We start from the raw sequence: 144,179 nt of genomic DNA, 5'->3' as shown, positions 1-144,179 counted from the left end.
CAGCTGATCCTAAAATATCAAAGGAGTTATTGATATTTACGTGTCCTTGGGACTAGTTCCCTGACTAGTACATTATAGTTATGGTTTTTCCATGTGTATAGTATTTTAAACGTTAATAATGCACATAAATTGTTTAGAGAAAATGGGTGATAAGAAGAGAATTTGCAAACATGCTGCAATCAACAGTCTTTTCCGGCCTTTTTCTTTTGTTTGGACGAGTGTGTGGGTGATGAATATTAAGGAAAAAGAAAATAACTTGCAGGTTTATGTCAGCAGCTGAAGTCCATGCTGTTAGAGCCACTCTGCTACCAGCTCTTGCTGCGTTTGCCTATGCTGTGCCTGTACTCCTAACAGCTCTCTAGGTACACCTTTTCTTTAATCACTTTGCTCTTTGCAGCAATTGGTTTCAAATCCACATTTTCAATTGCACACACAGAAAAGTGAGACTCGTTCTCATTCGTGCTCTGCTGATTGCTTTCAGCTCCCTGCCCATCTGCTTGGCTTCTGGCCCAAGTAGGTTAGAGAACAGCTTGTGCCTGTGGGTCCCTTCTTCGTCCCCCGGTGCACCACAGCTATATGGTTCTGCTGTAGTAATGAACCCCTTTTTGTCACCAGATATGTTTGCAAGCATGTAGGGTCATAGAGGACCCAAGGTTCAAAGCTTAGAAGCAGATCCTCATGAAGAAATCTTTCCAGCACCACACTCCCACCACAGGATGCATGCTAGCATGGGAGCCTGCATTTAAATCTAACCTCAACTTTCCTGATATTTAGGAAAGCTTGAAGATGGCATTTTGGTGTAGACAGACAGGATGCACTTTCTTACAAGGAGGAAAACATCCCAAGAACCTAATCAGTGGGAGTGCAAGGTTGTCTTCAAGTTTCTGGTAAATTCCTTTTGGTGCTGGAAGAAAGACACGAACCTGTCTCTCCTGAAGGAATGTATCTGTTAGGATTGCACATCTAGTTCTTATGCTCTCTCCCATGGGAGCAAATGCGGTGTTTCTTTTTTTCCCCTCATCCTGAGGATGTCTTCATTATGTTTCACTAAAAGCTTGGCACTACATGACAACATTGCTAACGAACGCCTCTGGGCTTCAAAGGGCAGAGTCTCAAGAGTTCTATGGTTAAGTATAATAACTTGCAGTTCTGCAGCACCTTCCATCTGAAGACCTTGGCTGTTTGTACAGATTCTTGTGAATTAAGCTCAGTCTCTCACAAGTGAGCTATTTCTGATAAATACTGAATACCCTGGTAGTAAGGACACCTTCCTGGGAGGTCAGAGTTTTGAGCACTGGAGTGAGAATTGTGCCCAGGACCCCAGTGTTCTGGGCAGGTCCTCACCATAGCAGTGTGTGCTGATGGGGAAAAGGAGACATCCTGCCTTGCCTTTGGCAGTTTGGAGAACAGTGACCCCTTCTCAGCCCTTTCAGAGAAGGCTGTAGATAGTAGATCCCAAACAGATGAATATGCCTCCTTGCAGACCAGCAAGGCTCACCCATCCTCAGCACTTTCTAGCTGGTTCACCACCTGCTGAACGTAGGAAGCTCCACACTATGGTTTGTTAAGATCCAATTAAAAAGGGAATTTAACTTTGTTCTTGCACTGCATCTGGGACCTTGATGCCTAACAGCACTCCAGATTTTATGCACTCAATTTTATCTTATCCTCCATGATGAAATAAATCGAGAAAAGCAACAGAATAGCCCAACAAGGCATGTTTCTTTTCTCTTTCTCTTTCTTTCTGTTCCAATCAATGCTTCTCCACCTGCAGCAAAGGTGATTATTGGTGAAATATTTCCAGACAAGAATGAAAACACTTTTATTCTATTTAACGTGAGCAGTAAAACTTGATAGGTTAAAAAAACTCCATGTCACCTCTGATTATTGTAGCTGCCTTTGTTTCAGGAGTTGAAACTGAGAGTAGGTTTCAAACTCAAACGAAGTAGTAGTATGAAATGATGCTATATCATTAGACTGAAAGTTTCACTGCCAAATGTCTTATTTAAAGGCTTCAAGCCTCCTATGTCAAGTAGACTTCTCATGCAAGTTTTTGTTAGTAAGATGTTCTTAGTAGCACTGAGGTCATGTGTCAAGTGGATGCACGTTCACATTGCCAAGTTCAGATCCCTATTTGTGCAGGGTTTTAACTATTTAAGTTTTAGCTATTTTGAACAGGAAATCCCACAAATCTACAGGTTGTGGAAAAGTCCAGAGAAGCAGAATTACAGTAATTAGTGGGTTAGCTTTATTTAACAGAGTTGTTAAGTAATACAATGTATTGATAAAATATTCATCAGTCTTGAATATGCAGTCTTTTTCTGCATTTTTTTTTTTCTGGCTCCATTTGATATACACTAGAGGAAAAATAACAGCATTTCTTGCAGCAAGATGGGAAGAGAAACACATGGTCGAGGCAGGGCAGCTGATGAAATCCTGCTGGAGGGGGAGGTCTGAGACACGTCCGCATCCAGGCAGCTGGAGGGAAATGCGCTCACCCAGCCAATGAGAAAGACTATCCAAAGGTCGGGGGTAGCTAAGCAACAGAAAGGAAAAATCTTCCATCACTTCCAGCTGGAAATAAAGCAAAAAACCAACATTCCTGGGAATTAATAGCGGTGTTGTCCAGTGGGTAGGCCATAGCTATTGGAGCAAGTGATTTCTAGTTTTCTTCTTTTCACAGAGTTGCTATTGTGCCTCAGTTTCCCCACCTAAAAATGTATATTGTATTCCTCAATGTATATAATGCACCTTACCACCATAGGAGGACTGGGAGGCCTACATTTCTACACCATTTTAAAACCCGCAGGTGAAAGAAGCTGCAGAAGTTGAGACTAAGGTAGTTATTTTCTGTTTATTTCTAATAGGTAGGCACACAGTAGGAACCATTTTGACATGTGTTAGTGTAGGTGGAAATGACTCATTTGGCTGCACTGGAAGCTAGCTGCTGTAGACTGGCTGCTGCTACACTGCTAAATAAATCCTGTAGACCAGCTCTTGAAAAATAAAGTGAATCCTGATGCTCTGTTACTAATTAACTTAATATATTTAACATGTTTACATATGAGCAAGTCTTAATTTATACACATATGAACATACATACACTGCCTATAGTCTAGTCATTCTTTAAATTACATGTATAATCAACAACTAATGACAAAGATGGACCCAATTTTTTTTCCCACTGTGATTATCATAAGATGACCTAGAAAATACCATACAGAAATTTCTTGAACATTGCCTACATGCTTCTTAAGAGATCTGCTGTATCCAGAAGGGTTTTAGCAACAAATGTATTGTAACAGTGTGGGCAAAAGTGTAAGCAACAAAACTAAGGCTCAGATTAAGACCAGAAAAAGCTAAGGAATTAAGATCAGTTTAATCCCCAATTCCATCAGGGATTCTCTGGCGTCCTGAGGGAGACAAGAGAGTTACAAACCACTGCTGGGTCAGGTCCCAGCTGAGATGAGCTCTTGCAAATGGCTGCACCCAACAAAAAGCTGTTGCTGGCTGCTCCCCAGGGCATCTCAGCTTCCTTACCTCTGCACACACCCTGCAAAGTAGCTGTCCAGTACTTACCAGTTTAATTTGTGTCTTTAGATCTGTGCCTTTCTCTCTAGGGCAGTGGTGTGTCTTTCAGGTAGAGGTTGCAAAGTGTTTTCCTGGGCAGGCAAAGAAAAGTAAGTACCAAGCCGTAGTCTCCATTTCATAGAATCATAGAATCATTTTGTTTGGAAGAGACCCTTAAGATCATCAAGTCCAACCATAACCTAAATCTAACACTAAACCATGTCCCTAAAAACCTCATCAATATGTCTTTTAAACACCGTCAGGTATGGTGACTCAACCGCTTCCCTGGGCAGCCTGCTCCAGTGCTTCGCAACCCTTTCTGTGAAGAAATGTTTCCTGATATCCAATCTAAAGCTCCCCTGGCACAACTTGTGGCCATTTCTTTCCATTGCAATAGGGATGGGCATCATGATTTCAAATAAGTGGATGTAAGCTATTTGCAACGTTTACTTCTGGTCTTGACAGCTTTTAGCCACCACAGCACCACAGGAGAGATACAACATGTAGCAGTACACAGTAAACAGGAGGCTCTTTTATGGGCCGCTTCCACTGGGCTCCATCCAAGTTCCCAGCCCTGGGGTACCCCGAAGACACCTGAGTGTGACAGCAGGGCACAACCTGCCACCATGTCCCAGGGATGGGGATATAGGGATGGTGGGGGCAGCTGCCTCGCAGCCAAGAGGAGTAAGCTGTGCGCCCGCCCATCTCGGGGACAAACAGAAAAGGGAACATCAGCCAGCTCAGTTTCTGTTCCCATCCCAGGCACACATCTTCTCTTGCCTGCTCTCACATGCCAGTACGCAGATATTAAAGCTGCTGCTAAGAGGCAGCTCATTAGAGATTCACTGATTTATGTCACACTCAGCATTGGCAGAAGCAGACTTGGAGGTGGAGGCAAGAACGTTTCAGTGGCAGCATTTCAATGCCAAATTTAAAAATCAGGGCTTAATGTTTCTGTAAATTAAAATAACCTAATTAGTCAATGGGCTAGGAGAGTTTTCCGGCTGGGGAAGGACTGTATATGCAAAGCCCTGCTCTGAGGTCAGAGTTAGGCAGCTGTTAATGTTCACAAATCTCCCCTTAAAGAGTGGCAGTGGGTTAAAACACTGAGGTGTGCCTGCAGATAAAGCTGCTAAATCCCGCTCCCGGCCACCTACTGCCACAGATCCCATGGGAGTTCACTAGACAGACCTTCTGCCATTGCCCTTCCCAGGAAGGAAAATTAATATTGTTAACTGTAAGTCTACAGTTACTATACCTGTTTCACACTCACCCACTTCCATAGTCCTTCATACTTCCCATCAGAGTTTCACCTGCTTTGGGAAGGATCTCAAAGAAGCTCCAGAGCTCATGTTATGTTCATATTTTGAACTTACCATGAATATTTTTGCAGTTTCAGGCTCCCTAGTTTCTAGGTGCCATTTATTCATATGCCTAGAAACATAGGGCATGGAGTAGTATTTTAAGAGGCACCCAGTTTCCAGCTAAATCAATGGAAAACACTCATTTAACTCTTTCTTACAACAAATCTTGCTGTAAGTTTTCAAATCCCAAACATCCTGGGAGGAATGGCTGCAAAACACACATCTGAGACCCACCCTGATGGCAAGGATGTAATAGAAAAAACCAAAGCCAACTGTAGAGTTTGATTGCTCAATGAACTGAAGAACCACCCGACAGAAGCCTATAACTGACTGCTCTGCATGACTACATTCCCAAATATTTTCTGTAGCCAACAGATCACTCCCATTTTGGCACGTGAAGTAATCTGACCCACCCCAAGTTGCGTGAGTAGGGGGCAGCTGAGCATGTCACTTGCTAAAATAAGACATAAGCCCTTGAAAACAGCTTAATCTTTCAGGAGAGGTGGTCAAACCTTGTAATAGGAGACTTATTTTCCCTTGCATCTGGCCAGGACTGTGCTATTACTAATGGTAAAGAAAGTTCCCTTCCTTCATTGTTTTGTCCCTGTGGTAAGCATCCAGATAGACGAGATTTCAGGCAGCAGCACTGTTTCCCCGGCCTGCGTTTGCTTTTTTATTCTCCAGGAAGATACATGAGGAGGATCATGGAGAAGAAAATGCTTTTCACTCTGATGATCTGGGAGGGATAAAGACTGAAACAATTTAGGAACAAAACTACCCCCAGCTGAAAAGTAGAGGCTTGCCCTGAGAAAAAGCAATGTGAAGAGAAATTGCTAAACTTCTGAAAATAATGAAAAACACCTGCAATGCAGCTCCCTAAGGAGGTTAATTAAGTGAAAAGGATTGGTGCTTGTTGGAACTTACAGACTCTCAGAAAAAATTAAATTATTATCTCTCACATGACTTATTTGCTTGCTATTTTAGGGAAACATATTTTTCCTTTATTATACTAATTAGATGACAGATTGATTGACTTCCTATGTTACTTTGAGTGACTCACATGTATCTATACTCTCCAAAATAGGTATGTGCTAAATTATTTACACCTTCTGCACATCAGTGCCCAAAAAGCCCATTCCTGTGTTCAGCTGTGTGTCCAGCCTGCCCCAGGAGCAGGATTGTGTGCTCACAGATGGCATCTTTTCTTTTACAAATAAGAAATGTGCAATCATTATAACCCACTTTTTTTTAAATTAGGCCTCATGTTTTAACTTTCCACTCATTTAAAATGATAGTATTTACCTATCTCATGGGCTGTTTGAATCATTTCAAGCATATGTAGGGTGCTTTGCAAATACAGAAAATGATGGTCCTGACCCCAGGGAGTGTAATATGGAAAGAATTAAAATAATTAACAGAGAAGAGAAAGAGGAGAAATGTGCAAGCAGCAGAGTAATCACACTACTAATGCATACCTAACTGGCTTGTTCTGTAATATTTGCAACATGTATTTAGCAATACTTTTTTTAGTTCACTGTACTACTCTATTAGCTGATCGTTTCCTTTCCTCTGTAATCCATGGCAATGCACTTAGAACAAACATATGGTACATGATGAATGAGACGAGGGACTGGCTGGTGTCATGGTTAGAGATAGATGGCTATTGAGCTGCACAAATACTGTCCCAATCTGTGATATAGATTTTTGTATGTGATGTTAGTTATGTCATTCAAACTTTTCAGATATGGTCAGTAGTTATGTTTTCATTATTTTCCATTATTGCCTGACTTGAGGCTTTGAAATTGCAGGAGGTACCAAAGAACTAAAGGCAAAATAAGCTGGAGCTAGAGCATGGAAAGTGCTGGGAAGCACTGAGCACTGTGAAACATTAAGTTCCGCTCTAATATGGACACTTGAAATCACAGACTTCCTGTCATCTCCTGCTCTCCATTCCTCAGCTCCTCATTCATGAAGTACGGGTACTGCCCTGCCATCTCAGAGGAGAAGAGAGAAAACAGATGAGTTGGTATTTGCGAGGCACACAGTTACTATAGCAATAAGCAGCACAGAAAAACTCATGAGGAAGGTAATTGCCTTCAACATGGATAGTATGCAGTCAATAAGGCATGGAGACACACTCAAAGGGAAAAAATACTCAGCAGCTGCTCATTAAGTGAGCACCATCCGTCTTGTTCGCTGGGTGAGGCAAGAGTCCTGTGGAGTGCTGTGTGATTGTAAGATTAACACACACACACACACACACACACAGAGGCGATCCTAACCCTTGCATTTCCACTTCCTGAAGGCCTGACTTTGAAATATTTTTGGTGGTGACAGAGAAGGTGCAGTATATAGTTATCCAGATTATAAAAGTAGAAATTCTATGTTGTAGCATCAAGCCGATACACATCACCTGGGACACTTAGGTCCCTTACATAGACCTCTGTTACTTGACCAAAGGAAATAACTGACTGCACTAACAATTCCTCACCTTTGTGATGTGGAGCAATGGAAAGGTACAGAAATCTTGTCTTTCTTGGAGTAAGTCAACAACTTACAGAAAAAGATTGTTCACCCATTTTTTACCTCTGCCCCTTCTTTCCAAACTGCCTGTGCTCTTCTTATTCTCCATCTCCTTGCCCAGATTTCCCTCTGTTCCTGTTGCCAGCCTCAAAACCATGTCCTGGACAATGTCTAGTTTCCCATTTAGGGCACCTTGTACAATTTCGTTAGCCATCCCAGAAGGTTGCTTTGTTGCCTCTCTTAAATACATGAACTCTGCCTCTGAATCTTGGCTTCTAGTAGGCTCTGTTTTCCTAGCTCCTCATACTTATTGTCTTTACCAAGTCAGCATCAGATTACTCTTTCCCATCTCCTCTTCTGATTCAGTTTTCATGACCACCCATTAGTTTCTATTTTCAGAAAATGGAGACTTTCCTAAGAAGCCAATTGTAGCAATTCTGGCTAATGAAAATACTTGGTATTGTGAGATAATTTAAAAGTCACGTGTATCGGCAGCACTGCAGACTTCAACAAACATATTTTTACATGCTAAAAACACACAAATAAGTCCTGAGATCAATTCCTGTCACAGGGTGTTGTTACAAGTGCTGCATTACAGCATTTTTCTGTGATTTTTGGTAGGATGCTTTGCATATTCTCAGTGTGAGGAAAATCACTGCAGACAGTCAGGTAATTATCTCTATGTGGCTTTCCTTTAACACTTATAGTTTCAAGGAAGAAAAGAAGAGTGCTTTACTAAGAACTGCAAACAACATAGCTACATTTGTTTTTATGTTTTCTGATGAAGAGTGTTTCCTAACACTCCTTGACTTGGCTCCTAAGGGCAGTCTGGTAGTGAGGTGAAAGGGGAAAAAATGACCCAAGCCTGCCTTCCACCTTCAGGATAAAGGCTTAAGAAGGTGAGGGTAGCCAGACAGGGAGCCAGAAAAGGCCAGTCTGTCACAGTCGGTAAGGGATGTTTAGAAAAGAATAAGTACAGGGTTATTCTGTCCTCAAGATACTCTCTAGCAAGTTGCAGTTTAAGGACTTTTTGAGCTTTGCTGTACCTGCATCCACTGAACTGCCCTTGACAGACCTTTCTACCACAAACACAGTCAATAAGTTGTTTTTTGTTTGTTTTTTTGGGGGTTTGTGTGTTTGTTTTGGTTTTGTTTTAATATGCTCATTCTTCTAGTGTGCAGGGCAAAACAGAACCCATAGCCACAAACTAATGTGCCAGGAAAAAAGCATTGCCCTCTGTGCTTTTTGAGTGTGCAGATTAGCTGTGCTTGATGCATCAGTGTGCATTTAAGTGAATACAAAATTATAAACACTCAGGAGGATCAGGGGAAGAGAGATGCAGGTACCATGATCTCACCCGGTTCTTTAGTACTGTCTCTGATGTTCGGGTACCCTCAGATAGGCAACAAATGCTGGGTCTTATAGCCCCAGGCCTATCCCCATTTTGCTGGGAATTACTGATTCTCAGGGTGATGTTTCTAGTCTGTGACTCTTGGTATTGTTCAGTCTCCAGGTCTCCCTCCATCCTGATTCCCCTGTGACCTTGTATTAATCTTTCTTTCCTAGTCCCAGAAGCATTGCAGTTACTGGCTGGACACTGACCTGAAGAATGATGAGGGTGCTCACTGTAATGATTGAGTAGTTTCTTGCAGCAAAATAACAGAGAAAAAAGGATGCTTGTGAGTACAGAAACAATCTTCTGTGAATGCTTCCAGCTTTATTTACATCCAGCACATCCAATCTAATGCCCTAGTCAGGGTGTTGGAAGAGCAGCCTCCAGAGTTGCATGTAACTGGTCCAGCTGCCAAATTCATTTTTGAAGTTTACAGCTAACCATCAATCATACACTACTCAGTTGTGAACTTCTTTTGTTTAGATCATTTGGATAATTAAAGTACCACGAATTCCATGGTGTCAGCGAGTCTCAAACAGACCTCCTGCTGGCTCTGCAATCTCTTTCAGAGATCAGAAAATAAAACAATGAATAATACTAGAAGGAGCCCAAGTAACTCATATTTTATGTTTCACAGTTTCCTAATGACAGAGTCACATAGTCAGTGGTGTGATCAATGCAAATGCAATATGCCTTTGGAAAAAGGCTAATGTATGCCTGTGGAAAGGGCAACCAAGGGAACGATTTCGTAATATTGCACTTTATGGGCAGATAGCAGAGATCCCAAAGCTCTTTACCAAAAGGAGCAAAACACCAGTCACTCAAGTTGCCAAGTTAAAAAATCAAGTCAATGGCAAGTCCCTGGGTATTTATACATGGGCATGATGTCCTATCCTTTGAGCACACATCTTTCATGCATACCACATTTGTGTCAGCATCATTTTGCTATGGCTCAGAAAGCCTCTCCTCAGCAAATATTTGGAGCTAACAACTGTTCTGCATTTAGTTGACATGCACATGGCTGTGATAAGCCTGGCCAATCACTGCTATCTCTGCTAAGATGCAGGCAAAAAAACCCCCAAATCCACAGATGTTAAATTGTGTCAGCTTGCCTAAGCATTTGAAGTAATTAATGTTGCAGACTATTTTTGGCTAAGTCTACAAATACTACATCATTCCTTCATATTGCTTGTTCTTTGCTTATTGTGTACATTGCATCTTTCAAAATCATAGACAACACACAAATGCTGCAGCACACGACACGCTCAGCAAGCAAACTCCCTGCTTTTCTTAGTCCCTTCTGTGGCTTTTCATGATTATGAGAATAAGTGCTTCTTTCTGTCATCATGGATTCTGACCATGTGAAGCAGGTTTTGAGAGCAGATAAGATTAACTTTTTCAAAATGTAGCTAAGGTTAAAACAGTTGATGACAAAGTAAAGGTATGGAAGGGTAAAGCGAGGCTGTAGTGAAAAGTAACAAGCTAGACAAAGATGGACTGCAAAGTTCAGTAGAGCTCTAGGAAGCCTCTGGAAGCAAATCAGGAGTTCCTGACCATTTATAAGACTGAGCGAGGACACATAGGTGGAACAGGCTATTGTTTTTTTGACTCTTGGATTGGCATTAATATGAATATAGCAGCTCAGTACTTGGCTCCTTTCTTCCTGTCCTTTGGATGTCCTTTTCTGTCCCAAGACTCACAGAGAACATGAGGAAGCAGGAGTACTGGCCCCACACTCTGGCGGGACAGAGCTCAAGTTTAAAGTGCTCTGGTGACCTTAAAACAGGGATTCAATGTAAAGGCATGGTAGAGTTTGTGAGTAAATGAAACTACCCATGTAGACAATATTTGTAATCACCTCTGCACACTCCTGGCTCTACTGCTGTCCACGGGGCACTAGTGTGCAATTATACATTTGCAAGCTACAGCAATCGATAAGCTCACTCTCTAAGGATAAGCCCAAAAGTCCAATACTTTTACAGCCTTGTTGGCCTCCGGGCAACCAGCTGTGTGTCTGTGCAACAATCGGCTCCAGGGCGCTCTGGGGCGAGCTGATCCCAGCCCTAAGCCAAAGCAGCGGGACCCAGCAGCAAGCAGCTGGGACAGCATCTCTCGACAGGTCTCCAACCAGCCAGGGCTTTTGGGAAGGGCTTAGTTTCTCTTGTTTGCTTAGTCACCTGCAAAATCAGGCATTGAGATAGCTGGACCAGTTTCACATCACTGTTGCTCAGCTGTGGGAAGGTGGCTCACCAGTTGTTCATCTCTTCTCCGGACTTCAGTGCTTAGAGGTTGTCACCAAAAAGGATTATGTGCTGCTTGCAGTGCCACAGAAGTGTTCCCACTCTGCTTTTTGTAGTTACTGAGTGATTAAGTAGTTGTGAGCGTCTACAAGCAACAGGTAAAGATGTTTCTGACCTTGGGAAGTTGAAGATCAGAGAGAAAACAATCACTGGTGTTTTGTTTTGCATTGTCATTTTAAGGTGAGCTCTGGAGTCACGTTGTTTTAGTTGGGCTGAGCATAAAATCTGCATTCTTTGCTCTCAGATTTGTGAGGATAGACCAGGTAGCATGAATTCTAAAACCTCATATGCAGAAATTAAATGCAGATAATTCCTATCCCTTTTCAAAGTCTCTCCTTTTTGTTTGTCTTTTTTTTGTTTGTTTGTTTTTAAATGTTTCCATTTGCCACTGCTGAAACTTTTATTCACTGGACTTTTCCCCTAAATGCCAGAAAGCTAAACTAGCCACCCAGTGAACTGGAAATGGATGCAAAGGCCATAACTAATGCCAGAAAGGTAAATCACTGTGACAGTAATAGTTTGTGGTCAAGATGCAGCGCTCAACTTGAATAGGAAAAAAGAGGATGTAAAATGGCTCTTCTTTTGATTAAGTGCTTGGTTAAAAAGCTTCGAACTAATGAAAAGCTGATTTTAAATACGAAACCTAAGGTCTGAGTTTTATTTCCATTTGATCCTCTTTACTGTTTTTTCTGGAAAGCTAATTTCCAGCCTTTTGTTCCAACATTACTGGTTGCCTTTTCTTGCATTATATTCTCTTACATGATTTCTTTTTCATATGGCTGTCTTCCTTCAGCTGTCTGCAGGCTTCAAACTGCTGGCCCTGTTTCTCACATCAGCATGCACAGTGCAAGGCTCAAATGCATCTCATAAAGTGATGCTGCAAGCTTGCATCATTCACTTTGGGCAATTATAGAAAGAAGACAGGAGGAGGGGGTGATGGACCAGATTGGCCTAAAGTGTATTTACACATGTTTATAAATGTCTATGGGAAACATGGGAATGCCTTTGACCAGCCAACCGTCAAGAAGCAAAAAAGCACCAAGGGATATGTATGCATATGGAAACATAGTATAGTCATTGAACCCAAAGGTTAAATAGCCAACACTGATCCTTTCTCACCAAAAGAAAAACAAAGATCTCGACAAGAAACAACCTTGCTCTAGTAACTGTGTCCAGTTCTTTATTGTCAATGGGGACCTATCACGAAAGTGAAGCAGGAGAAGCTTTGATACACATATAACTCCACAGAATTAAACAAAACAAACAAATAAAAAATCCTATTTTCCTTGTGTAGCATAAAGGTCACCAGAGGAAGCCAGAGGAGTTTCATAATGCTAATGCACATTCTCACTGTGAATGACTGATGTATGGAGTATTTTGTTCAGTGGTCTCTAGCAGATTGCCATGTAGAGCCCAATCTAGTAGGAACTCCCATCTATCCATCCATCCATCCATCCATCCATCCACCCACCCATCCAGCCATCATTCGTGTTGAGAAACGCCATTTAAACACTTGCAAATTCCATAACTGCAGTAAACAAAGCAGAAGCATTATACACACCTGGGATGTAAAACCTGCACTGTGTAACTAGTCCGTATATATGTAAGGATGTTGCAAAGTGAGGAGGGCTTCGATTAGCCCCATAGCTAGGCAAAAAGCAGAACATGTGTCTTTACATACAACACACCCAAGCACTGGCAGGCAACCCCAGAGATGCAAGCCTGGCGCTTGCAGCATTTGCTAGTATCCTTGACGTGGCAGATTTTTCATTTTCTCTGGGGGACATTAGCAAGGACAAGAATTTTTGAAGGGTTGTCACCACCATAAACTATTAAATATTTATTTGGTTGAAGCTATCAGCATCAAGAAAGAACAATTCAGTCAGGGTGTTTGACACATAATGCATGAAGCATCTGATAACCTTGAAACTGTGGCCCCAGAGGCAGCCCTGCCTGGAGAATTAAAGCATTCCCACAGGACGGAGATAGGATTGATCTGAGGGAGGAGACTGAGAGCATTACTGAGAAGGAGAGGGAGCGGGGTCTGCATTGAGGGCAGAACAGGGAAAAATGGGTTTGTGCAGGTTCAGCCATGCAGCTGCTGAAGTTACAGGAAATTTAGTTAGCAACATGGTTGAAATTCAATGCTGAATTGGCACCGTGTGCACCTGGGTGTTTCTTGTAGCAGTTGGCCGTGTTTCTGTCCTATCAGGCCTTCCCTCCGTGTGCCTGTGTGGAACAGATCAGCTTCTCCTCCTGTGGGTTTCTCAGGAATCCTGGTGCAAAGAGCTCTTTGCTGGGCATACAGAACCTCAAGTTACTGCTACTGGGCCAAAGCATCCTTTTTTTTTAATGGAAAAAATCCATCAGAGAGGGCCAGGAAAACTGTGTGGTTTCTGCAATAGCTTTCTGTCTCACAGTTTTGAACCATTCTCCCCCTCCTGAGGCTCACAAGCCAGTTTTTCAGTGGAGCAGGATTGCCACAAGTTCTCCTTCTCGACACTACCTTTTTGGAGGATAATTTTAAGAGCAAAAATAAGTTAGTATTAATTTGAAGCAGATTCCCAGCCCAATATTAGGGCCCCAGTCACTACAGATTCTTTCATTTTCTGAATCCCTTATGCTACCCAGAGGGTAAGGAAAAGGAGGCAAAACTGCAGGAAAGCGGCTGAAGTCCAGGTCTCACAGACTTAACATTTCCCCATTTCAAATTGCAATTAGCAGTTTTGCATCCATTGAGAGTTTGGACTTTTCCTGGGGAGTGATATTTTTGCACAATGCAGAAAAAAGAAAATGCGTCTAGTTAGGAAAGAGCTTCAGATGCATTTTAAAGTACCCTTTTTTTTACTTCTACCCCATTTGAGAAACAGCAGCCACCAGGAAGAATGGCTAATTCAGTCTTTGGGAGCATTCATATATCCCCTGATAGATTTTTCAGGGATTTTTTGCTGTTTTGATAGGCAAACAGCTGCAGTTTTGTGCTGTTAGTCCTGGCGCCTATATAGCAACACAGACATCCACCATACACCGTGAAGTTGCTTCTGTCTCATCAGGAAGAGGACTGAGATCAAGGCTGAAGGTGCTGTTTTACTGATATATAATTTCCCAGTGCACTCGCAGCAGCCGTGTGCAGCTCAGGCCTCCACATCTCAGGAAGGGTGTAGCAGGGTTAAAGAAGGGCAACTAAAACAGCTGAGAGGATGGAGAAGCTGCCTTATGAAAAGAAACTCAAAAGGCAAGTACTCCCATTTGGATGGGAGACTGAGGCTTAATATGATCAAGGGTTATAAGACTATGGAGTCAGTAGATGAAACCTGAATACAAAGATATTCATGAAACCCCACAATACAAGAAGTTGAGAGTGAGAACACTCACTGAATCTAGTACGTGATCCATTTAAACCAGACTTTTAAAAGTCCATCTTTACACAGAGGGTGGTGCACTTCTGGGCCTTCTTACCTCAAGAGGGTGTGGAGTCAGAGAGCATCAGTAGGTTCAAAAAGGCATAAGACAAATTCATGGACAACAGGTTCATACATGGATACTGAAAGGTGTACACAGGTATATACCCTCTAGCACCCCAAATATAATAGCTATGATCGCTGGGAAAGTTCAAAGGGGAATGAACTACAGAAAGTGGCCAGGTTTACACACTGTCCCTGGATCTCCTGCCATTGCCAGAGATCGGGCGGCGGGCTGGGTGGATCACTGAACTGACCCAGTGGGGCATTTCCCATGTCACATGTTTCCCTGGAAAAACAGAACAAAACAACAACAAAAACATAACAAAACCAAAACAAAACAAAAACACAGACAAACAAAAAAACTCCAACCAATCAACCAAAAAACCCTGAAAAAAACACACACATACATATATATACGTATACACACGCATACATACATATTGTGTACCATAGGATCTCCAGTGGCCTGCCCATTCAGATTGTCGCCAGAAAGGACAAATGTAATGGTGATTTTTGTCCTCTGGAACAGGAATAAGACAATTCAATAACAAATAAATAATTGCCACAACACAGGACACCTGAATTTTGGCAGGTGTCCTATAAATGAATTGAATGTTTTATTGCCAGTCCCCTTAAGGCTTCTAAGCTTGCACTTCGCAGAAATTTGTTTTGAATTCTTTTCCAACAAATAACTACATTAATGGATTTTAGCAGATGCTTTAACTACTCTCAGTTCTCAATGGGAAAGTTACATGAATTAAAAATCAAGGCTTTTACAGGTAGGGAAAGATGTAAGTGATATTAGATTACTGAGTAAAAAGGGATCTCCAGCTGAAATCCTGCAATTATGCAAGGTGGGGCTCTTTTGAAAGGTCTCAGAGGAAGACATGCCGTTCTCACAATGAAAATATGCTTCCAGCAAACAAATTAGCGCCTCTGTGTTGCTGCACATAAAGGGAAATAAGTGGAAGTCCTTTGGGAGTATTGGTGAGGAGAAAAAAAAAGAACACCAAAGCAGATGCCCTTGGAGAGACTTGTAGAACAAACCCACAATCTCTATGAAGGAGCAAAATGGAAAACAGGAAAGAATGAATCAGCCAGCCCCTGGGCCCATTGCTCTGCAGTTGAAGCAGTATCTAACTGTTCAGACTGTATGGCTGCTGTGTATCCTCACTGATGGACACTTCTCTAGTCTGTATATTTTATTAGAGTTTACTGCATCCTTTCTAATGATCTTCACAGCAGAAATATGGGTTCCAAGTTGTTCTTATTCACTCGAGACATCCCACTGGCTTGGGAGGGAACAGGCTGGCCCTTCCAACTGCATGCTGTAAGGCAGGAGCTTGTCATTATTACTTGTCTATAAAATGTCATTCTTTGTTGTTGTCATGGTATTTTACCAGTTGTATGAGTAATTAGCTCCCTGTAGACATTGTGTTGCCAACTCCAACAGTCTTTAATGGCTTAATTATCAGAGTCTTAAAATAAGCAGCATTGTGTTTTTTGCTGTCTGAGCCATTGTGTCTTGCCTTCGCTCTTGTCCATATTCAAACAAACTTGTAAAGAAGTAATCGAGCTGAGGGGCTCACCACATCAGTTTTCTGCAGAAATGCAGCTTTAAGGAAAACCACCAAACACTGTGCATCTTGATACACACCTTAACAAGATAAACCATCCTTATAAGCACAGATTCAGCCATCTCCTCCAAAACTTACTTGTGGTCATGCTATTTGTAGCTGATAGGGACCCTCTGCATCCCTCTGTGATTTCTCTCCCACTCCTCAGTCACAAGTGTTGCCCCAGATCTTAAAGGGTATTAAAAAATCCTCTCAAGATCCTCTGTAGGGACACAGATTTTGTTCTTGGAGGCCTTTAGGAAACACAGTGTGATTTAGAAGCCTGAACCTTACTGACTTTCAATGTAAAGGTGATATTTTGTGGTAGGTATAATGGAAACAGAGGAAAATGTAAACTTTTGGATCAAAATAAGAAAGAAGCATCAGCTCATCCCCTATCTTACAAACAAGAAATGCTTTCAAAAATATGGGCTGCATTCAGTTCTTTATTGCTGCCAGTCCCTTCCTAGGTAATAAAGCTCTACACATTCAGCATATCTGTATGTTTTGTTGTTATAGATACTTCTGTAAAATACACCCCCAAAATTAATTTTAGCTTGCTGTCAGTATGTTCATCATATGCAGATTGGAACATGGCCACCTACTTCATAAACAAATCAAAACAAAGAAAGGGGGAAAAAACAAACCCTGAGTCATACCCTTGTCCTCCTGACAGCACTGAATCCAATGTTATGTGCTACTGTCTTAGTAAGGAGTAAAAGCAGTTAATCTGTCTTTGGACTACGTAGCATGACATTGAGTTGCTGGCCAGTTTATTCACAGCTCAGCAGAGAATCAGTTGCAGATAAAACTAATAGACCCCTTACCTCCCTAATAAGCTCAAATGCCTGCTATCTCTTCCAGATAATTCATCTTTGCCTGCTGTAAAGTACACGTCACCTGTACCCCACTCAGGAACAGTAAACACTTACTCATTGTAATGAAGAGGATTGCCTCTGGCAGATGGATCACTCTGACTTTTCTCCTCCCTAAGTAAAACACAGTTTCTCTTTTTTTTTTCCTCTGGATATGCTATTTCAGTACTTCATCCAAACACTTGGCAGAGGGGCAAGTGCCCTAGACACTCCTTAAAATTCCAAGACCAAGCTCCTCATTTTATATAGTATTTTTGTAAGCTTTAGTTAAAAAAATAAAGTGCTTTACAGTGCTATGGTTTCAAGGAATTCTCTCTGTGAATTTTTAAAAAATTATTTTGCTTGATTTCCTCTTTCTTTTTTTTTTTTTTTTAATCAGTTATGTAACACAAACCTTTCACGAAGATATTTCTGTTCTTGCCTGCTGTATTTTTGCAAAGTCCTCCCAGGGGAGGCAACTTGAGTTACTTATGGTCATATCACTGACCTTGAGTGAGCCTGGCACCTGTGACAGCAGGAACACTGCATGGTCCATACCAGCCCTGCGCTTACTTTCACGCAAGACCAGAACTAGCACAAATTGCAGACATGTAGTAGGCTGAAATGCACCATAAGGCCTTTTCAACAGCACTGTGGGAGAACTTGCTTATCCTTTCGGGACACTTGGTAGGGAATTCTGGGCAGGCCATGGAGGACCATGGGTGGTCTATGGCAGTAGCCTGCAGCCACTCTATGAAACAGTGTCATATGCCCACTTGACCATCTAAGCCAGCCCATCCAAGCTACAGAAGGGTTTTGTGTGCAGATGGCAGCTAAAGTAGGGCAACACCTGTGCTCTAGCTCAAGTTAACATTGCAAAGAGAAACACTTCTAAAGTAACACATAAAGGAAGTTTGAGAAGCCATATGGTCAAATGATGACAAAGGAACCAAGTGGTGACATTGGGATTATCTGCCATCAGCCCCGAATGGAATGTGCTTCAGTGAGTTACAGGTGAGCACCCATGTGGCTTACTTTAGTGAACTGCAGAATGGTGCTATCATGTTTGTCTGTGTTGCAGAGGAATTAGAGAAGGCTAATTCAACAAGGCAGGATTTGCAAACCTTTTGGAAACCTTTGGGTGGAAGGCACACTGTCGCATATGCAACGTTTGTTTCCTGTTCTTAATATTACCGGCACATATGCATGGGTAGCCTTGATTTCTGCTTTCTCTGCAATGACAAATGTCAGTTCCACTTCACCAGTACAGGATGCTGACACCACCTGTGACACAAAAAATATTCCTAGCCCGTGCACCTCAGCATGACGGGGCAGGGTCCAACATGAGAAGGAAAACAACCCTTCGCCTCTGGTCCCTCACACCCGCACAGCTATGAGTTGGTTGTCTAAGCAGTCTGAGTCTGACATATGGAACCGCACCCCAGGACACCACTCTCCCATAGCACATGAGATTGGGAGGAGAACCTGGGGTCCTCCCTACTTGTACAGACAACCTCGGGAGCTGGAGTGGTGTTTATCCCTACCTCTTACACAATCGAGTAACACTCATTTTGCTACTAGCTTGTCTTTGCTAATGGCTTGACTTTTTATTCTCACAATGGCTTATAGCCATCTCCTGGGAAGATGGTCTGTAGCCTCTGAGCTTCATGCAGTTCAACAGAGCAGTTCCATGTTCCTACTCAGGACAGCAGAAATGGTCACTGGTGCAGCAAGCTGGACCCTTTTCAGGCAGAAGGCACCAGCCTGCCATGTGCAATGTGGAAAATGGGCTCTGCCCAGGGAGCACATCTTCCCCCTGCAGGCAGTGGAAGGATGCCTCACATGTTTCTGTACAAGGCACCTTCTGCATAGCCCAACAGCGGCAGGTTTTTTGCCAGTGACATGAAACATCACTGTATAGTGAGCAAAGGGAATGGTAAGGATGATTCCTGTGCCTTAAAGGGTGCAAGGAAATCAGCGCATGCTATAGGAAAATGTTAAAGAAACTGTCAGATGTGTAGGATGACAGGATTCAACTCCCATGGCTGGTCTGTACATAGCCCTGTGCTGCCTGTCAGTGCAGACATTCCTCTGCTCCTTACAAAGAAACAGGTATGGCTGCCAAAAGAGGTGAGGAAAAGGAGAAATTGTTGGTGTTCGGGTTGTTTTGTGTATTTTTTGTTTGTTCTTGGTTTTGTGTGTGTGTGTGGTTTTGGTTTTGTTTTTTAATATTACTTTGAGGACCACCCAATCATTTTGAGAAGATCCTGCCCAAAAGGTGGTTGGTGGGTTTCCTGCCAGTCCTCCCCAGGACCACTCATAGCAGCCCAGTGCACTAATGATGTTGTTCTCTGGGTGACCCAACTGCAACATCTTCGCAGCAGCACAATGATTAGCAGCATTAGCTCACAAACGCTGAATCCTAACGCCAGTTGTGGCTCCATGCCATGCATGATGACACCTTCTGGAAGCAGGCAAGCTTCCTATGAACTTCTGAATGTTAAAATCCTCTCAGAAAAACAAATAGGCTTCAGAGAAAGCCCAAGGGCATATTTCAGAGCACTTTGGATTTTAGCCTGTTTCACCCTCTACTGCCAGCTATCCATCTGTCCTGGTAAATGTACTTCATTATGCAGCTAGGTAATGAGCCTACGGCTCCTTTACCAGTGGCATTATAATTGTGAGTGGACAAGGAGACAAACTTGCTATGTGGGACTCAGTGGGGAAGGACCATAAGGGGATTTTCTCATGTTTCATTCAAACACAGTTACATATCTTTCCAGTGAAGTTATCCACATTAGTAAGAAATATGTTTCTTTTCCTCATCATGGGAAAGCTGAACTCTGGTTCAAAGGACTTGCCACAGGGGCTCTCAGAGGTGATGTTTCACTGACATGAAGTGTCTCTGGAGCTGGCCATGCTGCCTCAACAGACATAGAAACAGGCAGAAACATCGGGCAAGAGGAACCTGCTTTTTCTATTATGTTTTCCCTGCACATTAAAAAGCAGAGATCTTAGACACAGAGCTCAGAAATGCTCCAACTTCAGGAGTCACAGCTTGCTTTTTATTTGTGCCTGGAAACTACTCAGCTGGCACAGGTGCCTTCTTAAGGTCCAGTCAGCATGGAAGGGATACAGCAGGACAGAGCTTTGGCCAAGTGCCTGCTCCTCTGCAGCTCCCCCAGCTACCACAGTTCCCCTTAATACCCAAAGAGGTCCCTGCAGGTCCCGTTTACACAGGTCAGCCTTTCCTGGGCTACTTTGGGAATTTCCCCTTTTGCAAAGCAATGATAACAGGAGGCACATTCCTCCATTATCACCCTTTATCGTCCTCCTCAATGGGTAGAAACTGATCTTTGTAGTGGTTGATGGCTTTAAAAGCTATTGTGCTTTCAGTTAATTCCTTGATTTTAGCTGCCTGAGTCACAGATGACCGGACTGTTTTGATTTTAGTGGCTTTTATTTTGTCTTCCTTGGAATGGCACTGCCCAGTGGTAGGCAGTTTACCATCTAAATGGGCTAAATATAAACGAGTTGTTGTATCTTGCAGTTACAGTGGGGAAAGAGGATTTGTTTTATTTTGATGAGTAGTCTAAATATTGTCATATTAGATTTTGGCATTTCACATGCAGAAAGGGCTGCCTTTGAACTCCACCCAGCTACTGAGAAATGGCACTTCTGCTTTACATCACCATGGCACCATCTTCTGTAGATTTCTAATAAGGCTTGGATCTGACCTTCTGTGGAATCACAATGTCAGAGTACGTTGACTGTTTCCAAGTTCATTTCTCACGTAAGTGTTTGCCTTAGTTTAAAAATAATAGCTACGGTGATATTCTAGTAATTTTACATTTCTCTTTGATTATGAGCTTCTCATTATTATAAGAGTCAACTGTAATATAGTCATGGGAGCACAATTATACGATGCTGGTGCAGCCAAAAATTTAAAAAAAACCCAAACAACAAACAACTACATGCTATCTTTCTGGAAGCAGCCAAGGATAACAGAAGCCAAAAACTGTCACCAACTTCAACAATAGAAATCAGAGCCTTCAGGAGAGGCAAGTAAATACTGAGACTTCCAGAATGAGGGGTTACTCAGAAAAAGAGCTTGATCCCAGTGCTTTTCTCCAGGGCACATACAGGCTGACCCCACGGGCAGCTCAGGTCTCCTGACAGTCAGCAGCACTCCAGTTTCAAGGTAAGAATCTCTTTCTCTTACACTGTGGTGCTTCAAATGGAATTGAGTTTCCTCTAAGCTTTATGCTTGATGGAGCAAAATAATGGCCTAATTGTTGAAAGATTGGCTATTGGCCATAATAAAAAAAAAAAAACCCAAGGAGTCCGAATTATAAAATAGACAAAAAAAGCCTATATTCAGGCTGGCTTTCATGCCACCGAACAGACTTAGTGTTAGCTGTGGCTCTGCTTGTATCCCACACCATCAAAGAAAATCCCCCCTTAGAGAGCCCAATTGTCCAGCAGAACCACTCTGCTGGGGAAAATGTTGAAGAACAATGCGCCAGCAGAAATAAAAGGCCAAACTGCTGTGGCTGCATCACTTGAAAAATAACAGCCCACACTGAAAGAACAAGGGCTGCCTTGGACTGTTTGGACAGCCAATACCACACCAACAGCAGGAGACAAACACAAGGTGCAATTCTGCCATCAGCTACCCAGTGTGATAGATTACAGTGATGATCACATTACCAAACACCCATTTATGCTATATTCTGTTTTTCCATCAGGATAAATAACTGATTTGGTTCATTTCTGAGAAAATAATAACATTTATTGTTTAATTGGGTTAATAAATGTTCCATACCATGTGTATGCATCCTGAATACTTTATCTCGTGAACTCATCATGAGCCCTTTGAACCTAGTTACGTCCTCATTGTTTGTACACAATAGATCTTATATCTAATGACCACCACTCTTCAGGCAGATGTTAAATATCAAATGCCTCAAGCCATGATGAATGGTAACACAGGCACTTACATACCCTGCATTTATACCCAGAAAGCTCCACTACCCATTCACCCTGGCTTTTCAAGCCTCAGAAACCAGAGATGGGCTGTTGACATCCTGGGCAGGTACCTCATATATAGCAGCATCTCTACTTTGCCAGGCTTGCCTAGTATTGTGGAGGGCTTGGGATGTCTTACTCGGCAGAGCAGCATCTCACATACATACTCACTCAACCCCTTTTGTGTGTGTGTTTTAGCAAAAGTCTCACAGAACTGGTACTCTTTGCACTGTAAGAGAGAACTATCTTCACCTGGAAGGATGAAGCCTGGGACTCTTAAGTTTTTAGATTTTCCTTTACACTTTCAGGCTCATTTTTCACAGGAAGAATGAATAACCTTCTTACTAATTTTCCCCTTGTTTTTCCCTCAGCTCAGGTTGTCCTTTGTCCTGTCTAAGCTAGAAATGGAACCAGCAAACATGCCAGAGCAAGTTTCACTGCTGTTTCCTCAATCCAATCAAGTGGAGTTTATTCGTTCTGAGAATTGCTGTAGCCAAACTGCTTTAGACCTGTGCCGAAGGCATCAATCACGCTCAGACAAAGCAGGAAGCTGCTCAGTGCCACAGACTTGCATCCTATATCCTTTAGCCATCCCTGCAATTTCCCCACTGCCCCGTTCCTGACCCTTCCTGGTCTTTTCCACACCATTCCCTTCACACCTGTGAGGGCAAGTCCCAGCAAGGGCAGGCTGGAGAGGGTTCTAGCTGGGTTCTGTCTTTGGCTCGGACTGGGGCAGAGCTCTGGCTGCTGACCTGCCAGCAGTGGGCTTGCGAGGGACCATGTGTGTTTCTCATCTACCCACATATCAATGTTGTGAGTTATCCTTCACAGCTCTGAGACCTCTGCTCCCCTCAGATTTGTTTAAAATGAGCTTATGGATGCAAGATCTATGAGTGCCTGCATGTGAGGGGCAGGGAGGGTAGAGCTGCAGAGACATAGTTGTGTAAGCATAGTTCACTTAGGAGAATAGGCTAAAAATAATAAAGCTACATCATCACATTCTTTCACAATGCTTCAGAAGAACTGGAGTGGTGCTTACAGCTGCAACAAATCCCTATTAAAACCAAATGGAAGTAGGTGAGGATGGAAAAGCAACCTCTGTGTCCCGCTCGCTCTGACAGGCAACACCCGACTGGGGTGGTGGAGCCCCTCATCCCATCCTGCTACACACATCCCCACTCACGCACAAGCTGCAGCACCAGTGCTGAGCAAAGTCCTCACCGCTCCACTTCAGGGTAGCACACAGAGACCTTGTTATAATAAAACCTCCTCTCAGCTGAAGGGCTCCCCTGCCTCCTAAACAGGTTTTTGAAGACAGCTTGTCAGCAGGGATGAAGCCAGGTGTTAATCTATGTTCCCCTCAAGCATGCTGACTAATTAACTAAGTTCACAGGCTGGTTCTCTGGGAGCTCTGCTTGCATTTGTATGAAGGAGGAATATGACCATTCAGGAGAGGAAAAACTGTAGAAATAGCAGGACCAAAGCTCTGCTAAAGTTTAGGGTAGCTGAATACAGAGTTGTGTGCATATTCACCCCTACTTCTGGCTTTTTTTTAAACATGGCTGCCCTAGGATGACTACTGCTGTTATTGCTAACTTTTAGTAATTCTCAGTGTGGGAGCCTTTGCTGATGGAGGTGGTTGGCACATACAGGGAAAGCTCCTGCTGCAAACAGCTGGCAAACTGAGGATAAAATAGGCAGAAAAGAAAGATACAGATAAGAAAGAGACCACAATGAACTGCTGAGACTTTATCTGTCAGTACAACAGGCAGTGGTCTCAGCACACTGGGAGCTGAACCACTGCAAAACATGGTGTAGCAGGGTGTAGATACAGCATCTTCTTCAGCAGAGCCTGCAGGAAGAGGAGAGGCTTTGGCCACAGGGACTTAGTGCAATGGTAAAGGAGAAAGTGCTTGGCTGAAGATAAACCTCGAGGGCAATGGCTAGTGGCACTGTGGGCTATTCAGAGGTGGGAGTCAAGCTCTCACTGAGCAGTGAGCAGGAAAGAAGGGCCGTGTTTGTTTGCTCCCATTTTCTGCCCCCTCCCCATGCATGAAACTGCCCTGGCAGTGCTGGAGATGACGGGAGTGGGGACGCGGCTGGGCTGCTCCAGCACCAACCACAGCACTTGCGCTTTGGGATTTGTTTTCCCTAAGATGATTTTAGGAGGTGTTACAGTTAATTCCTTTTCTGAAGCTATGTTTTTCTGTGGAGACACTCAGCTGGTCCCATCCCCTAAGCACTAAGAGATACTGCTGTAGCAGGGGCACTTATGTCCCCCATTTATATCCATCTCCTGGAGATGTCTTTATGGCAGATTGGTTGGTGCAAAGGAATTGACCACCATGCTGGGTGTCTGTGCTCACGGGACCTGAAGGGAAACAGGACAGATGCTTTTTGGTAAAGCGAGGAAGAAAAGGCTGACAATTCATGTGGTATGATTCTGTTAGGGCTGCAATAAAAAAAGGAGTTGACATTTTTCTTTGACAGAACCACATTCCAATGGCTAAGCAGGGTTTATAGTCAAGAAAAAGCCACATGTACGCTGCAGAAAATACTGAGCGTACACTTTTATTATCTCATTAACACCCTCGCCCCCCCCTTGCCAGGATCATTTGGCTCCAAGTCTGGCAGCACGATACAATAGTGTTCCCAGCAGAAACAGCTGGTACAGAGATGGAATATTGTTTGAAATGGCCTGAGAGACATTGTCACCAGGTGGCATTTATCAGCCTTATGCAAATGGCACACTCCAATAAGGCAGCCTAAGAAAGGATATATATATAAAAAAAAAAAAAAGAGAGAAGTACAGCTTACCAAAGAGAGGATTTATAGCTGAAACCTCCTTTTTGGTATAGATGGAAGGGGAGGGAGTAATAAACAGCCCTGTTAAGCTATTCTGTTGGATTTAAACCAAGGTAATGAAGCATGTGGGTGCTTTGACAAGGAGCCAGAAACTGCATTTTGCCACCAATTTGACTTCTACCTTTTTTGTCTCTTTCAAGCTGACAGTAAATTCCTCGCAGTCCACTGAGCATATCAAAATGGGGCTGAGGCTAGGTCTAATGCACTGCTAATTGGGGATATAACCTTTTAAAGTACTACTAGGAAAATAATTCACTTAATTAAATATTTCCAGTTGTGGAAACCACCCTCTAGGCAAATTGCACCACCTCTTCCCCCTTTGCACACAAAATGTAGAATAAAAATGGGTATGTTCATTTTTTTTCCCCTGCACACAGCATTTCCTACACCTGTTCCTTCCCAGCTGTCCTTCCTAGGGCTGCTTCCACAGGAGGGAAAATTATTCTGGTGACTGGGTCTGAGAAGTGGGAGGTTGAGCTCCTGTCTCCACTACCCACTTGTTTTGCAGCCCAGGACAAATTTTATAACCTCTCTTTGCAACACCTTCTGCATCTATATGGCTTGGAGACAAGTGGTGTCCTTCCACCTCATCACTTTGCTCATTCATTGTGTCCACAGAGCACCTTAGACCTCCTTTGGGAGGAGATGTTAGACAGAAAACAATTACGAGTTTGTTCAGGCCAGAGCACACCTGCTCTGTTCCTTGGATAGGATATTGCTCACCTCTAGGCACAACAGACAAACCCCTGCCTTTGGGGAACTGCAAGCAGCATCACCCCAACACTGGATCGAAAATGTATGACCATACCAGCAAGTCACTGTGGGCCTGGATTGGTGGAGTCCATGTAGGAGGACAGAAGTACACAGGAAAATAGGCCCAGTCATTTTGTACAAATCAGCCTGAAACTTTAGAGAATCTCACCATGAAAGAAAACTTGGGTTTTGTACAGAGACAATCTTCCTGAAAGGAAAGCATCAAATCTTAAACCTTCTTGCAGGAGTACATTTTTTCTCCAGATGCAGTACCATCATAGCCAGACTGAAAATGTTACCACTGGGCTTTTGGATCCTTTTCATGAGATGAACACAAGGTTTCTACAGGAGAACAAAGCATGTTACTGATCTTTTAACAACCAACTCCAACTAACTTGCAGTACTTGCCCTGCAGTAGGTAGGCTCCGTATATCTAAAAGGTGCCCTGCAGCGAACAGATTCAATCAAAACATACCAGCATCTTAGTGTATAACCTGTACTAGGTCCCCAAGCAGCTCCTTGTGCCTGTATTTTGTCCTAGGGCATTTCTATGTGGCATCTGCTAACATTTCTTCTTTGCAACTGAAAAAATTTCGCCATCTCTGTGCATTTTGCCTGTCTCCTGCTAGGTACCACCACAAATATTTACAAATGGTGGCTTGTAAGTGAGGAAGGGACACATTAGATTTGCTTGTACTGCTCACAGACTTGTTAACTTGCTCTCTGCTGGAAACCCTTCAAAGGTTGGGAGACTCCAGCATCCCCCACCACAGCAGCACAGGAAGCAGTTGATGGGAGCCCAGTTTGGGCTTGGGACATCCAATGCACAGCACTGCTCTGGGAGCTGCTGTACACACCAGGTTGGAAGGCAGCACGAAAAGCACCCTGGGGCACCCCGAGCTGTGAAAGGACAGTGTTCCTTAGCTGGCAGGAGATACTCACCTTGGAGCTTGCCCCTCCTCCCAGGAGAGCTGGCCAGCTGTCACACAGAAACTGCGTTTCAAACCGCTTCCTCAAAACCAAGGAAGAAAGGGATTTTTTTTTTCTTGGCCTGTAATGAAAATAAAGGGGAAGTGGGGAAGCCACATCTATGATCTGGGTAGAAATTTTACTATCCAGTCCAACAGGAAGGGTGTTTTCTGACAGGCTCTTCAGGACACCTGTTTGTCTCTGCAGTGCACCTCCCAGCAGTGTCAGCTCTATTGCTCGCTGGTGTGCTTTGATGTGGAGCTGCATTCCTTCTAACATTATAAACTCAGAAGAAGCCAGTCTCCTCATCTGACCTCCTGCCTCATGCTGCCCACAGAAGAGACCGAGTTCATTAATATTTGAATCTATTCTGTGTGAAAATTAGTCTGGAATAACCGCTGCAAAATTTATCTTTAGCAGCCCTCACAAATACTAAGCCCTCAGAAATACGGTGTTCTGCTGAGTGTAGCAGTAATTATTTGATTATATGGGACATATAATAGCTACATATGAAAGCATCTGATGAGTTGTCCTACCTGTGCCTCTTTCTGAGTGAGTTTCAAGTACATTGATTGATGGCACAGTTTGCCTCCATAAGGAACAGGTGAGTCATTTGGCAGATCATGTGAAGCCAACTGGTGGGTCTCAGCCCAGGTCACAGTGGAGAGACATCAACATCACAGGGTGCTCCTAAGTGTCCATCCTCCACCCTAAGTGTCTGATGACCCTGATGACCCCCCACTTTAAAGCAGACCCTTGTTACAGAGGTTTATGTAACATCTGGACAGATGCCTCTGGTCATCTCAGTGTGATAACATTTGCTGACAATGAGCTGGAGCTATTTTTGGGATTCAATGGGCAATCAAACCTTGCAGTGGTCTCACTGCTTCATTTCTTTCTATTACTATAAGTACAATTGCTAACAGCTAAAATGGACTTCAGGGTGTTGCCTACAGAGTTCTGTAATGGTTTCCTGTTTTTTTCTTTCTATTTGCAAGCTATTTTAAGTTGCTTTACTTTTCGTGGACTGCCCAAGAGGAGCTGTGTTGTGCACTTTCATCAGCTGATTCTGGGAAACATCAGTTATGCTGTTCTTCTGTTAGTAATATGTTTCTTGAACGATTTAAAAATAGCACAGTATGAAACATTTCCATCTTCTCTCTTCTGGAGGAGAACTGAGGGGGAGTTAACTCTCTTCTGCTTTACTGGAGCAAGAAGTTGTACAGTGTTCAGATGCTCCATGGCTTGAACAAGCTACTGGTGTTGGCAGAGGCAATGTGACAAGGGTGCCTACCTGGGCTCAGGGAGGCCCTTGGCATTGTCAGGGCTGCTGGCAGTCCTGGCATGTGTGGCAGCTGTGTCAGTGCAGGACAGTGGGCCTGGAGGTCCAAATGCTGACCTGCCTCTCTGCTGCTTTTACAGCTTGCTCAGAGGGCTTCCCCGCCAGCACCTGTACGGCCACCTGATGCTGGTCATGTTAAAGCTCCTCTCTGTGAACCACTCCAACACATGCTAGAGTCTAAACCTAAGCTGGGACTATATCACCCAGACATCCACATCAGTTCTATAGCACCATCCCATTTTTAACCCTTGTTGGAGCAACTCATCACTGGCTGCTTAGTCTGTGCCTTGTGTCCATTGGTGTTTCCTCTCTCAGCTGTTCGGTTTCTTGTTACCCTCTCTTCCCATTTTGGTTTGACCTTCCAGCATCTTTTCCTTTCTTTTTTTGGTCCTTTCCTCTGGCTTGTTCCTTTTTGCTTCTTCATCTGACATTTCCTCCGGGGACACCTTCTCCTCCACTTCCCATCTAAAGGCATCTTGAACTACAGTCTCCTACGGTGCTGTCCCAGGGAGCTGCTTGGCAGCAGCCTGATGTGATAAACCTGTATCTATGTTAAAGGCAGAGAGAAAGCAAAGGGAGAAGAAAGATGCTTTTATCACCGGAGCAGCAGAAGCATATACTAACCAAACAACACAGCTTCCGCTATCCACTTGCACTTGCCATGCACTTTTCCTCTGGTCTGTGGCCCCTCTGGGACTACTCTGGCAAACACAAGGTTGGGAAATACTGTTTCAGCCACAAAATGCAGCTTCCTTTTTCGGATGACAATTAACTTCTGCCCAATGCCTATGGACAGCCTAGAAACATTCAAACAGCAGCTGGTCTTGGCCTTCTCGTGTAAGAACATCCAACTTGTCCATGCAGTCACTCAGATTTTTTCCCTGGACATTTTTCTCCTCCAAACCTCTCCTGCTGAGTGCAGCCCCTTCCAGCTTTGCCTCCCCCCTCAGTGTGATCCAGGTTTTCTAGGTGGAAGCACTCCGAGCAACCACACAAATGCAGATTGCCCACATCATCCAGAGTTGGAGGAACACTAGAGGTCAGTAAGAGTTTACTGGCACGTGGTGATGGCAGAGGGGTGAAGAGGAGAAATAGTGATGCAGTTAACTACAGATGACTTGTCCCAGATCTGGCTGAGGTTTAGTGCCATGGGAAGGTCTACACAGGAGAGCATCTGCTTTGGAGCCTACCCCACTGAAATGAATACAAATATCCCTGCAAGCCTCAGGGGTGGGGCACCCTCAGTCTGGGGCTATGGGGCATCTCTTTTCAAATATAGGTATCTAGAGGCACATCGGGGCTTCAAACTGCTTCCAGAATGGTGCTACCTCATTTTGTTTTCTTTCTTTTCTCATGGGCAAGTAGTATCAGTGGCAGGTCATCCGTGCTTTCTCTGCCTGCCCACAACTGCTTTAAAAGCACTGATTAGATTATTATAAATCACAAGGGATCTATGGTATTTTGAATCACTCTGAACTTTGGCATTACAGCTGAAGTCTTGAATGCAGTCTCCACCAAATCCACTCTATATTGGTTTCTGTTTATTCAGCAGTGATGTCATATCAAACTTTCTGGAGCGCTCTGATGGAGACTTAAGTTTATTAAAAGAAGTCTGGGTAGCAGAGCCAAGTTTAGCTGCAGCCAAGTTATTCAGTAAGACAGCAAGTTGGGTAGCAAAGCAGAAGGATAACTCTCGCCTCTGTGCTGATGTCTGGCTTGAGAGCCTGCATGCACACTGCCTGCAAATGCTGCCTTGTCCAGGGGTCTGTCCTGAACAGGAATCATCTGCACTCACAGCAACCCAGGATTTCAACTTTAGCTCATGTGAGGAAGATACCTGTGTGCTTTATTTGTCTCCACTTGAAAATTTCTATTCTGAACAAGGTGTTTTTTCCACCAAATAAAAGCCCTACAGACATGAGGGGAAAGAGTAATAATTTTTTCAAGAAAATGTTTTCCAGTGGGAAAATACTAAGTTGCTAAAATGTCTCAGAAACAACTTGTGTTCCATTAATTTTCAAACAACATGAAAGTTTCCAAAACTGCTTGCCAAGCAGCATTGCATCAGTACCATGCACAGATTTTCCCACAAGTTTCCTTGCTCCTCAGGAACCCAGCAGCATTTGCCACACTTCCAGCCTTTCCCTGGAAGAGATGCAATAGCTGGGAACACAGGGCTTGTACACCCCTGATAAAGTGTTCCCTGGGATATATGGACTCAGGAAACCCTTGACAACTGCTGCCTAAAACTGTCATGGTCCTTGTTATCTCAACCACTCTTAGCTGAATATCTGTGCTTAGACCTCTCCACTGGAACAGCAGAGATCGTGTCACTTTGGAGCAGCAGCTTCTCCAGGTCTGTGAAGCATGTTTCACTGAAGGGGGAAAAAAAGCAGCTACGTCTGCAGTATGAATATCCCGTAATTTCTTTTTCCTGGGCAATTCTGGAAGGAGTATTTTCATTTAAGCATTGGAACAAAACCAAGAATGAAGGCTTTGTACAACCCCCAAGTTTCGAGCAGCCCTTTGCCCATGGATGTTCCCTGTGACACTTCATGCCCCCTGCACGGCCAGGCTGGGGGAGCGTTTCTCAATCCAGCTGAAACACCAGCACTGCTTGAGGGGGGTGGGAGGTAAATGGAAAGGGGTAGAATACTTTCAATGGCTTTTTGTAGTGCACTTAAAGTTACCAGGACCAGCTGCAGCCACAGCTTTCCACAAGCACAGCTTGGAGCTTGGTTCCCTGGTAGCAGAGAGTTGTGCTGCTCGAAGGGGGTGAAGTGTGTTTTGAAGTGCTTTGTACCTGTTCAAAATCCCCTGAGAAGGCCGTGGGCTGGTGGCTTTTCCAAGGGGCCAGGAGGGGACTTGTGGCTGCTGCAGGGCCAGGATGCCCCTTCTTTGGAAGGTTTGCTGCACAGCCTCAGCCAACGTGCTTCCAGGTTCTCATGCAGTTTATTGGCAAAAACACAAGCTGCCTTACACAGGGAAGTCAGGTCAAATTCAGTGTTTATGAAGTGGGAGCAAAATGTCCCAAAGCAGCATAAAATGTTACCTTTTTTCCTTTATTGGCACTCACAGGAAGAGTTAATGTTCAGCTTGGATAGAGCTGATGACTCTGCTGTTGTTCATTGTTTATCATCTCTGGATTATTGTGCCTGCAAATCATTTGGCTGATTTCTCTTTTTTCCTGTTTCGCAGCTGGTGATGTGTGTGAAGCATGATACCCTTGCAGGCATCTGACTGACTGTGAGGCAGAAACCTCGAGGACCTTTGGGGATAAAACGACCCTCAATATTAATTGACCTCTAATGTTCATGGACTGGTGTGCTGTGATTTTGTACTGTCTTCCCCAATACAAACTATCTCTGCCCGGGCCTCTACTTGAAGACTTGTGCTGCTTCTGAGAGGAGCCTGTGCCAGTGATGGGCCAGTACATAGAGTGTAATTTTACTCCTGTGCTACTCAATGTTCATGCTTCAGCTCCTGTTCAATATCTTCCAGGATGGGGCTCTAATGCACTTAAACTGTAGCTAGACTAAGGCAGCACGGAATAAGCCCACCACCGAAATTTTACATGAGAGGGAACATGCAGAAGCTGCACTCCTCCAGCTGACGTCCTGTTTTTTCCAGGGTGGACAGCTAACACAGCGGAGCAGCCCCTGCAGCTGCGGACAGAGGGTGTTTCCAGCCCCAAGACACACTGAATCAGTTAATGTGCTGTTCTCTTCTGCCGCCTCATTAGCAGTTAAAAACTAAGAATACACAATGTCTTCCCCAAACATCTGCCTCATTTGCCTTCCTCTCAGCATAGCAACAGCCCCTGCTGCAGACTGGCCCTCATTACAGCAGCTCAGGGGGAAGCGTAGGTCAAATTCTTCTCGCATAACGAGCTGCAACCCTGTGATCCTTAATAGGATTATACTGGGGGAAAAGGACAGGACTCAGCCTTGTGATTGCAGAGCAACTTATGATTCATGGACATTAGTGTACTGTCTAGGGACATCCCAGACACTGCCTCTTCCTCCTATTAAGATCTCTTTGTGCAGAAACATGGGGTTTGCTCAGCTGCCCCTAACCTCAGTCCCTGACCCTACGCAGCCAGCACTGTCCAGCTGCCAGGGGCTTGGATGAGAGCAGTATGGTGCAGGCTGGTGAGCAACAGAAGTGGCTGGGCACCCTTTCTCCAGGTTTGTGCCTTCTGGGTAACTGGATTTGTAACTGAATTGCAGTACAATTTTATCTTATCTCTTCCTATCACTATACAGCTTCTTTTTGCCTTACAGCTCTCCCCTGGAAGACTACTTTGGTGACAACATCCAGGCTGGCATGTGCTGCAGCACTTGCGACTCAGGGAATGATGCCTCCTCTCTCCTGCGCACAACTTTTTTTGGCGAAACTTACAGGATCCTTGCTATTTTTGAGCCCCCCTTAGTAAAATTTGGTTGGAAATGGGCAACAAACTCAAACATAAGGATGACAAAATGGGGAGTCCATGAGATCACATGAAACTTCCTCCTCCAGGAAACATGTCTAAAACATACTTAAAACTAAGTGATGGGGTGTGGTGTGTTAGGAAGAGGAGTAGTTTCACATGACAGAGCCAGGGCATGGGCAGAGCTATACAACCATCTCCCAGGCGCATCCTTCTGGACCACCCCCAAAGCCACAAAACCCATTCCCACCCCCAGTTAAAAGCTCTTTCCTATGTTTATGATGGGCCTGCACTGAAGGCTAAAGACCCAGGCAACTCTGAATCACGCGCTTGCCACCTCCCACCGTCACTAATGCACCATACGCTACTTAGGAATTAAGGTTCGGAGTTTCTAGAAATAGAGTGAAAAGAAATATCACGTCATCTGCCTGAAGACTCAGCAGCCCACATGTTCTCCCACACATGCTGCTGCAAAGGTTCCATGCTGATGCTCTGGGCAGTCCTTGGGCTGGTCCTTCAGTAGCAAATTAGATTCAATCTCCAGCTACTGAGCCGGGGTGTGCTTCAGAGGCAAGCACACACATCAGCAGCATTTGTCAAGGGCAGTGGCCCTTTCTGCACTGGGGTGAAGCTTGGGCAAGTTCAGGACAGAGGAGTCCTACCAGCAATGCCATCAATACAGCCTTCATTTTTCTTTTGCAGGAATGCGATGATCTTGCTGTAACCAAGCCTGAATACGAGCCCTTGTCTTTTCAAGTTAGCCCATCCCTTCACTGCAAAATGAAAACGTTGTTAAATAAAATTCCTAACACATCCTAGCAGGGAGAAGAGTTTATCCAGAAAGTGTGTATTTATATAATCTCTGCAGCACTCAGATACCATGGAAATCAGTAAAGAACAATACCTTGGTGAGCCTGTTACATTGCAGCTTTATGTATCATTCACTGTCTGTTACCAAGCTTAAACCTTCTTCAGGGTTTCTGTCCCCAGACTTGCCCCAGTGAGTAGCTGTATTTTCCACAAATTTCACTGTATTATTTCTAGTCGTGTTTCTTTTTTCTGAGCCCACAGCTCCTCCCTGTCCAGTCCTCTGCAGGAACAGCACCCAGGTAATGCTTATTCCCTCACCTTCATGGGGATATTTATGAATATAGATTGCAGACTATTTAATACTGCGTATCTCAGCACTACCCCATGATTCTCTTGCACTCTCCACAGACACCTTGCTCCCTGGCTCCTCTATTAGCTGCACTTTGTGCAGTTTAAAAAATTGCTAAGTCTTTGTCAGAGCCAAGGAAATTTGAATGATTTTTGAGGAATTCTTCTTAAATGTTTTACTGCACCCAAATATATTCCACCTTATCACATGCCCCCTGAATCTACTAAGCTTGCAATTCTAGCTGGTAGATTAGTTTAAAATTCATTTTACTGGGGCATACGTACATTTGTTAGACTGCTTATCCCATATTCTGAGGAAACTGCCTTTTAGGCAAGCTTCTATTATTGCGAAGTCTAAAGGCCTAAGTCCAAAAGAGTTTAGTTCACATCCAGCTCCTGCAGAGGTTCACTCATGAAAAAAGATTTCATGTCTGTCTGCAAACTTCATGCTGCCTTCTGGTGGGTCGCAGGACTGCTAGAGACTCCTGTCTTCTGCTCATTTCATGTGATCAATTGTGATTGCAGGCTCCAAATCCTAATTCTCCCCTTGCCAGAGTCCAGCAGGAATATCTGATTTCTTCCCAGCCCTGGTGATGGCTGTGGAGCTCATGGCAGCTCAAGTGAGGCAGATGGGCAGCACCCAGGGGATCTGCTTGTGGGAATAAAGACTAGGCTACAACTTTACAAAGATGGTTTACTAACGTGTTTATGTGATGCCAGAGGGGTCATACATAGTTTCCTTTAAGCACCTGGGACATTAGGAAAAAGCTTTGGACTGCCTGTAAATATGTAGAAATTAATTATTCAGCATTGCTGAAGATAGCTCTGTTATTCAGGGAGCATCCCAATTCAAAAAGCTCTCTGGGTGTAAAGAACTATGAAAGAAACACCAGAATAGAGAGGGGAAAGTGCATGGCTTAGGCTATAAACAGCCACATTACCAAAACACGACAGGTCCTAGCCCTGGGCTTGCTGGCCTGCTGGCTCTGGGTGCATGTGTGTTGAAGCAGTGGCTGCACACCCTGCAGCGGGAGGGACACGTTTGTCTTGTGCTTCCCACACCTTGCAGATTCCCCATTGACACCATTGCTTTTGATCCCTGACCCTCATGACTTCATCCCTGTGCCAGTCTCCACATCTGCAGATTTTCTTCAAGCAGGTATCTTAGAGCTCGTAGTTTGCCAGGCATGCAGATGTCATAGTTAGGAAGTGATAGAAACACCCAGAGGATTTCAGAAAGAAAGGCATTTTGTTAATAGAGAAATGCCAATCACAAAATACTCGGACCCTGAACACAGTAAGGGCGAGCAATTAGTGACAATGGGAATCCACCACGACGCAGACAGCAATTTCGATGTACCACAATCAATTGTGGAGGATTACCTTTTAAATATTCCAGGTCTCCTGTCTGTTCTTTCCTTACAGCAGTTTGGGGGCTTCTGTTTGAATAAGCGGTTTTGTAGGTAAAGACCAACTTCCTCAGCCAGCAACTTCAGCAAGTGGTAACAGGACGGCTCTTGTCTCTACACTCCTGGTGCCCTTCATACCTGCCCCCAGAAACCAGCCACACGCAGGACTGCACGGATGTGGCCTTCAACACACGCCAAATGCATCTCATTGCAGTATTTATATAAAACAATCTATCGTGGCTCCTCAAACAATAAAAATGCAGAAGAAAGGTCTCATGCTGTAGGCAACTGCGAATGCAAGATCATTTGCGCTATTAACCTTCTTACTTGTGGATACTGCAAACATTTAAAGATCTGCCTGGCTGAGCACCTTTTTGGTAACTCATGTAGCTGGAAGTTAGTGGAGAGATATGAAGAAACAAAACAGAACGCGATGAATGACTGCATAGAAGATCTAGGTAGACTGCTAAAAACAAAGTAGCTTTATTTTGGAATTTCTAATCAAAATAACATTTTGATTACAGATTTATATACACATTGATTAAACATACTATTCCTCAAAAGGAAGAAAATTGCTTTATTCATGCTGATGTTTTTCTCCTTTTTTTTTTTTACCAGACAGTGAATCAAAGAATAATTTCCACCACTCTGCTTATGAGGCAGGTTTGAAGATTTGCAGTATTCCCTCCTAAGTCAATGGCAAAACTTGAGTCGCTTGCAAACAGGAAAAGACCAAGGCTCAAAGAGTTAATGCATGTAGCACAGTCCAGTGATGACAGAGAAGATCCCAGAGGGTTGAAAAACTATTAAGAGCAAGGAGCCAATTAGCAGAATGGACCAGGATAGAATTAGCATTCAAGGGTAAAGATAGGAAAGGAAAATGTGGTGTATCAGGAAGGAGTTCATGGCAGTGAGATAGGCAAAATTATCTCCCCAGAGCAGAGTGTCAGAAGATCTACTGCTTGGTACATTTAAAATTAAGTTGGACAAAGCGATAGTGAGTGAATGCAAGATAACAATTCTGCTTCAGCAGGAAGATGGGCTCAAGTTGTTTTCATCTTCAGCTCCTTGGAGGTGGCTCTTAGCATGATTGTTTCTAAGCAGGAAACCAAATGTATTTACCCAATAGCAGGTAACAGAGAGCTATGCCTATACCTGCTACTAGCAAGGACAATTTTAAGAGATTTTTGCCAGACAGGTCTATGAAGGATAGGAAAAACCACAAGAGCTGAGACTGCTTTTCCATTCTATGCTAAATCAAGAAAAATCCAACACAGACCAAAATTCTAAAATAAATAGTGTCTGAAAGAGGAATTTAGAAATAGGTGGAAAAGAAAACAATAGGATATGTTTAGGCATATAGTGATATAATTAGTTTACTACCGAATAGACAGTTGTTATAGCATCCTAACTAGAATTTACACCTCTGGCTATTGATTACATTCCCCTAATGTGCCTTGTAAAAGAAATGTATCACCAATGTTTTCTGGTCCCAGACTTGTTTTACAGGAGGTATTGCAAAAAAGCCTTTCTCCTGTGGCAACGGAGGAGTCGGGGCTGTGCTGGGCTGGGACAGGTTCTACCACTGATTTCCTGCATGACCCGAAATCGCTTCCTCCACCTTCCCCAGGGTAACCCTGGTAATACAATGGTGGATGGGACTGTTTGCCAAGTGTGCTTCATCTTGAGTCTCTTGCTTAAACCCTTCTGAAGACAAAACTCTCCCAGCTGTGACTAAACATTAGTCATGCAGAGAAACAGGGACTTCAGAGAAGGTTGCTTAGCAAAATCACAGCCTACTATGGTGAGAATTTAATATGAATATTTAAACTTGCGAAGGTTAAACCAGTTCCCTCACAGAGCAGACGAGGCGGGTGCTGGGTTTCAGGTTTGGTGGAGAGGCTCTAGGACGTCTGATCTGGCATTGCAAGAGAAGGAGATAACCCCTAGGAAAAAGCGGAATTGTTGTGGAAAAAGCCTGCTACGACTCACGAAGGCAGCAGGTGGCTTTGAACTGGCACGGATCCTACCTAATAAAAGCAACCTACTCATTTAATACATTTTCTTCAACAATAGCGGGGAACTATAAGGCCCAGCTGTGCGGCGCAACACATCATCGTACAGCCAAGTGGACACCTATAGATCTGACTTCAGCGAATAAAGCAATACATTTACTGCCTGTTTCTGCTATTACTGAGACTTGCACACAGGTAGTATATGAGGGAAAAGACACAGCGAGTTAGATTTGTGCTGCTGCCAACGTCTGTTAACACAGCAGAGAGGAGCATTGTTTAGATACTAGTCTGGGTCTTGAGATCTTGGCCAGAGTCATCTGGGAGCTGCAGGATAAGTTGGATCAGCAGCAGCTCCCAGGGACCAGCAAGGCTGACAGCATCACCAGCTGTACAGGCAAAGGACTGGCGTGCTGGAAATCAGGCCTAATGTATATTTTTTGCTTGGCAAATGTCACCATTACCAGTGATTATGACCACTTTTTCCTCAATCCACATTTTCAGGTCTCAGGCTCGCATTGCCATCTGGTTAATGCTCAAAAGGGAGAACGAGTCACACATGCATGCCCTGGCCAAACAGAGAGAACTGCTAAACTGTGGAACCGTTTTCAGGCAAAAAGGACACAGCCCAGTCTTCATTCAAAACCAGGCTGCAAAGAGCATTGAAGAGTATGCTATAGGCAACACTCTTCCAGGGAGTCCAGAGGACGAGAAAATAGAAACTCAAAGGTCAGCCCCCCAAAAGGCCCTATTTCATGTTCCTAAAGCTCTACAAAGCCATGCTCAAGGAAAGCTGTCTTTCCTGAGAGAGGCGATTTTGTCTGCACCACCTCTGTACCTGTTGTCTTGGCAGATCAGCTGGAAGTAGCTGTTACGATGTTCTCCATTGGGCTTTCATGGCTGCAATATTAGAAATACATATTAGTCACATATATTGAGATTATTTTTACCTTTGCCATTAATCTCATTACCTCTCCTGGCTAAGCTATTGCTTTCTTAAGCAGCTGACTCTACCTAATTAAGAAGTAAGCTGTATATATCAAATCACATAGGTCATACTTTTCTTTTCTCAGGAAAGGTGATTTTAAACAAAAGTTTCTATTAAGTGAGGTTGGGAAGAAATTTATCCTGGCTTTTATCTTAATGGTCTTTTGAATGTCACCTTTCCATTTAGATCCTCTTGTGATAACCAGGGGCTTCCCACTGACACACAAAGGCTTTGGCAGCTCTTTTCATAATACCTGTCCCTTCAGGCAGTGGTCTAATTCAGAGAGCTTGAGTGTCTATAGAAAGAACAGTGCTTATTTAAAAGAGCACACAAACTTCATCCACTCTGAGCCTCATACATTCTTTCCTGGTGAAAAGGATTTCCAGCTCGTCTTTATGGAAGTGGAGCCTCATGAATACAGAAAACCCAGTGGATCAGTCAGTCTGTTAGCCATGCCATGTCCCCTAGCCTTCCTCTAGGATAACAGCAAGCCTCAATTAGGAACAAAGAGAATTAGTAAAGTATCAGAACAAATGATCAAACATCAGATGTCTATGCAAGACTTGATAACGAATCACAAAGGATTTATTTTTGTCTAGAAGGGTGTATCTGTTATGGTTACATGACATCACCATTTCTATCTGAAATGCCCTCTCTGTACCTTTTTGAATTCTTCATTTAAATCCCTCTTGAAAGTATTTTTCTTCCTGTCCCCTCTACAATGAGAAGGCAACAGATACAGTTTATTTTTTAATACATTTTCAATATGCCTGCTACAAGACCCATTAAAAACCACACCCTCAGCAATAGTAACAGATCTCTTTCTTCATCCTATCTTAATGCTCCTCTTAATCTGCTGAAAAATTAATTTTTCATTCTGAAAAATACAGGCATGTGAGGGGAAGCAGACAGCAAATCTTGTCACACCTCACATGTGAAAATCTTATCTAGCTTTCTGCCACCACAGATGTAAGTCTCTAGGGATGAGTGCTGACCCCAAAGAGTTCAGTGGGGCACAGGGAGAGGCACACACGTTATTCCTTCAAGCAATGGTGTGATCATCATAGCTCCCCCTACTTCACAGCATCACCTGAGAGTGATTTCTTTGATCATTGTTGGTGCTGTGGGCAATTAATCTATCAGTGTCTGGTTTTTGCAGTGCTTTGAAGAACGCTGCATCTGCAGGGCCCTTCACCAGCCATAAACTGATGTAGCTCAGTTGCAATGTGATGGTCTGGCCTAAAACAAAAAAGCATAGCTGTTGCTGAATGGAGAGATCAAGCTGAATTGCAATGTAATCCTCATCTAATACTGACATGGAGGCACAGTCACTGCCTAGCAGGGTACAGACAACCAAGAGCACAGAGTTGCTGATTAAACAAATAAAACAGCTCTGATGAGCAGAGAAATGCCGAATGCTTCCATCAGCAGTTCACGTAGGCAAGCTCTCAGCGCACAAGTAAACAGATGCCAGATGCCCCCAAGAGCAGCTCAATGATATCAAGAAAAACTCAAGTGATGGATGGATATCTAAAGCGTTAAAAAAATCAATTTCTTTGCACCACTTGAGAGCAATAAAGAAAGTACATCTGACACAAAAACTGGCCAGCAGCACTGGGAATGCTGCACTTCTGCCTGCTTTCTGCCCGTTCCTGTTCATCAGCAAGATTTTCATGAAGGTCAACACATTTTAATAGTATCGTACTGGCCAGAGAACAAAGAGTTTCCGAATTTGAGCAATTACTTTGGAAAAACTCAGGCTAGCTAGTCCGTTCACAAATTTGTCATTCTGTTGGAGAACCTTAAATTGGGTGGGAGGCTAGCTGATAAACTTATGATAAAAACTTCTTAGACCCTACCCCCAACATGAAAAGGATTGCTCCTTGTGAAGAACAGGGCATTTTCTGCCATTCCCATACAAAATAACCTGGGGGGTGAAGCTGGCCCTGCAGCTCTCACCTGGAGCCTGGTCTCAGGCTCTGTGAGCGCAGCTCCAGCTCATCTCAGCGGCTCCAGCATGTTTGCCATTGGGGGCAATGAAAATACAGGTCTTGCACTTCTCCCTGCATTTTCTGGCACGCATTATTGCAGCATGTTACCACCCCTCCCTATCTAGCCATACCACATCTTTTCCAAAAAGATTTATTGACAAAGGCTTGCCTGTTCTCTTAGTATCACCATACTACAAACATCCATTTCTCAGAAAGTGGCAGTGGCATTCGACCCAATCTCACACACCGCTACCATCCTGCCCTTAACAGCAGTGCCTCTCTGAGAAACCCAGGCTGAATATTCAGCCTGGTAACTTATTCTTTTGGGGATCTGAAAGGATTTCTGTATGATTTTAGATATAAAACCCACAGGTACATGTGGTTTCATCATTATCTCACCCACATAACTGCCATAACTACTCCAGGTACCAGTGAGAAAAAGCAAGATCTCAGGTAGCAAACCCAGGGATTTCACACGTGGAAATAAATCACCCCTTTCCAACCTCAGCTCTCTGGAGAGAACAGCTGTGAAATGCCACCTTCAACATTTATCCGCATGGAAGACATTAGCCCAGATTTCCAAATGATCTGTCACCTTGGAGCAAGAGCAATAAAAAGCCCTCAAACCCAGACTAACAGACACGTAGACTCACTCATTAAAGGTATCAATACCTGACATGGTGAAATGGCCTCTGTTTCTCTTACTCGTTGATATTTTGTTTTATTACAAAACACAGTAACAAGGATGAAAGAACTTTTTTCCCCTTGTACCTGGACCAAAGCCATTTGAATAAGCTTAAATCTTTCTATCAGGTGAAACAAATGCATGCTTGCATGTCCCATTTACAGACTAATTTGAGGAATAGGAGTCCTTATTCTTTTGTTAGACAGCTTGTAGTATGCTTACATTCTATTTGAGTTATCCTAATGCCTTCAACTATAAGGTATTATATATTGTATTTAATTTAAATTGCTCACAAAATGCACACAAATTATTTACAAATTCTAATAAAAATGCATGTCCAAACCTATGCAAATTTACTTAGCTATCAGCAGAATTACATGAGCATTGCTCAAACACAAGAAGAACACTTTTTCGAATCTTTGCCTTACGATGTAAGCATCTTGTGCAATATGCATGCACATGCATATGTACATGCACATGCACCATGTTACAACATAGCTGATACAGGTTAGTTAACAGGGTGTGCAAGCATCTCCAGATTTCACAGGGACTGATAGTTTTCTGCGTTACCACAATTCTTTCTCTTAGTGTGTGTCTTGTGGACTCTTAATGAAGCAGAGATCTAATGGAAAATAAAGAGTCTCTAATTGTGTCATTAAAAAGCTGATGTCTCAGGGCAGACACATTGTGTCAAATCCAGCCCTATGGGCAGCTCAGCCTGGACTAACACCGCGGGCCTTGTGGGACCAGCTGTGTTACCCAACAGCTGAAAGCAGTTCTCTCTGAGAGAATGGGCTGTTGGAGAATGGTTGTGGAACCCAAACTCACCCCTGTGTGCCGATGCTGATGGCTGCCGGGGTGCAGGTGAGTCTCTCAAATTGGCTTGCAGGAGAGTGCTGGGCAGGGCCCTGACCAATGAAGTTGCTCATCTTGATACACTTTCTGTTCAGTATTGAGCTCATTGTGGCTTGGGTTATGAGTTATTTGCTGGTCCAGAGAGAGGAGAAAGTTTTGACGACTGCATTAGGAAGCCTCTGGTTTTCCCTGCCAGTGTGTGCGGGATTTGCTTTAGGGAAGACCTTTCCCCACCCTCAGGAAGCTTATTGGTTTTATAGGAGACAATCATTTTTCTAAGTTACGCAGAGAAAAGAGGGTACATATTTAACAAGTTCAGTTTACCAAAGTGGAATTGTGTGGGGCAGGTGAGGGCTTGTTCATCCCTCTGTGGCACAGGTGGGACCTTCTCAAAGAGAAAAATCACAAAAAGCATTTGTACCCTGACCATGGAGGCTGCTATGAACATGAACACCCATTCTCTTATATTCAGCTTTGTTAAAGCTTATTTACAACTTAGCAAGTACAAAGGTGGAAGCACATTACAGCACTACGCTCAAGCAATATTGGGCATATTCCAGAAGTACTAGGGGGTTGTGGCAGCAAAGTACACGAGGTTCAGCAGGTGCAGATCCATCTAACCTGCATGTGTGGGAAGGTGAAGAGAGTGACTCCATTCTGCTTATCTCCCTCCACTGATTGTAGAGGGATCCTTGCAAGATGACAGGTCATGGCTCAATACATCAATCTAGTGGCTCCATCTCAGCTCTGACGCTTGCTGGGTGACCAAATAACCAGCTATTGCTAAGCAGAGAAAAGGTGTTTGCTACCTGTGGTGTGCAGGAGGAGATGGGATGATGCATCCCTCTCATGCGACCAGGCAAAAGAGGCAGAGCCTGCAGTATTGCACACAGCCACAGGCTTTCCTCCAAAGGTTTGGGTTTTGAAAGCTTTCTGTAGCTGTCCTTTCCTTGGGGAGAGAGGGGGTGTCCAGCGGGAAACAACCCCCTGGTGAGCAGGTTTGTCGGCTCTTTGTCAGTGTCTGTATCCTACTGCACCAGGGCTGCACGTGGAAACCCTGTGGGCAAACAGTTCCCCCAGCCAGGGCAGGATGTGGTAAGCCGGGAAGTTGATTTTGCAGGGACTTCATTTTATATAGAAGTTTGCGTGTTGTAGCTTGGGCAGTTAATTAAGAACTGAGCAGTTTTCCTGGGGCAATGTGCTTGCTGGATAAAGATCTTCCTTAGAAAGGGTAGTTGGTATTACCATACTTGTGGCTTGAGCTGATCGAGCAGCTTGCTGCCAAGGAAAGGAAAAGTCCCACTTCTTCCTCCCTGTGTTGACCCCAGCCCTGGCAGCCCTCAGAGCTGCCTCTGCTCCCGAGCTGGCACAGGCAGTCTCCCTTGGTCCTGAGGAGCAGAAGAACCGCTCGCCTGGGAGCTGTGACAGAGGGAAGGGAGCAGAGAGCTGCTTGATCACATTAGCTGCAAAGTGCAAAGTTGCCTTTGATGGTAAACAGAGGTGAGATGAAACACCTTGATCTGGCTTCTTGGTGTACGCAAATAACAGTAGAAGCTGAATATAGCAGTATTTTCCTGCAGGACACGTGCCTCACTCACTAGGTGGTATGGGCTGTCTGACACTGATTCAACCACGGCATAGCATTCAGCACATTAGGCAAGAAACACAGGCCAAAGATACATATCATTAAGTAATGAAGCAGCATTGTAACAAATAGACACTGAACGACAAATTTAAGGAGCAAAGCACAAGTTATTTCTGTAAATGCTTTAATTCAGGGTGCTTCCCTTTGGAAACGTGCCCTTTCACGTGTAGCTCTAAGCATAGAATTTTTTTAATTATAAAGAAACTGTACTAAAATTCTGTAGTAGCAGAATGAGGTACCAAGCCAAAGCAGTGCCCAGCCATGCAAGAACTTATTTGAGACTGCATTGCTGGAGCCCCTCTGTTGTAAGAAAGGGTCAGGTCCTTTAGCTAATTGATTTCAGGCTGCTTGGACTATTTGGGGCAGGAGGGGTGCTGCCAGCACCCCTTGTAGCTCTGGTTAATGGGACAAAATGTCATGTTGATCTTCTCTGGATCTCAGCACAGGTTTTGAGGACTGAAACTTTGAACTGAAGCACCTGTTGTGACCAATAGCATTTTTTGTCTAAGTACTTTTGTGGACCAGATTTCAGCTCCTAAAAGTGCTGAATTTCCATGACCTAGAAAATACAGTTTTTCTGCATACCCAGCATTGCTGAATCTCAAGGTTTATTGTGTGTCTCTGAATATCTGGTATTTTTCTTAAATCTCTTGCCTGTGAAGAACGTGAACATCTTAAATTCCATCAAAAAGGAAAAAGTTTTGATTATTCGGGTTGGAAATTCAAACTTGTGGCCCGGCTGCAGTCTGTAGATGCAGCAGCAGAAGGCAAACCTGGCCAGGGCTGCTCAGCTGCGGGCGTCATTCCCAGCTCCTGTTCTCCCTCTTCAGCCACTTCCCGCAGTACAAAACAACAAAAAGTGTTTTCAACACCTCTATGTGCGATTCAAGATTGTATAGGCAGGAACTCTGATGAAAATGTGACATAGAGATTCACAAAGGCACATTGTGACATCACACTGTGTCACAGTTTAACGGGACCTAGCAATTCAAAACCATGACGGCCACTGGCTCGCTCCCCCCCGTATAGTTTTTGACTGCACTAAGAAAATTAACTCTATTTCAGTCAAACCAGCACAGCGTCAGGCAGAAGGTGGGCATTCAGGGGGCATGGTCAGCAAGCAACTGGTCTGGTGACATGAATGGGACCCACCTGTCCCACACCCACGCCTCCAGGACCCATCCTTCCGAAGGGCCCCTGCAGACAACGCATGTCACTAGTTTTTAACACAGATGGTGTATTTATAGTTTAGAGCTTTTGTACTCTCTTCCATAGCTTAATTAGCAATATAATTTCCTCTAGACCTCTGTGTACTTGTGGGAACAGAGGAGAATGGCAATTACTGTGGAAATCCAGGGGCAGGGGAGGAGATGGAGAAAGGCACAGACATACACACAGAGACATTTCTCTGCAAGGGGCATAAGGAGGAGATGACACTGAGCTAATGTTAGCAGAGGGGACTGTGTGCAGCGAGTTTATAAGGGAGTAATGACTCATTTCGTGTTTGAGTTCGGGAAGGTTCCTGTGTTGCATAGGAAGAAATCTCATACGTATTCAGAATTGAAGAAAAAGCATCTGAACAATATTATAACCATACTGAGGAAATCTGAAGAGCCGCCAATGCCCCAAAATAATCATGTTACAATAAGTGCTCAAAGGCCATATTGTCTAAGGAACTGTAAAAGCATAAAAGACCAGATATGTGTACTGAATCTAGCTGATAGCAAGGTACTATAAGGGAGATGAAGGGAAAAATGAGAAGAGGTGATATGGGGAAAGAAGTCCAGAGCAAAGACTTCATCAGATGTGCTACTCCCATGGTGAAACCAGCCTCAGCAGATCCCCTTCCCCTGGACAGGTGTTTCTCCCAGAAAACCCTTCTAGCCTCCAGCCCTGTCACAGACAACTAGAGTTACACTGGTGCATTGTGTGTTTATATCACTCCAAAGGCTTTTTTCCTGAACCCCATGAGGTGCATCAGCTGCAGAGAAGCCCCCACAGAGCTGTGGTTCTGGCTGTTGCAGGGGAAGGGGCTACAACTGCTGATTTCAAGGCTGGAGCTGAGTTTAACTTTTCAATGCCCTTGAGCATGGCAACGCTCGCAGAGCTGGGCTGCTTTCTCTGCTGGCTTCTAGCTCTGTGTCGAGACAGTGAGATGATTCAGAAACCCTGCCTTCCCCTCGAGATGAGAAAATCTGAAGCTTCCATCTGCATCAGTACTATGAAAGCCTTTATAGCATCACACACACATGCAGATATTTCTTCCCACAACACTTCTCTCCCATGAGGTAGCTAAAACCTTTTTCACCTATGAGAAGGTACAAAAAGGGAGGTGGAAAGAATTGAAATCACCCAAAAGTCACCATAGCAGCAGAGTTTTGACTGCAGTCCAGGTCCCTGTGCTTTGCTGCTCAGCTTTAACCTCTGCACAGACACCTTCTCCTACAGCATCCTCAGCCCCTGGTACAGCAGCTGCCAGCTGAATGAGAATCCATATTTTAAGCAGTCCTTGCTCAAGCAGTTATATATTTTACATGACTATTTCATAATCATGCACACAACAGAGGCACAGCTCCCTTCACTGCCACCCTTCCTATGCTCCCAGGTGTCAACAAAAAACAGCAACGAAAACATTTAGAGAAGAGTTAGGAAAGGTGAGCACCTGCATATTTATGAATGAGAAAGAAAGAGAGCCGGTAAAGCCATGCTTGTCCCCAGGCACTGTTTACAGATCATTTGCAGGATGAAAATGAAAACGCAATTGCAGTGCAGATGCGAGTGCCTGTAGCAAATCCCCAAGCTGGGCTCAGGCAGGAATGCTGAGCTACAGCTACAATTTTCTCCAATATTCCAGCTCACACGACCTACACACTTTCTACCTAAACCTTCGTGTGATGCCTCCGCTTTGCTCCAGACACCCCAGGACACAGCCCTGTAAGGCAGCCTTCATTTCAGCAGCTAGCATATTTTTATATATATATAAATACACTGAATGATGAGTCCTGGGATCTCTCTAACAATCAGAGGCTGTCCCTGCGCTACTGTGGGAGGACCAGAGAGTAGCCCCGAGGCTGGAACACTGCTCACCCTGCCCAAACGCCTCCTGTAGCCAGGCAAGTGAAGGCTCTCAGCTGGAGCACACTGCCCAGCTTGTGCTTTGCACAGCGTCTGTAAACTTCCCTTCCTCTGTCCCCCCAAAGCCGACAAAGAAAACACCTTGGGCTGTGACACACCACAACTAGAAGCAGTTTCTTGGGGTGCAGGCGGAGTGCATATCGGGCAGGTAGCCGACACCTGGGCATGTTTGAGTGGCCACACTCAAGCTGCCGGTGCCTTTGGGGGGGCAGGCAGCCTGTGATCAGCCCCATACCTGAGGGAGGGCAAGGGGTACTGGGCATGAGGGTAGGTGGCATTTTCACGTTCCTTCAAGGCACTCTTTATATAGCTGGTTACATAAAGCTGTGCAATTTGGCTCCTATCGAGAGAGAAATGCAGGCGTAGGAGTACTGGTACACCAAACCAGACAGTAAAAGTCATCTGTACGGTTTGCTTGGGTTTTTTTCCTATCATTCACCACTAATCTCTAGAACAGGCACTGCTAAATATTTAATAAAACAAAGAATAACTTAGCAGTAAGTCACAGCATGGCCCCATACATTTTTCCAGCTGTGTCCATGCCAAGACTTCCCAGGGGTAGCACTGGGGTGTTCACACCATCCCCATGGTGGGGGGACCAGGGGCAGCAAGGGGTGACAGGGAGCTCAGGGGGAACCCAGAGGAGCAGCAGTGGCCAGGAGTGAAAGAGGAGAAGGGGTGCTCCCCTCCATCCCTCCCTTCCCCCAAGAGCTGACAGCTCCTTGGCCATAGGGAAGGGTGAGCGTGCATTTTGGGATTAGCACAGGAGAAGGAAAAGCACTACTTCCCCCAGACTTGCTGTGACATTTATTTGTGTTTACGTGGTGCATTTCATGCCTGAGCTGAAGCCCAGCTCCGCCGTGTCGCTGCGCAGCACTGCCGCCACTCTCATCCGCGGAACACATTTTCCATAGTGAAAACCTATTGTGTCAAAAATAGTTTGAGAGCCGTGCAGCACAACGTCGTGTACAGACGAACTTGTAATTGCAGCCAGCCCTGTGCTCCAAGCCAATTATTCATCACACGGGTCACTTCCATTCATTATTATCCACGAGGGGGTTTTACAGCACAAGGCAAGAGGGGAGCAGCTGGTTGCCCACAGCAATCCCTGGTACACGTGTGGGGCTCCAAAGCCCTCTGGTGCAACGGCAAAGCCGGGCAGCAGTGAGGCCTGGGCAGAAATGGATAGGACTTTCATCTAATCAGCCCTTGGGGTGCTCCCACTTGGTTGTTTAGCATCAATCTGTCTTAGTTCTTTTTATTAGTTTTGCAGCAGGTAAGACTGTTTCTGCTGTCTGGACCTCCCAGCTTCTCACAACCAGCAGGCATCTCACCTTTAAGTGTATAAAGGGGGCTTGTAAGAAAGACAGAGACATTCTACAAGGGCCTGAAGTAACAGGAAAAGGGGCAATGGTTTTAAACTGAAAGAGGTTGGGCTTAGATTTGATATAAGGAAGAAATTCTTCACCATGAGGCTGGTAAGGCACTGGAACAGGTTGCCCAGAGAAGCTGTGGATACCCCATCCCTGGTAGTGCTCAAGGCCAGGCTGATCAGGGCTTTGAGCAACCTGGTCTACTGGTAGATGTCCCAGCCCATGGCACGGGGGTTGGACTAGAAGATTTTTGGAGGTTCCTTCTGAACCAAACCATCCCCTGATGCTTACTCCACACAGGTACCCATCCAGAATGCTTATTACCCAAGCACACATCCCAGGCAGCAGCTGCTCCTTACCTGGGCTAGAGGGTTTTCACAGCAGATGAAGGGCCTCCCCACACGCAGGGTGCCTGCTTGACTCAGAGATCCCAAGCAGCAGCAGCACTTCCATATGATGGGGATGTCAGCCATCTCTTCTCACAGGTATTGGCTTCCTCAGTCCTAACACACTTGCCCAAAGCTGGATGGGGGGGAAAAAGAAAAAAAAAAAGGTAGAAAAAGCAAATCAGCTCTCAGACTTAGCAAATCAGCTCTCAGAATTCAGCTGGGGTGTATTGTGGGCCAGCTAGATGCAAACAGGCTGGCAGGCACAGTGGTGGGACCTGCTGGTGGACAGCAGAAGCAGAGGGGCAAGTCAACCACCCACAAAAGCAAACCTGAGGCAGGGCACCCATAAAAAAGATGACCCAGGACATAGCCAGGGGTCATTTTCAGGAGTCATTTTGAGAGATTCAGTGTCAAAAGGCATGACTGCTGCAGGAAGCTACAGCCCAGAGGTTTCCAAACCTTAGGGCAAAGGTGAGCAAAGAGCATTAAATGCTGAGTGCAGCAAGAAGGTTTCCTTGCTAATAATAGAAAAGATCCTGAGAAGGCACGAAATAGAAGCTGCTGGGCTGTGCTGTGGCCAGGTCAGGGAGCCCGGCAGGGCTGGGCAGTCGTTCATCACCAACTCCAGCAGGGCAACTTCTCAGCTCCAAGGGAGGATGTAGCCCATCTCACTTTAGATGCACACACCATACACCGATGGAACAAAACACTCCATTAACAGAAAACACAAGAACAGGGGAAGCTGTAGTTTGTAATTGCTCCTGCTGTATCATAGGGCTTGTTCTTCCAGAGAGAGCTGCTGTCTTGTAACCCGCAGAGGGACGGGCTGCTACCAGTTTTGCTCTCCGCATATCTGAATGACAGAGCTCAGCGACCGCACCAGCAAGGAGAGGCATCGAGAATGGCGTTGGCTTCCTCTCTTGGTGGGTGTCAAGGAACACCAAGGGTCTGTTACTTGGAGCGCTGGTAAATATGAAGCACACAAGAAGCTAATGTACTGCGGCAGTTACCTCACAGGGGAGGGGCAGCCAAACACCTGATGTTCCCACAGTGAAAAAGGAGGGCGCGAACAGTTCCTCTTGCTGGGGAACATCACTACAGCCTCTGCATCCCCAGCAGCCACTGTGGGACATGTAAAACATTCCACCAACAAAGGAGGAAACTGGTTTCTGAAAAGCCAGCATTGACTTACCAGTAACAATCTCTCACCTGTGTTGTCTGGCATCTGCACCAGATGGAGCAGGTCAGCTTGTTAGAGAGATGCACAAGGGTGCAGGTCCCTTGGATTTCTTTCCACAGCAGAAACAAAAAAGCAATTACTGAACTCCAAGTGGGTTCACGGGACACTCTTCCAAGCCACCCTGTGAAACCTGCCATGACAGCAGAAGGGATGCAACGTCCAAACAAGCAGCAGGGGCCACTCAGATCCTTGTTATCCTACCTTTCAAGCTACTGCAGTACAGATACATTTTGGGGTTTCAGGAGTTAGTCACACATTTGCAAGAACTGAATGTGGAAACAGCAGCCATTTCATTACAAGCATCACAGGGACACCGTGTTCTCAAACCAAGATTTAATCTTCAATTTTGCATGAGAATGACAATGCACTGTAATAGATATGAAGCATTACAGTGAATAAAGAGGCCTATTACAATCTTTTTAGTAGTTTCTGAGACTGGTGTTTGCTAATCAGAATGGTATTTAAAATTAATTTGCACTTTTGAGGAATTCACCTCCAATTCACTTAAACACAGGGGACTGGAAAGAGGACGAGAAATTATATTGGAGTTGCTCATTTCATCTCTTGCAGCTTCTGGAAAGATTGAGGTAGTCTTCCTCATTCCTCACATGCCCTCTCTCCAATATATGTCTTGTTTTCTTGCTGTTTACTCCTGTCTTCCAGTTTGTTCCCTGGCCACGCGGGAAGGAGGGCAGCGACACACCGTGCAGTAACCAGTGGGTGGTGCTGCCACGGGGATACGAGCTGCTCAGCAGTTTTCATTGAGGGGTGTAGGAGGCACATCAATACAGCGAGGTCCCAGGTACCTCATTTCAGACTGCGGGATGTCTAAATGAAGCGTTCAGCCTCTTCACTTGCTGAAAGGATTGTTGCTTTGCCCTCTGCTCATTGCTGCCCTACCCCGTGGCATGTTCCCATTGCAGGTCTGCTGGGGTTGAGGATGCATCCCCACCTGGAGATAGGGAGGAAAGGCTTGTGTTTTTAAAGCAGGATCAGTTCCCTGAAAGTGTAGGGCAGAAACAGCAGCCTCAGCACAAGGGCATGAACTAGCAGGAGCTTTCTGCCACAGGCACTCTTCCTGCAGGGAAGGACAGCAGCATCCTCTCCACTCGGGATTAACAGGGCAGCTCAGCACTAACCCATTGCGTGTGAATGCTGCTATCAGCTTTGCTACTTAGCAGAAACATCTGGATGCTTTGGTAGGGGGTGGAGATTAAAATGGCATCATTAGATTAAAAAAAACCAAACTATAACCCTAAAGGCTCACTAGAACAGATGAGCAAGCAGAAAGCCAGGTGGGAGATTTAAAACTAGCTCTCTGCAATCACAGGCATTGACTTTAGCCATGTCCTTTCTGGGAGAGGTTTGCAAGCACTAGGGCTGGCAGGTGTCAAAAAGGCTACCCTGAGGGTCCTGCTTTTCTGCTTCCTCCCATGAAGACCCCCCCTTGACCTCTGGCTAAGAGTACAGGGGCCAGGGCCAAGACAACCAGATAAGGCATTTGCCTCAGCCCCAGCAGACGCCGCATCCTGGGGGGAGGAGGGAGCTCAGTTGCTGCAGCAGTCACTGCAACCCTTTTGGGACTTATTTCTGACACAGGTAATTTCATCACACTTTCCTGATAGACTGAAAGAGACTCAAAATAACCTGACTTCTCAGGGAGAAAAAGAGTAAAGGCAGACAAGAAAGCTGAAAAGGAATCAGAACATTCAGACAAAATGCCCATCTATCTGAAGTTTTTTCTTGCTTACCATCACAGCAGAATGTGGTGCACTTTCTGCTCATGAAGTGAAGAGAGGAAAGCTGAATTGCCAGGGAAGAGTTAAAGCAGACCTCTTGTACAAGCAGTTTAACTGCGTGAGCTCATTTCTTGAGTAGCTCGAGTTCCCCACCAAAAGCATTTGGGTACCCTGCATCATCAATGCTCCATGCTATTAGTGCTGTGATACAACAAGGTGTTCTGCACCAGTATCTAAGAATAAGAAGAAACCAAACTACTTTCTGGTGAGTCGGAGCAAAATCTGTTTAAAGGAACCCAAAAGTGAAAGCTCTTAAGAGATGTCCAGAGGTCAGCGTGGCAATGTCCTGCTGGAACCCCAGTATCAGCTGCTCAGTCACTGGCTTCTCCTTTCTACACAAGAATTACTTTCCAGAGGAAGGCCAACTAAAACCAAAATACAGGATCATCTCAGGTGTTAAAAGAAAGCCATGTGATAAGAATTACACTTGCACACACTAGGAGAGAGTTTTCAAAGCAAACTGTTCCCAGACCTTGGCTCCCTTAAACTGTGATGTGCCTTTGAAAAGTAGTGCTTATTATGTTATTATTACTGTTAAGAAAACTCAGCTGCTTTTTGTAAAGACATCCTTTACAGACCTTTGAACTTTTCAATGAGACTCATTAGCTTTCATTTAAAAGGATTTGTTTTTCCTTAAGAACATTTGTTATATTTGTACTCTGGATTCTCTTTCATTCATAAATTCAAACTTGAAGAAGCTGTTGGTCAAATCACCTTGCTTAGTATGGGCAAACAGTAGCAAGTTCCAGGAGATGGATAATACAGATAATGTTTTGTTGTGATTTTTTTTAAAAAAAAGGAAATATCCAATCTTCAGTTTGAAACACGCAGAGCCATCCATTGAATAAATCACCATCACTTAAACATTTGAAAAATTCACTTCTAACTCAGAGGGACAAGATGATGTCATAATTCTCTGTACTAGCATGAAGAAATTTGAGATAGCGTACAGACAGCAGCTGAGTATTTTTAAATTAGCATCACCGTATCAACAAGTGCTTCATGTACGCATAGTGTTCATCAGGACTTTACACAACGCTGCGCTTGGCTGTCAGATCAAGGACAGCAGAATGTTAGAGATCACTGATTAAACCACACTAGGTAAAACATTTCCCTGGGCAGTATGAAGAACGGAAAATTACCACGCATAGAGACAGTACGATACTGTTACAGGTTTTGAAAAGCATCCAGAAAGAAGGGAAACCCATGATAAATACAGAAACTGCTTCAAAGACAACAGAAAAACATTTTAACTGTAGAAGAGAGGGAACATGGCACTATTTATGTAAAATCGTAACAGGTATGATGCTGGCAGTAAAACAGGAGTAGCTGAGGTTCTCCTTTCTACTATTACAGCTACATAAGAGAAATAAGTTTAAAATAATAGACTCCTTCATTATAGGGTGTTTTGAGTCAACCTAAAATAGCACTTACAGGGAATCTGTGAGAATGACATCTTAAGAGAATGCAATAGTGCAACAAATGACAACAAGTGAAAAAAAGGTAATTTTATTTCTCAGTGTTTCTCCACTGTCAATACTGTCCTTTTGCTGCAACATGTTGCAAAAAACTCTGCCTTTTCCATTTTAAACAGCTACAATATTTACAGGCTGTTTCCAGTAACACACGCAGACACATACACACTCACAGACACACAGGTACATATATCCCTACCCCTGGCAAGGAATTCATTTGCTGGTAGAGGCAATATATATTTTCATTGCCCATTAACAACCAAAGCCAAGCTCTCATTTCTGCTCTCCTCCCCTCTCCCTTCATGTCCTAACCAGCAGCTTATTGTCAGGCTTTGGGGGTGTCTGTGTAAGAAGTTACATATCCAGCTATTCAATTGCCATCTTTCAGAGTTGTGGACAAGGTGTCCTGGGATTATCTGTTGAAACTGTACATACCAGAAGTCATAAAAGTTGCTCATGTTCAGATGTTTGTGACTGAGTGATGTATGTATACTCCTGAAATCTTTTGGAGCAGCCATCTTAATCACCTTTTGGAAATATACATACCATGCAGGGGTGAAACAAGCCACATGCTTTACTTTCCACCAAGGTGTTATGTACCCACTTTTTTACTAAGGCACCAGTAATTACCAGTATAATTTCTGAAAGAGTCCAGCATCACTGAATGTACTGCAATAGATTATCAAATAGCAAGCCAGACAAGAAAATAGATGCCTATATAATAGGTATAAAATTCCTTAATAAAAACAAGTACATAAAACCTGTGGTGGTATAACCCCAAATCCAATATAAGTTGAAGGATATTTGAGTAATATTGTTAACAGTAAGAAATGTAATCTATCCTGCTCCATTTTGGGAGAGTTCTGTAATGGAGAATGATCTTTAAAGCAGCGTCTTTGTATCTCCACTCCTAGGTCATACGGTGTCACATGCATTTTCAGAGAAATGATCTGAAGTCGAATCCAGCTGTACGGTATCTCTGCTCCCCCTCGCCCAACTCCAGACAAATCTTCATGGCCACTTGTCAAACAGCCAAGGGCATGGACCTGTGCCACACAAGTCTTCATCTTCCACCCCACAAGTCACCCAGGCTTCTCATAAGAGTTCTTCAGTTCCCAAAGGGGTTGTGAACATGGGGGTAAGGAACACCTGGTAATGAACTACACCGCTGACCAGAAAACTGAGACCACTACTCAAACATGCCAAATGTTTGTCCCAGGCAGAGTGGCTGTAGGACCATTCAACATACATGGAATTACCTTAAATAATAACCATAATTGTCCACTACTTCGCTCTCCCTCCAACTCTGAAATAATTTCACAAATGGTGAATCACAAGAGAGATCTCCAGAATTCATCCCAAGTATCACACAGTGCAAGTGGCACAGAAGTCTAGGTGTCATCACTGGTGTCACATACGTATTTCTACGGCTCTGTCTGTTTTAATCGGAACATTTTAAAATGTTTCATAGGAAAGTGAAATAGGAAGAGGTTTTAAATAATTATCAGCAGCCATTTAACAAATGAACATAATCTGATCAGTGGGGTTTTCAAGCACTTTTCTGTACTTGCAAATTTGTTTTAGGGAGCTGTAAATCCTTCCATATGTACACAGATACCACCTTTAAAGAAATCTGAGAGAAAGAAAACAGATTGGGATCTACCTGGAAGCTAAAACAATGGGACTTAACTGGAATGTTCTTATGGCAAGAGAATATTACACAATGCAAGTGGACATAGCTAAAGCACTCATCTATAACGTATCTTCATGAAAGCTTAGAAAGACCTAAAAAAAAAAAAACCTGCTATATGCTGAGCTCAACCTAGATTGATAGGACTAATTTGAAAATACCCATCTTTTCCATACAACAGGAGAAAATATTATGCGTCAAGACAAAGGGGCCAAAGAAAAGATAACAAAAGATGAAATTATCTCCATCTAGAAGAGAGGTTTCCATGGACAGATCTATCCTGTGGGGATTTAGAAGAAAACAAACACAGCTTTGTCTAAGACACAAACTTTGCACAAACCAACATACAATCATATATGAATCTTAAGAGTTCAGAATGCAGGAAAACTTTTTAAAAGTTAATTATCTGAAGTGAAATTTCAACTAGGTGGCTTCTGTTGAGCAGATCTGGAATAGGTATGAGCACTCCGTGAATAGCTTCATAGCAAGTGTTTGCTGAATACCTGAAAGAAGGTATTAACCTCTTAACTGGCCACATTAAAATCCATCTCCTGAAGGCAACACACCAAAAGCTTTAAGATTAAAAAAATAAATAGAATATCCATCAATTCTCTTTGCCCCTTAAAAAGAGCCTTTCTTTTTCCCCATTTGCTGTTTGCTGATCTAATTCCAGGCAGTTACACAGTCTCTAGAATTAAGTTAACAAGTCATTAATTCCTATCACATATATTACCAGCAATGGACATGGTCATTATTTTGCCCTGAAGAAAGTGAGAGATTGTTCAGAGCCAGGGTTAATGTAGTAAAAGTTGCTTCAGTCAAGTTTTGTTTTTTTTTTTTTAAAAAAAACCCCCAAAACCTATGTATTTTGTTTTTCAGTCATTTGTTTACCTCAAGGCTTCAGTACATGAAAAAGCCTTGTGCAACTAGTATCAAATGAAGACCTATTTTCAGACAAATTCCTCTTCCTAAAATGAAGCAACACTCCTAGTGATATAGGAAAGTCTGTAATTACCTGAAGAATACAGAACAAAAACTTAACTAAAACACCTTCAACTCAAAACTTACGCATCATCTTCGCTCCTGACAGCAACATTACCAGACTGCTGAAGGAGGTTCATCTACTATACTACATTTTCAGGTACGCAGGAGATGAATTCAGCTACGCTATAATGTGCACATGACAAACTACGTGGAACTGCAAAATTATTTCAATGGTGGCAGATCCGGAACTGTGCATTTATACCAAGATTTGGGGGGCTGTGCAGGTGCATAAGCCAAACAGTAATATGCAACTGTAAGATGCACAGTACTTCGAGAACAAGTTTGCATAGTATGCGATGTAAGCAAGGTCCCAGTATAATTTACTGGGAACAGTATTGTGAATTGACTAGCTACCAGGCAAAGACTTACCCTTTCATGGCTAGATGGCATACAGTGATTTGAGCCAGAATACCAGTATCTCCTAGGTAGCTGTTTCTTCCTTTGTTTTTTTTCTCATCTCACATAGCTTCAGTCTTACATTAGGTACATAATGAACAAGGTTTCTCTGATGTCAGAGAAATAATTACAATAACCTCTGTGGTATGTCAGAAGTCTCTTCTGGTTATGTTACCTACACAGAAGCAGAGGTGACTGGGAAGAAGATGGCTGCTCCCAAAAACTAGGACTGTGTGCAGTTTCCCCACAGAGTCCTATATAATTACAGGTCAGAAATAGGAAACAATCACAACAGGTACATTTTTTTCTTATGGATTAAGAGAAGTGAGTCATAGGAACTGCAAGTCAAGAACAAACCAGTTTCCCTCTCACACTCCTGTGATAGTTCTGAGTTACTTGTTTCCCTGAATACACACTTGAAAAAAATACAATAGAACCTAGGATATGTAACACATGAATAATTCAACTTCACAGTTATAAATACTCAAATTACACTTACATAGAATATATAATCACAGAAAATAAAATTCAAGTCATAGAAAAGAATGAAGACTAAAGGGAAAGAAAAGGCAAGGTGGTAAAAGTGATACAAGTTTAGGGCTGTGCCTTCTATAAATGCTCTTTAAAAGTAAAAGTCAAACTTCTGATGGGCTTTTTTGTTTGAGGTTTTCTGAGGGGTTTTGTTGTTGCTGTTTTCCTTTTTTAAATTGGATGGAATAAAAAAAACCTTCAAGCATCTATGAAGTAATCATGGACCTGCACCTCTGCCTACAAAACTCAAACCACTGTCTCTGCCAGAGAAGAGCCAATGAAACAACACAGCCAGCTCGGGGTGTAAAGAAGCAAAGTAGCCACAGCTAGCAGAGGGAGGACAGATGGGAAGTCGTACGTTGGGGTGCAATTTAAAGCTAGACGTGTTGTACAGATTTGAGGTACCACTGCCACCACAATAGAGTCTGATGTAGTCCAGGGATACTCAGGTGCTTTTCTACATTATTTGTTATTTTACCATTTATTGTGAAGAGGATGCAGCAAATGCACTTGTACGAAATACAGAACATAGAACCAAACCCATGGCACAGCCCTTACCATCAACATGTATATGGAGAGGGAGGGGATTAATCCCAAAGGCAATTTAAATAATGGTATTTTATATACTTATATTTATATATATAAATAAATGTTCTCAGCAATCTCAGGGTTGTTTTTAGTGCATTGCTGTAAAAAAATTAGTGCAGTTCTCATTAATGTTTAGCTCAATAGGAATAAGAATCTATACATCTGTTCAGTCTCTTCTTGCCACACCTGAAACCTTTACACTGTTTTACCAAACTGAAGGTTTGTAGTCAATTTCTTTAAAATAAGGTGGATGAATTCCACACACTCTGTGACAAGATATGACAATTTTTGGCAAAACAATTAGAAAAATATGAGGTGCTCTGATCTTAGAACTGAAAAGTTTGTTGATTTAAAGCATTACGCAATGCATAAACAAAATTTATAAACAAAAAGATATGTCTCAACAAATCTATCCTTCATGCAAATGTTTCTTCAGCAGCTAACAACTTTAAAAAAATTTCTTACACTTGTTTATTTGGGGAAAGGGACTTGGACAACTCTTGTTTCAAGTCCTTTCCTACAACTGGACCAAAAGTTTCAAGTCCTGGGAGCTGCTTCTTCTGGACCCTTCTCTCTTCTGAACCGTTGGAGAAGGGGAAGTTTCAGTCTCAGAGATTTACACTTCAGCCCCAAGTTCAAGGACTCCAGTTTCAACAACAGCAACATATTTATCTTCGATTTGAACCAGCAGGATGGTTTTGTCTATATGGGACCGACTACTTGGATCTCTGCTGCAAGGCACCCAGCGGTGAATCACCTGGGGGGGGGAAAAAGGCAGAATAAAACATAAGTTCCATAGGGAAAGCTGTCATACCAAACTTGTGGTTGATAACTCAAGACCCTTACAGGGCAAAAGGAGCAATAACAAAAGTGCTATACTGACTTAGTTGCCCATTTTTTAGTGACAGCATACCCACAGATAAGCTACTTAATTAAGTCTTGCTGGAGATCTGCAGCTTACCTGAGAACAGCCAGCCTTTGATTTGAAATTCAGCAGGAACAAACAACTTGATCCAAGTCAGAACCAAACAGTTCATGCAAAGTGAGTAACAATTGAAAAAAACTTGTATAGATAGAGGCTTGGGATATTTTGATGTTCTAGCTGTAATAGTCTTAAAATACCTCAGTGTTTTGCAGCATATAATAGCACAGAAGTGTAGTCTATCAGGAGCTAGCTGTAAACTACTGTCTCTTAAGTCAAATGCCCTGCCCTAATTTTGTTCCCTACTTAATGTGAATTCAAGGTTGATATTTTAGATTAAATTCCTCAAAGATAATTTAAAATGAAAAATATATTACAAACAGGAAGGGTTTCAGAAACAATGCCATAAACTACTGTCCCATATTGCCTTGGATTTACAGATCTCAGGTACTAGGATCTGCTGCCTCCAAGGATCCCACCTGATACTGACCAGACAGTCCCTTGTCTATACAGGCCCTTATATGACCAACTCTGCTCAGCTGCCTCCATAAAAACCAAGCCCTTAACTTCTGGGCACCCCAAAGGAATCACAAGTATGCTCTAGTAACATGGCCTAAAGTATTGCCAGCTCCATAGAATTATCTCAAATTTGCCAGTTGTGGAAAAGAATGCTAAATTCAAGACAAGGTAAGGTAAAAAGCAAATAAAGTTAATTTTTACAAAATATAGGACAGTACAGTTTTCAAGAGTTCTAAACATACAGGTGGGAAAAAAGGACAGAAAACCACAAGTATTCTAAGTCTTGCAAGATCCCCTTAATCCTCACTTGACCGAGCTGACAGCTGCCAATTTTACCAACACTGGATGAAGGAGACTCAGCTTTGTCCACTGCATGAGCTCTACACCACATCCATGGGGAGAGCCTTTCAGCCAGGGAACCATGGCATCCTTAGGTCCCCTCTGTTTGATGCAACAGCATGATATTCAAGTGGTCTGTTCAAGTCTGATTTCATCAAAGTCTGTCAAAATAAACTTTTTATGCTGCTGTATGGAGTGAGGCCAGGAATTCATGTAAAACATTTCCCAATAAAGTCCAAGCACTACATCCTTGTTGCCCAACTTAAAACTGGTGCCTTTGAGATAGCTAAGGGCTGACTCCAAAGGCATCAATATTGTGGCTTCCTAAGAACTGTGTATATGCACAAGTCATACACAGATTATAACTCACTGCAACCATCCCTCCACACAGTTTTACCATCTGTTCTATCATAATTGGCATTTGATACCCATAAATAACTAGTAACATGCAAAATGAGGTCACTATATAGTCAAGAGGTGATCAGAATCTCTTGGGAGGGGAAAGGGTTCTTCCGCATGCCAGTGTCAGGTATCATAGAAAGATAATGCAGAGTATACCTTAATCTCAAAGTCCTGGAAGAAGTACCTACAATACAAAGAGGATTGCTAAATTTCATTTCCTTGAAGAAACCCTATAATGTCTTTGTATATTATATATACTGTATGCTCAGCAAAATAAAAAGCAAAGTTAGGAAAAATGCTTTTCTCTATGTAGTAGAAAAGTTTTGAACAACTAAGACTATGTAGTGCTCAGAAATTCACCCTTAGATGTCACCTGTAATATCACCCTTAGATGAGTATTAACTAAGGGTCATATCATCAGCAATGAGTCTAACACAACCGACTCCTCACTCATCACAACAGTACATTTTGACACTTTATATGATTCAAGAAACCAGATACAGAACACACACACCCCCTAGTGCAACAACTCCCAAATTTGTCATAACTCAATTCCTGAATCCTTATCCTATATACCCACATACAAACCCCAGGAATAATGTGATCATCTCTTTTCACCTGTTTTCTCTTTTTTTTCCTTGTCTTTTACCATTCTCTTCCAATCCTTCCTTTGCTTACTTCTGCTTTTGTCTAGTCCTTCTTTCCTCTTGATATGCAATAGGAAAATCTATACTCCACTTAGAATGTGCCCATAATTATCAGTACATAGGTAGTCCTGGGTCATGCATTTTTCTGAAACTGAACTTGATACTGTGAGCACTGACATGAGGCTTTGGCTGGTAAACTGCTCAATGAGCAGCATCTCAGCAAGTAACAATCAATTCTGCCTGTTTGCAGAGATGGCCGCAGCCACAGGGTCAGAAAGGGAAGACTGTCCTAAGAACTAAGGTCTTTACTGATACTGGCATGTTTAACCACAGGCAGCTGAAGCAGGCGGTGGAAACTATGTCATCAAGCTAAATCCTCTTCTAATCACACAAGATAATCTGATGGTTTTCCCCTTTCTTCTTAGGTTAGATGTTCTTCTAAAAAAACCTGCCAGTATGTTGAACCAAATATAGATGAGAAGAGTTCAGAACAGTATCTTGCTCTGACCTTCAAATCCTCTTGTTTTAATCTTTCTGTAACATCAACCACTGTGCATGTCAGTGTGCTGCAATTTACAAAACACATTCACCAAACTCCCTAAAAAAAAGTCCACTGATACCAGGCAACAGGACATGTTTTGATAGAACCCTTTACATTCATCATTTTTACAACATTCTTGATCTGTAATACCTAACAAGAAAATTTCCAAAGTATAACATTTAAACCAAACATAACTATGAATGTTTACAACAGCATTCTACTCCTAGGTGTTACCTACAAGGTAATCCTGCTATCTCGAGAATGGATTGTGAACTATGATACAATTATTCATGGATGGAATTTTATTTCCAGGGCCCTTCCCTCACATAAGCATAACAAACACCAAGGTAGATTTGGCATACACTGCGATATATGCATATTGCCATTTCTTAACTGAAATTTGTACATACATCCACAGTGATGTGGACTTTCAAACAGCAAAGTCCAGCTCCCGAATCCAATTTCTAAATAACTCCTCCAATTAAGGCAGGCAGTCAACCAAAGAAAATTCTTATAAACTGTCAGAACTGACAAATGAAAATATTGTTGTATCGATGAACCAATGCAGACAATGTCAATGACTCTTCCCTTGTACTATTTATCACTGAAAGAATGCTCATTGGAGCATCTTTATAGACAGGAAGGTCTGAAAAATATATGCCCTCAGTAAAAAGCAAAAAGCCTTAAATACAGAGCTAGATTTTTTCCTCCTAAAGAGAGTGTAAGTTGGGAGATAAGGTTTCTAACTAATGTAGTGATTTTTTTAATAAAATGCAGAGATAACACCTAGGAAAAAGGGACACATAGTTTCAAGTCAGAGGCTTTCGCAAGTTTGAGTTATAGCAGATTTCCTTCTTAAAGGAAAGTTAACATCTATCACATACCCATTATATAATAAAGAGACAGTTAAATACAATCTTACTTGGCTCTATTTTTATCAGAATATTTTAAAAACAAATACTATTAACCATTCAATTAAGTACTCACTGGTAAACTGACCTGTATTTGCTTAAGAACTGGTAGTTTAGGGAAAGGAAAGTGAAGGTTGGGTGTGAAGCGCGTGAATGAGCGCAATGCCTGAGTTTATGACAAGAGCTGGAAGAAGGCAAGGAAGGAGAGGTGGTTGACAACATTTGAATCATCGTCCTGCATATCTTTTGGATACAGTTGCAGAAATATCCCTCTGCTTCAAATTAGGATTCTAAACCTGCTCTTCCAGCAACATTTACTTGGAGGACAGCTGCTGATCCAACTTCGCTACTACAAGTATCTAGGCAGACCACCACAGAATCAAGACACTGCCGTTTTAAAAGTTAGCTCATCATCTTCTAAGCAAAACTTACATGGCCTTCCATGCCTTCCTGAGGACTCCAGTCTTTCCAGCTGTTTCTTCCAGCTTTTAGCCGTATCACCTCATCTGGCCACTGCAGCTCTTTCCTTTTTGACACGTTGATCCCTTCCAGTACTTGACTGGGATCCATTAACTATAAGCAGGAATTGAGTTTTGACTGTTAGTTCAGCCAAAATTTCAAAGAAACAGATAAAACTAACCTTTTGCACACTTCCGGAGAACTGACTTAAACCCCCAGAAATCAATTTCTGATGAATTTCAACATTGGAAACTCAAGCTCCAGGCTACAAAAAAGCCTGAGCAAGCACAGACTTCGGAAATTAGGCTGTAGTTTCAAAACCAGCTGACAATACCCCAGTTCACTGCTGTCAGAAGTGGCAGCTCCGGTTCCCTTTCCCACCCCTTCTTTCTGTTGTTACACTTGTGCATGGCAGGGTCTGAGAAGCTGGCACAGCATAAGCATTAGCAGCACGTGGTCCAGTAGCAAGGAAGAGTTAAGTGACGATGAACTGTTAAAACTGGCTCATCACTTCTTACAGAATGTCTTAAGAAATGTGGTTTTGGAGAATTTACTGTTAGGCTGAAGAACTATATCTACTAGCATGGTTAGTGGAGACCCACCCCATGTTTTGAAGTAAACTGGCCTTTCCACATGGGCAGCAGGAGAAAACTCCTGAAAACTTCTTCCTATTTAAGGACAAAGAGAACCACATAATGTTCACTATCCAAGGGCACATGTCAACTTTGCCTGCATCCTTCTCACACAAAAGAATTAAGCAGTTTCATAAAATGGCCCTTGCCTGCAAACAAGCTACTGATCACAGCCCTGCAAAATTAATTTGTTAACTTTGCTCACTGTGATGCAGTTTACTAAGGATTACTAAAATGAGGTGATACCAGCAATGAAATAATGTCTGTTATGATCTATCGTATTAAATACACCTCTTGACATTTCCCACTAATACACTGCCAAAGACACGTATGTGGGACTAATCATGGATAGAACAGCAAGAATACAAATTTCTGGATTTTCACAAAATGAGTAAGGGTGTCACGATTAACTCAGTGAATGGTGTACTGTTCACAGCTCAGTAACCCCAAACTTGTGGCAATAACCAAAGAATAAATACATATGAAAGCAAGTATTTTTACACTTTTGTGGAATATCTACTTCATTTAAAAGAAAAAAGCTAGTTGCTTTCTGCCTTGCAAATGAAGCTGTTTAGCTTTACATTTTGTCATGAATAAAGGCAAACTAAGCATGATGTGGAACCGAGTTCAGCTGATGTTCTCATACAGCTGATGCCGTACAGTAAAACATAAGTAAACAAGGATGTCTAAGCACGCAGGAAGGCTGGCTGTCCAGAAAACCTTTTCCTCACATCAATTCTCCAAGTGTAACTGCACAATAGTTTTATACTGAAACATTCCAGACCACATGTGTATTTAAAAGCAGTGATTTCAACATTCAAGGAGGTAACACTAACACATGAAAGCACATGTTAACTTGTTCTTCTGAACTATTCACCTGGATTCTGTAAATAACGTCATCCTTTTTGGCTTGCATTTGACTTGCAGGGCTTGCATTACCACCTGACTGAGTTTCAGCTGCATTACTCCCTCCTTCCGTCCCTAGAAAGCCCACAAGGGCATGCTGTTTACAGGCTGGGATGCTTTGGCTGGAGCTGCTAGAAGAAGGCAGTCCATGCTGCATGCTGACCCCAGTCTGGCCAGTAGGTTCCATTTGGTTCACCATAGACAGTCGGGACTGGATGGATGATGGGAGGTTACGCAGGGATATCTGACTGGTGGAAGAACGCCGACAAGGCACAAAGCCTGTTGTGGATGTGCGAAGAGATGAATGACGACTGCCGTAGCAATAAGATGAATGGCTAGCTACTGAGGCACGGGCAGGGGACTGTCTGACGAGGCTTGACTGCACAGAGTGAGAGCTGTGACTGGTGCCTAAAAGCAAAACATTAGAGAGTTACATTTAGATTTCTGACATACAAATGTTTAAGTGCTTAGATACAAAATTTATGGGTCTAATCATCAACATCTGAAATGGCTCTATTGCAGAAGATCTGTTGCATTTCATATAGCAGAGCATTTGAATACATTCCATACATCTTGTATTGGAATTTCATATTCTGTTCAATTCACAATCCCTGCAAAACAAGTAACTTGAAAAATGCTTCAGCTTTGTTCTTCCTGCATTAACAATTTATTTCTTAATATTAGCGCTTAAGTTTCCCATACTCCAAAAGCATTAAGGCAGGTACAGGTATCTCAAAATACTAAACATTCTTTCTTAATATGCTTGACAGGATATTCAAAGATTGAGTCAAAATTTGTTAGAGCAAAAGCTGTTCTTAAATTCAGGAAAAATTAATACACACAGTGAAAAATAGGAATAGTGGTTTATGAGCATTGATATCATTGCTTGTCCTATACTAAGTACTTGTAGATACCTCTCCACAGCTGACAGATTAATTACATTGTGTGAAAACAAGTTTGTTCAACTACATACACTTTTACATTATTTGTGAGTAAAAGCAGTGTTTGGTAGCTTTTTCTCAGCTTTACTCTTTATCACCTTCCTAACTACAGTTCACTACAGATTCTGGAATATGATTCAGCTAAAATACTACAGAAATAGAGAATCCATTCCACTGAATAAAAAAGAAATGACACATTCACCAAAAATCACAAGTTCAGCATTTGCAGACAATATGACAGAAGTTAGAAGATTCAATTTGTAGTGATATGTTATAAAAAGTGATTTAATCTATTTTAACAGCAAAACTACTACATCTCTATTGCTCAAATCTATTTGGGAACCTTGCATTGCATACAGCAGCACTCTAGTTTGAGATTAATCCAGCAGGTGTTAACACTACACAAACATAACTTTTGTTTGCTTTTTCTTTTAACTTAGGCCTGATAGAAAGAGGTGAAAGGCCAGTTCTGGCTATAGGATTGTATTTATATAAAACTGTTGCTCTGTTTTAACTTTACCTAAAGTGGAGGGATGAGTTGGTGGATGAACTGCAGGAAGAGCTGTGGGATGAGCTGCGACAGGAGGGTGCTGGACTGCCCCAGGTCCCTGCCCTGTAGGTGCATTCCCCCCTCCTTGCGACACGCTGCTCTGCGACTCATTGATAGTTGCATTGTTACTTGTGCAAGAAGCTCCACCTCCAGCATCCGAATCTTCAATATTTCCACCGCTATTGCAGCCAGCTCCACAACCTTTCCTTAGTCTGAAAACAATGCAATTGACACATTGTCAGGCCTCCTAATAATTTGGATTCTGTGAAGTACCTTACAATGACAAGCAAAAGACTTAGAACAAGTGACAGCATTCCCTAACATCAGATAGAACTTTATTTTCTCAGAATATGCTTTGAAATTATAAATGTTGCTTTCCAAGAGATTGCAGTATTCTTCATGACAACTATTCAAGCAACAGTTATTTACGAGAAGCCAAACGTTCACACAAAATAGTTTTTGAATAACCAAGCCACCTCTGAAGTACAATAAAGTGATAAACTTCTAAATATAAAATGCTGGCAGAACATCCTGGTTATTTTGTAACAGTTTAGTAAAATTTATGCTCTTTAATACACCAGTCATGCGTACTCTCGTACTGTAAAATCTTTGTCTATTCAGATAAACAGGAAAATAATGTTACCTTCAGTAATGTACTTGTAGTTTGAAGCACATATTGCAATTATTTGAACCACGAATTCTCATGTGAATTTTGAACATTCAGAAAGTAGATTAGCCAACATTTTCCAGTGTACATACAGGCTTCTCACCACATTGTTTGCATTAATAAACTTGAGAGGAACACAAAAATACACAGCACACTTCTCTCTTCAATTCCTACTTTATTATTCCTCTCTTTCTGTCATACTCAAATACACTAAGCACTCCTTTTCAGTTTTATTTGCCCCTGGGAATCCTGAAGCACACACAGCTTGGATCCAAATACTGCTCTATGTCATTACTTTCACCTGTTATTCTGTCCACATGTTGAACAAGCAGATGGCAAGAGAAGGCACACACCACAGACTGTAGGAAGTGGGGTATATTCGGAGGTGAAGCAGCACGTTCAATTTTGATGTGCTGCAGAGACCTAAGTGTAAATATGACCAGCAGAATCAGCTACAGGTCTGTTCCAACTACGGCACCAGCTCCTGGAACTGGTAAGAACTGGGACATGCATTTCTGAATGTCACACACAGCTGCCACTGTTGCTTTTGGAGCCACAGTCATAAGGGGCCAGAAGTGCAGTGGAAGTTCTCATGGCCTACAAACCACAGCAAGAGCTTGTACTGGATTACTGAGGGGTCATGTGAAAGGAAGATTATATTACGATCACTCCAGTTAATTGTTCTGGTTCTGACATATGAGGTATTTATAAGCACTCATGAAATTCTGAACAACAGCTAAAGCTTGTGTTACTGTGTATGAGCATACCCTAACAACATTAATATCAGCACTCGTATGCTAAATATTTGCCAAACAGGAATCCTACTAAATAGTCCTGATTCTGTACAGATAGTGTTATAGACTCTAAAAGCGATGGTACTGAAAAAAAAAAAAACCAAACACAAAACACACACTGAGGACCTGAAATGAGAACTAAAGTTGTAATTCTTTCATCTAGACTGTCCTGTTTTTTTCTGAGTTCTCATTTACATAGTTTGTGGCATGTTACTCACATGCCTTGAAGATTAATGCTATACCAAAGCAGCTGCCATATGCTACCGATGTGCCTGAAATAAAAGTCAAGGCTTATTTATTTTTATGTGACTAAATATTATAAACGATGTTGTGTTGGGCATGTATGAGATTCATTAACGGAATACGAGAGCACGAACACATACTAATGAGAACTCATTTCCTCAGCTCACCTGTGCCATGTGGACACTATGAAGTTTCTGATGTTTCCTAAGCTGATAGCTCCCCCGAGGATCTCCTTAAGCTGCTCGTGACTATCTGAATAGGAAGTAGTCAAAGGTGAGACATAGATTGGGTATCCAATGGGCTGGTCACAAGAGGAATTGATCATGTTCCTCAGAGCTTGTTTTGCATTTTGGATGCTTCCTCTTTCCGGATTACGATTACGCAGGAAGACAAGCTCCTGTTGTTGTCCTGCCCACAGGCCACGCACACACTCCTTATTGACCTGCAAAAGTCAAGTCGAAAGGCTGTGTCAGAAAGTGAAGCAATGAGAGCATGTGGCTACTGCTTCACTATACCCAGGCCTTCCCAAATGCATGTAATATTGCACTGCAGAACTGCCAGCATTCATATTCACTTCCTTAAAAGGCTGAGCCTATGGACACGGGCTGAGCCTATGGACACGGGCTGCAACAGTGAGAATAAAACCAATCTTATTTTTCATCTCATTCTAAGTCAGAAACTGATTTTCTGCTTAGTACTTCTACTATAGGAGAAGCAGCAGGCCTGCCAATGACAGGTCAGTAACAAAAAAGGAATTATTTGAATTGAAGTAGCAGTTTGGTATAGTTATTAAAATATACAGCAACATACTGTCATGCTGTGGAACACGCCCAAATCTTACCTTAATGACCCTGAAACTGAGATACCGCTTATTCAGCATAATTATTTTATATTCATTGGTGCCATCATCCATCACATGACGCAGAGCAAGGAGGGAGGGAGAATTGGAAAGAACTGCACTCCGCCAAGCAGGGTCCCCTTCATGTGCTATAACTAGATTCTCTTCATGGGTTGTTATGGCTTCATAAAGGACAGAAGGATCATCATATTCATCTGGAGAAGTGAAGTGATCCTGTTTTCAAGGACAGGTTTAGTGAGCTATGATTAACATTTCAGATGTAACTACATTAAAAAAAATATCAAGCATTTCACAGCTCAAACACTGTTAAAGATAAGCTCTTTTCCAACAGGTTAGTTCTGTTTGCTTGTGTTTGCTTCCTTTTTTAACTTAAAACCAAATTGATTGGAAGGACTTGCCTACTATTGATTCAAGTAACTTTCCAGTTGAATTTTACACTAGATTTATATCTACTTACATGGCCTGCAGAAGCATTTTAGTTTTAGCTTCTTTGTTTATTCACAAGTCTCCAATTGTCAAACACACTTAAGTAAAGCACTGATTACTCCTTGAGACTGTATTAATATGAAAATAGCACTAGGAAGAAAACCAACAAGGTTTGTCTGCATTTTCTATTAAAAAGTTCATGTTAATACTTGATGACAGACTACTTCAGCATCAGATACTTTCACAAAACTTACATAATGTCAGTCAAACAAGCACAACATTTCCAAGTTCAATTCGGTATTAGGTCATATTACTTTCCAGTTAAAAAAGGATAGTGGTTAACAGCTAAATTTCCAACACTGGCTGAAGCCTCAATATGCTATTGTATTGCAAGTGAATAAAATCACCCTTTAGAGATTAATACAATAATGCTTAGAAAAAAAAAAAACCAACTCCTTTTATTGCTAGAGAGATTTGTATTTTTCTCACTTTTTATTCTCTGACTTAATTCAAGCCTATCCTGCATGGTAACCCAAACACAGTGAGAACACTTCAGAATTCTTCAAGTGGTACTTCTGCTGGTTTCAACAATGATTTTGTAATTATTCTAATTTGCTACATGTACTTGTAACATTTATATGAATTCTGCTGAATTCAGGGAGTTTGTGTTACATGAAGGAGTTGATTCAATCACTGCTAGCTTTGGGGATTTCTCGACTTGGCAAAGATAGCAAAAAAAGAAACTTTAGTTATTAAAGTACAACTAAGATCTGCCTATTTAATTTTCAAGTAATTTGTTCTTCTAGAGTGCCACTACTTTCTCCCCCTTCACAGAGTGCTTATCACTCAGTATGTGCCTTCTTGTACTTACTGAGCTCAGTTAATAGACATGCTGGACAGAATTTGAGATTATAGTGAAGTGAGGGTGAACATGAACAAAGACCAACCCCAGTTTCAGCTCACTGAAAAGCAACTGTCCCGTTCTCACCTGAACCCTTATCAATGGGATCAATGATTAGTGAATACTAACGTGTCTGCTATTACAATACTTCACAGGAAAAAGAAAAACAAGTCCCTTTGAAGGAGAGGGCTGTGCAGCTTTGAGTAGCATGATAACCTTTTAAGCCAATGTATGTGGAGAGGGGAAGAGGAAGGGAAAATATCAGAGGCTGTTCATAAAGGAATTATCTCTAGATGGATATGAAACACAGCTTGACATGTTCTCTGATCTATGTTTGATGTAATTTTCAAGTTCTGAGCATAAGCTGCATTTCCTTTTCCTCTATATCACCTTCCAAATGAGCTATAATCAAACAAAGGGCAAGACATTAGATATTCCCTCATTTTCAGTTGTCCATCTCTATCACATGCCCTTCTATTCTCCTCTTCTTCCCCACCCCCTTCCACCTGCTTATTTTTAAAAGAACAAACGCACGGAAATAAAAAGAACTGGACATATGTTCCTCTGTAATCTCTCACCTGATGTAGCTTAAGTGACATCCGTATTCCAGGAACCACTACTTTCCTCAGCAATTCCATGTCAGCAAAGATCCATTCATCTCTAATTGAAGATATACGGAAGTCACCCTTAAACAGGGCATGCAGGCCATACAAGAAGGATTCCAGATTACTGTTAAGGGGGGAAAAATTAACACAGCCCAAATATTAATAGAAATACAAATATATCATGACTAGAAAGGGCAGAAAATAATTAGTTGTACAGAAAGGAACATGATTGTTCTCTATACAGAGAAGTTAAAGACAGGGAAAAGAGAACATGAGTAAGGATGGGTGTGTAAGCAAACCTTGGACACAATGTCTACATGGACTGAACAAGTCATGAATAAATCATACGTGCAACAGACTACTTACATGGACTAAAGTAAACAGGAATACTATGGGGAATGCCTGACTTTAACCTGAAAATTTTTAAAGAGAAAACTTTCCTGGGAATGTAATACCACAATGGACCAGTTAAGGAGCATACGTAGCTTCAGTTGTGCATGCTTTAGTACAGAATAAAAATCTTGACAACTCCCTCATGCTTAAAGGCATAATTTCCTTTTACTAAGCTAACTTAAGAGTGAAAAATCAAATATGCTCTGATTACTCTTATGGCTACATATTTGCAAGACCTTCAGGGGGCAATTGGCTGGTAGTAAGAAGAATGAGTCAACTGTTTCCCTGAAAATAAAGTAGAACAGGTTTTACAGTTGGCACTCAGGTGATCAATAGCTTCCACATACAATTATGCTGCTTCTTATTTCCCTTTTAAACTATCACCTTGTGATTCCCTGTAACATACAACTATATTTTACATTGGCTTTCTAAAGTAAGTTGAGGCTGTCAGTCTGCACAAAAAATGTTGCCATACAATGACAGAGTTGAGCTGAAGAAGATTTGTACAAAACACAACTGCTTGCCACAGAGCCAGCTGAACTGTGAAGCTTCTCATAACTTCTATCACGACATGCACATTCTTAATTTTAAGAAGCCATCCTCTTCTTCCCCCTATCTCCATATAGGGCACATACTTGGAGCAGGAAATGGAGCTCACCTTTAGAACGCAACCTGTTATTGTTTGTTTGGGTTTTTTTTTGTTGTTGTTGTTTTTTTGTTCAGTTGCTTGGTTGGTTTCTTTTGGGTTTTTGTTTGTTTTTTGATTGTTTGTTTTTTAATCAGTTATAACTGATCCTTACCCACAACCAGAATTCTCATCTTGCATTAGTTTGCTAAAACAAAATGCTCAAGTTCAAATTCTCCCTCTTTTGTTCTTATTTGGTTACATTTCACTGTATGTTATAACAAACACAGATTACACGGCAGATCTGTCCAGTTTAAGGAAAGATAACATCAAACATCTGTGGTTTTTTTTTTTTTTTTATAAAGAGGTATTAATCTAATACCTAACCTAGGAACCCTGAGGCATTTTGAGGAAGGGAAGCTTACAACAACAATATTTTATTACCTAGACATATGGTGTGAAGCTGTTCCCAATGCTCTCCGCCCCAGAACACACAGTCCGTAACACAGTGACACCAGGGGTGAGTCTTTACTTGAATCCAGTGGCTTGTAATAACAAAAAAGAATAGTGAGGTAAACAGAGTAAAGAAATCACCACAGAAACTTTCCTGCCAGAAGGTATTAAAAAAACCCCAAACACATACAAAGGTACATAATCTCAAGTGTACATATGTTGCAACCACACTAGTTACTCTTGCTCTGACTTAGAAAAGGAATTATTTTTTAGAAAATCTGCAAATTCTTAGAATACTTGTAAAGGCAGACACATACTATATTTGAAATAAGACAAATTGTATGCTGAACAGATGCACGGAACATTCCTCATGAATAGTGTGTAACTTGTATGCAAACTGTTGATTAGCAAAATTATGGTGTTAAGACAAGAATACTTTTCGTGAATAAAGTGGATTCCCACTTACTGGTTAGGAATATATAATTCTGTGTCAACTGAAAACTTCCCTGGACTACAGCTTCATATGGAGGGAACTCACCCTCAGCTCAAAGCCAGTAGTAGCTGTAGAGAGTATACAATACCCTTGATAATGGTATCATTCGTTTAAGTAATTAAACCTGATTTTCCACACCTACACAAAATATTCCACAAGATGATGACTTGGAGGGAAACCATTTTCTTCAGCTCTTGTTTGTCATTTGATTGTAGAACACTTTAAAATATTACATCTGTTAAAATGGGCTTTTAATCTTTTACCTGCAAATTAAAACTGAACTCTAAAGTTTCAGATCCTTCAGTAAAAACAAGTTCCAATTATATTCCTGTCCCTTTAATCTCAATCAATTTCTGTTTATTCTCAAAGGAAACACTGTTTTGACTAGACCACATACAGTAAGAAGTCACAGCATTCCTCTACAAACATACTAATGCTTCTATTTAAAAGGTGGGATGTTTTGCAGAGAGGAATAGTGTTGAATATGGGATGATCATTTCCACAAGCCAATAATTCCAGTGATCCAAAGGAATGGTATAGTATGACCACTAAGAAAGAAGTAGCCAGTCTTATAAGCCGACAACAGGTATTTGGGTTTGAGGGGGTGGTTTTAGGAGTTCTGTTTAGATTAGAGTTGATTTGTAAGCACTGACATATAAACACAAATCATCAAGTCTATAAACATACCCTTTTGCATCTAGATAAATGCCTAAGATTCAACTGATTTGAGCTGGTAATGGAAATTCATTAATAAAGAGGTTAAATCATACACTACTTTGCAGTACTTATTTCAATTCACATCTCAAGAGTAGAAGTTCAAAACCACTGAACTATAAATTAATATTTCAATTATAAATGTTCATTAAAAAAATCAATATTAAGCCTGCCGTAAGTCAAGCGAACAAGAGAAAAAATTAGACCACCTTAGAATAGCAGATGGCTTTCCTCACACATTCATACTCACCTTTTCTCTTCGAGAGCAGCAGTATTCTATCCAGTTCAAATATATCATACAGAAACTCTCTCTTGAGATCCCTGCTAAACGGTGGTCATAATCTTCATCAATATTGGGGTTAAATGTTGGGTCTACATCAACATAATTGCGGTCTGTGCAAAACCGCAGTCCTTCCTGCATCGTCTCATTAGCTAACCATTCCTCTAGCTTGGGGGATGTTGTGACGTAATAGATGATTCCCTGAAACAGTAGTAGGTAAAGATGTGAGTCAGTATTGCAACAACAACAAAGTCAGCAGTCTCCACTGTTTCAACTAATTTGCATTATTTTCCTGGTAATGAACAAAACTGATACACAGTAGCAATTAATTAGCTCACAGATGCAACAAATTTGCACAAAAGACATAATACAGGTTTGTATAGAGGCATATTTTACAAAATATGTCAAGACTTCCAAAGAATGTGCTGAAAGAATAAGGAACGAAAAAAAGGATGAGACCGGATTTCCTGCAATTTTGCAGAAAAAGGGATCTTAGAGCTGAAGGGGTCTTAGAGCTGGGCACGGTTTTGGACAGCCTTTTAAGACAGATGCAATTTGGCTTTCTCCAAGAGAAACATACTGTTTAATGTTTAACTTACAACACAGTTATTACATTTGGGTAACAGCTTTGAAGTATCTATTCCAGCTTCAGCTAGCTTGTGTCCCCTCTCTGTTCCAGACTACAGGGTCATTGTCCTGCTCATGGTCCAGAGTATCAAGTAACCATCAGTACAGCAAACTCTATCCATGTTTGATGAAGGTGTTCAAACATTAATAATATGCATCACATTCTATCATACTCATTAAATACATTAGAATTTCAAGACACGAAGCAATTCCGAGATGTAATCCAGCCAACCTCCCGCCAAGGGTTGTACTGATGTGAGACGCACCTTCACATAGTAAGTGGTGAGAATTTTCCGGAGATCAAAGACTTGAAGCATGGAAGCTGCACTGTTGTCAGTGATGCTATAACCCTCCAGAACATACTTGGTCACAAGCACTTCCCAAGCAAGCCAACGCTGCCCAAAGGCAGCATTAAAGGAAAGCATGTGAGGGAGGTGGCCTGGTTCACAGCAACAAAAACCTTCATCTTCCTCTACACCTTCAGTGATGGCCTCTACTTCTCGTTGCTGGCAATAAGTTCCTTAGGAGAAAATTGAGAAAAGAAGAAAGAGTTGAACACTTTGAAACACAAGTCAACATAAAAGCAGTCGTAAAGTGTTTAGCATCCAGTCCATCTCCAACTATGTTTCTGTAACACCAAGTGAACTATCTGCCAATGAACACGAAAGATTCAGATAGCTTAATTTATCGCTCTAGAATCACATTTTAGTTAGGTGTCTCTAAGACAATAATCATGGTGGTCACGATGTACTAAAATGGAAAGAGAGACTTAGCATCAACTCCATTAGAGCAAGCTAGTTTTCCTCACAAACAACAGAGGTAGAAGCCCATTTTCACATCAATTAGTTTACAGGATAGAACTGAAAATAAGTTAACAAAGCAGAAGTCCACTTTTTAGTACAAGCAGTTAAGGTTGTGTAACATACTCACCTCTGAATTCAAGCCCCCTCAGCTGGAAGGTGACCAAGCCATTTCCTATCTCTATAAGGTGTACTAGTGCATTGAGGTAGTCAGAGGCTAGGATGAAGCAGTCCCCAGTACTGTAGTTTCCCCACCGACCCAACAACAAGTCTCCACATAGGCTGTGCTGAAGAGAACGTGTTAAATGTTCGTAGAAGATTGAATTCAGGTTGTTATCATCTGAACCTGCAGAAAGATTGGGTTTGGGTTATTTTCTGAATCTGCAGAAAAAGTATTGAGCTTGAATGTCAATTATCACTTCACATTGAATGTACACTTTTCTTAACAGCAACATTGTTTCAAGGTCATTCTCCACCCACCCCCTCCTTTTTTTTTTAAGGGACAACTACTCCAAATGAATACTAAGTGACATTTAGTATTTCTGACCAAGTTTTCCCCTCCTTAGTCACTCCTCCATTTTCCAAATTATTCTTTCAGTTCCACTCATGCATCTCACATCAACCTATTCCACATAAAGTGCAAAAGCAAATGAGCACAGAAGTACCTCAGTAATGACAGCTATACTGGTCTCACCACTGTGACATTGAGATACCGTCAAATAACATTTGGCTTTTTTTAATTACTTAAGAAGAATAAAAAGCAAGACAACTTTATGCATACTGCAGTTACAAATGAAGTAAAGCAGACATGCACAAAGGGAGAAACAAAAAAACTTACAAGAAAGTCTAAGGAATAAAGGAAAATAAAGATGACAGGAGAAAATAACAGTAGACAGAACAGGAAGGCTGGGCATAGTTGGAGAAGATCAGAGGGCAAACTGATCGCAAATCCTATAAAAATCCTGTAAAAGCCATTTAAAGTTGAAAAAACCACCACTACCAAAAACATATATCCACCTAAAAAAACCCCAAACCCACCAAAATCAGACTAGGAAAGCTACCTGGATTTCGATCAAGCTGGGAAGCAAGTCTTGTATTTGAATGATCCACACGCTTCGTGCTGAAAATAAAGTATACTTAATACAAAATGTATTACCATAAGAAAATCTAAGGGAAGAAACTACTAAAAGAATGAAAATGTTGCAAAAATATTCCCACTGACAGTTTCTAAAAGTTACTTTAAAATCATTTTATATTCAAATATGCTGCACTTCTCATATGTAAAAGTATTTTCTGCCTATAATACCATTATGATGCAATATCTAATACAGTTTTTCCACAGCAGGTAGGCATAGAATAATATTTAGCTCTAGATATAAGTGTATATAGTATATTTATCTAAGAAAATAAAGCTTTAGATGTGACAAATAAACTTAATTATTAAATTGGCACAGCTAAAGTTCCAGTAGACTATACTGAAAGGGCAATTTTCAGGAAGTTATTATTTCACTGGCTGAAGTTAAAACCTTCAATCTTTAACATAACATTCGGAACATTGTATTTAAACTGTTGTAGTGTCAGAAGGGGAAAAAAGGCAATAAAGCAGTGAAATGAAAAATTCTCCATGAACACCAGAACTACCCACTCATCTTGCCCTATGCTGTTTATTTAACATTTCACTGGTCTGATCTCCATCCACAATAGTGAACATCAGTGAAATAAAACACAAGGAGGTATCATCTGACATGAAGAATCTTTTACTACTGATCCCACCTTGATCAAAAAATATTTCAAGATTTTTATACTGAGGTTAGTCAGTTTTAGCTGTGAATTGAGCACTAATGAACACAGGCCAATTGTAGTTATGAACTACCTCTGCCAAAACATTTTTGTATATAAATTCACTTCCCGATTAAGATTGCCCTTTACAATACCATAATTTTTATGTAAAAAAAATACCAGGGGAGCATACCTCAAAGTAGAAATTCCTTAAGAAGCTAAAGCAAATGCTGCTAATAAAATAAACAGCTGCTATAGCATTTCAGAAACAAGGTCATTGAAAACTTTCACTGCTATAGACTAGTTTTCCCTGGGAAAAAAATAGCACCAACAAAAACAACCAAACTAACACCTTTAGCCATAGTTATATTATTATTAAAAAAAAAATTAAACTTTAAAGGTCTTATTTCACTTACTTGTAGTCTCTCTCCCAGAATTTTACAGGCCTGGCATATGAAGTGATAAATATTGCACTTCCTAGAAAAGGGTTCAGTGGAGTAGAGAAGAAAGCTGACACAGCTGCTTGGACAAACAACATTGCAGAATCTGTAGGATAACAGAATTAAGGAAAGCAAAGCAACAACTACGTTTTTTCAAGCTTCTGTGATGGTACCTGAAATATACAGCAACACCAATTAGGAGCAAAACAAAGTCTCTAAGAATTTTTATGCAAAGTATCTTTACAGCATCTCCAACAGTAAGGGGATTACGTTTGTTTTTAAAAACAAAAATAGGTGAAAATTTGGCAACAGACAGTGATTATTCTCTTCCTCAAAATTCTACAGAAAATGTTATTAATAACTCACTCCATTCAAACCAGTCTACAGAAGCTTAAAATGCAAAACTCAAGAACTAAACCCAGAGTTAGTTAACTCTTGAAAAAGGGAATGACTGTCAGAGGAAAAGCTGTGACGTTTTCATAATGAAATAACTCCTGCTCCATGTTTTTGTGTCAGAATTCTATTCCTACTCTATTGGCTACTGTATAATTCATAGCATTGTAGCAAGGCAGAAAGCATTCACAGTTTTTCACGAATACTCACTAGACAAACCTATTCTTTCAGTAGATTTAGCCCATAATACATAATCCATTATAAAGCAACATTTGGAAGTTATACACAACTTCAGGACGAAGTTTGCATTTTCAAAGGATACGTGGCACAGCAAAGGGCTGGGCGAAAGCATGGAAGGCAGATCCCCACGTGATCTGCCAGGGAGCAATGTAGGTATATACAAATCTCAATTTATAAAAGAGTTCCCAAAGCTATAGGAAAAAAGAAAAAAAAAAAGATAAAAATTAGTGATTTGGCTGAGAATCAACATGCTTTGCAGTACAGAAATACCCCAAGGAATTTACTGGTTACCCTAGAACTCTTACGGGTCTACCAGAAGCCTGGACTTGCAAAAGGATGTAATAATGAAGCAAGTGGCATAATATGCACTTCATTGTTCTACTAACAGAAACTCATGGGATGTTTCGAAAGCTACATACGCTTTCTCAAGCAAACATAAGTGCTTTGGAAAGGAGAAGTCTTGGCCATCTTAGAGCATACTGATTACAGTACCGATAGGACTGATGATCTGGAAGATTACCTATCAGGTAGGACTACCTGCTTTCCCTTTTTGATGACCTGAAGCACCTAGAAACAGAGAGTTAAAGTTACCTTGCTGAAGAGTATGGACATGAAGAAGAGATCTAGCAGCATGGTCTCAGTAAAACTTTTGTAATCAAAAGTAAAGAAGAGCACTGTGAAAATAACAGTGACATACTGGCACGTCGGGCTACTGAATGATGAACGCAGTAACTTCAAGCCAGCTATTGTGATCATTAAAGCACCCAACCTGTATAAGAAATTCAAACAAAATAGTTACTTATCTGCTGTCTGAAAGGGGTTTAAAGACAACCACCTACATTGAATAGTTTGGCATTGTATGACAGCAACAAACTCAAGGTTTGGAGTTGGGGGGGGTGCTGGGCAAGTCAGGTTTGTTGGTTTGCTTTTTTTTTTCTTAAAGACAGCTTTACAATTTTTTTTTTTAATGTTAGTACTCAAGTCTTTCTATCAGTACTTTCAAGCCAGTGTTCAAGGATTAGCACTATTTGTACGAGTTTCACTAAAAAAAATAATAAAAATCAGAGGTGAAATATCCCTGTACTCTTGGAAAAAAAAAAAAACAAAACACCTCGTCTTTAACTTAGGTTATGCATATTGAGATGCAAAAATGCCATAAGTACTCCAGATTAATCAGCAAGAGGACATTTTTAATGAGCACTGTGTTATTTCCTGCATAACTATACTGCTCTAGCTGATACTGGGGGAATTGCAACTTAATTATAAACTTACAGCACTAATCATTTCTAGAGATAGTAACTGGCACATCAAACAGTTATAAAAATAACATTAAAGTAATGTAATGGCAATATTCCTCCCAAAGGTCTTACAGTGACAAGAGTAATAAACCCCAAGGAAGAACTTACTACATCCAAGGATCTAATTTAGACCTAAAAAAAAAACCAAACACACCCTCCCCCACCCCAAAACCAGAACATGCTATCACTGTCTTGAACTTGCAGTCCAGATAATCATATTCTAGACTCTGAAGATCAACAAGGAAATTCTAATATCCCAATACCAGATAATTCTGCAACATGCAATCTTTATAGTATATGCTATGAATTTAATGATTTATCTTCCTGTGGTTTCCTAATTTAACACTGTAATGCTCCATTCAGTTGAAGTCAGCAAGGTGACTCGGTTCTGTAAGAGCTTTGAAATAAAGTAAAATATCTATTCCTTGCCTTAGTTTTAAGGCAACAGCATTAACTGTCTTCCCATTGAGGTCAGAACTCACCATTTAATTTCCCACCACAGCAGACATACTCAGATTACTTGACAGCCTTTTCTACTTACTCAGTATCCAGTTTCTTTGGACTAGCAATATTCTTAGCGCTGCTACTAAGCTCATTGAGGACTATCAGTGGATAGATAACATTCTTCTCTACAAAAAGGAGCCAAATGTGAAGTTTCTCAAACCACATAACATGTGCAGCATCTATCAAGGTATATTAAAAAGAAAAATATCAGATTGTACTGTTAAATCAAACTCAGCTAATAGAATAAAGATTCTTGATACAAGTAATTTGTTGAACCAAACATTAACTGTATTCTCGCACTGGACTTTCATTGTTTTCTCTAACTGAAATAAAGAGAAGCTCCTTGTAAGCTACTGTTGGTATACCCAGTAGAGTTTTACACTGCTACACATCCATACAAAATGTATTATAATTTAACAGTTTGCAAGCTTCTTGCTCACTGCACATGGCAGGAAACAAACTGGTTTGCCACTTCTTCAATAATTTCAGGACCGATACTGCTGAAGCTGTTTGACATTACACATCTTCTCTCATGCAAAAGGATGTTTTCCAACCACATTCAAACCAAAAGATTTCTGGTTTATGACTCCACAATATAAAAGAGCATATGTAACCTGCCAACACAAATGTCTGAGACATTAGAACTTCTTTGATGTCCTACAATAATTGCAAAATATGTTACAGGACTGCCATGTTTCAAATTGATGCAAATGAAAAGGAGAAAATTTTACAAGGCAGTATAAATATAGCCTGGAAGAGCCTATGTCAAAAGTTATATTAAACACTGCTGCATACATAAAGGGTTAAAGGTATACTTGGAAGAGGCCAGAAAAGGGGCCAGCCCACTTTGCTGCTATGAATGACTGCACATGCCCAGATAAGCCCCAGAAAAAAAATGAAGTTCATTTTCTATACCAGAAACCATAAGGACAACTAGTCATTGACGCAGCTTTAACACGAGGTACAAGTGTGTGTCTATGCAGATCAACTAGCAAGACTGGTCCCTTAGTGTGTTTTACCATTAGCAGGCTACTTGCACTACTTTCTATTGTTAAACATGTCAACAATACCATTAAGAATCAAACCCATGCCAAGGTGATATCTGACAGTGTTCACCATAACTAATCCTCCAGAACATTTGAAGACATACTATCTTGAAGAAATATCTAGTGAAACATACTCTACCTTTATTAAAAAAAAAAATATTGAGGCAATTATTAGGCCAAACTTCACAATTTAAGATTTTGAAGACTGCTTTAGTGGAACTGCTATGAGATATTAGCACGTCATGTATTGTCAACATCAGTTAATAAATACATAAAATGTTGCTGAATCAAAGCATGAGAAACTGAGAAAATAAGATATTTCTATACCAGATGTCATTATCTACTGCACTGATGAGAATAAAGAAAAAATAGAGAGTATCAATAAGTAACACAAGTTGGTCAGCAACTATAACAAGTTCAAGAAAGTGTTATGAATGATACTTACTTCGGACTTCAAATTGATAGTATTCCTTGGTTTTCAGCAACGGGTGAGAAAAGCAATGCCAAGGAAGTTGCTTTCGGAGTTGAGGCAGAACATAATGGGTCACAAAGCCTACCGTACCCACCAATGCATAGAGAACATAACTTAAAATAGGCTAAAAAGAAGAATTGGAAAAATTAAGGTTTGTGCTTCATAAACGAAATCATACACTAATAATGTAATACCTCTTCTAGCATCTAGGCAAGTGCTCCTGTATTAATTAGTAAGTTGGGAACTGTTCTTCATGAGAAGCTGTACTACAAACTTTTAAGATCAAAAGAAAAATGCCTGTGAGAGAATAAACTGTCTTCTTCTAACAAATTTTCACTAAGTTGAAAAGCATTCACAGTACAAATAATACACTGATCTTCCTTCATAGTCCATTGTTTTTGACCCATCTCCATTTCATCTTACAAATTATAAAGCTATTATCCTTTCATAGCTAAACCCAATTTACATTTCTGTCTGCCAGATAAAAGGAGGTATAAGCATAAGGAAAAACAAATCATTAGTCTCCTGAGAAGAAGGTGAATAAGAAGTCTCCACCAAGACTGAACTCCTTCACCAAAGTCATAAAATAGTACTATATTAACATGGTATGAAGGCTGGATTTTACAGTAACAATTTCTAAACATTAACATTTTCCCTATATTTCTATATAGGGTACAGCAACATTAAGATTCTGTTACCTTGTTATAAGCTCTTGATTCAGAAACTCCATGAAGCCTAAGCCTATTAAGCTACAGAACTGGTGAAGAACATATAGCCAAATTTCTCAAATGTGGGAGAACGCAATCAAGGAGGAATGCTGCAGTCCAGCCATACAATAGAAGAGATATTTTCCTTAGAAAAAACTAGTACACCTGCTTAAACAGGACACTTCACCTGAAAACCAGGAAGCTACCTGCACACATGCTTTTTAAAACTGGTTTCTTACTTTAACTGTAGGTATCAGTGGAAGGGTAAAATCCTTCTAAATACATGCAAGAAACTTTCATTTGCCTGACATACGGCTGTCCATAAGCTAACCAATGGTTCCATTGCAGGAATACCAAAATAAGGAATTCAGCAATTGCAACTCCTTAGGCAAATGCCTTTAAACAAATGCAAGCACAGGATCTGATCCCATATCATCATCATCAAGCAGGAGTCACAGACGCACATTAAAAGTATCTGAAGTAGCAGTATTAGCTAGACAGACAAGTAAAAAACTTGAAACTCAAAGGCTCATTCAAGTCCTGTAAATAACCATCCCAGTGCAGGGTACTCCCCTACACTAGAGTCTACACACAGCCACACTAGCATACAATTGCTGAGTTCAGCTCCTCAATCTTTCAAAAAAGTTTAAAAGGTTTGTTTTTTAAAGTTTCATTTTTCCTTACTCCAAAACAATATTGACACTATTTAACTGAAAGGGATGAAGCAAAAGGCAGCTTTTTTTTTTTTCTTCAGAGACTAACATAAAACCCCAGAATCTAAGAAGAAACTAGGAAAGAGCAGGGAAAGAAGAGGTTTTAAGCACACAAAACCAGAATGTAAAGATCTTCAGTCATATACTTGTCACACTATATATGTAAAGACCATCTAAGTCTAGTCAGAAGACACAATGCACCACACCGGGATAAGCCTGATATCACATTAGAATGATCGAATACAGAAGACAAATGGCAGACATTATAGAACAGCTTACCTGTAAAACTGTAAATACCGTACTGACGTGAATTGCAAAATAGAGTACACCAATGACTATACACACAATCAGGTCAGACTGCAGTCGTTCACTCTGGGGAGTCAAAACAGAACAATTTTAGAAAATACCAGCTTTGGTTGTCCTCTTCAGACTCTTTATACCCATCAGCAATAACTGATTAAAGATTTTCAAGTTATGCCAGTGTTAATTACTTCCAGTGAAATGATGAGAAAGTTCACAACATAAATATTGCAGTGAGGACCATTATTTCAAATGAGTTAAGTGGAAAGACACATAGCCAAAGTCAAGCATAAGAAATTAATATACCAAATCATTCTCTCATTCTGGACTGTGATGGGGTATAAAGACCCTCTGCAGCACTGATGGAAGAGCTGGATGTGTGACCCATTTTCCCATTTGTGATCTAAGAACTTGCTTAGACTGTGGGCCAATTAAGAGCTCTTGAAAACAGCTGCCTAGACAGAGCCAACAACTATTTGGAATATCTAGGCTCTTTAATCCTTTTATCCCCTTCTCTGCAGGAAGGTGAAGGATAGCTTTGGAATAATCCTGAGGAATGAGTCTGAATTTCCTGTTACCCCTAAAAACTGAACATAAACTGTTGATTACAGACAAAAAAATTAACAAAATGAGTCATGCCAGACTCAGTCACAAGGGGGCAATACGAGCTTAGAGCCACTACAACTCGAGTCTCCAGGATTAGACCCGTTCCCAGCTCTAAATACAGTACTATTTATTTCCAGTCCAGAAAAATCATTAAAAGGAATAACTACCCCAAATCGGCCAGGTAATTACAGAGAGTAGTTATCGGTGCAAGGCCTTAACTTCTTGGGATACAACTTTCCTACAGGATTATTACCCTACAGTCGAGACGTACACAAGGTTAAATGAATATTCAAACTTCATTTGTACATGTTAAACATAAAAATCTCCGTAAGTCTTTTTACTTACTGCTCCACTGTGTGAAAAAGAACAAGGTTTAAATATTACTACTTTCATAAATACTTAGAGTGAATTTGTACTAAAAATTCAGAGTATGTGCCAATGTAAACAGAACAGGTTATGTCTGCTCTTAAAAAATAAAATCACAAAAAACCCATAACCGTTTCCACCATTTTTATTTTCTGCTTCTGGAACAGCGAACACAAAGGTCTTCCTCACAATTACTACAAATCCTGAGTTAATACAGTTTTGCCACCAATAACTCTTCCCCACTAACTTCTGTACAAAAGCAAGTACCATTTATTACTATCAATATGTCCTAGAAGAAAATCCTCAATGATACTTCACTGAATTCACACTATGAAACTCCAACTCCCACATGCCTCCTTTTAAGTAACTTAAAATGCAATATAGGCATTATACTCTTAGTGTAGTACATCGGTTCATCTGCAGATTTAAAGAAAACACTGATATCTATTCTAATTAACACCATGGTATTTAACAAGTGTTGTGAGCCAAGATCCAGACTGATGCCATACAAACATAGTAAATGCTTAGACTGAATTAAAAGAATAATTTAAAATCCTACTTACCACAGAATTTCTAAGCTTTTCAGGTAAAGGATCTTTTACTTCAGACAGAGGATCCTCAGGGTTTTTGTCTTCAGAATTAGGAAAAAATTTTGATTGCACTAAAGAGCTTTAAGACAGAGAAAATAGAAGCCATTGAAAAGCATGTATTGTTCTATGTGGTTTTAGAAGAATAACAAAGTCAAAAGTTCTATTACAAGAAAAAATAATCCTGGTATATGTAGTGCTTTCACATGGCTGACCAAATTTACACAGATGAGATCTCAACATGATAAAAGAATTAGTTCTCTGGTTGTACACAATGATCACCATTAAAGATAAGTAGCCAGATGTTGTTCAAACAGCAGTTTCTCCAGTACCAAACAGGTAACTGAACAAATACTGAATTTTAAGTGGTATTCTTAGCACTCATGAAACAAAACTTTAGTTCATAAATAACTGAACAGAAATGTAACTCAGAGCAAAGTTCACAAGCAGTCTATTTGTCAACACCAAGTAGAACACCAATAATTCCTTGTTTTAATTCAAACTTCAACTGTAACCCCCCCAAAAAAAAGTATCCTGACTAAATAACTAGCTGTGCCGATCAGACTACTACACGCTTCACAGACCTTGCTGGTACTAAAGCCCTAAAAAACCAACAACAACAACAAAAAACAACAACAAAAAAACCCACCACACTTATAACCTAAGCTTTGAGAAGGCCATATGCAGCACTGCTAGCTGTATCTAAGTGTCTTGCAACCCCTCAACATGATGTTTCTTATAATACCCTGTGTGGTATAGAAATGTCTAATTTCATCTTACAGACAGGAAGATCACTACAGAATGAGGCCTAGATCTTCAAAGCCAACTACATATTGCAATGTTTAACTGTGCCAGATCTGGCTAAATAGATACACTTACAGGTCAAACAGCATTCAGACTTTGGTACTTGGAAAGAATAAAATACCAGGTATTTAGGGACAAGGACCTCATACCAATGGAGTAAAGTCACCTGAACTAAGTAACTGGACAAGGTTTAGTTGCCAGCCCAAATATAAGAATTTTTCTTCTGTGTGAATACTAACAAATCATTAATCTCCCTGTTCACAGAAGAGGCCACTCACTATCTATTCCTGACTACTGCTTATCAAATTCATCCAACATTATGGCTAACTTAAGTCCAAGTTCAAGCTCTGCCTAACCCAGGTGTGCGATTGAGCATCTATTGGCTATTCTGTGGGAGGTGTTCCTCCTACTGGAACTATTCTGTTTTACACCTATAATTATTAACCAAATCAGAAATACTCTCATAATCAGATCAATACTCCAACTCAGAATAGCAACATGAATACATGTCTCCCCACGCTAGATAGGAATGCTCATCATCAAAACAGAACCTTATTTTGCATCTGAGAAGAAGTTAAGTGAACAACTGTTTTGAGTATGCTTGCAAGATGAGAACACAGTAACAAAGTGAGAGAAACAGTTCAAAAAATCCACATCTGGGCTTCAGCTTAAGCAAGTGCTTTGAGTACTACTTTAAATACACAATAGGGCACAGGTTGTTCAGCACAAATGTGCTAGCAGAACGACAGCACCTGACTGGCAATTTAGAGAACATCAGCAGGCAGTTAGATTTTGGCATGCAAGTGATTTGCAAGAAGTCACAAAAAAAAGTTGTTATTAGTGGAGAAACTAGTTGCAAACCTTGAGATTCTCTCCAATTACTGAGCCAATATCATACTATTTTGGATAATGCTGGTGACTACCAGTTCAAACAGTACTAATATCTACCATTATAAATAACATTCCCTTGCAACTTGCTTCTTCCTTTGGAAATTGAGTCACTTACAAAAGTACAGAAGGGTCACTGCTTTGTCTGCTGAGATGATACGATATTGCCACTAACAAACCACAAAATATGGAGAAGAGAACTGGAATATGCTGCCCATCCCAAGAATCCTGGAGACAGAAAAGAAATGTTAATAAAAAAAGAGACAGTCTATAACACTTATCTGACACACAAGAATTAAGTATATTGTAGTAACAGAATGGAAAAGTTAACTACAGTTCCACAAAAATGAAACAGGACTTTTAGCACAAAAAATATTATTCAATATTTACCTCTGCCTAACTACAGATCAGATATTCTAATATAGTGTACATCCCTTAAGCCTACACCATCTTAATCATTAAACAGTCAGTTTTTATAACCTTATGAAGAATTTCCTGCATTCCTTGAGACCACAGGTTCTTCAGAGTTTAATTTAGTCAGTTATTGATTTTCAAAGTTATGTATGTTTTTACTCAGATTTATCTTTTCTAATGTGCTGAATTCAGATTAATCAAGTGGTTTTGTTTTCATGATCTGTACTGGGCCTGCAAAGATGAGACAGTGATTCTTTGCTAAAGCCCATTTATCTTGAACAGACATGTTTACCAAGGCTAACGAAACCAACATACAAATTCACAGAAAGCTCATGATCTTCTGCAGGCAAGAGTACCACGGGAGTATTTCCTCTATCAACTTATTACTCTCTGCACCAAGGCGGAAAAAAGCCAGTCAATTCTGAGTTGGAAGGTGCACATGCTACAATTAATTTTGAACTGAGACAGAATGGCATTTCAAGCAAGGAAAAGCTGTTTGGTTGTGGGTTTTTTTTCCCCCTCCCCCTTTTTCCAGCCAACTGAACATTTTAGATACGCACGCATCTTCACTTCGACACTACAAACTATTTCCTTGTTTCTTTTCAAGTAACAATTAATCTGAAAAGACTACTTCTGGTTTGAAGCACTGGAGACAATACTCACATGAGCCATTTTGAGAGGTTAATAAACCAACACATGAAGACTGTGCTAGAAACAAGCTGCTTATGGCATTTTTTTTTTTTCAGGAATCAATGTAGAAAGAAACTGAAGGTAAATGTCATGTTTTCAGCCAAAAAAAACCCACCCCATTAGTGCAGGCACAAATCATATACATTTTAAAAGCAAGAAATCTGCGTTGTTCCTGCATTGCATCTCCTTTATTGACAGCACAGCTGAGCAAGTATAAAACCCTATCAAATCACACTAATATTTCTAATTAACTTTCTGCATATTTAGGTATCTAAGGTACTAGGAAGCAGAAAACATAATCCAAAACATGTATGTTATGCTGTGTCTAAAATTTTGCTCACCTTCAGGGCACCATAGCACAGTCCATATAACAATGCTACTGCCACAATACTACAGATAAAACTGTAAAGTGCTGCAAGCAGGCTTGTGGTAGCTGAATTTCATAGAAAAGAAAGAAAAAAAGTGTTATGTAACTAGGTTAGAATACGAAACACTTCAGATTGTTTAAAGACATCAACTCCCTAGTTGCAACACCCTCCTGACATTAAAAAAAATCCCACTGACAGCAACTACTCATATTTTCCCCTACAAATGATCTTTTAAAGAGCAATTTATTCAACAGTAATACTATGGAAATCATTAACAATGTCAATAGAAACCAGTTGAGAAGGAAAGTATACTTTTGGACACTTACTAGGGCAGTAAATCTACTTCTCAATCAGAAGACCTTTAGCCTTTTCAAAATTAGTATTCTTTGTTTAGAGTGTAGTAATACAAATAGTGTAATTGCTAAATTTTTAAACTAGCCTACTAATCTGATGGCTGCTCCTAATCTAATGGCTAATCCTAATGTAATCTTTTGCCACTTACATAAAAAGCAACACTCACCATTGCCACCGAAGACATGAATATCCAGCTGTTCACACAGATACATCACAAATGTATTCACCTGAGGCAGGAGACCAATGAAGAATACTATAGGGAAACATAGTGTAAACACTACGGAGAAAACAAATAGTTGAAAAAGTGGTGAATAGGAAAAATATAGCATGATAATGTACTCTTCAGTTTCAGTTCTAGGATATCACACACACCCCTTGACTCAACATCACTGAAGTACTTCTACAGTAAGCATACATTATATAAATCTCTACTTCAGTGACTCAGAACTGACTAAATATAGAGGTTATATAGACCAATAGTAAGAAGATTTCTTGTACTTCCATTTTAATCACTGTAGAAACCAACACAAGCCAATTTCGGCTTTCCAGTTTTATTTAGCAAAGATCAGCCAAGAGTGTTTACAGATTAGACAACCTGTAAATTTTTAGTCATTGTAAATTAGACTTATCCAAGCCTAACTGTCTGTCTGGAGTTACTGGAGCAAGTTAACACCAGCCATATGGATATAAGAGGCCAAGCATTTAAACTCTGGGTTTTCCGCCATTAATAATGTCTGACAATTTTACTCGTTTCCCCACACCAGTTCTGAACAGTTGTAATCCTAAATGATTTTTTAAAGGAAAATGGATAACTGTATGAACCATTAAAACTTATGCAAATTACAGAACTTAAGAATGCAAAGATAAACAAATGCCATTTAATTTTAATACAGAGGATGATGTGTCCCAACCTATACATTTCAATTACTTTCCATCTTAAGGAATAAAAGGAAATAATATTTTACATAACTATTAAGTAGTTCAGACATAATTCACAAGCAGCAGCATATCGTAAGTTCTAGGTTTTGAGGGACAGAAGCATCCAAACAACAATAAGCCTAGCAGCCAAAAATCTAGCAGTTTAGGGAATATTTTCTAAAATCTTATTGATTTCTAGCTTCAGTGACAAACTGAAGAAATAGGTTTTAGAGTAACCTGTAAAGAATCACAAGTCTCAATTTTTGTTTCTACCTTTATATTCACAGAAAGACTGGATACTAAAGGATATCACATTAGAAATATTTACAAAGAGATAGGTACTCAATCTGATTTTCTTTCTTCCTACTCCTTTGTAAAGTTAAATAACTAAATGTTGTTTAAAATCATGTATGTTCAGAGCTTTGAAAAAAAACACTGAGTTCTGCATCTTTTTACTGATACAAATTAGGAAATGTAAGATAAAGGACCAGATACTCAGAACCTGAAGAAAATTTTTTTTCAGAATTCTCAACTCAGAACTTTTATCTCAAATCATTACACTCAAGAAAGCTTGCATAAGAGGCAAAAGATAAAGTATTCTCTCACTGACAGGCTGAAAAGATGTTTCATGAAGGCCTGTAAGTTGAACTATCTTGTGCCCATTGCAAATAAAATTACAGAAAAGATATGAAAATACATGATTTATAGAGTAGTAGAAAGCCAGCATTACTAATGGCTTTTAAAGCCCATAACAGATTTGCTCTCTAATGGGGACCACCAAGGTGAAAACAAAAAATAATTGTTATAAATGTGGAGCATATTGAGACCAAATGATCAAGTCTAATATGTGGGACACAAAATAAATAAATCTATGCCAGTCCTCACTTGTCTGTTGGCAAGGACACAGCAATTATGTTATCTAAACACAAAGTTTGCCTTGCCCTGCACCTGTGGTGTTCTAGTGGTTATGCCTGGGAATGGGAAAAAAGGCAGCTGACTTTATGTTTGAACAAAGCATGTTTGCCAGTAGCTAGCTTGCTTTGCCATACACACTTTTTGAAACAATGCTCCAGCAACATTAAGAGTTGCTGAAGGTGAGGGGAGGGAGAGAGAGGGAGGGGGTTACACTGTGGTGGTGTTGCCAGGGGAGAGGGGCAAGTCTGGGTTTTTGTTTTGTTTTTAAGAAATGAGAGAGCTGTTCTAACAATCTGATTTTTACTGGTAGAACTGCTAAGAAATCGTAACCACATAAGCTGGTGCAAGATACCTAAGAAGAACAGTAAAACATAAGGATCAAAAAACATTCAAAACTCTTGAACTAAGTAGTTTTAAAAGCTAATCCCAAAATGGACATGGCCTAGTAAAGATGCCAGCACGTCTTTTTAAAACTGAAAAAGACTCTTAAGTACTTTTAAAAGTAGGTCACTTCTATAATACAACACAACACCTACACATACATGTCTGTATTACCTTATGGGGATACGAGTATACATTATGGCAAAATGACTCAAGGTGACAGGAAAGGGAAGAAAAGACTTCTGACATTGACAGAGTGTAAACAAAGGAAATTAGGCCAGTCTTATATATTGAATGAGTCAAAAGTATCTGCTGAATTAACTTATTTTTCCATCACAGATACAGAATGAAGTATGCCAGTGCATTAGTAGATCCACAGAATCTGTAGAAAAGCACCTTTGGGAAAGCCTAGACAACACTCTTTTCATAAATAAGAAGCTTTGACCATTTCTCTCTGGATGTTTAAATGCAGATTTACTAGCACAAAGTCAAAGGGAGAAACAGTATGAGGTATGAAATTCAAGATGTTCCTAAAATCAAGTAACAAAAAAAAAATTACTGACTGGCATTCTGGGAATTAATATTAATTAATAAGTGAATTTTTAAAAATACATATGAAGAATCAAAATCAATACCAAGTTTTAATTTTTCTTGGACAGAAGACTGCCCAAGAAGTGGAGGCATGCAGTCAAAACATTTTTAACTGCTGCAGTTTTTCATGCACAGCTATTTTGTCACAACTGAAGAGCAAGTGTGTTCAATTTAGATTAATTCTTAAGAGATTTTCTTTCTCCTCCAAAGAAGCGATCAAAGAGGATCACCAAGAAGTTCTGCTCCATTAAAGAACATGCATGAAGTTAACATAAGATGGTCTTCAAATGGTCACATTCTTTCCCTCCTTTCTGTGGGCTCTGCCTGAGATTAAGTAGCTGCAACTATCTTCAATAATTTTCTAAGTAAATAGTGGGTTTTGGGTTTTTTGTGGTTTTTTTTTGTTGTTGTTTTTGTTTTGTTTGGTTTGTGTTTTGTTTTTTTTTGATTGTTTGTTTGGTTGGTTTTTTGGGGGGGAGGCGCTGTGAGAAGGATGAAGTATTTAATGCCAGTAGTACTGTAAATGCACTGTGCTGCTCAGAATACAAGGAAAGTACCTTGTACATCCCAAAATTATATTTTTGGTATTGCTGATAGGCCTGCTCTGAGAAGAGACAACTTAAATGAGATTAAATCTGTCTATAATGTTTTCTAAAATTGTATCCCTACTGTTCTACATGATTGCTAAACACAATCTGATTTAAGAGAAAATCTACTCATTTGCCACAAGCCCCTCTAGAGAGTATGAATGAGTCCAAATCAAAATGTTTCTTTACCTACTGAGCAACACCTCTGCAGTTTGTTACAGCAAAGCTATAGAAGAGGGGAATTTCCCCATAAACTTCAAAGCGAAAACTACTCTTCAGAAAGGAAACTTCAATTAACTGCATTTAAAAGGTGATAATGCAACAGTGTAATAACAAGATGCAGAGTGGAGAAAAAAAATTCTACTGTGGCAAAGCAAACAATTCAAATCCATGAAAAAACCACTCACCTATAACTAAGTCCCTGGCTGACAGCAGCAGCAAAGGGTTGGTGAAAGCCATTCCATACAACCTGAATCTTGTTGTAGATATGTTTCTGCTGCCATAATCCAACAGCCAAATAAGACCACAACATAAACAGAAATATACAGGCCTACTATAGGCTATGATACGATTATGACCCTGTTTAGAAAAAAAAAAAAAAGAACATGTTTCATTATTAGCACAATGATAGTTAATATTCTGTTACAGATAATTTCACAACCACAATCATTGTTCATCAAATAATGTGCTGTCATCTCAACATATCCTTAAGTTTTGTTAAGGCATTGCCTTGCAGCATATGGGGTTTTTTGTGGCTTCAATATAGCAGGGACACAACAATTAGATTGAGTTAGGCCAAGATACATTTGCCCTTACTCTCCGCTAAGTTTTAAAGTACATTTCTTGCAAGCCTAAATACCACAAAAGCTCTGACTAGGTTTCATAAGCAAGAATGAATAATTTTGAAGAGAAAGCAAATAAAGTTTATTATGCAGATACTGCTCCTGCTAGGGGAAAACAAAACAAAACCCTGTATTTTTGTGTTCATTAAAACATACAACTTATTACTTAACATATAATAAATGACTTGCTGCAGAGGAATAATGCTTTTTCATATCTTATTTAGGACAAAATATCTTGTCTTGGCAATCTAGCAGATGCACAATAGAACATAAACGTATTGTGCAACACTAGCACACTAACATTTCCATGCTCAAATGTTCATGCTCACTAGAGCATTGCATACTCAGCTTAGAGTGGAGAAAATACGGCTGTATGCGCACTAGGACAACTGAGTGATCTACAAAACCAGAATAGAACACCAGCGCTGTGTCAGTTCATATCAGCATAGCAAATGACAACATTAAGAATACTTCTCACTATAATTGCTTGAATACTAAATATTCATCAAAAACTCTATCATGATATGGCTCTATAGCAAGAGCTAGGCTTAGAACAGTGAAGACATGATTTGCTAAAAACAAACAAAGCTTATGGGGTGCAGGGAATAGTATCAGTTCCCTTCTCACACACTAAGACAAAATAAGCCTCTTGTGCCTTATAAGAAGGTATGTAAAAAATGTCAAAGATCAATTCTCTGTGGAAGTTCTACATCTACAGGATCAGTACAGTGGCACGTGGCCGTGACTTACATGTCGAGGGGAAGAAGAATCTGGCTGAACACTCTGAAACCAAAATGGAAAGAGGAAGGTTACCCAATCTACAGATAAGTCCATTTACTCCTCCCCCCATCATTTCTTGATTTAAGTTCTTTTAAAATCTATAATTAATTTTACAATTGTCAAACCACTCTTCAGCCTTTAAATAACGCAATGTATTAAACCATAAAAATCTGTTCAAAGAGTATGTCTGTAGCCAAAGTTTTAAAAAAAGCCCTCATTTTTAAACTTCTCCCTCTTTTAAAAACAAAATGTGCTAGGCACTTTAAATCAATTTTCATCCTAATAGTCTAAGCATAAGGAAATAAACAATCATTTTTAAATTACAAAAGTACTATTAACCGTTGTCTAATATGTCTAACCTACGATTCTGATAAAAAGATACTTAGATATAATTGATTAATATGAATTCAATGAGGTGATAAAAAAAGAAAAGCAAATCAAAACAATAATAAAGTTAAGTTTGTAGGCTGTTTTGAACCAGTAACAATGTACTCCTCTTGGAGGAAATAAGTGCATGAGAAAAAAAAAAAAAAGGTTTAACAAACATATGCAAAAGCATTCTAATGAAGTGACCTTGCATGACTCTCTTCAAACTTTCCATGAAGTTGAACTTTAGTCACTTTTTAAATAATAAACATGCAGGTTTTTTTCCTTAAAGCTCTAACCAGCCTGCAACACCCAACTCAAGTTACTTATATTGTTTCTAGAAAGTGAAGATTAAAATACCTTCAATAGTGAGTATTGACAACTGGCTATTACCAGGCAGAACTGGAAGACCCAAATATCCTTGAAAAAGCCCTCTATAAGAAGGACAGAGCCCAGAAATGCAACTAGAATAGCTAGGATGACAGCTAGTACGTTTTCCAGGATCTCACGATTCCTGTATCAGAGAGAAAAAGAAAAAAGAAAAAAAAAAAAAGATGGAATTAAAAGCTAATTATGTCTTGAAAAAGCTGGAAGGGAACACTTCGGGTCAGAAGTTAACAAGAGTTATGCTGCTGGTGCCAAAGTAGTTAAGAATAGATTTGAACTTGCATAGACTACACTAGTACACTGACTTTTAGCAAAGCTAGGAGCTACCAGCACTGCAATGATAGCTCAACACAATGAGTATCTTATGGAATTGACCTTTAAACAGCAGAAGATAACTGCAGCAGATAACTTAGGAAATAATTCAAATGCTCAACCAGAACCATGGTCTGTAACGTAAGTCTATATTCAAGGCCCACACAGGATGATTACAAGCCTGTGAAAAACATATGCAAGATAGCCTGCCTGTATATAATCTGTCATTCATGACTTTGTAATGAAGAAACTAAAAATACTCTCACTGAAAAAAATATGCCAGTGGAATAAAGAGAATTCCATATGATATTAGTAGTGCTTAGGAAAATAATTAGCAGTGATTGTGCCTGAACAGAAGCACTACTGTATTGTTTATCTCAAGGAAGTTTATTACCAAAATTTACATATTCCATGTATTCCAAAAGCTGAGGGTGTCAGATTGTCACCTTCATTTTATTCTACTAGGTAAATGCAGCAGGGACAACAGGCCACACTATTAGATGACCCTTTCGAAAAAAGCTTTGAAATAGCTGGTAAATTCTCCCTACTTGCTGAAATAATGTAAGTGCATGCCAGGTTCTAGGCCCTTTCAGTAAGTTTTTTTTGAAAAGGTTATTTTCTAGCTTTAAAGATTAGCAACAAATCACTCTTTTTGATCAAATACTCTATCATCCCACTCCTGCAAAAGTGAGGGTTGTTTTTTTTCCTTCATATTTTCAGCATCACCAGAGGAAAAGGGAGAACAGCCTTCATTATTTCCATAAAACTATGTTTTGTATTATTCTTTAATCTTTAAGTATAGTAATTAAGTACAATCCTCTAAAGATAGCTTTGTATGTATTACTTGCAGTCCAGTTACCATTTTTGAATTGTTACTTTGAGTCTAGTAACATACAAAAATCTCACCTATCAAATAAAGCCAGAAGAGTTAATCTATCAAAATTGATGCTAATCCAAAGCTTAGGCAGGATCCAAAAGCGATAGTACTGCTTGATTTTCTGAGCTGCTTCCTCTTGAGTTTGCATGTGGTCCTGAAGGTCAGGGCTCAGATCAATATCTTGCTGCTCCAGCAGATCTGTATCCATGGTCAGCAGCCTGTTCAACCTGATCTGAGGAAGAGAAAGCTAAAAGAAAGTCAGTATTAACATAAGCTCATTTTTATTATAGCACTGTGTTCTACTGAAAACTGCTTTGAAAAAGCTTGCTAAAATTATTTAGTTTCACTTTTGAGAAGCTCTATGTTAAACATGCTAAGTTCTCATGCTTCTACTTTACTTTTCCTGACCTTATCACAGCAAATGAACAGCATCAGCACTAGTAACAGTTTGCATAACACAACTGTTTGACATTTTAGCATATGCCTTATTTAAAAAGAAGTATGAACATGTCATCCAAGCACTTATGCCATTTACTCTGAAAACTTCAAATTTGAAGACAAGTAAACTGATATATGATCAGGAGTAACAAATACTACAAGAATATTCCAATTCTGAATTTAAATAATTACAACACATTTTTATAGTCAGCTAATCTGCATGCACATCCATGCCAAATGTTTGGTTTTGCATGACAAAGCAACATATGCATGCATCAGTGGTCTAATTCACACTCACTACATTCAGAATATACTCTGGCTCAAAGAAAGCTCTGGCTTAACTCCTCAAGTACTACTTATGACTGACTATAGTTCCCACTTATTTAGTAGTTTGTCACTGGAGAGTTCTCTTGAAATCACAGTCATGCTAACAACCATAAAGGACATTTAAGAAGAGTGCTCAGAAGGTTAAAAAGTCACTACAGTATGTATATGTCATCTAACCCACTTCATAAATTTCATTAACATGGCAGGAAACATCTTAACACACTGCTCTTTATTCTATATCATCATTAAAATGTCAATTAATGAAAAATCTTCACAATATTTTAAGAAAAGAGGAAAACAGTCTAAATACTCCATCATCACCTTTAAGTGTAAAAATTATAGTTTGGTGTTGTGTTTTAGTTGTTTAAAACCAAAAAAACAAAAACAAAAAACCCAGTCTTAAACTTTAACATTTGTTTGAAAAATTTTCATGACTTCTTAAAGCAGTGTTCTGTAACTATGCTCAGCCAGCTTTTCCTTCCCAGAAAAAATACTAACAAAAGCATCAAGTAGGAACCTTCCCTTTCTAAAGGCATTTCAAAACCACAAAACATACAATCCAAGATCAGCTGTGTCAGAAAACAGGCACATCTTGACAGCTTTTTAAAAATTTGGTTTCTTAAAAGGTAGAATCACCATAACATAACATTTGTTGCATTAATAATACATTTCAGTAGAAATTTCAATTTAGACATATGCGCTAAGCTTCTACAAATATGAATTTGCCTTAAAACAGAATCTTCCCTTCAATAGGACCACACTGACAAATCAACAGCAAGTAACAAGAAATGCAATCTCTTTTTTGAAGGCTACATTTTCCAGAGGGCTGGTGGAAAGCAAAGAAAGTTCCTCAAGCAGACACCAGGTTTGAAGAGCACATTCTTGGTGAAAAGCATGGCCAGGCAAATAGAGGTCTCTTGCTCCTTTGCCAAATGCTGAATCCATATTTCATTTTCCCTCTTGATCAGGTCATTAGGTACTTGAATATACTTTAGTTTGGTTCCCTAGCTTAAGAATCATGACCTTAAGAATCACAACCATTTGCACTGTTTGCATGACACAGCAATATCAGATGTTACAATTAGGAGTACAGATATATCTGGACTTGACAACAATAAAAAAGATTTAGAGATCAAAAAACTAAGGCATTCTGAAGCTATTTGCACTATGAAACAGCATAAGCCTCTGCCTTTTTTCCCCAGTCACTCCCTTGCATAAGAATGACAATTTTGTACAGCAGGTTCCAATGACATTTTTAAATTCCTTTCAGGGAAATTAAGTTTTACTTGGTAAGAACATGAAATTTATTCTTTTTCCTGCCTGCTAATCTTAGTAATGCACAGAAAGAAAACCCTGTCCAAGTTGTCCAGCCACCTCTGGAAACCTGTATGAGGTATTCTCAGAACAACCATTTTCCACACAATTTCGAAAATCACTATGCTTTACATCAGTGGAAACCATCTATATTTAAACTCTAAAGTGCTATGCAAAAAGATGAATTTTTATGTATATATGAAAACGCTAAAACACTAAATAAATGCTTTATTTTAACTGCAGGCAAAAATCCTTCTTAAGAACAAAAAACTATGATATAGGATTATTAACCAGTGCTCTAAAATTGGAAAGTCTTCTCAGTTTTTGCATGCTTGAAAAACAAATAAGAAAAACTTACTAGATCATGTGGATAAAAGCGAACTGAGGTAGAACTCGATACGTGAGAGTCCGTGTCACTATAAGAACAGGGGAAAGACTTCAGATTATAAAACTATATTTTATTTCAACAGGCCACTCTAATTTTCCAGTGTTCCAAATTGATTTTGACTCTTTGCAGATTTTTAGCTGAAAAATATTCCTTTAAGTTTCTCCTTCAATTACATATTTTTAAGACAAGCATTCACTTTGTGTATTGTGGTAAATTCTGTAGTATATTAGATCAGGAGACACTTGACCCATGCCCTTGGTATAATTTTCTCAACACCTAGTCCCTAAATTGTCTAACAAGGATTATCATTATAATAATTATTCCACTTGAAAAAACAAAGATGTTTTATAATCTGTTAGCTACTGATGTGTAAACATGCATCACATCTCTAAGGGAGACCAGAGTCCACTATGTGTTCACACACTGAGTTTGTTAGTTCTATATCGTTTTGGCCAAGGTCCCAAAAATCCCAAGAATACTACATACATAACACAAGTATACTGAATTACTTAATCTTAAATTGCTTTTGAAAACTTTAACTTTAAATAAACTTAAACCTCTGGTAAGAAGGGCAAAATTACTTTGCAATTTCCATTCATTAGAGAGGAGGAAAAATGTCTCTTACTGTATGAGAGTCCATATCCAACCATTGCTTTTTTCCCCCAATTTTGGATAGCTTTTGGATGTTTGTTTCCCATGTAAATCACATGGCAGTAAGACTTGTATCAAATTTATGCAACTTTCCTTCAGTTCCTTGCCTTAAGATAAAAACATTCTTTGTTATCGGTTTTACTTCGCTGAAACTCAAGTATTCTCTAAAGCTGAGATCTGATTATTTGGATGTGGGCAGTTCAGTCCTTCCATTAGCACAAGTAAGGTCAAAACAGCAGCCATCAGCAAAGCCATTGCATCTGGAACATGCAAGCAGCAGAGGCAGCATTGGCAGCTTTGTGCAAGGAATACAGAACTTTATCAAAGTTCAACTCTAGAATAGGCACTTGCACACTTTCACAAGAAGGATTTGAAGATGGGAGCTTTTATATTCATTACTCCATAACTCCAATAGCTGTTCCACCTACACATGGTGGGAATTTGTAGCATTCAGCATGACGCAATAGCTTCAGAGCAGTTCTATATAGTCAAGTGGATGGGGGAGGGAAGGGACGCAGGATGTTTTGGATTGTTTTTCTTTCTTCTGCCTCCTGTCCCTTCAGAGAAAGAAAAGGCAGCTTTCCAACAGCAGATGAACTTTCCAGTATGTAGCTGGCTATTTCAACTGTAAGTCAAATTTTAACCTCAGGCATGTTAACACTTCCATGTATCATTTCATGCCATCTATGAACTTGAGAACAAATTTATCAGTTTACATTTGCTTCACAATTGGAAGTTCATTTGTAAATAAGTTAACAGCCATTATGGTTAACAGCCACCTGCTTTCCCAAAACCTGGGTTAAGTCCTTTAAGAAGGACTTTCTATAACTAATCAAAAATGCATTTGTCAAGTTCTCAGTTTGGATATTTATTGCTTAAGTAATGGTAGTCTTCATTTTCTGATATTCATTTAAGTGGATAAGATTATTTATGCAGTTAGCGTTATCTCCTAGTAAAAAAAAAATCACTTAAGATTTCAAAAATAAAAATATACGGATAATATATCTTTTTTTTTGTAGCCTATACTAAATAACCTTTTAAAATTAAAATAAAATATTTTGTTGCAGTAAGACAAGAATCATCGCTCTTGACTGGCCTTCACACACACCAGATGTTGGATGCTCTTCTTGCAGCTGGTTCAAAGTTCACAAGTGACATGTCGCAGCCCCCTGTCTCGTAGAGCGTAGAACTGAACTTACCTATTAAAGAAAAGGTCAAAAGTAGGTCAAAATTTCATAATGTTTCATCCCACTGGTACTAGTTTCTACATATTAACTTACTACTGAGAACAACTTAAGACATTTAAATTTACATCAGTATCAGAATATAAAATTTGATTACACGTTGTGTCACCAGTGCAGACGAGACATTAGCTACTCAGTCCTCTTTCATACCATTTCACATGACACATATACAGTAAGCTGCAATACTAAATTAAGAGTTTATATTTACAAGATGTAATCATTAATACAACAGAAGCATAATGTAAGCCTTTCTCTGCCCTCCCAGAGAATAACCAGGCTGACAACTTGCAATGAACAGCCCCTTCAGTTCTTCCCTGCGTGTCCCGCCCCGCCGCCCCCCCCCCCCCCCCCCCCCCGATTAGAACAATAAGTAAATAATTCACTATCAGCATTTGAGAACTATGACATTTAGCTGTGGCAGAGATTCCTCAAGTGTCCAGATTATAATTCCTTTGAGAAGCACATGCCTACTTTAAAAGACACAAAGAGTGAAAGAAGTGGCCTGAGATGCTTCATAAGTTATGCCTCTAGAAAAACTAAAAAAAAAGGAATGGCAGGCAGAGATTTATTCTACAAGCCAGAAGCAAACACTTCAGTGTAAGAACAGAAGACTGCAAACTAACTTCTCAGACAAACCCTTTGAAGTTACTGGAACTCCATTAACCATCATTTCCTGAAGTTGTTATTAAAAACATTTGAATGAACAATATCAAGCTATTCCTAAGTATATAATCAACAAAAAAGTAGCCAGAGATTATAACTGAAATGATAAATTACCTTACTCATATTCTGATGTTTTTACAGTGCCCTTCTCCCACAATAGTCTGATTAGAGATAAGCACTGCAATTTCCCCTGAAGGTCAGGTTCCATACATTTCACCTCTGAATGCAGGAAGCTGATTTTGAAATTGTGATCTCAAATGAAATGTTCTGCCAAATTCTCCATCTCTCCTAGCTCAAAACCCTTCTTAAGCCATGATGCAAAGCATGCAATATTTTAAGATCTGCTTATACAGAACAAAAAAAAAAGTCCCATTTTGGAACACTTGAGGCAAAAACTGTACATGCCTCTCAGCTCCATGTCTTGCAGTTCTTTCCTCTCTTATTGATACAGGATAACAAGCATTTGTATGAGAAATATCTAACAAGATCAGAGCTTCCAATCTTGCCCCTTTCTGTGACAGCATAACCTGCTTCTCATATAGTGGGGTTTGATTTTTATTTTTTTTTTTTTTTTAAAACCACACTGTAATCCTACTTCAACTCCTCTTCAAACCCACAGACAATTATGTTCCATTTAGAAGTATTTTAAAGCAAGGTTAAACTCAGAATGGATCATTAAAACAAGTGAAACTAAGGAAAATATTGGTATATGGAAAATATCTCCATAAAGCTTTCTACTCTCAGAGGGGGCATCTCAGACCAACTAGACATGTATTGCAGCTGTGCTGAGAACAACCATTCTGACAAGACAGCTCCATAGCTCAGGAGTCTCGCATAGCCTGCATCAGAGCTCAGTAATGCAGCAGCATTCTCTCATTATTTCATTACATCTCCTATAGGCATTTGTAAGGAAATGCAAGTAAGGGAGCTCACTTGTTGGGGTTTCTCCCTCAATAGATATTAATGAAGTGCTTTAGTTAAATAACCTTTTGTTATTAATGCATAATGTAGTAAACAGTTGTTACTGAAGTTTAAAATTTAAGCTAGTGCAAGTTATTAGAAATCTTCCTCCCCACAACCAATAAATAACATCAGTTGCACAAGTCTATTTCTTAACTACATCGGTTAAAAAAAATTCAGCAGCAAATATGAAGGTATTGGATAATACACTTGAACTCTAGTCAGGACAGAATAATGTATAACTTAATAGAAAAAAATCTTCTGGGCAACCAGTTCTTAAGAGATAAGGAAGTCTGGGTTAAATACTTCATGTTTTTGCACTACTCAATTGAGAGTCTGGAAATTAAACTTCCTGATTTTTGAATTAGTGAAATCCCAGTCACAGAAATTACAATATACTACTTGCAAGCTATAACTTCCCATTCTCTTGGATTGAGATAATACATCAGATATATTTGTTTTAAAAAGAAGTTTACTCAACTGTTACACTCATGTAAAATGTTTGAAAAGGGCCTAAAACTATAAAAGAATACCATAAAATGCTTCATATTAGAAAGTATCTACAGTTCCCTCACATTCCACTCATCTTTCAATCTGTCAAAACTTACTGCATTTGTACCACTGCTGTAAATACTGCATGGCTGTGCTGAGATAAAACAATCCTGGTCAATAAAGCAGCAGCAAACACACAAAACACTTAACTCTGATTGTTTACACACAAATTACAAAATGAACTCAGGTTTTACCATACTTGCAATTACATGCAATTCATGCCCCTACTTATATAAGGCTTCCTATTGAAAGGTAGCTCTGTCAAAAATACTTGGCTTCTCAGTAAAACAAAGTTGCCTGCCCTTGTTTGTTTGTTTTAAATCAAAAAGGCTCTCCAGAAAAGCCTCAACTCATCCAAAGTAGAAAAGATGACAGGACTATTCAGTGCTGCCAAGGACACAAATGCTCTGGTGTGACTGGAGATTCTAGAGCTGAGCTCCCTGAAGTCCCATCAATTTAATACTTTTTGCACTGCATGAGATAACAGTGGCATCCCCACAGCATTCTCAAACTCTAATGAAGGATCCCAATACTCACAAGACTCAATATATATGGATATACCTATCGGTTTTGGTTACCCTAGTGATCTTCTTCTCCCTCCCATTCCCAGCTCTCCCACACCATTCTCTTGAAATATTTTCAACAGCATCACACTGAAGAAGCTTAAGGAAGTTTTTTCTTTCTATAAGCACTGTAGTTTTATCAAGTTGTGAACAAATGGCAGTCAGAAGATTATTTTAGAATCAAGAAAAGCAGCCAATAGCACGTTTGTCCACTAAAGAGAAATGCTTGTAATTTCTTCCTTCTCCCCCAAAGAGAGTACTGCTAGTTCTCAGCAAATTCAAGTCACCCAAACAATATTCTATTTGGACCAGGTTAAAAAAATAACAAAACCAAGTAATCGATACTCAAGCACACAAATCCAAAATACATCTTTGTTCTGACATGGAGAGGACAAGATGAATGTACCTCCTCTGAAACAAGTCTCCTTGTTTCAAAAGACAAATATCTCATCACCAAGTCAAGAGACAACCACATAACAGTTCACACTGTACAAACTGGCATTCCCATAGTTCCAGGAATCAATGAAAGCAACAGGCTGATGAGCTGCCACAGATGAAACCTGGAAGTCTTAATTGGCTCAGGATCCATCTAAAATCATGCTCTGATGATTTCTTAAGTTATTTTCAGCACATTTCCTGGTTTTCCATCTAATAAATATTACTTTGTTTCAAACATCCCATAAATTAGTTCTGAATGTTGCTAACACTTTTTGACATGCTAAGTCTACATTATCATTAGATCAAGAAATACTCATCTACTATTTGTGATAGTATTTTTTAATTCCTAGTTAGCAAAACCAAAGCCATCAGAATTTGATTACTCTGTAGGGTGCAAGGAGCTATCATTTCCAAAGGTCAAATGTTTACTTTCAGCTGCAGTATAAAGACTTACAGATTTTCACTTAGAACATTTAAAAGCATTTAATTTTTTCTTTTTACCTGAAGTTTGTCAAAAGACTGACTTCTACTTATTATGCAGAACTCCACAGACTAAAACAAGGATATTTCCAATAGGAACAATGGGAAGTGAGTATTTATTTTCTACCTGTACCTTTGAAAACACTCCCCTACTCATCTCAAATAAATTACATCTACTTAATTATAGAAAGGTATCAAGGAACTGATTCTAAATAGGTTTTAATCAAATAAGTAACCAACATATACATTTATCTTCAGAGAAAAGTTTTGATTTTGAAGACCATCCTTCATAAATTCAATAAATCTGAAAAGTATCACTTGCATATAAGTGATACAACCAGAAGTCCAATACAGTAGTGTCACTGTGCTGTAAAGCTCCAGATGACCAGTTCCCTTTGATCACAAAAACAGTATTCCTCAGGGAGGGAGGCAGGGGGAATCACCTAAAAACAACAAAAAAAAAATCACCTAGCTGAGAAGACAAGGGGCTGTTATCTGTTATTTCAACCCAGTTTCAGAAACTGGGCATCTGTTCCAGTATCTCAGTACTTGGATCCCTAACTAGTTCACAAATTTTAACACCTACAGCCTTTACTGCAAGGACTGAAAAATCTCACCCATCACCTACATATTTCAAGAATTAGCCATTAGTGAGAATAAAAGGCATCAGTAATGCCACACTATGCTCTGAAGACTGTCATTCACTTAAGTCACACTATGCATATGTTTTGCTGTTTTGTGGATTCATATTATACTAATCCTGCATGATAATACTAATCATGGCACATGGTCTGCCACCTTTCCTTTCTGTCCAGCATTCCTCCTTTGATTTAGTTCATGCTTACTGCTCATTAAGCTTCCTTGTCCATCAAGTTCCATCCCCTTCATGAAATAATATAATTGATTAAAAAAAAAAATCTTACTTTGAGCCTGGAAGACTAAAAATAATGCCTCAAAGCATCTCTTGCCTTACTCTGAGGGCAACGTCCAGATATAGACAAGTGTATAGTAAGTATGAGACTGGATGTAGGGTAGGTATAATAGAGTAAGGTTCATCCTTTGTAAAATAAGCCACCAACATCAAGTTAACAGACATGAATCTAAAACAGACAAAAACCCCCTCTATCTTGTTAAGAGCTGCAGCTTGACATCAACACACAAATGCAGAGAATGTAGAAGCAGATACTTCATTTTTACACAAAAAAGGAGTCTTAAACGTGAGGAGTTTTAATGTAAATCAAGACATGCCCTGTTTGTTTTCCACAAGACCAGGAAAATGCCAGTAGAATTTCAGTAAGAAAGTAAATTCTTATATGCATTGTATGAAGATAGATAGCCCTACCTACATTTGTCACTTCTATTTCCAGTTGCTGTAAATATGGTTTTGTTTCCATAGCTTCTCCCCAGTCTCTACTTTCAGTATTTTTTCTGCTCTGGACAGTCACAGTGATTTTCACAGTGACAAAGAATGAGTCTCATCACCTGCATTGCTTTGATCAGCACCAGAACAAAAGTTAAGGAAAAAAACTCCCACACTCCCCCACCTCCAAACCACACACACTGTAAAGTACCAGGGTCATCTTCTACCGGATGGTATCCTGGGACAACAGAGCAAAACCAACAGCCTTAGACTTAAGGTAAACAGAGCAGTACTGTTACTTCGTCTCTGACTGAGGATAAAAAAGAAAACAACCCAAGAACACGTTACAAGGAAAGACACTCTTCCCTTATCAAGCCTGAGGAAAGAATCACATGTGAAACCTTAAACCATTTTGCCAACTATTTAACAAAACATAGTACCTGTCGCACAAATTGCTACACAAACTAGAAAAATTGTTCTTCCTAAAATAAAGACTGATCTTGCCTATAATAGCTGCTTTCACTCATGGAAGGTTTCTGAACAGATACTCAGAGTCTCAAATCAGGAATAAATCCTGACTATAAATGAGATTTTTAACTGAGCAGATCCCGGAAGTTTCTTATCTCCCAAAGGCAGTATGTTGCCCCATGCAACTATAAGCACAGTATACAGAAAATTTCAGAAGAATTTAGCTATATAAATTTCTGAACACTCCAATACATGCCAAGTGCAACGAATATGCCTATTTAGAGAGCCTGAACGCAATGTTGAATTTCTTAGATGATCCACTTTGATTTCTACTAAAACATGGCAATATAAGTTCTTAAATAACTCAGACTTAACTAGATTATGTATTAAATCTTGAATTCCATAAAACTTGATTGTACTATTTTGGGTAAGATGAACAAAATCCTTCAAATAAAGTAATGGCTTTAAGAATAAATCACAACATTAACCTTGAACAGATATAATCAGTATCCCTGAATTTCAGGGTTATATTCCAATATTTTTTTTCAAACAAGAAATGAAAAAGTCCAAATTAAAGAAAGAAATCTGTAGTTTCACCCAATAAGCTTTCAAAGTTCAGAGATACATACAAGCATTGAGATAGAAGTCTCTATTTTTCTCTCTAGAAACTAGTAGATCCCCAGACTCTAAAACAAAAGTTATCAGGTAAGTAGATTGTGTATCTAGCACATCTGCAGTATGTTTTGTAAATCATCTCCAAAAATGTCAATGCTGTTTTCAGTTTTGCTTATATTCAATTTCTCCTTTTATTGCAGCTAGATGGTGCAGAAGAATGGCAACTTGTTAGTCAAATTCATATTTAAAGGGGTGCCACAGCCTGGCAATTCTAGAAGTCTTCCTCACTAGTGGAATAAGATGACAATTCACTTATCTCTTAGTATTGGGTTTCGGTAAGGTCTGAAACAAGTGTCTTGTCAGTGTTCTGAGCTAACCTGTACTTTTAAGTTATTACAGCTGACAGCTGCTCAAAATACTGTCACTAATAACTGTCAGTTCTACAGATGCCAATTTTAATAATTCAAGGAAGAACTCCATGTTAATACTGAAGTCCTAAGTAATTGAGGCCATATATAGATAGCTGCAAAGATCCCTGCCAGGAATTTTTCTACATCTGCCCCTGCATTACTGTGTCACAGGAGATCAGTCACTTGTTATGGCTTGTTATGAACTTCCATCTCTCTAGCAATTTTATTAGCTGCACAGAAGTTAATAAGTAGTTAAGAACTACATAAAACTGGCCATGAAGAACTAAGGGGCACTGTAAGGCTCCATGAAATTATTACCTTTGATATAAAAGAGTCCAGGTTTTCTTCCAATCTCAAGCTTCTAAATTAAAGTGTGCATGAAAAGTAAAGCACTCTCATTCACTTGAGGATTTCTTTTTTAAACCGCAGCTAAGCAAGATTCCTCTAAAAAGTAAGATCAAGAATTCCTAGGGACCATAATATTTTTTTCAGGAAACAGAAGACCCACAAAGTTGGTATCAATCCCTGCTGGACTACCTGTGGCAATGCAAGAACACTTATGCATTACACGTGTTACATTGTTCCAGTAATGAAAGCTCTCATACCATCACTATTTGTATCTATGCATCCTTAGACTCTTTCACATTGTGCATTTGTTAAAAAGCCTGTAAAGGCAATTGTAAAAGGCAAGGAATTAGTGAGCAATACAGCCTTTTAAGAACTGCACCTACAAGACTCAGATATAAAGCTCAGGTTAGCTGATTTTCACTGCGTTATTACCAACACATCTGCCACGTTAAAACGTCCATGTCACCAAGGTTACATAAGGCCTGCATACCAAGTTCATCGTGCAAACTGCCACCGCCTGCAGCAGCTGCAGCGGCAGGTGAGGCTTCTAAGTGGACACTCCCATTTCTCACCAGGAAGGAGGCGCAAGCGCCGGGCCCAGCTGCCTGGGGAGGGGGGTGGGACTGCGCTCTGCCCTGGGAGGGGGCCTGCGGGCCTTGCTGACCATCTTGAAGGCTACGAGAAAACACGGATTGGGGACACGTTACCAGGAAGAAGAGAAACACAGCTAAAAGTGAAGCAAAACAAGAGGTTGTGTAATAGTTTAAAGAGGAAGACTTAAGAGTACAGCATTAAGAAGCTACTTATTAGGGTTAAGTTAACCCATGCGTTCTGTATAACAGAATATTTAGACACTAGTTACATCAGTAATCCAGAGATACAGTTCCTATCCTAATTCTTAAAAGCAGTATTGCTTTCTAACATCTACCTGGATCACCCTCACATACATTACTGTAAGTCTTTATTTGTGGGTGCAAAAGCAAATTTCTGGTGGCTAGTCTAATTACAGACTAACCTGAGGTATCACCTACACACGGCAGTGACTATTCCAGTCTTCTCATGATGGCTGGGGCCCTTTCAGATCATTGAGGTATGACTGGATCAACTCTTCAATTGGCCATTTCAGGGGTTTTTTTTTGGTTATAACAACATGGCCTTTCTACATATTAATCTGCACTCAAACTAGAAAATGTCTTTAAGCTTTGTTAGTAGCTATGTGCTACCACAGACCTTGTAAAATAACTGTAGTTGAACATTTCAATTCAGAATGGTTTCCAACATATTAAGAATGCTTAGAACAAATTATTACTTGGCAAAAGTTAAGTCTATTTTGAAGCTTTTTTACAGTACAGCCAAAAAATATTACTCAGCATTACTACTGCAAAGAAATTGTTCTTTACCCATACACATAACTGTATCCAAAAAACCAAACATGTTTAAAAAGTCAGCTTGGGCTTCAGAGAAATTTGTGATTTTACAGCCATATGAGCTTGAAAATGTTAGTGCTCTTCACAGCCTTCTAATTACAAAGCTATTCTATAAAGCTATTTAACAAAGTAAGATTTTTGTTTTAATACCTTGTTTAGTACTAAATGTGGCAAAGCATCAGAATACATTATGCTTACACTTGTATATCACATCTACTTTGCAAGATTAGTGCTCTTATCCTTCACTTTGTGCACTTGAAGTTATGCCACAGTCACCTGTGGGACTTGATGAAATTATGAAATTATTTCTTTTTAGACAATAAAATAATTTATAAAGACTACAGAAAATATCTTAAACACTTCTGAAAAACAATGTCTTATCACTCGTTGCTTTTAGCATTCCACTGCTTACAGTGTGATGCTACTGACGCAAGCAATAAAGCAAGATCTTACTAAGGGCTGAGGGGTTATATCTGATGTTCTTGCTTTGAACAATGTTTTCTACAACATCCACTTTGCAATTCTTTTGTTAGAGCTTTACTGGAACAAAAATATGGATATAAGTATGAGAATACGTGTTCAAAAAAGCTCATGCAAAATAAAGCAGACATGCATACAGCTTATGATGTAAAAAACTGCAATGCATTAATTTATCATATTCTAACATACTTTAATTTGAATTTTAAATCAGGTGTGTTGCTGCTGTACACAAGGCTCTCAGAAAGCTACATGGCAACAAAAGCCCCAAGGAAGCTCAGAGATGTGCCAGCCTTCATTGTCTCCCTTAAGTATAATCAGCAACACCAAAACAGTGCTAAACAAGGCTGCTTTCCACTGAATAGAAATTACAGATCAAAAAAGGTACATACAAAATTGCCCTTTCAGTGGTTATCCATATCTGCCACAAAAACACTCTAAAACACTGACATTAACAGATTGCACAGATATGTAAAAGATACAATTATTAATTAGGCAGAGAAAAATGTAAAATTCTGCTCAGACAGTCACTTATGTTCTCATATCAGACACACACACATACACTATTGACTGCATAGGATGCCAATGCGTACTATGTTTTAAGTGCCCAAAACACTTTTGACAGGTAGGCAGGACAAAAGCAGGGGTGGGTGGGTGGTTTGTGTTGTGCTTTGGTTGGTTTATTTTTTTATTTGATTTTGTTTCATTTTTAAGTTAACAGGCAAAGTACTCACGTCTAATTTAACATCGAACCAGCAGAGTTTACTAGACCAGGTTTTACTTACTTGTCTACGCACATATAATGCCATTGTCTCTTTTACTAAACATTCCACAGAGGAAAAGTAATTGCAATAATGGATAGGAAATTTACAAAAAAAAAGACACACACACACAAAAAACCCCACACCACAAAACACCACACTCAATACCATACACACAAAAAACCAGACTGAACTCAGTTTCTAAAGGAATACCTCCATGACATCCAATTTTATGCCAAAGTCAGAAGATTAGGAGTTTAAAGTTTTGCTGACAAGAATAAGTAACATCAGGACAACTAAAGATTAGTAAATCTAATACTGTTAGAAGTTTAACATCTGAGGATATATGGATAAGCAATATTAGGAACTAAACTGAGGAAGCTCACCACTAGCATATACAATTAATGCCAGTACAGCTCCAGTGCTGTTTTGAAAGGATCTTGGTGGTAACTGGCTAAAAATACTCTGCATTTCTTCACATTTCTTCCTTACGCGCTTTGTTTCTTTTGTTTTGTTTTTCAGTCTTTAAGGGCTGCTTCTTCCAGCAACATACAAAATTTACACTAAAATTAAGCTACCTATATAAAGCTTTTTTTTCAGACTATTCACCTAGAAAACAGAACAATAATAAATACAATTTTTCAGATAAAATCCATTTGAACTACCAGCTGTGGGATATATGTCAAACAAATCTGAAAGCACCTTGGTGTTTGATTGGACTAAGGCAATTTAACTTCACTCCAAGGGACAGTCATTTAGCATCACAAACAATGCTTTGAGCAAAGTAACCTCACTAGAATATTAAATTCTGAACATGTTTATAATACAAGTATTTTTGTTAGTGTGTGTCATTATGTCACAGAAACTACAGAGTTACACTTTTATTTAGAAAGGAAGAAATTTAGGTAACTGGAAGATGTATAGAGGAAATAAAAGGCTGGAATACTTGCTCCAGTTTTTCACCCTTGAACATCTTGTCTGATTAAGTAGCTACTTCCACCAATTTCAGTTCTCTCATGATCTCTCACTGAAGTCCAGCTTAAGCCATGGGAACCTCAATGACTGCACTAGCATATGAAAATAAGGTAGCTGTAAGCCTCATTTTAAAACAGAGTGCTTTACTTGCCCTACTTTCTACCTGTCTAAGAGAGAAACAAAACTCAGTGGTTTCTGGCTAACACACAGTTAAGGAGCTCTGATAAGTCTGCACAGCCTCTCATAAACCAATACACAAAAACAGACTACCCTCCTCTTAAACACCAGAGGGAACAAAAACAAAAAATCAGAAACAAGTGAATGCGAAAGAAAGTAGACCAAAAAAATGATCTAAGAGAATGCAAAGTTATAGCATCGCTCACTGTGCAGTAAATCACTAACCTGAATAACCTACATTCTGCAAGACCAGAAGCCTAACAAAAAAATAATATGATTATTGCCACATACTGCACTAGCCAGTAAAAACACATAACTAGTTTCAGTCCTTGATATGGCAGAAGTCAACTCTTCATTTGTTAGATTTTAGGTACCATTCTTGCAATCCTCCTGTCTAAGGAAAATTTACAAACTTTGCCCTTGATTATTTCAGCAGAGCCACAAATATGGCACAATTCCTCTTCCATCCTCTATTGGATTTTCTTTTTATTTGCTCAATTTCTATAGCTTTTACCAGTTAAAAACATTACACAAGTATTCCTGAAACACAAAAGCAGACTGCTCCTATTATTTAACAATAGCTAAGCATATAAAGGACGATCATTAAGAATACGCAACATATACAATTACTCCTGCATATTTATCACATAACTGGAGGAGGAATTACTTTATGTATGGGGAAATATTCCTTCCTCTAAAGGCAAAGTTCTGCTTGCCAGATTCTCCAACACCATGGGCAACCACAGGACTGAAAGATTTTAAAAGCAACTTTAAAAACTTGATTGCTGCTCCTACTGTTGAAGATGACAGACCAAACAGTTGCTGTATGTAACTTATCACTAGGCTCAGTACTGTTTACAGCTGTGGCAGTGAAGGTTGGGGACTCCCGGGATATGTGTATATATTAATAGCACATTTTAAACATTGTCAAGGCATGCAAAGTGCCACACAATTATATTTAATTCTGAGCAATGCTGTGCATTCTACAACAAAGGCATTGCTATTACTTCATTATTTCTCTTCTGCTGTAAAAAGCAGCAGGATGTTCATACAATGGTTTACCTTATATTTCATATTTGGAATCCTTGCTCATATGATTTATCTCTTTTATGATGTTCTGCCATTCTGTTATTATGTTTATCTCTCACTATCTACAGACATAAAAAAAAAAAAACTACAGCACTAGTCCCTAATGCTTGCTTTCTTAAACTACAGAAAAGCAAAATAAGAAGTGGTGAATAATATTTTCTTGGGTTTATTTCTTTCTTGAAAATAAGTTTCTGAAGTTTTTGACAAAAACACTTGAGTCTAAGTTTGTTAGCATTAGTTCAATTTGTTATCAATCCAAAATTAGCTATAACATGTTAGAGACTGGCTATCCTGATCATTTTGAAAATACTGCCACATATACATGCACAATTCAACAAGCCCACAGTGACATGCAGTGACAGCTCAAGGAGGTTATGGGGGAGAGGGAAGAAGTAAAAAGTGCTTTTCTGGCAACACTGGTGGGTGCGGGGAGAAGTGGTCTGCTGCATGCATGCTAAATACGGTGGAACATTTAGATACCCTACCTGAGGGGTGATCCGATGAGCAATGTAGGAGGGGTAGGGTTACTCCCTGCATTGTGCCGGCGTCGTACTGCCTGACGCCTAAATGTGCTGCGTTCACGACGAAATGTGACAGGCTCCTCGCTGGCTTGTGCTGCTGCATCAAGACAGACTTTAGGTCAAATAAGAACCCATCCTAGTTACGTACACAGTAACTTAAGACTCCTTTCTTCCCCTTGACCCTCCCCAAGTTAATGAACTTGACTTGAAACACCAAAAGTAAATTATGCACTGGCTGGTCAAGTAACCTCCATCAAGACAGGATCACAACACAATTATTAGTAACAATTTGGGCTGTAGGGTGTTTGGGAGGCAGGGTGCGTCCCATCTTGAATAGACAAGTTACTTTTTTTTTTTTTTGTTTCTAACCCCCAGATCCAGATAGGCAAGTTGCAAAAAAAACTCTATCCCAGATATCTTCCATTTACACAGGGCAGAAAGAGACAAGACTGATCTTGCCCTTTATCTCATTTAATACATAAAGGAGAAGCCTAAAGGACAAACTCGAAAGATTGTCTGCCTCTTCTCACCATAATATTATCTTCTTAATTTTATAATTTCTGACAAACAGGTAGGGTTGAGGTTAAATTCATCAGGGGACAAAACAGAGGTGTTTTTTTTTGTTTTCCTCATAAGCACCAAGGGATACATGTAGCTCATTTTAGTCTAGTTACGCTATGATCCGGAGTAGCAGGGGTTTGAGATTAAATAAGAGAATAGTTTCTTTGTAAGGATTGGTAGTTTTGTTATTTTAACTCCGCAAACAAAAACAAACAAATGGTTTGGTCCACTTATAATGCAACACAGTAAAAAACAGTTTGTATGTACTCAATAGAACCTAAGATTTTTCCACAGATCACCCCCCAAAATCCACCTGTGCTCCCTAAACTCCACAGTCTGAACAACTTCAGATTTTCACTGTTCATGGTTTGTCTACAATCCCAGAGTCGTCCTCCTGAACCAAGGAAGCTACTACGCAATTTGAATGCAGTGCACTGGAGGCCTCAAATGAATGGAAAACAGCAAAAATAGGTTTTGGTAGACAAAGAAAACAGAACAAAACACCCCATACTTGACATGAAGTCAGCAAAACGAAAATCACAATCTTGAAGGGGAAGTCACAACTTGGTAGTCAGAAAGCCTATTACTAGAGAGAGAAAACCAGGAACTGTGTCAAGCCAAAATAAAAAAAAGAATACACTAAGGGAGTAAAGCTTTTTTTTGGTAGAAAGACAACAGGCAGAGTGGTCCATGTTCACTGAAGCACATTGCAAGTTACAACACTCTTGTCATTGGGCATTCAAAACTACCAGCAAAGAATCTAACGCTGGTCTACAAGGAATTGCAACCTATAGCAAGCTACTACTGCTGTGTATGGCTTCCATAGCTCAAGCAATACAGACTGCATGAAACAAGAGTCCAATTCCACCCAGGAATGAACCACAGGTTATCAAGTGAATAACTGTATATGATACTTCAATCTGTAGCTTGCTTTAAAAGCTAAAAAGGTACATGAAGATATATACTTTAAGATCAACATTAAAGCTATAAGCATATCATTACCAAAATGTCAAAAAGGACAACCTTAATCCAGTACTTCCTGATATTTTCAAGAAAACTGCTTTTGTTATTGTAAGCATGAATAGATACTTCCTTTTGATTGTGTTCCAGCAAAACTTTAATACATTTCTCTTGTGGTTTAATATACAGCTTTATACTTTGTTTTTATACACAGCCCAATTTATTCAAGTATTTCTTTAGAGCTCTCATACTTTAAGTATTGGGAAAAGTCTGAAGTGCAGAAAGCCAAAGTGAGCAACATTTGATTTTGGCTGAGTGGTTTTTTTTTGTTTGTTTTGGGGTGGGTTATTTTTGGTGGGTTTTTTTTGGTGCTTTTGTTGTTGTTTTGTTTCTGTGTTTTTAAAATAATAATTAAAAAAACCCTAATTTTAAAGAACACACATTATTTAAAAGATATACCAGTTTGAAAAGCTTCTTGTGTTATTTACTTGTGTTTCTACTTGTCTTTAGTGTGAAGGAGCACTACAACAGCTCATGAATTCACCAGTAGGAGGCAAGCTCCTAAATTATCCTCTGTCTGCTCTGAGAGCAGTTTGATCACAAGGAAATAGCTTGGTTTTAACATAAGTACATTTCTTTAAATATTTAAACAGTGTATTGATGTTTGAAAACAAAACTCAAAGTATCACTGTAGAACAGCTTAAAAAAAACCAACAAAACGCCACCACAACACACAAACATCCTAAGACCATCACTCATACTTCTCCAATGCTGCTACTTCCAACCACTTACTCTAGACTCCAGAAAGGTAAGATCCAACATCTACCAAATCTAGATCTAATGGGGAGATAGAACACAGGTAATACTTTCACAGTTCATGCTTACTTTAAGTAAATCAGTAGAGGAAGACAAGCCTTTCAGGTAAGAGTGTTTGCTGTTGAAGTCTGTCCTATTTTTCTGGTTTATTCTAAACTTATGTTAAAACACTGCACACTTCTTTAATGTCAAGAAATTTAAGTATAAATTTATTCTCCCTGTTGTCATATGAACTTGAGCCCCCAACATTATCTGTTCTCACAAACAGAAAAATTGGGTTTGAAGTTCAAAGTGCACAAGTTAAAACTACAAATCTATACCCCAGAGAAATCAATAAAGAGGTAGAGACCTAATGACAACTTTGTAGCAAACTTAACCCTCTCACACCTATTCTCAAATATAATACATCTAATTTCAAAGAGGAAATAATTTAACTTTCACAATTGTAAATGCAACTGTGCATATTAACACATTTATTAAAACTCATCCTTTTTTTTTTTTTCATTACACTTCTGACTGGAAAAAAGCCATATTAGTAGGTACACACAAAGTCATGAGGATATGATTTCATCATCACACATTTGGAATCATGCTTTCCCAATAAGAGTAAAATTTATTGTAGAGAAAACTATTGAATAACAAATACTCACTTCCCTTTGCCAGTCAGATGGAAATACCTGAACACAGGTTGATCTACTCTGCCTGCAGGCAGTTTGCCTGTCCACAATTTCTCTTTCTATACAAGTGTTTTTGATGCAAGCCTCTACAGTTCCTTAAAGATCTAAACAGAACTGAAGACAAAGTTTTGCACTACAGCTATAAAATTTTACCCTACAACTAGCTTTAAGAATCAGAAAATGAAAATATTTTCTTTCAAACAGGAATATTTACAAACACAAGCCAAAACATTTACAACATGACCCTGCATGTAGGTACCACTGCTTCTAACCCAAACCTAGAAAATGGGAACTGAAGAAGTGTGAGATGAAGAAGCAGAATTTCCCAGTTTTATTACATCAAGTCCCCTTTCATTTTTGCTAGGCAAACACACTAAATCCAATGCCTCAGATAAATTCTATCCAAGTAGGAAAGCTCCTGGAAAGATATAGTATGGAGGTAATGCAGATGTAAAGCATTGTTGTGGAAAAACATGCAGTTCTTAGGATAAGAAATGCAAACTTCAGTCTGACAGGAAAGAAAAAACCCACAGACGATGGAAACACAGTGTCCCTCACTCTTCTCAGGAAAGAAGATACATCACTTGAAGTCTAGATGGTTTTGAACATTAGTCAGGTTAAGCATGGTTAAACTTGTGCATGGAAGCTGAGTGGTGCTTGGACATGCCACTTCTCTCCCTATCGAACAGGAAATTGTGATCTAACTATTTTCAAGCACTTGTCATGACCAACCCTACAAATTTTCTGTGAGAACTGAAATGAACAGTTCAGGGCTCATGCATTCACACAGGCAATGAAATCTGTCCTATAAGAGATTTCCAAACAAACCAAATAGCTGAAATTTTACTCTTCTGTATGTAGCACCTTTATCTCATTTGTGTTCGAAGCCTAAGAAAAGTCAAACCTCTCACATGCGTTTGTGGTTTAACACCACCACTCTCCTCACAGTTGAGGCATTTGTAGTTTAGGCTCATGTGTCCTAACACTATTTTAAAAAACATACTTTTATACCCAAGTAGAAAGAAGGAGTCCGTTCAGTCCATATCTTCAGCATGCAGATATTAATCACCATGAATTATGCACTACTGCAAGACCTACAATTGCAGGGATTTCTTGTACTTATCTGGTGAAAATGTAAAGTATTGGTTTATAGTATGACAACTTACTGTGGACACTTAATGAAAAATATCACTAAAGCAAATTTCTAAAGAATGAAGATGTGGAAAGCAAGGGAGAAACAATGAAGAACAGAGGGATACCTCTAAGATATACACTTTTGCTAGAAAACAGAGTAGAGGAAAACACACAATTTAGGAAAGAAAGCCTGTCACCAGAGATAAAAAAATATGAAGAGAAACACATGAAGTAAAGACCAAGACTTCAGCGTTGTGGTTGAATGTATTAAAAAAAATCCACACACACCACAAAACCCACACAAGTTTGAGACTTGGCTGGAAGAATATTTACAGTTACAGTAAACCAGTCACTACAACAATCTGAAAAGCAAAACACTGTCAAACAGGGAATAACCAGGACAATGAAAACATGTTTTGAATTTTAAATCAAACATTTTTACAGACTATCTTGATAGACAAATTTATCTACTAATGCCAAAGATGAAACTGAGTCTCAGTTACTCCACTGTACTGCTGTATTGCACACTCAGAATATTTCACTTAAAAAATTAGGTGTTACTCACACAGGCTTCATACAATGTTGATGGACTTCAGGTCAAAGAGCCAAAGCTCTGACCTAATCTAATCCCCTGCTCAAAAGAGTTGCTGTATCCAGGGATTTGGGTATCAATAGCTAATAGTATGTTCATGCAGCAGACAAGTGTTCATAACCTACATTTATCTTTGTGAAGCTTAATTCTGACCTTGTATTTGGATTTTTTCACCTTAAAGAAAAGACGCTTTAAATCTTTGGCACACACAGCCTTTCCAGCATAAGTGGAACTTTCTTAGCTGTATGCAGAACAATAAATCCAGGTACATCTAAAAAGGAGCATGAAAAAAGTGGCTTATAAACTTAATTTAGTAGATAGAGCTTCATTTATACCAAGTATCAAAAATTCTTTTTCAACTCCTGCTTGAGATGAATACTTGGCAAATTTATGACCACCACATGCTATCTGTCAGCAAAACGGAGCCATTATTTCCAAATAAAGTAATAAAAAAAAAAAAAATTGCAAGAAGTAGTTGCACAAACACTACCAAACACATTTAAATAACTCACTCCCAGAGCAATGCAAATTATTTTAAAACAACAACTACTTATGGTTACTTTGGGAGGCTTGAGAAAATTTAAGCAGGGTCAAATTTTTATAAATAATACTCCCAGGGGGAAAAATACAAACAAACCAACCCCAAAATTAAATGACGTGTATTTTGCTTCATTTTTAACTTTTGGTATATGCTGTGGCATGCATTTCTCATCAGGAATCTCCTGAACTTCCCTAATGCAGCCCTGCAGAACTTGAGGTAGAACATGTACCACACTGCAGATGACACACTAAAGGAACATGTTTCTACTAAGACAGGAAATCTCTTACAAGCAGCACTGAGGGCTTTTGCAGAGCAACTACACACATTCCTGGCTCTTGACAGCCACTGCTGCCAGTTAGACAGAACTCGAGGTTTTTGTTTGTTCCCCATCTCCACCCTTATGAAATGGCAAAGTATCAGGAAGATGGTAATTATTTTGATGTAAGTCATCTAATGAAAATCCCTGTATTATCCATAAATACCAATAAGGGGACAAAACAGGCAGGCCAAAGTCCCCACACAACATACTAAAACCGCATTTTGATTTATTCGGTAGTGATTAACCACTAGTAGATGCATGATTCATTCCAAATGTTATTTCATTGTTCAGTTCCAAAACTGCAGAATTCCATTTCAGCCTCACACATCACTTATAACAGTGTTTATATGTTTAACTGAACAGTAACATCTCACTTCTGAGACTACAAGAATCTAAAAATCAGAGGTAATTCTGTAAAACTCAACCTTTACACACAAAAGCTTTGACAGAACACTATCCTTTCAAAGTCAGATATTGGGAACAGCTAAAATTACAATTTGTATGTCATGCTTGGACCAAATGCTGCATACATTATGACACAGCTAATTGACATGTAAAAATCTAATTATGGAATACAGTCTTTTGGTTCCAATAAACAACCTCATATGGAAGAGAGCCTTTTTTACTGGCTACTCTGCTTTATCTGATCCAGTTACAGGAAGGGTCCTGCTGAACCCATCAGTAAAGATAGCTAACATACACACAACCACATTACAGTAAACTTTATATATCTTTTGGTTTCTACCATTTCTGAACTCTTTCAGAGTTTCAGTTTTTACCATTTCTAAACTCAGAGTTTGATTTGTCATGCGAAACTGTTTGGTTTAGCAGATGAAATGTGAACTGATAGACTCCCAGAAAACAAACTAGAAGCCCCATCTTTGTAAATGTATAAATTCCAGCTGCAGAAAACATATTGAAGTAAAGCATGGAACAGTTCTACGACATAAGCAAAATAAGTAATGACTGTAGACCATATGCAATATAAGCATAGTAGGCAAAGAAGTGATACATTAGTAAGAGATGACATTAGCATTGGCTGCATAGCAGAGAACAGAATTTTACTTTTTACTTTGGAGAGGATACTGCCTAATGATTACAGGCAGATATGCTAAGCAAATATGTACAAACACAAGCAAACTGAGAAAATGAACACAAAAAGCAAGATTCTAATCCAAGCTCACAAAACTATTTTGCCTGTCTGTAGAGATGTACTGCAGACCACAAAAGACAGAACTTCACAAAAGCCATTACTTCAATATCGCTATGTAATGCACAAAAATAAAAATGCATTACATCACATGCAGTTTTATTTACAAAAGAGTATGCAACTCAAGAACTAAATAAATCTTAAATTACAGCAAGCTGTGGAAGAGAATAGCAGCTTAAAATGTGCATCTTTAACAGTCAATATAGAACTGGGGGAAAACACTTGACTTTTCAGGTCAGTTCAAGTTTTACACAACATCGTTATTTCATATATGGCATTATGTTTGTTCTTTAAATCTTTAGAAACAGCAACCCAGAAATAGCACACATGTGATAGAAACCAGGCATAGAAGCGTGCCATGGTGGTATTTCCAAAATGTTACTACACAGAGGCAAGCTTTTAAACATCTAAATAACTTCATCTAACCCATCACCCACCAATTCACTAGTTACTTTTGGAGACTAAGCAGTTAAGGATAACTATTGTGAGACATCTTCTATTTTTTTGTTACACGTTTACTACATTATTACAAAATTTTAAAATGTTGATTGTCTGCATTTTAATGAACTGCATTTCCAGTCAAATGCACAAGTTACGTAGTAAAGAAGTGACTCATTCACCACTTCCTGGCATAACATAAATGAAACGGCTAAGTTGTATCTGCTGAAGTAAAATATGTACAAGTTTGTATAGCATCCTGCTTAGTAGAAGATTACTAAAGGCCATATCCATTACGAAATACACTTTAGCAGTTACATAGACATAATGTATTTTTTAGTTTACTTCCTAAAGACTTAAGTTATAATTAGTGATTTAACTCATATTTGAAAAACAGGAACTGAAAGCTGCTGAGTGAAAAAGAGGAGGTGGTACTAATATCAGTCTTTTGGTTACCCAGCATGCATTTGTTAACTGTTTCAAAAAATTATAAGCTATCACCAAAATTAAAAATATGTACGTAAAATTATAAAATAATCCTTTCAGCAGGAGGTTGGACGAAGCAACTTCTAAAAGTCCCATCCAACCAATATTCTCTGATCTTATGAAAATCTGAAAAAAGTTTATTCTTTCACTCATCTCCTACATGTAAATAAAATTATTTTCTCAAATAATTTATGTACAAATATACACATACAATGTGTATTTATAGTACACATGTATGTCTTTAAAAATACTCCTAAAAGGTGAAGACAACTCAATAGTGGGAAATACCAAATATAAACCAACTTAGATTCTAAAAATTTCAAACATTTTCTCTGATCACTGTTAGTCACAGGTAAGCCCAAAGAAAGCCACAATTAAATACACAGCTGTTACAAAACTTATACTACAAGTAATACATTTGGCAGGAAGGCAACAAAAACATATAAATGAAAAACCAGTAGAAACAAAGGACAACATGAAGAATTATTCAGACTGATCATGAACAGATAAATTCAAAATAATTACTGGTTTGATGCTAGGCATAACTGCATAAATATTTAAGTAATGCTAAAGAAAAGCAATATTTTCATTCTGTTTTCAAAAAAGCCAAATGACATTCATTTCTTACAATCCTAAAGGAAATATTTCCTATCTATTGAGAATAAGAAACATAAGATATGGCAAGAGTTATTAATCATATGATGTCAAAGCTGGAGAACCTGAATCCAAATTGCTTCTTAAAGTCAGACTGAAATGCACAAGTAAGTAATACTTGGGTACTTGTCATTTACCAAAACCACTAACAACTGCAAAATTACCATTATCTAAGCAAACTTTACATAGGAACCTGAAAGGAATAGTCCAGAGAGAATGACAGCAAGACCTCCCTGCTTAAGCTGCTACAGACTTCTGTCTTTAGGATTGTTTCTAAATGTGTTAGTGTTGGTCTTCCCCACCACCTCACTTTAAGAGAGCAAAATATTTGATCATATACAGTAATCATTCATGCACTGAGCCCTTCTGACTTCTGGTGACTGGTGAGTACATATAAAGTCTGACATGTGCTATAAGGTATATTAATCCTCCTTTGTATATAAGGAGAGAACATTACCAGTTTTAAGCTGTAATAACACAAACCAAAATGAAATTAAATCTTGTGCTAGGAAAAGCATTGAGTCAAAATGGTAAATACATAAAGCAGACTTCATTAGTCAAGTTACTCTCAGTAGACATAAAGAGCTGTCACTTCAACAATGCATAAGAAGAATGTTTAAGTGTTTAGCTTGCAGGTTTAGTACTAAAAGAGCAACCTGGACTCCTTCATTAAAGCTACTGCAAATCTCTTTTTACTAGGAGTAACAGAAAAACAAGTACCGATATATAAAGATTCTCTTTTAAGTGAAGGTACCTCAACAGGTCTGAGCTTATTGTAAACCAGTCAAATTTGAACTTCAGTGTAGCACACTTCCCCATCCCCCCTCAAAAATTAACTGCACTGATTTTTAGAGTTTGCTCTTATGTCAGTGTCAGGAGGGGAAAAACCCAAAAAAACCCCTTAATCTCACTGTCAGCTGGAAGATGCTCCTTTTAAAGTGGAAGAGTTGTTATACTTTGCTTAGGCTGTCTAAATAACAGGGACAGTAAATTTGCTACAGTTTCTTAAAAATACCTATGTCAATCTAAAATACAATTTTATGAAGCATTTGTGTGCTTAGCCAACAAGATCCAGATTATCTGGTAGGTATTCCCTTCAAAAAATCCCAAAAGTCAGACTAGGGCAATTAGCAATCCCATACCGCTCTGAAAAATATTTTAAACTCAGTTATCTTCCATGACACAAAAAGCCTTCCAGTTAAGACAGTCAATATGGCTAACCAAGAAAAGAGACTGAAATGTCATAACAAGTGATAAGCAAAAAAATGCCAAGGGCTCCAAATTTTTTTTTAAAATGCCCCTATTAATCAATATTAATGTCAGCTACTACAGGTAAGCTTAGTACTCACATTACAGCAAGCAAAGCAATAGTTATAGAAAGAGGAAACTACATTCCTCTCTCTAGCACAAGAAGGTTATTGTGTTCTCATAATGAGGACAAAAAAAAAAAAAAGGAAAAAAACCAACCACACATAAACCAAAGTAAACAACACTGTCTAGCCAACAATGGCAAAGCTAAGCAAAATCAAATCATAGGAGAATTCAGCTTAGTAACTAGTTCATCATAAGAACACACAATTCAAGGCAGCATGGTAAGGGTTTGGGGGTGGGGTTTTTTTGTTTTTGTTTTGTTTTTGTTGGGTTTTTTTTATACCACCTCAAGCCATGCCAGAGAGTTCATCTAAGAGGCAGCAGTAACTTCAAACAACCACTTCCATGTTCCCGCTTCCTAAACTGCACAGTCTTCCAAACAAAAATAGTATCTTTTATTAATTTTTAAAACAGGACACTATTTGAAGTTTGAGTAATACAACAGAGCAAGTCTGATTTGATCACAAATAACTTTAAGAAGGAGCTCTGGTTAACCAAGACTGCCAGTTACAAACCCATAACACCTCTACCTACAGATTCATAACATTTGTTTGAATTCAACTCCCATTTCTGGAGATCTTCCAAGAGATTACAAAGGAAATGCTTTGTCAGTTTTACTAGGCAAGAATAAAGAAAAAGGAAGACACTCAAGTATAGGTGTAACTTCAGTCACAGATACAAGACTCATTAATAAAATACAGAAAGGTACTTCTGGTCGGTCATTTACTTACCTCCACTTGCTAATTCTTGCTCTTCCCCTTCAGGAAACGTAGCCTGGCTTGGTAAGCTATTCCTAGAACGAGTGACTGACTCTAAGTGTGAAGCCCTTCCCAACAGAGATAGCTCATCTAGCACCTCTCCTTCTTTGGCTTCCAAATCAGATTTTGAAGTGGTTAATTGTTTTATATTACCTGGTGTCATTAAACTATTTGGGTCATTTAAACAAGCTACAGTACCACTGTCCAGGCTTAATACTCTGGCACGATTCTTGGCACTGTTTGTACTAGAAGTCCGACGTGTAGATCGTTTTTTACTAATTCCTTCAGAGCTTACACGGGTTTTGTGAGCATTTTCAGGGTCTGTGCCCCCACGTTCTTTAGAAACATATTTGGTCTTTAGAGCACTGTACTTTCCCTCAGGAGACTGGCATGAATGGGAAGTGGTGCTGGAAGAGCTATCACTGCTGAACTGGTGAGCTGACTGCATACTTGATGTCCTGCTCAAGTCACTTTGATCACTGGAGTCCTCATCATGACAAAACACAGCACTGTGAGGTTTAGTACCAGATACACCTCGGAAGGAAACATATTCCCTGTGCCGACTTGAGTCAAAACTACTAGCCCGCTTTTTTCCTGTCCTTCTCCGGCTAGATTTGTGAGTAGAGGCTGTTCGATGTATTAAACTAGAAGATTTTGGTCGAACATCTCCTTCTTTTTGTTTTCCACTCGTTTCTTTAGAAGCTCTTGAATCTACTAACACAGCTAGTTTCTCACTCTGCTCATCTCTTTGTTCAGCAGCCTTCCCAGGTGGCCTGTCACCTTGCGTAGTCAATTCATTGGCATGTGGGTTCTTATTGGCCTCTTCTGAAGCAGAGGCACCAAGACCCTTCTGACTGTGCATCTCAGATGCATGAGAACTCTTTACCTCTGGACCACCACTGGTAGTGCTCACTTCCACAGCAGTCCTTCCACTACTAGTCCTTTTGTCAGTAGTAGAACTACTGTCATCCTCTGAGTCAACACCACAGTCCTTTTTCTTACCATCCTTTTTCTCTTCTCTAGGAGACTCCTCCTCGTGCTCCGACAGCACACTTTCTATATGCGTTGAGCTAGTGTGTTCACTTTTATAGCTACTGATGGTACTGTTAGTGTCACGATCAGTCCCACTGCAGTAGCTTTCTGTTGAACCACTGCTTCTAGTACTGAGGCTTCTCAGACTGTCCACACTTTTGTCTGCTTTCAAAGATTTGCTCTTCCCACTCTTAGCCAATGGTTGAGGGCTGCTACTTTTCAGGATGTCATCTAATTGAAAAACTCCTGAAATGCAAGAATTCTCAGCCAAGGACTCTCTGGATCCAGAAGGAGGCTTGGCAGCTTCTAACTCACTGACAGGATCTAGTCCTCGTCTCTGTTGATAGAGAGGGAAGTCATTTAGTGAAGCATCTGGAAAAGCGACAGCAGAGCTAGAAGTCCTTGGTACACCTCGTGGTCTATGATCCTTTCTATAGGAGTGAGAATGCAGAGTTATAAGTGAAGCTACTTCTGTGTCACACGCACTGGTTCTAGACTGGTCCACAAGCTGGTTGTTCGAGAGGCACACTTTGTCACTGTTGTCTCTTGGCAAATCCTGTCCAGAGGATAATGAAGGTTGGATGGAGACAAAAGAGTCATTCGACACCAGACGAAAAAGCTTCCGATCAGTTGCCAAATCTGTTTAAGGACATATTTAAAATTATTCAGGTAGAACGCTCATAGAATTTATACAATCTGCTTTACAGCTACAACTACTTGTTTATACCAGACAAAGTAAAAACAAAAAAAAAGACAAATCCATTTGCAAGTACTATGCATCACATTACCATTTAAAAGATTTCCTGTCATCTGGGCAAACCTGACAAGAGACATTTTTTTATAAAAAAGAAACCATCAACCAGCTTAATCTAAGCAGCTAATAAAAGACAACATTATTTTGACATGTCCCCAACCTTTTCTATTGCTCATGTGTCTCAGACTTAATATTTTTATGTATTCCAAAGTTTATTAACTATAAAGGGGTACCCTGCCTTTTGTTTTATTTGCTACATGCAGTGAGCTTTTTGTTTCACTCCATTAATTTTGAAGTCACATTAAAAAAAAAAAAAAAAAAATCACCTTTCTTACCAGATACCAAGTAAGCTCACAGTTAGCAAGGATGCAGGCACTGGCACAGGTCTATCTGCACTATAATGAAACTCCCTATGAAGTTACTGAGTTTTGCTACCTCCAAAACCAGTGCTGTCAAAACAAATCATGAGGATTTGCTGTCAAAACAAATCATGAGGATTTGCTGTCAGCAATTCCCCAAAACAATTGCTTCTGTTATCCATCAGAAGTGGTCTCCTGTAAAAGTGTCCTCCTGCAGGTAGCACTGGAAGTCGGGCAACTTTCTTCTTTGGTACTGTCAGTAAAAATAGAAGATCTGGAGGCCAAGTTAAGTTACTACAATTGCTAAATTTTTGTAGAGTGTATTTGCACACATGTAACTTAAGAGACTTCATAAACAGTTCTGTTAGCTGAACACAGTAGAACCCTGCTGCCTATTACAATAGCATGGCCATCTGCAATCCTCTATTTTAAACATACTTTCTGAACTGAATCCCAAAGTTAAATTCCTGCTAATCACCAGGTACTTCAAAAAAATCAGCAAACAAAATATTTCCCCACAGTTTTTATGCTCTCCTTTAGACCGATCAGATTTTTTTCCTGTAAATAGAGCTAAATGAAAAATAAGACTTGAAACAAAACTGGACAACTGAAGAACACAAGCTAGCAGTTTCTTTACATACTAGGGAAAAACAATTACCAAATTCTGATAGCTTGATAGCTTGCATGTTAGAAGCAGTCTACAGAAACACAGAACTCCACACAGGATGATTTACAGAAAAGCATGCCTGATTTTAAAAAATTCATTTGTCTGTACTGGAAAGTAAAGCAAGTTAGTTGACAATGAAGTCCAGGAATCCAGGCCACTTTCAGTATGAAATGATTAGTCTAGAGACATGTAAACTCAACCTTTCAACAGCAAGAAGACAGAGGACACAGTAAATATTTATTACCTGCTAGAAGATGCCAGAACAAGAAACACACAGCCAAAGAATAAAGTTTAAAGTATTCAAACTATGCATCCCAGGAACTTGAAGTAATTAAGAAAGGAAACAGAGCTTCAAGATACCCTTTCTTAGATTCTATCAACAAATTGCATGAATTTTTTTAGCATGTTAAGCAAAGATCCTTGGTAACAATATACCATGTTTAATATGCAGGAAGGAGAAATTTTACCTTGTTCTTCACTCCCTTCTTTACATAGGCTAGAACTCTGGCCAAGACTTAAGCTGATATCATCAGAGGTCTTAGCAGTGTCAGTATCGCCTGTGAATTTAAAGAAGAGTACTTGTACTCAAAGTATTAACACCATACATGCACTGCAAGTGTCTCACCTGTTATGAAAGACTGTTGCTTTTATTTCTTCATTTAAAAGGTAAATCATTATAATTACAAGTAACAAAAGATTTCTTATCTTTTAGCGATAAGTATTGTCTACTCTGTTTCTTCTATTTTGTATATAAGAAAGCTTTCATTCAACTAAACAGATCTTCCATGAAGAACTGGAAAAGTATGTTATATAGAACTCAATAGAAATAAAGATTTTTTTTTTTTTTCCTTTAAGATATGTCTATTTGAACATTTCTTTTGCATGGTTGCCAATAAAAATGAAGGGTAGATTGTAATAAAATACTTGCAAAGATCAGAAAGGCAAGGAAAACACTCAGGAGGGTGACAAAAATTCACATCTCATTTTCTTTTGCCTTATTACTTACTGGCTTAACAGATTTATAGGGCAGCAACTTTGCTTATTACAAATAAATTAACTTTTCATCTCAGAGGAGTTCACAAGGGCTGTCCTGGACAGTACTTTCGCTAGATGCCAAGCAACCAGAAATAATCAAGTCACTGATATACAGTATCAGAAGGGCAACTGGCTGCAGAGAACTCAAAATAGTAGGGAAAAGTCCACTCAAACCAATTCCTTGGCCTTGCCTTTACAAGCAAAACCTGTTATTACTTGGAAAACAGAGCACAGATTCCAGGATATTCCCTCCTGGTGTTTTAGGCACATAATTCGCAACTCCAAGGAAGATTTCTTCTCCTTAGTAAATGTTGTACTAGCTCACAAAAAAGCTTTGAGGATGAACAAGGTAAACAGTATTTGGAAACAATATAGTAAATGATAGTGATTTGAAATGCTACTGCACAGTAATTTGAAGAAGTAGCCAAAAATCTTACCTTTGATGGTTGCTGCTGTTCCCAGACGAGATAACCCAGATCCAACCTAGAAACAGGGAATTACATAAAAAGCTGTCAACTTTTATGAATTACCCAACTGTTGTTTCCTATTACTGCAATGCATACATTCGCCTATACACTTAAGAGAGATTTTCAAAGGCACAAAAGCATTCAACAGTACAAGGCTGTAAAATCCTTTCTGACTCAATGTTTCTGCTGCAGAGATGACAAGGCATCTAATTACACATTCAACTACATCACTGCATTATTCTGTTTTATGGACAATGTACTTAGAGATTTTACTATGCTGATTTTAAAATTAGTTTAAGCTAGGAATCTTCCTTGAAAACACTTAATGTGGAAACAAACTACTAGTGTGGTGGTACACTAATAAATACTGTCCTCACACTGAGTGCTTAATGCAGTGATCACAGTTGCCTAAAATGCTTTAAGAAAACATCATAATATATTAATAAAACTTATACTTTCAACATAGTAAACACCAAGCTAAGTCTAGAAATGGCTCCCGTTGGAAAAGATACATATTTTTACCACGGATATTTTTCAGGTCTGTGAGAGTTGATCCAATGACCTGGTAACAACAAGAACCTAAGTGTTTGTACATGGAAAGTGGCAGCAGCATGAACAGGGCATAAACTTAAATCCATTTAATGTAATAATTTTACTGTATCTTATTCTTCCCACTCATTCCTGCAATTGCAATTTTTCTTTTGAAGACAGTTTCCAAGTACACAGTTCACAGTTATCTCAAAGCCAGTAAACTGGCTAGTGAAAAACTGCAGTATTCCTTGATGTTTTCTTGGGCATTAGTTACAATCACATAGTATCTGCTTTTCAGCCACGTTCAGTGGCCAACGAACAGGCATGTACCTCCTCATATGAAAACTAGCTAGTCGTAGGTTTGCAGTCTGCCTTTCTACATACATCCTGTAACCATTAGCAGATTATTTTGCAGAGGTGCTAAAGAGAATTTAGTCTTTGCTTGGATAGTATTTCCAACACCACCTCTCTCAAAGAACTCCTAATTGCACAAAGAAGGCGTGTGTCAAATAATTAAATCACTCAAACAGGATAGGAGAAAAGCACTCAAAGGCAAAATCTGATCCCAAGATAAAGTAAAATTTCCATCATTTTTATGTTGTATATACTTATTGGGATGCTGTTTTTCAAAAATCCCTAGTTTAAACGACCCTAGGGAAAAGAGAACATAATTCTACTAATTCTTCTCTGTAAGTACAGCAAATTTAAGGTAACCTGAAGGTGTGTGCAGATTTTTCTCAGCCGTACTACAGAACAATGACTTTGCTACATGTAATGCAAAAAAGCAGGAGAGCTTTTCATGCATTCTTTACTACGCTATTATGCACACTTTTAGTCAGTCTTTTTGTTTCAACATTTTTTCCGTTCAGTGACATGCCTTGCTGAATGCTGTAGCTGAATGCAAACACACCAGCATGGGAAAACTATTTCACACACACAAAAAAAACCTGAACAGAACTCAGATGATTTCTGTTCACATCCCCTTTTGATGCTGCACACTCAGTCACAGGGGACTAGTGAGCACTAATTTTATCAACATAAACACATTTAAAATACTATACTTCCTTTCACAGTAGCTTTAACTGTGTTATAGTGTCAGCATTAAAGCACACAGCAAAGAACACAGAGTTCCTTCACATGCTTTAACGCTAAAAGATGTTATGAATACATATGGAATTGCTTTTTTTCTAAAGACCAGTCAAAGAAACATGATTCCCCAAGTCTGGTTCTGTCTTCCTACACAGACCATTGCATTCTGTTCCTTTGAATGATACCAAATGCCTGCTCTCTTCAAAGGAGAAAGTCTCCAAGAGCATCTATGCTGCATAACATCATTATTCAGAAAACCACCAACATTAGCATAACAGTGCACTACACTATATACTGCTTGCTCAGAGAGCTAATTAGAAGGACTTGATATTGTAATACCACACCAAGGATTTCCACTTCGTTTAAGAATAGCTTCTGTATCTTTAATATGATGCTGCATTGCTCACTGTCAACACAGCCTTACTGTCTGGCCAGTCAATCTACTTGTCCTCATTAAGAGTTGGCAAAAGAAAGATGCCACGACTGGCAAAACGTCACAAGCCAAATAGAAGGAACAGCATATGCAGCACTATGGAAGTTGAATGCATAAATCTAGTAGACATAAGGAAACAGAACAACTTTCCCAGTGACATTACAAGGCAACTAGAGCATAATGAAGTTGCATTAAAATTAACAGTTCTTCGGCACTTCCATCTGCAGCCCCTATTTGTTGCTTCTTTCCCACCCTTACTGAAGCTTCAAAACAGTGAAGATTTTGCAGAGGCCATTCAAAATTAAACACCTTTATTCTTGCCATTTCTACCAGTTTATCTTGCTTTGTACTTTAGCAAATTAACATTTTTGACTGCAGAGTCTGAACTGTCAGGAATAATAACTTTCAGAAAGGCGTTCAGCATTGCAAGAGGTAATCAGCAGTGGATATGTTCTCATAAGACTTTCTGAAATTCAGCACAAATGAAGTTTGCAAATTAAGCATCTAAATGACAGATCAAACAAGAGCAAAGGAGGAAAACAAAGTTAGAACATAAAGATTAAGTTACAGCTTGAGCTATCTAACAGTTTACTAATACCGAAGGGAAGAGGGAAGCCCACCACAGTGGGTCTTAGTACTTATCTGACCAAGCTCTAAGCCATTTATATTTACTAAATCAGAACAAAGCTAACTGAGCAAAAGAGTGTAATTTCTGATGGGACAGTAGGTTGCCTTATAAAATCCAGACATTCCTAAAATGAACACAAGATGGGATGAACAAGAGCTATGCAGCGGTGACAGTGCAATGCCATCCTAATAAAGTAGCTAAGAAACACAGTAAGTTGTTTATCCTAATACAATTTTTTTAAAAAGTAAAATAATAAGAAAAAATCCACAAAGATTACTCTCCACATTACAAAGCCAGCAGTACTAAAGCAACAGCTGCATTAGCTTTAATGCTTACCTGATTGTTTGGATCTATCCCAGCATAAGAATTGCGTGAACTACAGCCAACAGGGGGAGTTGCTTCTCGTATGAACTCTGACATTTCAATCCCTCCACCAGGGTCACTGAGAGAAACAAACAAACAAAAAAAACCCCAACATTAACCTACCAGTTCAACAGAAGCTTGTCTATGTTGAGTGTAGATTCAAAGTGAATTTTCCCTTTCCAAATATCAGGTGCTCAAACATATCCCAGTATCTCAGATGACTACTGCCCATTTGACACAAGAAGCTCTGTCAGAGCTGGAACACCCCATGTACTGTCACAGAAGATGCTGCCTTGTGAGGTCCACTGTCAGCAGCCAACACAAACTGTTAAGACCTAGGAGCTACAAGGCCTTTTGAAATGCTGACATACAAAATTCTGTCTATATGTACACACAGGTAATTTTCAGATCATCTGTCTAACTACAATATCCATAAATTAATATTTTAAAAGTACTAAATAGAACTCTTTCAAAGAGCAAGGAGAGGACTCAGATTGAAGGCACTTGTCATTATCTAGATCTTTTACTTAGACTGGATCTAGGAGCAAAACTACTGATAGATTAACCAAGAAAACCACACACTGTCAGTAAAAGTTCTTCGAAAGGCAGAGAGACATACAGGGACATGGTACCTCTCCCAGGGATGCAAGCAACTTTTTTCTACCAGAAAGCAACTTCCCTTCAGACAATTTACAGGTCCTATCAATAAATATTTTGAGCTACAATATATATATACTATTACATTCTAGTGATTTCGTCCTTTCAGGATTAATAAGTATTGATTTGACAATGTCTTCTAGATCAACATCACCAAATCATAATTCAACATAATTCAGCTTGTCAAAGGCAGATTATTTATGAAACAAAAGCACGTTGGGCCTGTCCATTAGGACAATGGGGTGTGAAATGAGTTGGGGACCACAGCTCCAGGGATCCAGTCTAGCACTGTTTGTTAACTGCAAAGAGGGAGAAGTTGAGGCATCTTTTTTCCCTCTACCAATACAGTTCTCTTCAACTATCTTGATCCAGAAGAGTTCTGAACAGAATTAGCTGGCATGTAATTTGACACCGACACTTTCTGCTCCTTCCCAAAGATAAACAACTGCCTCCCAACAATGATTCAGAGCTGTGGAAAGTCCACTCCAACATTTTGCTGAAGAACGAACACATGCATAACCCTCCTCCAGCTGGACTAAAGAAACTAAAGATGAAGCCCCTCTAGAGAATGAGATAGAAATAGGTAGAAGCACTGCAGGACTTAACAGACAGCTAGTTTCATGGTAAACTCTCATACAATAAGACCACCACCTAATAATTTTTGTAATACATGGACATCGATCTTGGATACTATAAATAAACTGCCTGTAGACTAAAGGACCTGAAACATTCATTCTGCAGCATGATCTTTCAAGCTGTTATCTCACAGAGGCATAAAGATACAACTTTGGGAACCGTTCTAGATCATACAAGCCACCCCTAAACCTTCCTACATCAAGAAGACTACAAAAAAAAACCAACCACAGTTTGAAGCTAGGGATATATTACTTAAGTAAAAATAAGTTAAGAGAAAAGTCAGCCATGAGTTAGCAGAACAAATATAGTCAGATTCCAGCAAATCGAAGAAAATGTGAAAAGCCACAATTTTGGTACAGCTCAGCCATTAGACATAAGCATGCTCTTATTGATGGCTGTTTATAACACCAGGTCAGAGAGGGTTCATCAACTATCCTAAGGCAGAACCAGTGAAGAAAAAAACATATATACAGAATTCAGCTTCAATAATTTCCACCAGCTTTAACCAAAGTATTCCTTATGTAACATGAAGTTAAACACTAAACTGAAAAATTCTCACTTACTGTTTAAGCTCAGTGTACATTATGATGACAACTGAAGATATAACAAAGAATGCCTTTCACAAAAAGATTAAATTCCTTTCCTATTTGAATAACTCATTCAGAAACACTGCATATGATTAAAGTATGTCCTATGAAGTAGAAAAATAAGCCAACACAAATAAGCTTTCATGCATAGAACTGAGTAGTTAGCCACCACAGTGGGAGAAGGAGGCGATTCTGTCTAACAGTGACCCATCAGATATCAGCACAAGCAACAGCCCAGCCCAACACCACCACTCTGCTCACAGCTGCTATATTCTGTGACAGCACACACAAACTAATGGATTAACAAAAGTTAGTAACAAACAACAACAAACGAAGTCTGGAGAAACAAGCAGGAAGTACAAGTTCTAGGATTCATGATAGTACGTGTAAAGATCTGGACTACAAAAGCACGTAGAACCCTTTAGGAACTGTCTTCTACTAGTGTTGTGGCCATTTCTGCTGTTACCTTCTACACTCAGTTTCTTACAGTTTGCTCACTTCATACATTAGAACAAGCACAACACTTCTGTTTGCAAGCAAAAAGCCCTGAAGTTACTAGACCATTTGAGAAGACCAAATAAATTATGTCCAGCTACCTTCAACAGAGATGGCTGTGGACAAGGCATTCAAGGATTGTGCAAAACAAATTAAAACTAGAATTTCTAATTATTAGTAACTGTCCTATATTAATGCATCAGAGACTAACCAGAAGACTGAAGAGGCTGTAAGTCTACATGAATTCAGAAGTTTAAAACCTGACTTAGGCTGGTTGACTAAAGAAATCTGATATTTGGACTAGAACTTCCAGAGAGAATCCGGAATGAGCAATTCTGATTTCAGGATAAAGCAGAGGGGAAGTTTTAGTCTTCATCTATCCTTAATTTTCAACTAAACTATCAGGATAACTAGTCAGGAGACTGCTCTCAAAACACAGAACGACCACAGCATGTACTGCAAATGCTAGACGACAACAGTTTCAAGTATTAAGATTTATTTAGTTTGAATCTCTAATTATAGAGTCAAAAAGGCAAAACAATTCCAAGCTCAAGAACAGGTCTGCCAGCCACAGAAAACTGCAAAGATAAGAAATTGCAAAGGCACAGCAAGAGTTGAAGATATTTTTTTTTTTTCTTATTTTAATTTCTCTTGCTTATACTTGTGTAAGTAGACTGTATGCAATAACTTGGGAAGCTACATTCCCCAGCTATCAGTTTTATTTTTTGGGTGAAGTACATGTGAAATTCATGTAGTATCATGACTGCAGCTCCTCCATGCTGATAGAGATCAGCAACAGCAGTGCCACCATCTTAATGCTTCATGATACTTTGAACCACAGTAGTCATTGACAACAGAAAGAAGCCATCTTCATATCTTCAGAAGCAAGAGAGACTTAAGTGTTTTGAGGTATCTATGTGGACCCACTGACACCCAAAGATTGTGCTTGCACTGTTCCTTCTACCTTTTATGTGGGATTAGGAGCGAGTCTGCACCTCCATTACTTGTTCTTGTAAAACCTCAAAGAAGCATTTCTACCACCACCCCCTTAAGTACAAAAGCAGCAACTACACTAGAAGTTACAGAAGACAATAGCACACATTCCTATCTCTAAATTAAAGACTAGCTTCTTTCAAAAATATTAACTAGAGAATTTCACCTTTATAAAGCAGGCAAGGATCAAACAAGGCATTTTTAAGGAACAGTAAGATGTTCTTTGCTTAAGCATGCCAAAGTTTTATGAAAAGACTAAAAGCCTTCAGAGTTAGATCCTATTCACAAAGATATGAGTTCATGTAAAGCTACATATGACAGCACATGATTTTTGTCACTTGAAAGCACCACTTTGCAGATAAACATCTTCAGAAAGAATGGTAGTTCTTAGAAGCTGAACAGGATCCTGAATGTGACTTTTGAACAGAAACCAGACTATTGCTTAATCCTTCAAAAATCGTAATATTCATATATAAAGTGGTCCCAAGGAGCGTGCGTGGGAGCAGGGTGAAAACTCTAGGACAGCTTCACCCACTATGCGCTCGCTCTCTCTCTCTATATATATACACACACACACACATTTAGTATCACATAGCCTAAGCTATCAAAACTAACATTCTGATTATGCAAATATTTAATGTAGTATGTCTGCTTAGATCTCCCCTATATCCACCTTTCTTCCAAGACAGGTTTTTTATTAGTGTTCCAATTTAACTTACTGAGAAGGTGACAGCTCAATATTAAACACTCACTCTACATACCCTCTACTGGTTTGAATGTTATCCTAGAGCTCTTGTAAATGTCCAGGCAAAGATTAGTATATACTGTATATCCCACTTACCAAAAAGTAACTCCGTAATTTCTGCATTGACCTTGTTCCCAGTTCTAGTTAAGAGACCTGAAAGTGGGAACAAGGATCATATAAAAGTTAATGAAACTTTAGCTGGCAAGCAGGACACACAGCAAACTAACCTCTACTTCTGAGCTCATAAATGCTTATAATGTAGCAACTTGTCCCATGTCAACTGCTCGTTAGACAAAACAACTTCTGAAACATCCAGAAGTAATTCCCAATACTAGTAGATAGAGGTCCCTTGCCAAGTCTTGGCTACTGTTTTGGAAGCAACAGCTTATGTAGCTTAACAAAGGAAAAACATCCAAGGATCATAGCTAAAACATGCGTTAGCAAGGTTGCATTAAAACAGACAGACCACCAGATTACTTTAATGAATTTTATTAAGCAGAGTAAGCATTAATACACATTCAGACAACCATTCTGCCAAAACAGCTCAATACAGTTTTAGTATGCTATATGGTGATCTAAATGGAGTCACAATTAAAATCAGCAGGTTCAGTTACCAAACACACCATGGAAAAAGGTTCAGTTTATAAAAGATTGATATAAGAAGCTACTGCATATCAACTTTAAAGAGATCCAAGACACCATTTTTGCTAACAGTGTGCTCCCCGAGCTTAGAGCAGATACAGAAGAACTTAAGATCCAGCTCATGAGAAGCTACTCCATATGCACAATGAAGTTCTTTTGCTTTTAGGGTGATCATTTTAAAGAGCATCACTTTAACACTTCCTTTCTTTAAGCATCCTGATAAACAGACTTAAGAGGCTTCTTTCAGCTACATTTCCTTAGAACAGTGTCTGCATGTAAAAGTTTCAGTTCATTTTGGTTCTTTTTTTAGTAAAACACAAACAACCTTTTAAGAGTCAGGACAACACACTAATGGCCTCACTTTGAAAACTATTCATGGCTACTAGTACCAGAAACTCATAGACAAGAGAAATGCTCTCAACTCAAGGTTGATTTATTTAATGTAGTCTCTTAAGATGGCCTCAATTATCTGGAGCCAGGCAGAAGCTTTGATAATAGAGCTCATAACACATCCATAGTCTGATCAGACTGGTTAGGCTGGTCTTGTTGATGAGTCATCTTTTGCTCTTCTTCCTCCAAATAGTCTGGTCAGAGGAGGAAAACCTCTGGGTTTTCTGATGCTGGCAACAGCAAAGGAGATCTGTGGAAAGGAATCACCTCCTATTGACAGGACTTCAGAACTATCATCTTCATTACTGAGCTGAGCAATTCCAGAATTTCCAAATTCACAAAACATTGTTCTTCTGAAGTAACACTATGACTGAAGTCAAGCATAGTGTCTGACTCCTGCTTTTGCAAAACTAAGCAAATTGAAACAGATCAGACATCAGATCAGTGATAGAAGACTTCACATGTAGTATGTCGTCTTTGAAAGCTACATTTTTAAAAACTAAGTCTACTGCTGAAATAAGATTACTTGTACTGGTTGTGTAGCATGCATTTTCCATGCTATTGTTTCAGTGCTTCCAGCATTTTCAGTATTGTTCTGGAACTCTTTTGGGGAAGGAACCAGGAAATTAACATGAATCCATCATTTCAAAGCTAATATATAAATAAGTCTGCTTTTAAAGACTAGAATAAATAGTCTTTATGAACTACAGAGGTCTGCGTCTATATTCCTCAGTGTTTATTTCAACCACCGCTCCAGTTACACATCTGATGAAAACAGGACTGTTTACCATTTGAAGCAATACTCAAACAGCAGACAGCTTACCTGGGCCCATTGCTGTCTTTCCTCTTGGCTGAAGCATTGCTTTGTTCTGTTTTTGCACCTCTGTCCATATGCTCACTGGCATTCCTCTCCACAATTTCTCCCTCATCCAGTGCCCTGTGCAAACGGTAATTCACCATCTTCAAAACGATAAAGAGAGCTGCTATCACCGGGCAGTAGACAGCTACTATCATCATGGAAGAAGGAAGGGCCTTTCAAAAGAGAGTAAGAAAGAGTTAATGAACACAAAGTCAAATGTCCATAAAAAAAATAAAGCTACCTATAGTTTAACAGTTTACTTCATATAGAAAATATTGATCATACTCAAAATGAAGATTTAAACACACACAGAACCCCTACAGTCAAACTTTGTGCAGAGATTGTTATTAGTCCAGCAAGATAAAAAAAGGAACAGTTAGACTACAAGACACCAAAGCACCACAGCAGTAAGTTAAATAGACTTATCACTAGAGCTTGAGAACCAAAGTCAGCTCTTGTTCTCTTTTTCCAGGCTATCAGAATGTAATACCTAGACTACAAAACCTAGAGCAAGCATGATTTTTTTTTGGGCCACAACCAATATTTTTGATTAGTTGTTACAAATAAAGACGTAAAAAATTAAGCAACTTGAAAACTAAACCAAGCACAGGGTATGACCTTATTTCAGGGCTAGTACCCAGCACCAAGTCCATTTTGGAGAAACTTATGTGAGTGTGATAGCATGGTGGATGAGAGAAAACCTGCTCAGCTACCCAACACAGATGATTCAACTTAGCCTGTCGGCTTCCAACAGCTACTCTTGCATGACAAGATACCCAGTCACAAAAGCCAAACTTCTCACTACCTGCATACAAAACAAAAGGCTGCTTACATTTGTGGCTCACACATTTTAGCAGTAGTCCACAATAACCTGCAAAACCCCATGCAGCAAAGATGATTTGTGCTAGATTACTCTGTGCCCATGGAAAGGCTGCTAGAGTAGATGTTCTGAAGATAATTTTTCAGCTGCGTCTAAGGTGACCAGAAGCCACATGAAAAACCTCAGGTCTGCATTCAACTTTTGAAATTCCACTCAGAATTAAGAATTCTCACACAACTTTCACTGAGGCCCATACAGCTTTTACAGACCAATCATTTCATCAACTAATATTAAGCACAGCCTAATAGCTATTTAGAAGGAGTGTTCGGAGTACTAGTTCAACTTCAGATTTCACTTCAAGGCTTTCACCCTCCTAATTCAGCCTTTATTCATATTTATAATCTTGCCATTTCCCTAGGCAGTCACTAAACAGAATGAGATATTACCTCCTTGCCTTCAGCCACAAATAGACCACTTTCCTTTCAAAAGAAACAAGAGCCTGTGTTCAAGTGTTTTGCTGCATCACCATCCTTTACCCCAGTAATGGTGCAGTTTGATATAAAATTCTAACAGCCATAAGCACATATACACACACAGACAGAAAACAATCAGAACTCAGCAGCATTTGTCACCCAGCATGAATATTAGTTCAGTTGATGAGAAGAACAAGTGAACTGTCTTTTTAGACCTCCTAGCTCAAGGAGATTTCCAGTGTGATTCGTACACCTAGTTACCCTCCCTATACAGACCATGGCAAGAGAAGAGTGTTTGCAGTGATCAAAGAAGCCCATTGCACATCTTGCAGAATCAGAAAGGGAACATAACTGGAGAATAAGACAGAGCACCTCTCTATTCTGCAAATAAAGCTAGTTTTAGTTGTTTAAAGGAGATCCAATTACAACATTAATATTTCTACATATTCAAGAACTTAGTAGTCCTGGAAGAACTGCCAGAGCTCATCACACAATTTAAGCCATGAGTTGAGCAAAAACACAGTTTGAAGAGATCTCCAAGTACAAAATATTATTCTAATAAAGGTGATAAAAGGATAAACATTTCTAAATACTATATTGTCTGTTGACTTCAGAACAAATCAAATTAGACTGCTCACTTTCTGGCAGTAAGCAAAAACAATCAATGTAACATCTCTAAAGACAAACAAGTACAAATAATTGAGCCTGGAATCAATCAGGAGGCAGGTTATTTATTAGGATTCTTTTATTACAGAGGTGAAGTTTAACTTGTTCTGTAGGAAAAGGTAAGTTAAGTCAACAACTATTATAATATTTGAAGTAGGACAGGCAAATTAAGCTGAGGTATGCTAACTTATATTTTGCACACTCAGTTGGACAAGACCCTAATGGACCCAGAGATTTCACTGACCAAGCACCACCTCAGGATGAGAAAGAGGACAAAGCTACTTAAAAACACCATCAGTAAGCAGCCAGGGGCCACAACGATGCTAATGGCATCCATACAGCCCCTGAACCAATGCCACAAGGGTCTTAAGAAACACAGCGCATCTGCTTCCAAGACCTTCAGAGGCAGCTAGGTCCCTGCAGGCAAGGGCATGCTGTTAACTGTGGCCAAATATATGAGCTTCCCGTGCCTGCTAAGCAGTCTGCTACCCAGTCACAAACCCAACTACAACTAGAGTCTCCTTTACAAGTACCTAGTGTTCAGAAGCCATTATCAGCAGAGTCATCTTAACACTAGGTAACAAATGCTAGAGTTAGTCTGTAAAAGACAAGTCTATACTTTTCTATCTGGAGAGCTCTTCAGTTTCTTTCCTCTACTCCACCAGCAGTGAGGTCACGCACTACATCCCATTTATCTTATAGAATGCAAAATTTACACGTCCTGTTCTGCAAAGGAAAGTTTTGAGACAAGTGGGAAAAAAACAAACACCTCATGTAACTTGCAGCAAATCAAATAAAGAATTAAAGGGTGCTCCTTCCCCACAGCCTGTTTCCACAGGATGGCAGAAAACTACAAATAAGATAACTCACTATTTTTTATTCTTCATATTCAATCGCAGTTAGTCTTCTCTATATAGGGCATATACTATGGGAACAGAATAATATTTTATCATGTCTAGCATACTCTACTGTCTGATCATACTTTAAGTCTCATGCTATAGTACAGCAGTGCTGCCCATGGTATTATACCAGCAATTTGCCTGCATTCGAGCCTCCAGAGGAAGTTACTGCAACCCAACCTAGACCACTGGAGCCTTCTGGTTTTCTTTGCGAAACTTAGAAGCATTCAACTTCCATTTGGGGTCTTCTCTCCACAGGCCAAGGCAAGTTAAAGCAAGATCAGTGTTTTATTCTGTGCTTAACATTTTACCACATTTGAGGAGAGGCAGGTCTCTCACCAGCATAACTGAACATCCTATATAATATCATCTTCAAGACTTCAATACAAATTTAAGCCCTACAAATTTGCAGTTTGATTTCAGTTCTTTTCACAAGAACTGAAATATATTTATTGGTCACAAAAAGACTAAAAATTTCAGGTTAGAGCTTGTTAGCAGACACCAGCTAGCAACAAGTCTGTAGCTGCAACAGCATTTCAGGGAACATCCCATTTTACTGCACATCTCTAGTCACTTCCACTAGCATCAAAAGAAAACATACACTAAACAGCAGCAGGCACAACTGAAGCGCTCCTGGGAGAGAAGAGCACAACAAAAACTGTCTGCTTTAATTACATTCTGTTGAAAACTTCAGTCATCCAATGACTAAACAAACCCAATAATTAGATAAACTCTTAGCTGAAAGTACTTCCCTCAATCTTAAAGGGAAGTTAAGTAGTACTCTTCAAAGACAGAGGGGGAAGCGAAGGACACTGATTTTATACCACCCTCCCCTCAGGAGTCACTTTCCAAATTAAAACCTTTCAATACAACTTATAAAAACCACACTAAACATGTGGACAAAGGTAAGATACAGGTGTGTCATTACAAGGTGCAGGACTGCCCCTTTAGGAAGCTGGTGTCTTATGTCAGCACAGCTATATCACAGCACTCTTCTTGTAAATGAGTGGGTAGAAAAAGCTTTAAGCACTCCTAGAATCCAATGTTCAACCTAGAACAGAAAACAAACCTGAGACCACTAGTTACAGGATTAAAATATTCTCATTTGAACTACAAAGGCCACTTTATCTTGATTCAGTGTTTGAAATACATTAAGTGCCAGGAACCAGAGGGAACTTCATTGATCACAGGCTGTGGTGCATACTTAGGAAGAAACAAAGACTCTATGGATCTTACCTAACCACATCTAGCTTTAGCTAGACACTACAGATGCAATGAAGTTGCCAGATTCTTTTCAAAAGATGTGTAGGTATTACTTGTTGAGAGAACATTCATAGGACAGTCTCCCAACCCAAACCAGATTGCAAGTCCTTATGTAAAAGTGATTATCAATCAAACACTTATTAAGCCCTAACAGTTGCCTTGTAAAATGCTCTCAAGTTCAAGCATTTTGAGGCTAGTATTTTATAGAAACATTCATACTGGAGAAGAGGAAAGATCAAGAAACAGCAGATGCTCTTCTGTCAAGACTTTTAGTTATGACCAGCCAGAGACCTTAAGAACTGCTGTCACCAGGAAGTAGGTTCAGTTACAAGTTACCTAGTTTTTGACTGAAACCTCAAGATGTACAAATGAAACTTGAGTAGCCAACAAACTAGTGTGGCTGGCTTAGAGCAATGTGGGATACCAGGGACCATCAAGTTGGATGTATGATCACAGTATGTTTGTATGATTACAAACATACTGTGATCATACATCCAACTTCAAGTACTTAAACTCTTGGTTTAAGAAACAGCATCTGTTTCAGAAACTTCACCGGAAAAAGACTGTCACAGGAAGCAACATTTATATGACCTACTCCTATAACTACGTACACAAGTCAAGAAATCAAGTGCCTATTAACTGATCTGTTGTCTAAATGAGCTTGACTTTGACAGATAAGTTCTGTAGGTACATATAAGCCCATCAACCCAAGCAAGGTACAGTCCTAGCTGCTCTTCAGTCCCTGGCAAAATTCTTCAAGTGTCAGAGCCAAGACCTCACCCGTTCCTGCACGCGTGGTGGGGCTAAAGCAGCATTCCAACTAGGGGAAGCGCTCTGGCAGCCTCCTATCTTCCCCTCCCCCTTGCAACACTGATGCATAACTTTGGCCTCTGCATTTAGGGTATTTTCCATTCAACTCTACCACTATATTTTTACAACCTAGTCATACAGTTTCCCCATGCTGTAGTGTATTTTCTTCTCCCAACTTGATTTTTGGGTTAGAGTAAAAACGGGGATCAGTTCTTACAACTGATATGCAGATCAACAAGCACAGTTACGTCTGTTACTGAATACAAATATCCAAACAGGATAGATTTAACTAGTCCAGAACGCAGTATTTTCGTACGCATGCTGCAGAGTCACAGATCCAAGAGTACAGACTCAAGCAGCTTCACTGAAGCAGACACTTTTCTTCATCTACACCCCAGTTCCGTGATTATCTACACTATTTTTGCCACAGTTTCAACAAGTACAGTTTAAGAGTATAAATACACAGGAGAAAAATATATCTATATTACATATCCGGATACTTTATGTATACATCTGTCTCTTCGCCTTCACACAGTGTACAGACCTCACTTTTATGTGCTTAAGCAGAGGTGGGACCACGGAAGAATGGCTAGCTGAATTCTACTGCTAATTTCTTCAGGTGGTTTGCACCATGTGTTAAACCCATCAACCCTAACAGCACTGGCATACACGTGCAAAGAAACATACAGATTTATAGTATTGCTTGCTGACCACAACCATTACCAGACTCCATCCTGAAAATACAGGATCAATAGAAGGAACACAGAGAAGAATAATTAAAAACACTGGGAGCAATAATCCAAGTCTTTAAGCAATAAGGGCACCTAAATTACCATATCCAAAAGGATTAGGTGCTCCATTCCTGCTGGGGATTAAACAACATTTGGAAAAAAGTTATTAGCTTACTGTAAAATGCATTCAGCCTTGAGAACCATCTATAAGTGAAGTTCTTAGGGGATCCCTTTGCCTTTGTTGCTACAAAACAATTTAGGAATAACTACAGTTATTAGTGCCCCAATGCACCAAAGCAAGACTATAACCTTGTAATTCTCTAGGTGCAGAAGTTTTATATGTAATGTAAAACTTGCCAGCATTCCAAGTCTTACTATACACCTTGTTTTTTAAACACATAAGGTTGTCTGCCAGCAATAAGTCATTTGAAGCTAGCTTAGAAACTCCCTCCTACACACCAGTGAGCCATGCTCAGAATTCAGATTACGATTACCTAAGACTTTTTAAGCAAGTCCTGCTTATTTCTGTATGTCTTACAGCAATGCAACATTTACTGCTTTTCATTCTGAAAAAGAGCTTAAAAGATGCTAAAGAGCTGAGATGACCATCACAGTTCTGCCTGTTTGGTTTATGTCTAGACAACACTTGAACTGCAGAGGGTGGAAAGAGGGAAAACAGCCAAATATGATTCAATCTGCTTTAACTTGTGACTAATCTCCCCACTTATTCTCAGGGAAGTTGGCACTTCTTTTTGCATCTTTAACTTGTCCAGAGCTATGAGGCAAGAGAATTTCTCTGACCTCAGGAAAACCTGAAGCAGCCTCCTTTTGCTCATCTTTTCCCTTTGCACAGGAAAAGAGTTTAAGCAACAGTGAAGTTTACCCCATAGTATGGGCAACTGAAGCTTAATTACTGCTTTAAGAGCAGCAGGAGACTCAAATGCTAGTCCATATTTATCAGTTGTCAAAAGACCTATACACAATATACACACCCCCTTCAAAAGTCTCTTGTGCATGCAGAATATTGCTCACCACGCCTTTATAAACAGCTTTCTCAGTAAGGCAGTACTAATTAGACTACTCTGTCAAAGCAGAAAAGCACTACTTCTAAAAGAAAAAACAAAAACACACACTACATTTGAGACCTAAAGGACACTCCTCTTCCAATATTCTGTGGAACTCCAAATAGATGCAGATTCATAATTTTTATAGAGAGGATCTGCTCAGATCAAAGTTTTATCTAGCTGTTGTCACATTAACTCTGGTTTTAAAAGTAGTTTGTCTCAGCCTGCGGTTTCCTTGCCAGCAATCTTACAGTTCTCAAACAAAAAGCCTTGGAGCTACCTTTTCCAAGACAACGTAATACGAATTAAAAACTAACCATATGGGGCTGAACCTCCTCTTCCACATTAGTTATTTCTTAGTATGAAGTGTCTCATACTGCAGCCTCACAAATCGCTTCTTAACAAAGCAAATACCTGACTCCAGAGGTGTCAGTCTCTGCAACTGCACTCAAGCAGAGCTCTTCCTTCAAGGCTTCATTCACAAACATTTTTTCACAAAGCAGTTTCCACTTTAAGTCATCACAGCATCTGAACTTGGCAGATATGCAAATTACATTCTAACTCACATACTCAAAACTAGTCACATCGCACCTGGTAGGACCACATTTTTCTACTGAGAAATCTAAGTGAAATACTAATATTTCATAAATTACACATAACTCACACAGAAAGAAAAGCACTGGTCAACAGGAAACTGCCTCCTTTTCTCGTAAGTGGATCATATCTCTCCTATATTTGTTTCTAAGTCCAAATGTCAAGGAAGTTTCTAGGTTTAAAGGTTAGTATTTCAACAGCTTTAACTGAAAAATCAGATACAAAGATATATTTAACAGGAATTCTCCATCTGGCCACAAGCAAAAAAGCCAAAGTAACCTATTATCAATAACAAACAGTCCAGACGGGCTGTCCAGCCAGCACACAGTACCCTACACTATGGCCAAATAAACTTCTAGGTTATGGACCTGCAGAACATACTTCCCCCAGTCTCAAAAGGCAAAAGAGAAAGTGATAGAGCTTCCAGCCAGAAACACTGGCTAGACCTGACAGCTTCAACAGAAACTGTGCCTTTTTCCTGGAGTACCAGTAGATCTGCTGTGGGAGCCAGTGGAGTTTGCCCGATTCTGAAGGAAAGTAAACAGAGAAGCGAAGGCAAAGCGCCAGCGACCGAAGGCTCGCCGCGCCCCGCGAGCACCCACCCACATCCTCTCGGAGCCGGTCCGCGCTCCCGCAGCGCCGCGGCCTCAGACGTTCCCCGGGCCGCCCGGGCCGCAGCTGCCGGACCCGCCCCTCCCGGCCGCGGGCGCGACCAGGGAGCGCCGCGCGCACGCGGGCCCCGGGCGCCCCTTCCCGGGCAGCGGCAGCGCGCGGGCAGGGGGCGCGCGTGCGACGGCCCCGGCCCGCGGCCCTTCCCGGGCCTCCCCAGCGCCGCCGAGCCCAGCGGCTCCCACAAGGCCCGCCCGCCCCGAGGCCCGGGCCGGCACCGCTCTCCAGGGCGCGGCGGCGGCCTCCGCTCACCATGTAGAGGGTGAAGGGGAAGCCGAGCAGGAAGAGCCACAGGTAGAGGTGCAGCGCGTTGACCCCAGCGCCCTGGTGAGGATCCTGGTACCAGCCGCCGCTCAGCGCCGCCCACACGCCCTGGCGCAGGATCTGCAACACCTGGGAGCCCATGGCGGCCCCGCTCCGCCGAGCCGGCCCCGCTCTATCCGCCCTGCGAGCCCGGGCACAGCCGCGCGCCGCCCGCACTCCGCGACAGCCCGCACGGCCGCAAACGCCGCCGCCGCCTCCCCAGCAACGCCGCCGCCATCTTATGTCCGGGCCCCGGGCCGGCCGCCCGCCCCCGCGCCGCCGATAGACCGGCAGCCCTTGCGGCAGGGGACGCCCACCCCGCGCTCTGTCGCTGGGGAGGGACAACGCCGCGTGGGCGGGCGCGCACGCTACTGCGCCTGCGCGCGGCCTCCCCTCTGCCCCCGCCCTCGTTGAAGCGGGCAATGCCGCCGCCAGCGCCCCCTAGCGGCGCGGAGGAGGTCGGGGCAGCGCCATCCAGCGAGTTGCTGGTCCTGATCCCCCGCCGGGCCCAAACCCACCGGAGCAGCAGCAGGCCGGGTCAGCCCAGGACCCCGGAAGGAAACGTGTTCCTCGGTCACCCAGGCGGGCTCACGTCTGCAGCCTGGCCAGGGTGGCTCTGGAGCTGAAGCCATATGAGGATATGACTAGAAAATGGAGTGAGGCACCACCGCACAAAGGGCTTTCCTGCCCCACGCACAGTGTCCTGCTCCTGGTGGAGCGCAGTGTCCTCTTGGCGCGGTGCAGGGAGACATCGTCCCGTTGTGTGCTTCAATTCTGTAAGGCAAAATAACCTCGCTTGATTTGGAGTCCTTACATTTACTGCCGAGATATAAGTTAACCAAAACCACTGCTTGCCTGTCCCACAACAGGGCTTGTTTTGTTGTTGTTCTCAACACACACAAGGTCAGAGTTTGGACTTGCTGTAAGGCAGAGCACAGCCTAGCAGGCCATGGGCACACCACAAGTCTCCCGCAGACTAAGGTCTCAACTTCCACATTCATCCAGTTTCACAGAAAGTCATTAGTTCTCATCACGGCCTGGCTTCCAAGCTTTCCACTTAGATAAGCACATCCCAAAAGACACACATCAGACAGAAAGGGACACAGATTAGGGAAGGACTTTGGAGAGTGTTGAGAAGCAGGAGAAAGGGGAGATCTCTTCCTTCAAATCCTACGATTGAGGAATGCTGAGGATCTGTCACTAGACTACCTGGCTTGTCAGTCATATTTGGGGAAAAGTAGCTTTGAGGGCACATTATTACCATGTCGCTGTGGTGGCAGAAGGTTCTCACATAGGTTCTGTCCCAAAAACAAGTTACTGTCCCACTCCAGCAGGTATGAGACTGGGGAACTGCACCTCCCATATCTCTTCTGCGGAGGAATTGCAGGAATGAAATAACCCAAGCACTCAGCCATGACTCATGATGAGCATGCATTCGGGCTGGTGTTTTCAAGACGCTGTGTTAATGCCACAGTCTCCAGTGTTTTTCTCCCTGACAGTTAGCGAACCAATGGCAGCATTTGGCTATTCTTGGAAAACCAGAAGACAGAAGTGACTGACTCAAAGCAGATGTACATGATCTATTTTTTGTTTCCCCAGTGAGAAAGTAGGGAGAAGGCATGGACACAAAACGCCAACCATGATGGCTGTTTCTCCCCAATATAAACAGATTAATAATTTTTAACTATATTGTATCAAATATTACTTTTTTTTAATATAAGACTGCTAGTGGTATTTTGCAAAGGAGTATTTTTTCACTCTATCAAACAGGATTGAGATATAAAAGGAAAAAAAGAATGGGGCAGGGGGCAAGAAGAGGGGAGAAAACCAAACCAAACCAAAACCAGAGAAAATCTACAGAGGATTATCACAAATGGGGAGGGGCAATTCCCTTTATCCTTCTGGGGTAGAG

The 144,179-nt window shown here is 40.1% G+C and overlaps 1 protein-coding gene across 5 annotated transcripts; it reads right to left on the bottom strand.

Annotated features, from left to right (window-relative positions):
• Nucleotides 1-56,318: 56,318 nt before the first annotated feature.
• Nucleotides 56,319-142,586, bottom strand: PCNX1 (pecanex 1). 5 transcript variants are annotated; one of them, XM_080344852.1, is made up of 36 exons: nucleotides 142,217-142,586; nucleotides 133,940-134,148; nucleotides 127,945-128,050; nucleotides 124,898-124,943; nucleotides 123,893-123,982; nucleotides 120,587-122,284; nucleotides 110,061-110,193; nucleotides 105,160-105,344; nucleotides 97,677-97,767; nucleotides 95,888-95,945; nucleotides 93,480-93,697; nucleotides 92,235-92,388; nucleotides 91,479-91,511; nucleotides 90,294-90,465; nucleotides 86,661-86,771; nucleotides 86,114-86,205; nucleotides 84,787-84,896; nucleotides 82,953-83,058; nucleotides 81,397-81,489; nucleotides 79,671-79,821; nucleotides 78,217-78,358; nucleotides 76,969-77,146; nucleotides 76,460-76,568; nucleotides 75,721-75,850; nucleotides 74,587-74,645; nucleotides 73,656-73,871; nucleotides 72,992-73,245; nucleotides 72,069-72,299; nucleotides 70,603-70,703; nucleotides 69,114-69,264; nucleotides 67,191-67,421; nucleotides 66,517-66,791; nucleotides 64,616-64,857; nucleotides 63,126-63,562; nucleotides 61,590-61,730; nucleotides 56,319-57,633 (listed from the first exon to the last, which is right to left on the bottom strand). In XM_080344852.1, exons 1-36 carry the CDS (start codon nucleotides 142,367-142,369, stop codon nucleotides 57,493-57,495), a joined length of 7,047 nt encoding a protein of 2,348 aa, XP_080200978.1. In that variant the 5' UTR covers nucleotides 142,370-142,586; the 3' UTR covers nucleotides 56,319-57,492. The 5 variants fall into 5 exon arrangements, with proteins under 5 accessions (XP_080200978.1, XP_080200974.1, XP_080200976.1 ...); XM_080344848.1 differs by lacking the exons at nucleotides 105,160-105,344; nucleotides 110,061-110,193; XM_080344850.1 differs by lacking the exons at nucleotides 105,160-105,344; nucleotides 110,061-110,193; nucleotides 142,217-142,586 and adding an exon at nucleotides 132,181-132,237 and having other exon boundaries at nucleotides 133,940-134,018.
• Between the last annotated feature and the right edge of the window lie 1,593 nt (nucleotides 142,587-144,179).

This window comes from Nesoenas mayeri (genome assembly GCF_963082525.1).
Source record: "Nesoenas mayeri genome assembly, chromosome: 5".
Classification (NCBI taxonomy): domain Eukaryota; kingdom Metazoa; phylum Chordata; class Aves; order Columbiformes; family Columbidae; genus Nesoenas; species Nesoenas mayeri.
The sequence above is the reverse complement of the archived record's forward strand: the minus strand, read 5'-3'. Positions and strand labels throughout refer to the sequence as shown.

Coding starts and splice junctions, on each gene's coding strand:
- PCNX1 (XM_080344852.1), bottom strand. CDS start 142,369: ATGGGCTCCCAGGTGTTGCAGATCCTGCGCCAGGGCGTGTGGGCGGCG. Junction 95,946..97,676: donor AGAAGAGCATCCAACATCTG/GTGTGTGTGAAG, acceptor CTGTTCTTATAG/TGACACGGACTCTCACGTAT. Junction 84,897..86,113: donor TGTGCTATGGTGCCCTGAAG/GTGAGCAAAATT, acceptor TTCTGTCTCCAG/GATTCTTGGGATGGGCAGCA.